This window comes from Sciurus carolinensis, chromosome 3 (assembly GCF_902686445.1).
Source record: "Sciurus carolinensis chromosome 3, mSciCar1.2, whole genome shotgun sequence".
Taxonomy (NCBI): Eukaryota; Metazoa; Chordata; class Mammalia; order Rodentia; family Sciuridae; genus Sciurus; species Sciurus carolinensis.
In genome coordinates this window covers 23,741,139-23,885,317 of record NC_062215.1, presented here as the reverse complement: position 1 = coordinate 23,885,317, position 144,179 = coordinate 23,741,139, and the positions used below count along the sequence as shown (strand labels likewise).

Below are 144,179 nucleotides of genomic sequence, written 5' to 3'. Positions count from 1 at the left end.
AAGATTTCTGCCCAGGGTTAAGTGGGGGACTGTCACTGCCCCTTCCCAGATGACTAAGCCCCATCCTCTCTGCTGCCACTATCTTTGGGGAAAAAGGGCAGGAACCAGATGAAGACTTAGGGGTGAGGGAGCAGTGACAGTTGACAAATAGGAACAAGAAAGCCAGGCCAGCAGCAGGCTCCTTGCAGAACCCAGGGAGACCTGTAGATGAGAGGGCTTTCCCAGCATGAAACATTCCTCAGACCCTTTTCCACCCCAGACCTCACTTCCCCAAGTACCTCACCAAGCAGCTCATCCCAGGCCTGTAGCACCCAGCTCCTCCCTAAGGAAGGCCCAGTCAGCCTCTGCCGAGCCCCCGCCCAACTTCCCCGCTTCCTCCCGCAGGATCCCAGAGTTCAGGAAAAGGAAATGCCTCCCCCACTTGCACCGGGGCTGTGGCAACCGTCCAGGAGCTCTTGGCCCCTGACCTGGGACCTACAGGAAGTCCTTGACTGAGTGTCAGAGGGAACAAAGTAGGCAAGGGGACTCAGGTGATGAGGGACGTTAATAAAGTCCCCAGCCGATCCCAGAGTGCCTGCACACAGGGAAATGGGGCGCCCTGGGAGGGGACAGGAATGACTCAGGGCTCCCGAAAGGAGTAGGCAGCGAGGGGGTGCGTGTGTACTTCTCCAGGCCCTGTTTATGAATGTGTGGTGGCTGGCATGTGGGGGGAGTGTGTGTCTGTGAATGAGTGTAGGTGTGTCACCGTCAATGAATGCCTTTGCAGGGCGAAGAGTGGGGGTACGGAGTTAGGAAGCGGCCGGGAAGCTATGTGTGTGCGCGCGCGTGTGAGCACGCGTGCGTGAGCGTGTAGGAAGGGTGGGCACGTTCGGGCCGTGTGTCACGTGAGGCACTATGGGAATGTCCGAGGTGTGTGCGCGCGTTGGAGCGTGTGTGCGCCCAGAAAGGGGGCTCGGCGGTGAGGCGCGAGTTCAGACAGTGGGGTCTCCGACCTCCCCAAGCTGCGCTGCGGGAGCCTGGGGTGCAAGCACTCAGGCCCAGGCCCCAACAACCCCCCCGTAACCTCATCTAAGTACCAGGGAAACGCGTGTGACTGGGTCTGAGTAAGAAGTGTGTGCGCCAGTTTGTAGGGCTGGCCCCACCTTTAACCCTCTCCTGCCCGCGCCGTCCCCTCCCCCTACTCCGCTCTCCGGAGCTCACCACACCCCCTAGACCCCGGCCCGCCACCTCTGGCCCACCTCCACTTGCGGGCTCTGTCCCCTGGGCCGCCCCGCCAATGCCGCCTTCCTCCGCATTCTCCTCCCGACACCCCAGCGGCCCGGCGGAACGCGATGGAAGGCGGCTGGGGAGGGGGTGCCTCTCCTGGCCCGGGCCCCTCCTGCGGCCCCTTTAAGAGCCGCCCTTTAAACCCCTTCAGCTCGGCGGACAGAAATTGTCGCCCCTCCCCTCTCGGGGGCTGAGATTTCACAGCCCCCCTCCCCCACTGCTGGCCGAGACCCGAGCCCCGGGCCCCCGGCTGCCCTCCCTGGGCCGGGCAAGGGGCTCCGGAGGCGGCGCGGCCTGAGGAGCGGCGGCGGACGGGGCCGGGAGAATGCGGGCGGCGGACGCCGGGCTCTTCCCCTCCCCGCCACCCAGTGCAAACTGCCTGCCAGCCTCCCGCCCCCTCCCCCGGCCTCCCCGCGACCCCCAGGCCCCCGCGCGGGCGCCGCTCCCCTCCCCCGGCCCTCGCCCCGGCCGGGGACTCACAGCTGCCGCCGGTTCCTGCTTGTAATCGCAGCTTACCCCCTCTGCCTGCTCCCTCCCCAGACGGGCACCGGTGCCCCCACCCCCCTGGCACCGCGCTCTGCTCCTCGCCCTGTCGCCGCCGCCGGGTCTCTCCCCACCCCCCACCCCTCCCCCTAACCCCCTCCCTCCCTCCCGCCCCGCTCCTCCTCCGCCGCCGCCGCCGCCGCCGCCGTCTCCTCCGCCTCCTCCTCCCCGGCTGCTCCGGGTTTCTCCAGCTGGGAAGGCGCCCCGGACCCCGCCGCTGCCACCACCACGTGGCGAGGGGCGGCGGCCCCCGCGGTGCGACCGGGTCGGGCCTGGCAGCACGCCCGGCGCCCACCCGCTCCCTGCAGAGCGGCCGGCCGCGCGGCGCCCCCCTTCCCGACGCCTCGCAGCGCAGTGTGGCGTGGTGGCGTGTGTTGGGGGCGTCTGCGGACAGTGCAGGGGTGCCGCTGGTGTTTTGCCGGTTTGGTTTGGGGCCGTGTATTTTGCGAGAAAGTGGGATTGTTTGTGTGGATGGTTTTGGTCTTTGCTCATTTGAGAAGCAAATTGTTAGACCTGTCTACTCCTCTGCTCTACGAGGAGGGGGCACTGAACACAGGGTGCAGTCGGAGAGATTAGTTAAATCTGTAACTTCGAAAGTAGGAGTGAACTGAGATGAAATGTTCATTTAGGAAGACGGACAGCCCACCCCTCATCACACAGAAGTGCCCACAGGCTAGAGAATTGAAGAAACAACATATTTTACCCTTTCCACAAAGATTATTTGAGCATCTGCCAAACTGCTGGGCAGGAAACATAAGTTTTTGGTGTTTTTTTTTTTTTTTTTTTTTTTTTTGCCACTTTCCCACTGTGTGACCTTGGGTAAGTTACTTAACCTCTGGGTTAGATTGGATATCATTCTCTACCCCACGCCCTTTTGGGGGAAGATTAGGGATCAGAATTAAAGGTATCTGTGAATGACTGGGAGGTGTTAATGAGTCATTTTAATTCCCTGGTACAGCGTTAGGGTCAGCTTAGCTGCAGGTGGGGAATGACAAGGGGAAATTGGAGGACTCTAGCTAAAAAGTATTCCTGAGATGTGGAAGGAAACCCTGCAAGTGGGCGTAGCCAGGGATGGGGGCCCTTACTGGGGTCAGCATTGTGCTACAAAGGCTGCTGGGAACCTGATCCTACCTTTTTGGGCGGGGAGGGGGGGTTTGAGAAGGGGAGGATGAAAGAAAAGGTCCCTTGCCTCCTGTGAGCTTTGAAAAGCAAGAGTAACTGTCATCTTCACTGTGGGGAGAAGACTGGACTAGGGTAAGCTGTGCCCCCCAGGATCGCCAGCAAGAGCTCTCTTCAAAGGATTTTCTCACTGGCTTCCTCCTCCTCCTGCTGGCTTCCCTTGCAGCCTTTCCTGCTGGTTGCTCCTTTTTATAGACCAGAAGGGAAGGCAGGTCAGCCCTTGCCCTCCCAGGCACCAGCTTTCTCTGAGCCATGTGGAATGACCCACCTACCCTCTGGATATGAAGGCTGGGATGTGTGCCTCTCCACCAATCCAAGAGTGAGGCAGGTGTCCCCTTCCTCAGTGCTCCACAAGTTCTCTTCTGAAGCAGGACACCAGGCAAGATGGGCGGGTAGGTAGGCCAGAAGGTATGATGGGGTTGTCTCTGAGATCCTCAGTGAGTACTGACTTGGCCACAAACCTGTAAAATCAACTGACAAACTTTCCCTTGCTGGAAAAGGCAGTAGGTCCAGGTACCCTCTGAGCACACTCTAGGATGTCATCAGCTCCTGCTGCTACTTGGGCGTTTAGGGTACAGGCCGAAAGTCACCTGGCAAGATGGAGCCAAATGGTGGTTCTATTCTGGCATCTGGGGGCATACACCCGACAGAGATTGGGCCTGATGTAAGTGCCTGCGTGCTTCTCCTCCCCTCCTCACTAGATACGGACGTGATCTCATTACATTTTCCCCATTCCTAGTTCTGTTAATCACACCAGATAATTTTGAGAGCAGGGACTGTGTTCCAATCAGCTTTGTATCCTTGGGCACCCCGAGTTTGCTTGTTCACTATGTACTTATTCAGCAAAGAATTTTTTGAACACCTATGGTGTGTTCAACACAGGGAATGCAGTGACGAGCACATCTCTCTTGACCTCATGGAGCTTACACTCAGAAGAGTTAGAAAAATAAAACAACAAATCATTAAGATAATTACATACTGTGATAAAAGGTAAAAAGGAATAAAGGGGCAGCAATAGAGGAGAAGGGGAGGTCAGGATTGCTTCAGTTATCTGAGATCTCCTGATGTGATGGTATTTAAGCTAACTCCTAAAAGCTAAGAAGGCATTTTCTTTGTTGAGTGAATAAAGGAATGAAACTGCAACTTGAGAGTCGTTGCTTCACCTCTCTGTGATAGCTGGAGATTGGTCTGAATCCCTCCTAAGACCCCGAATAACTATCCAGGCTCATCATGGTGGAGACAGAAAAAGGTAGGATCCAGGGGTGTGGCAAGGGGAGGTGAGGGGGAGAGGGAAAGGCAAGGTGGTGAAGCACTGGTCAGGCAGTAGTAAGACCTCCCTCACTGGCCTTCTAGGGGCGGTGAGAGAGGACCAGCTGCCAGTCATTACTGGTAAGAGAGAAAGCAGGGCCCTAGCAAGTTTCTGCCTAGGAAGCCATCAGGGAGAGACTGTCTCCCACTTCCATGACTCTTCCTCTGGAGAAAGACTTTGTCTTTCCTGTCCCGTTCTTGCCTAAGAGGAGGGGGAGGTGGCATTAGACTGAATCAAAATAAAACCTAAATGACTCAAATAGAATCTGGCGGGCAGAAAAATTGATTAGACACATGCGACAATGCAGGAGCCAGTGCCACTTTGACCACCCTCCTTGAGTTCCAGACCTTAGGATATTAGTGTCAACTGAAGAACCATCTTGGGCCTCCAAGTGCAGTTATAGGTCTCCTAGCTGACCAGAATTGAGGACAGCAGGGGAGGACTCATTCCTTTACCAACTCCCCAAATTCTTGTACAGGTTATGCAAGGCCTCTAATTGAGTAGCAGGGTTTGGGAGGAAATAGGCTTTGTTGTGTTTTGTTTACACCTCTGTATATGCTTCATTTTCTCCACAGTTATGTTTATTTCTATCAAACAAATTTTTTATTTATTTTGTTTTGCAGTGCTGGAGATGGAACCCAGAAGCTTGCACATGCTCACCAAGCACTCTACAACTGAACTACATCCCCAGTGCTGGCCCTGCCCCCAAATTATATCAGGGCTTAGTATGTAGCTTAGTGGTAGAGCTCTTGCCTAGCATGTGAGTTCCAACCCCAACACTGCAAAAAATAATATTGAATTATTGACCACTTCCTATGTATTATCCATTAGAACTACAGCTCCATAAGAAAGAAATTTTGTTTAGTTTGCTACTGTATCCTCAGTGTCTTGAACAGAGGTCTGGCATATAAATAGTTGTTGATTAATAGATTAATTATGTAGTATTCAAGGCCCTGTGCTAAGAACTTGGTGCATTATCTATTATTGGGATTCCTGTTTCACGGATGAAGAAAATATAGGTCAAAAAAGTTAAAGAATTTTGATTTGGGAGGCTGAGGTAGGAGAATCGCAAGTTTGAATACCAGCCTCAGGAACTTAGCAAGACTTTAAGCAAAAGTAAAAAATAAAGAAAGGGCTGGAAGCTGGGGAGATAGCTCAGTTGGTAGAGTGCTTGCCTTGCAAGCACAAGGCCCTGGGTTTGATCCCCAGTACCGCCAAAAAAAAAAAAAGGCTGGGGATGTAGCTCAGTGGTAAAGCACCCCTGGGTTCAATCTCCACTACCAAAATAATAATAATAAAGTTGAAGAATTTACCCAAGGTCACACTCAAAACGACTAAAATATTGCAAAGAGCAGTGCTCAGAAAAGAGGAAGCCTTGTTCGTTGCTGTGGGGAGCTTATTCACACAAAGCTATTTCTTCATTCTCTCTTAGGTGACGGCTGCTGCCATGCCAAAGCTGAGATGTACTTTCCTTTCAGACAAGGAGGTCTATTTCACATGGAGGACAGCTCAGCTGGGGAACCTGCCTGTGATCAAGGAGCACCTGGCAGAGAAACCAGCTTGGGCTTTGTAGGCCTCCTCCCTGTGCTTCAACTGTGCAAGATCTGAGGGAATAGGGTAATTCAGATATGGAGCTTACTCAGCAGCCTTAGTGGCCTTTTTGGCCACCAGGCATGGGCAACCACCCTCCCCCAGCCCTGGTTCTCAAAAGCTTCCAGCTCAGGGGGAAAAATGGAACAGAAGTGCAGGGAGGTGGTTTAGTTCAAACTCCAATTAGGAGGAAAAGTTGACTTTAGGTTAAGCATGTCACACACACCCACACACGCACCTCCATTGAGTTAAAAGGCTCAGGATGGATCTTAATAGAACACAAAATGGCTTTGCTATTGAATTCCAAAAATGCTTTGTCCAGGGTTCGCTCCGATTAATAGCTAAGCTCACATTCAACACTGGCACACATGGCTTGTGGTATGGGCACAACTATGGTGTCAGCACTGCTTGTTCTCCCACCTGACTTTGGGCAGGGCTTTAAGCCCGTTTGCTTCCATTTCTTCATCTGTAAAATGGGATTAAAAGGGTACTTTTGTTATAATGTAAACAAAGAATAAATTTATAACTCTGTGAGATACTTATTTTAGACCTGGCACCCAGTAAATGTATAAAATGGATACCATATAAATAATGATTAATTACTGATTAATCTTGTCCCCATTCCTCCAATTAACCCAAGGTTAATAGGCTAGCTGGAAGTCATCTAGCAAATGAGGGGAAGAGCTAGAAACCCCACTTCTAAGGCCCTGCCATTCCCAGGTTTCTGGATGCTCTGCCCTTCAAACACTGAGTCCATCACAAACTCCCTGAGCTGTACTGACACGTCATTAGTTCAACAAATATTTATTGAAGGTCTGCTGCATGTCAGGCACTGCTCTAAGCTAGGCATATAATGGTAAATAAAAGACAAGGTCACTGCATTAGGGAGCCTCCATTTTTTTCAGTGTTGATGCTGGGGACTGAACCCATTGCTCACATATGCGAGGCTCTACCACTGAGCTACAACTCCAGCACAGGAACCCACATTATAGTGGGAGAAACCAGCAACAAACAAGTAATTTTAGGGGCTAAGGTGTAGCTCAGCATTAGAGCACTTGCCTAACCTGTGAGGCCCTGGGTTTAACCCTCAGTATCATGGAAAAAAAAAAAAAAAGTTCAAGATATAGATGGATGTATCTATCAATTTACTTTTTTGGTACTGGGGATGCTTTGCCATTGAGCTACATCCCCAGCTCTTAAAAAATATTTTTGAGGCAGGGTCTCCCTACATATCCTAAGCACTCAGAACATGGACCTTTATTTTGTACTGCTAAGGTACTGACAGCAGTTGTGCAGGGCAAGGATGTGAGCTCCTCAGGTGCTGCCTTCTGACTTACCTGGGTATTTCTGGCCCCCCTCACCTTGATCTTTAAATCAACCTTCCTGCCCCTTCATCCACATCACTAAAACAGTAATAGTGGCCATTAAAGTTGTGAGAGTAATATAACAAAAACTTTTCAGTGTTTACTATCTTTTATTCAGGTAGGTTGAGCTGGGTCCTCAGGGAGGCTTGCAGGAACTATAACATCACACTCTTTGTTTTCTGGTAGTGGGTATCTGATAGTGGAGTGAGCTGGAGCACTGATGAAGTTCTTTACTTGGGAGCGATTTGAATTGATAACATGCTTTCCATGAAGTATACTTTCAGTACAGAAATATTCTTGTCAATTGCTGTTGCACATGATTTAATACAGTCTTGTAAGAAATATAGTCTCTTTAGCTCAGTGATCTCCCAAGTTGGGCAAAGAAAATATTAGAACTTAAAATATTTTTAGTTGTAGATCAACACACTACCTTCATTTTACTTATGAGGTGCTGAGGATACAACCCAGCGTTTCACGCATGCTAGGCACTCTACCACTGAGCCACAACCCCAGCCCCTCATGTAACTTTTTAATTTCCCTGTTTGTCTTAAAATTACATAACATGTAGGTGTAGGTGTACAAGTGTGTAAACACGTGTGAGTATGTGAGATAAGTTTCTGATGGGTTTGCAGTCAGAAAACATTAAAGGCCAAATGAAGGCTACAGTTTAGTCAGCCTTCATTTTACTTGCCCAACATAAACTAAGGTGTATATTCATGTCAACTAACTTGGTTCCACTTTGCTAATCGACAGTAGATAAGAACCCAGTTTAAATCCCAAATTAGCGTTCTTTCCAAGTTTCTGGGAAAAAGAGGGAAGGGGAAATGAGATGCATGTTGCAACACAGGCAGCAACTCTTAAATGGGCCATACCAGATTCTTAGCCTGAAAAACATTCCTGAGAGAGGACATCTATCTTGGTACTGCTTCAAAGTCACTCTCTAAGAAGGAAACCAGTGTTTGGTGTCATCTCCTTTCCTCATGCACAGTGAAGTGTTTCTATTTCATATCACACTGCAGTCTTGTTCCTCACCACCCCCCCAGTGCTGGGGGTTGAACAAATGTTTTGCCACTGAACACTACTCCAGCCCTGCGTGTCCTTCTACTCCCAAGCCCAAGCACACATGCATATATGCACATACACCCCCCCCACCCCCGTCACCATTCTGGCTTCTTCCAAATCATTCACTTCACCTCTACAGAGGTGACACAATCTTTAACAAAAAACTGAAGCAGCAAAATGTTGAAAATAAAAATAAAGCGGACTTTATTTAGAAGATAAAGGTGGTGGTATCAGTTTTGGTTAATAGTTGGGCTCAAGTGTTTTAACAGGTCTTTAATGCCATCACACAGACTGGCATGCCAAGGGCATTCTGAATGCCAATTACAGATTGAAGTTGTTTCAAAAACCAAGATGCTATCAAAAGCTGATGGAGTTTGGATTTCTCTTAAAAGTCAGACTAACACACTTCTTAAATAGTAAGAGTAAATAGGTTGCTTGGTTCTGAAAGTTAAAACACTACACTGAGCAATTCCCCTCCCTTTCTCCACAAGTCCCTAGGGCAAAAATTACAGTTGCCTCTGACAGCTAAAATTTCAACATTTCAACAGAGGGGGGCCGAGGGGAACCGGAAAAATGAAAAGCGAAATTAAATGTAATTGGTATAGGCAGCTGCCACTTGTGGCAAACCAAAGTCTAGTCTGATGCCCATTTTCTTCACATTTGCACTGACATCTTACCAAGCAGACGGTAACTACATTCTTGAAGGAATGTGCCAAGACTAGGGTAGGGGAAGGCCCAGTGATTGGACAGAATGCATTTTGCATCCAGTTGCCTTAGGTGGTACAACTGATTAAGAACAAATACCCAGACTATGGAAAATCCACTAGCCAAAGGTAACTAGAAAAGAGGGGTTTAAATGCATAACCAGTGCAGAATAACTGCAAGGCACCAAGACCACAATTCAACCAGCCCATTTCCTCCTCTCCATCACTGAATGGATCTGGGAGAAAGCATTAATAATAGCACTCAACTGGTTCCCTGGTACAAAACATGACAAAACACACGGAAGGTTTTGTTTTCATTATGGTTCTTGGTGTACTTTATTCTCCTGCTGTCTAGCTAAGCAGCCCACACAGGACAGAAATGGGTAGCACTGAGGAATGATCAGATTTTTTTTTTTCTTTCCCCAATATTCCTGCCCCTCCCTAAGCCCTGACCCAACCCTACCTAGTATCAGGAATGGTTAGTATATCATTCTCTCCCTCATCTAAGGAACAACTAAAATGGAAACAAGGCATTAAGAGGACTAGGCCCTCTTCTCAATAGGCTTAGGAGCTGGTGTGAGTTCTCTATTCACAATGGAGCGTCTCTCCTTCAAACACCTGGATTTTTAATTTTTTTTTTTTTTTTTTTTGTACACTGGTTCATAGATCGGCACTTGACTTTGAACCTGGCACCAAAAGGCACAATATCTGATACCCTGTACAAGAGCTATTAGAGATGCTGCCATATAGATGGGCAAAACCGAGCCAGTCCCACTTATGAATGGAAGGCTTGAACAGGGAGGGGGAAGATGCAAAGGAGGAGATTGGAAAAAACAGAAGCCCATGCTTTTTGCAGGATGGAAATGAAAGTGGGTATTACTTTTTAATCCTCAAAGTACCAGGAAGCAATTAAAAACCTTCCTTGGTTTTTTTGAAAGCAGCATATTCAAATGCCAGCAAAACTCCCTAGTATCTGCAAAAACCAAAAGGGGATCAAAGCTTACCAACATCCCTTCTTATTGCTGAAAGTCTAAAATGCAGGGTGCCCTGTTCCCTTGTAAAAGGGAAAATGATTCTGGTTTATGGTACTCACAGCACATTACACTTAAAAAAAAAAAAAAAAAAAAAAACCTGAGGTGTGTGAGCAGGGGAGTGTTTGACATCATTTTATTAATCTTCAAACTTCAGTGGAAAAATATAACCATTTTCAAGTGCCATTTTCATCATGAATATTCTGGTTAGTGTGTGTATGTGTATACATACATATAGACACACACACTTTTTTGTTTTGTTGGTTAGTTGGTTTTGAAGTGCAGCAAGAGACCAATACCGCATTGGAGTCAATCAAATAAAAGAGAACAGAAGGCCAAGCAGTTTCCAAATGGTTATTTTATCAGATTGTTTAAACATTAAATTTATCCTCATTTGCAATCCAAAATAGTTACCTGAAGTAGTCTACTCTGTGTGTGTGTGTGTGTGTGTGTGTGTGTGTGTGTGTGTGTATTTACTTTTATTGGTTATTTGTCTTCTAAACTCTTTGGCACAATTTTTTGGGGGCGTTCAGACTGCCACAATACAAGTCAGGAGAGAGCTTTTCTTTTGTGCTGCCAATTTCAAGTATTTAAATTTTGGTTTGGGTTGTGGCATTTTTGTCTTTGAAGTCTGCATTCTTTATTTGTAACAATTGTACTTTTATTTTTCTATATCCTCTAACTCCAGAGTTTTATTTTTCTCCCCCCTCCCCCCACTTCTACATTCACAGTTGAACCATATTATTAGGAAAGGCGCCTTGATGAAAAGATCAGGATAGGACCTCTGACCATTCGTCAGTGTTTTCCCTAAAATTAAAAAAAAAAAAAAAAAAAAAACCAACAAAACAAAACCTGAAGAGCGTCTTTCCTTTTTTTTTTTTTTTTTTTTTTTCTTTTTTACATGTCTTGTGCTGCATCAGTAGACAGAACTTCGGTTAGTTTTATGAAATGCAACATCTAACCCCTTGTTTTTCGGGAAAAAGAAACTGCAATGACTTGAAGTTGAGAATGTGGATACCGCCTCACTCACACACACTCATTCTCAGACTGTAAAAATCCCTCACCCTCCTTCCAGCCTGCACGTGTACAGTACCATGTGGCAAAGGTACAGCGAAGGTGGGCTTGAGACCCAGGCTCCATCTTTCTCCTCAGTAGCAAAGGCCAGGCTGCCTTTTACAACAAAGCACCACAGCTGAACCCAGTCCCTCCTCCTCTCCCAAACCAGTCATTCCACTCTGCACTGCCAGAAGACAGAAAAGCTAGTTCTAGCCTCCCCTGGGAAGAGACAGCTTTTTTTGTAAGCAAGTAAATCCATCGTTTCTCTTTTCCAAGATGGCTGATGTTATGGTTTTCTACGAAGTCAGTGCTTACTTAGCTCACTAACAGCGCTGCTGTTGGCGGCTGCGGCTGCTGCTGTGGCAGGATTTTCAATGTGGTGTGTTTTCAAGCCTCACTCACTCATCCTCTCATTCCCAAACATTCAGCATCCGTGCACACTCCTCACTTCCGGGTTTTTCAAAAGATTGGAGATTTCCAGTGGGGGTCTCAGGTTATCATCCCAATGGTAACAGATCTAAAAACAGATGGAAAAAAAGGTCAATCCTAAGATCAGTAAAGCCCAGTAAAGCCTAAATAACTCCAGTTCCTTCAACCAAGTACTCCTAGGTTGACTGGAATTTGTCAACTCCAAGAATGGATAATTTTTTTTTCTCTTTCTATGTGCCATCTACCTGCTCTCATTAGTACCTACATCAGGGGTGGATGGGAAAATAAAATAAAAATTAAAAATAGCCAATTTTACTGGAATCTACATAGTAAGTTGCCTAGAACAAACAAACCTATATTCCAGAGCAGGGGTCTCAAAGGGTATCTTCTATGGAGACTGGCAATATCTCGGTGCTTTTCTAGCATGCACAAGGCCGAGTGAATGGGGAAGGGAACAGAAACAGAAAAGATTATGGAAGAACGCCTCTATCAATAGTTTTATTTGTGTCTAAATGTTTTGGGAATTTTAGTTAAAGAAGTTCTCTTCTAATCGGGCCTTGTGGTGCATGCCTATAATCTCAGTGGCTCAGGAGGCTAAGATAGGAGGAAGGCAAGTTCAAGGCTAGCCTCAGCAACTTAGGTTCTTAGTGAGAACCTGTCTCAAAATAAAACACAAAAGGGATGTGGATGTTGCTCAGTGGTAAACTGCCTCTGGATTAAATCCCCAGAATCAAAAAACAACAAAACCAGAAAAATGCAAAAAGTTCTGTTGGCAGGTAGGGTGGTACATGCTTGTAATCCCAGTGGCTCAGGAGGCTATGGCAGGAAGATGACCAAGTTCAAAGCCAGCCTCAGCAACTTAGTGAGACTCTGTCTCAAAATAAAATTTAAAAAGGGCAAGGCATGTAGTTCAGTGGTCAATTCAATTCCCAGAACCAAAAAAAGTTCTGTTCTCCAGCACCATGTGCAATCAAATATCTGTCTCAAGGAAAGTGAGACTGCCTAATTCTTCCCCTAGTAAAAAGCTGAGGAACAAAGGTCTGGCTCAGAAACACCTATATGGGAAAGAGTACCAGGAAGATACCAGCACCTGCAAGATAGCCTAAAGACAATGTACGTTTTCCCAAGAAACCTGAAGAAAGAAAAGTGGTAACCAAATCTTACCAAGCTTGGTTCTTCAGTTTTCTCAGTTCTTTTGTGGCCCATGTAGCAAGGGTTTTTGCTTTGTTAGTCTTCGATCTCCGTCCTTCAGTTAACAGTTCATGGATCATTGGCCTAGCTTCTACTAATTTCAGTACATCCTTCCCAAATGCTGTACATAAGTCCCTGCACAGAATAAACCCACTTGAGAACGAAATCCAGGAACTGTGTTTTGAACATGCCAAACCACTGCTGAGTTAAATATGGGCTTCTTAGAATTCACCTACTTTTTAAAACTAGAAAAATTTTAGATGCAAATTAGGATAATTTATCCAAGGTTAAACAGCTAATTCACTATAAAAAACAGAACTAAGATCCAGATCTTTGGGTTCAAGACCAATGTTCTCCTAACAACACATCAGAAACCATCAGAAGATGCTGAATAGGAACTACAGAGCTCTGGAGGGTCTGGAATGAATTATCATTTATGAATACCCAAAAGAGACACTATGGGCTCTACTATCTCCTCAATGGTAGAGTATTGGCTCTGGATTCGATCCCCAGCATCACAACAAACTAACTCCTGAATGTCCTCTGTGCCAAAGAAGTGGCTTATTCTCATTTATATGTCTCTCAAGATTCTTTCCTACACATCTCATTTTCCATGAGAATCTCCATTCAGCTATTGGAAGCAGGCATACTTACCCTATCAGTCCAGCAGCACAGGCTACTACTCCATCTGTATGATCCTCATCCCCAGCAATGTGGTCAATGAAAGACAGAATAAATTCTACTCTGGGTTGTACCAGCATCACATCCGCTATAAAAGAAAAGAGAAGGTCTGATGAAGTTGCCCTGAATTTGGCAGGACCTCTTTTCAAAGTTTCCAGCTATTCCACCTCTATCAGGTTTGAGCTGGACAACCAGCTGCAGAGTGGTACCAAACTGTTACTCCTAAGATTAGAATGTCATTATTCAAGTCAACAGAAGAAACAAGTAATAATCAGATATCATGTACAAAGGAACAATGGAACTTTTTCTTCTGAACCTGTCAAAGAGGTAAAGAACAAATATTTCCCCCAATAATAATAATAATAATAATAGAAACATTGTGGGAGCAGTCCTGTATCAACCATTCATGGTTGGGTACAGAAAGCAATCACCAAAGACACAGTCCATTTGGCTGTGCACCCGGGTATGTAGACTTAAGGAGCTGGGTTGTATACTCAACGGTGTACATTCTCCTGATCTCCCTTTAATCCCTGGACGATTCCAGTATAGGCTTCCAAGCAGCCTTCTCTTAGTTCATTCAGATAATCCACCATGTCATAGTCGGACTGGAAGAGATAAAGAATAGAACCTCCATTACACCAATTGTATGTATTTTTTGTGGACTGGGGATTAAACCTAGGGATACTCTACCACTATACCCCTTTTTATTTTGAAACAGGGTCTTATTAAGTCATTGAACATGACCTTGAATTTTCAGTCTTCCTGCCTCACCTCCCGAGTCACTGGGATTACAGGTGTGTATCACCACACCCAGTCACTGATCCCCTTTAATGGTATGTTTGCAAATAGTCCCTCCCCTCCATTCAGCGCTGGACTTAAAAGATTAGCAGGACAGCTCCAAGCTTACCTTGTCCACCTGGGCTTGGGAGGCCTGCTGAAGAGTATTCAATACAACCTCTAGGTATTTCTTAAACTCTCCACCAATAGCAAGGGCAATATCACCAAACACTGACAGAATCTGTGGCTTCACAGACCTGTGGACATTCTCATTCTGATAAGGAAGAAAAAGAAAAAGTGAACTAACAAGAATTTGATCCAGAGACTAAAGAATCTTCGGACATACACAAAAGTTAATGATTATAGCTGGATAAAGAAACTGTTTTTCCTTTATACTTAACAGCTCTTTTTTTCTACAGGTAAAGTACACATTCCTTTAATTAACTTTGAAGGCTTTAGAATCATCTGTGAAGACAAATAATCCCATTCTCCCATAAGCTCACTGTCAGTGTTGTGGGAACTTACAGCTTCCTGTCATTATCTTAATGTTTAAATTTCTTTTCAACTGAGAATTTCTTCAAAGATTGGTTATTCAGATTGTGTGTAGACACTTACCCCCAAGTTCTCCAGTAGCAGCTGCATCACCTCATCACAGAAAGGTAAGATGTTGGACTGCAGAGCACGGCACAAATCTCCCACTAGGCCCACAGCTGCCAAACAAACCTGAAAAGAATCAAGGAAATAATCTCCCAAACAGAAAAGACAACTATACGGATAAGGCAGGACCTAGAATCAAAGAACACCATCTCCCAGCTGAGATTAGTTAATTTTTTTTTAAACCTTTATTTTATTCATTTTTATGTGGTGCTGAGAATCAAACCCAGTGAGTGCCTCACACTTGCTGGGCAAGTGCTTTACCACGGAGCCACAACCCCAGCCAGAGATTAGTTAATTTTAACAACCAATATGGCAAGAAGGTAACAGGACTATTGGAGATACCATCCACTGGGGTTGGTGGTGGTGGCAGAAACAGGTGGTCACCAAACAAGCAGCTTTGCTCTTTAAGGTATTTATGGCATTAACTTTACAGCTGCCCTTGCATTCATATCACTCAGCCACACAGTCATTGTTCGTTCCTTATCGGTGGATTCAATAACCTGTTTTAAATACGCTATTTCCAGTTGAAACAATGCAAAAGGGAAAACTACCTAGATCATAGGAACCTGATTTTGTCCATACTTCAGTAGCTAACAGGTATCAATGAGATAATGATTACATTTTGAAGGCCGGGGATATAGCTCAGAGGGACACAGTGCCTGCCTTGCATGTGTGAGGTCCTGGGTTCAATTCCCAGTACTACCAAAACCATAAAAAACAAGTGTATTATTATTTGAAAAACTTATTCTACCTGGTATTCAGCATAATTCTTCAATCCAATACCCAGGAAGGGTTTAAAGGCCTCCATGTACTTGAGGAATTCACCGCCCAACACTGAAAATGAAATAAACTATTAGCAAATGACAGCAACACAGGATATCAGGTGAGCAAAATAACCACGTTACCTCTATCAAAATGTATGCAATCCTCTCAACAGACTGGATGGAATGTGTTAATTACTGTTTCCATCTCCCATAAGCCAATTTCATAACTGTTGGGAGAGCCTAATTCTTATGCCCCAGAGACAGTACCAACACTCCACAGAATGGGATTTTACTCTTGCTAAAACACAAAAGTAGCAGGATTCTAAGGAACTTCAAGGTAAATTATGAGCTGACTGGGTCAGTAATATTGCCTCTTTCCCCACTTCCCCCCATCTAATTATATGTTCTCTCTAGAGGTCAGCTTCAAACCAGGGTTCCAAAGCAATCCCATCAAGGGCTTAACAAGCCAGAGCCAGGAAAAGCAGCACAGATCTTCAGATCCAAAACACCACTTCAGGAGCCAAAATTAACTTCCTTGCCCTTCTGGGGTAGTCACATGTTGCCAGACTAGCTGGGCAAAGGCTCTTTATGCCAGAAGAAGGTCTGGTCCTCAGGAAATGGTCTCAGTAATATACTTATAGATCTAACCTGAAGAAGCATGCCAGATTTCTGAAATGCCCTTTAATGTGCTTTTAATGACCCTTCAAAGAGTTTTTAAGTCAGAGATGGCTTGCACAGTCAGATGTAAGAATCAGAAAAATCAATTAATTCCTAAATCTCACTCACTGTTTCATTACATCCCACACCAAACACATGATGTGTAAACCTGAGTCCAAAGCATTAAAACCAGAACCAGGAGATATCATATGATTGGAATGAAACTAGAAACTTTCACTTCCTCTACTCCTGATAGGAGCCAAACCTCAATAAAGCAAGCTGACTTTCAAGGGAAAAAGGAATCTGACAAGCATGAGTTAGGCAATACCTCCCCCTGAAAAGGGTTACCAATCTGACTCCCTATTGCAAACTGGCTCCCCACCGACTTCAAGAAGATTGTCAAAGCGGTTATACAATTTATATGAGTCAGTCGACAGGAAAAGAACTAGGTTTTCTTTAATAAAATTTCAAGGACATTAAAACTTCTGCATTCTGAAATCATTCCCCAGCTGATTAGTGCTCACTGACCTTCCACCAGTGTGCTAACTGCCATCAGTGCATCCTCTTGCACTCCCCCAGACCCAGCTGTGCTTTGGAACATCCTTAACAGGGAAGCCATGACTACATCAGAGATCTGCAAAGCATCTTGATGTTGTACTTTCCGGAGAACATTCTGTGCACAAACAAGAATTCAGGACCTATTAATATTTCCAAAACTTCCAATCAGAATGCATTATCTTTTCTTTTTTAAATAAATTAAGTGCCTTGATTTCCCCCCTACCCCCTCCTGGTTTTAGGAAGGCTAAAATATTTTTTGCTCAAGAACTCTGACAGTGCAAATCACTTGCAATGTTACATTCACTTTAATAACTCTTGTTTTTCAGCTCACAACAAACATGGGATGGATCCTCCACGGTGCAAAAGTAAACCCTGTGTTTCATTTATGCCTGCCTGACAAATCCCTGTCAGTAGCTTCCATATTCTAGTCTTACTGGAATGACAGTTAAAATTATTTTGTTTTTGCTTTTGCTTTGTTTTTTTAGGGAAGGGGTGGTAACCAGGAATTGAACCGAGAGGCGCTTAACATTGAGCCACAACCCCAGCCTTTTTAATTTTGATACAGGATCTCACCAAGTTGCTTAGGGTCTTGCTAAATTGCTGAGGTTGGCTTTGAACTTGCGATCCTCCTGCCTCACCTTCCTGCTCCTCTGGGATTACAGGTATGTGTGTCACTGTGCCCAACAAATTATTTTAGCTTTAAAAAAGGTCACGTCAGTGGGCAAGAGGGCGTATGCCTATAATCCCAGCAGTTTAAGAGGTTGAAGCAAAAGGATAGCAAGTTTGAGACCAGCCTCAACAACTTAGCAGTTTTACAAAAACAAAGTCTGGGACAATAAAAGGAGTTCACAGGTAAGATGAACTAATTAGTGTCATTGAATACTAAAATTCATTAAGTTCCAGGGCTTTCCTTCTTTTTTTCTGTAAAAAAAAAAGGGAATAGCTTCCCAGCTACTGCATTATGATGAGAGCAAGGTATTATTTTAGCTTTCAGTCTCTCCTTAGAGAAAACTGTGAATACAAGGCATTATAAACAATGTAACAATGATAACTTTTAAGAGCAAGTGTTTCAAAAGATAATGGCAGAAACTTAATACCGTTTTGTTTTTGTTTTTGTTTTGGTTCTGGGGATGAACCTAGGGCTTCACACATGCTTGGCAAGTACTCAACCACTGAGTTAAGACACCAGCCGCCCAACCTACTTTTTTTTTTGTACCAGGGATTGAATCCAGGGGTGCTTAATCACTTAACCACTGAGCCACATCCCCAACTCCTTTAAAATTTTTTTATTTTGAGACAGGGTCTTGCTAAGTTGCTGAGGCTGGCTTCAAACTTGGGATCCTCCTGCCATAGTCCTCCTGAACCGCTCAATTACAGGCTACCTGGCCTTAGCCCTTTTTTAAAACAAGAGAACTACATCTGGAAACTGAATCAGACTGTCTTGTTGGATAACCTCATGGAAACCAAGACCAAAAGCTGCCAACACAAATTAGCTTTTCAGCTGGAAGGGACCATCACATACTGAGGTGTTTCCTTCCCTAAACTGCAGAAGACAAACTGGATCTTTCTTGATAGACAGGAAAGGAAGGTCGAAAATTACTCTTCTAATCAGTCATATACCAAACCTGCGAAAAGCTTCTGATCAGCACTGTCTACACCATTTCAGAGCTGTTTCTGTATATGAACTTGTCATAATTAGACAAACTTTCTTCCCTGGGGCTATTAAGAAGTGATAAGGGGTTAGAAATGAGGCTCATGGTACAGTGGTTGCCTCTCATGGGTGAGGCCCTGGGTTTCATTACTACCACCACAACCACCAAAATAAATAAATAAATAAATAAAATAAAATAAAAAAAAAACACGGTAAGGTCAGGAGGCTGAGGCAGGAGATCACAAGCTAAAGGACAGCCTCAGAAACTTAGCAAGACCCTAAGACCCTGTCTCAAAAATAAAAAGGGTTGGGGACACACCTTTACATATAATTATAGTGTACTAATTAAAACAGTAGTAACAAAAGGGAAGTTTAGAGTTCTCAAGCAGATCAGGGGGAAGAAGGGAGGGAAAGAAAGATAAAGGGGAATGAGATTGACCGAACTGTTATGTGCATATACGAATATGGCACAATGAATTCTACTACTATGTATAATTATAATGTATGAATTAAAAAAAAAGTTACAAAAAAGTGATAAAGCACCATCATACCTGAAGAGTTGCACAGAGTAAAGACTGAAGGTCATTGAACTGGATTCTATCAGACGTGCTCTGGATATGTGACTACAAGGAAAAGGAGAAATTGTGTTCTAAGTGAAAACCTTCCGTCATTAAATAATAATATTAATGTAAAAAAGTCAATAAAAACAAGAGATATAGTATAACACAAATGCAAGTAAACTGTGACCAGCAATGCAAATTGTTGAGTTCCATTTTGGGTGGGGGGTACTGGTGCTAGGGACTGAACTAAGGACCTTTTCAAGGCGGCAATTTTGGCGGGGGGGCGGGGGGGGGGTTGGGTCCTAATCCTTGTATCTTTCTTATACCTTATACTTGAACATCAAAAAGAAATAAAAGCAGCTATATATGTTACAAGTACCGTCCCCTTCCCCCAATAGACAGGGGCAGTCCAAGTCTCACCTCCATCTGAAGCACCTGCTGTAGTCGTTCCATGATGACCAAAGTAGTTTTTTGAACAGCAGGGTAACAATCCTTGGCACTGTTTTTCACAATTTCCATTAAAGATTCATATGCAGAACTCCTCAGGTTGTTCTGGTGTCCATCAGGTCTGTAAGGAACATATGGCAAAAATCTTAAAGCTTCAACTGTGGAGAAAGGACAGAGAAGCTTTGGAATGTAGACAGTGTCTCTCCAAAAATAGGAAACCAGAAACTGGTACAACTGTAGACCTGATGTGCGTTTGACAACATAATATCTAGAAATCAGAACTTAAAAACAACAACAACAACAAAAAGCCTTTGAGCCACTGGTTATGTTTATGATGGTCTCTAAACATGTACAATGACCCTTGACAATGAGCTATAAGTATAGGGGGGAAAAAAACCCCATGTGGACAACTAAAGAGGTTGCCTGAATAGCTGAGGAGATACACTAATTTTCTTCATACAACCTTGAACAGGGAAGTCAGGATAAACTAAACATGGAAGGTTTTAAATCCAGTCCCTACCTAATCATTTACTTTTGCTCATAGCTTTAGGTGTAATATACACAAAACAAATGAATAAAGGGGTCCCAAACTTTTTTTTTTTGGGGGGGGGGGGGGTACCAGGGATTGAACCACTGAGCCATATCCCCAGCTCTTTTTTATTTAAATTTATTCTAAGACATTTTTGCTAAGTTGCTGAGGCTGGCTTTAAACTTCCCCTAGCCTCCCAAGTCACTGCAGTTACAGGTGTGTTCCAAATTTATAATCCCTTTATGCAACATTTCAAAAGCTCATTTATATATCAACTGTATAAATATTAATGACAAATTCTTCATCCAATATCATAAAATGACAGTTACTGATCTTGAGTAAATCAAAATTCATGAGAGCCACCATTTCTTCTATACCATTACCAAATACTCCCACCATCAACTTTCAATATTGCAAATTGATGGGACTTCTTAATGATCTTATCCTAGCATAGTTTATCATTCTTTTATTTTAAACAAATAATGAAATCTACTACAGGATTCTTTTAACTTCCCTAGAGCAGGTAAAATCCTGTCCTATTCCTCTACATTCCTATCCTCCACAGAGGGCAACAGGAGTTGCATGAGAAAAGAAATCACCAATTTTTTTTTTTTTAAATACAGAACTGGGCTGAGGTTGTAGCTCAGTGGTAGAGCACTTGCCTGGCATGTGTGAGGCCCTGGGTTTGATTCCCAGCACAGTGTATAAATAAATAAAATAAAGGTCCATTGACAACTTAAAAAAAGAGTCTTGCTATGTTGCCCAAGCTGTTCCCCAACTGCTGGGTTCAAGCTATCTATCTTCTCTCAGTCTGAGTACCTAGGACTTCATATGGGTGGTACCATGTGCTGTGACATCACCCACTTCTATGGAGTATCAGTTACCTGTCTGTGGTTTCCAGGAGTTTCTGAACTATGAGCTCAAATGAAGAAGACAAGCAATAGGTGGCTGGTTCTTCTTGATCATCAGCTACATCTGCAGCCTCATAAGCAGCTTCAGCCAGACTGGAGAATGCCTGAAAAGCAGATAGATAGATTTAATACTAGTCCTGAGGGAACTCTATTCTAGAAGTACCTCATTTTTCCTTAGGATACCACGAGCAATTTTCTCCAACTGACATACAAACATATCAAAGCTAATGGAGCTCAAACTTTTTCTGTCAAGGTCATCATAATACATTTTACAGATATCTTTAAAATTAAACATTTACTTATTTATATTGTCTACTTGTCCTATCTCATAAATCTGTCTAACTCTTTTAATCATCATACTATTTTCACTTACCAATGCTGTTAGTTTTTCATTCACAGAAAGGCTTTTAGCCCCACTCCTTCCTTATTTCAACTTCCTCCCCAAAGGCCCCCAATATGTAGTCTATACTGACTCAGCACTTAAAACCGCCTACCTTTATTCCCTTGGTCCCTTCCTTGGCAATGGTAGCCAACAACTCTCTACCTTAATTGAAATTTCTTGTCTTGGAGCAATTCAAAGAAGAAAAGTTAAGTCCAGAGAGCCTCCCCACTTGGTTGCCATGACTGCTCTAGGCGCTTCAAGAACTAGTCACCATGATTCAACAGTTCCCACTGGCTCCTGCTATAGGCAACTCTCCCACGTTTTAATTGAAGAAATTAGAAAAGAGATGGTATTCAGAGAAAGTCTTCCAGTGAGGTAGATCCACTTTTCTCCCACCCCTCCTATTTTCTTGATAATGACTCAGGCAAGCGCATCAGGAAGAAAATCCCTTACCCAGCATACATTTGAAGCCACTCTGGGTTCAGCACTAAGGCCCTCAATCAGACACTGCAGTAGGGGAGCCAAGTAGACATCATTGATGGCAGCTTCAGGGAGCAATTCACATATTCTGCCCACAGTCCATGCAGTTGTGTCTCGAACAACTACACTGGGGTCTTTCATTAATTCTATTAGGGTTGGCATAGCCTGAAAATACAGTAAAACAGAACAAATTCACATTTAATACTCAAAAGAGGAAAAAATCGATGGGTGGGTCTTAACTCAAAATAGCACCAAGAGGCTTTTATGCGCCTGAAACATTTATCAAATAAAAACAGTAGAGTGAAACGTGACAAAATTCTTTCTTCACCAAATTCCAATGTGGAATTCTAATAAGAGTTCAGTATGCATGCTTCTAAGTGGTTTATGCTGAGTTACTTAGAATGCAGGTATGATGACAACTGACTATATCCCAAAAGACTGAGTTTTGTAAGTTCTACAGTCAATCATATGAACTGATCATTTATATTAGCAAAATGAACACATGTATTATTACATGTCAATTTTGTCCAAAAGAGGGAATAATTAATCATTAAAAATTATAGGACAGGGCTGGTGGTAGAGTGCTTGCCTAGCTCATGTGAGGGACTTGGTTCAATCACCACATAAATATAAATAAATAAATAAAACAAAGTTATTGTGTCCACCTACAACTAAAATTATCTGAAATTATAGGGCAGCTGGGAGCAGTGTGCATGCCTATAGTCCTGGCTACCTGGGAGGCTGAGGCAGTAAATTGCCTGAGTTCAGCAGTTTGTTTGGGGACAGCCTGGGAAACAGCGAGACGCTTCATTTAAAAAAAAAATAAAAGAATTAGTTGGGTGTGGTGGCACATGCCTATAATCCCGGTGGCTTGGAAGGCTAAGTCTCAGCAACTTAGTGAGACCCTGATTTAAAATAAGTAAATTAATTAATTATTGAGAAATGTTTACAATATAATGTTAAAAAAACGAGTTATAAGACTATTTGCACCCAGGCACCATGGCACACACCTGTAATCCCAGCAGCTCAGGAGGCTGAGGCAGGAGGATGGCGAGTTCAAAGCCAGCCTCAGCATAAGGAAGACACTAAGCAACTCAGTGAGACTCTGTCACTAAATAAAAAACAAAATAGGGCTGGGGATGATGTGGTTGAGTACTCGAGTTCAACAGCTGATACCAAAAAAAGAAAAAGACTACTTACATCCTCTTATACACACAAGTTCAAGGAATAAAGCTGCACAGATCAATATTTAGTTAAGAGTCATCCCTAGGCACTGGGATTAGCATGACTTTCTATTTGGTATTTTCTGCATTTTCCAAAAGTTTCTGGATTTATGACATATAATTTTATTTCATTTTTATTTTTCCTGGCAGTGCTGGGGACCGAACCCAAGACCTCACACGTACTAGGCAAGGTGTTCTACCACTGAGTCACATCCCCAGCCCAACTTACATAATTTTGAAAAGTTAAGAAATATAAATACGTTACTGATAGCAAATAAGTATCTGGAAATAACCTTTGTGGATGATTATTTATAGCTTCCTTTTTAAAAATGAAAGCACACGCAAGCATAAAACTGAAATGATAAATACTTCCCTAATACTTTCAAAATTCCCTCAGCTTTACCTGTATAACTAGTGGTTTGAGCTGATTGGGTTCTGGTCCTTCCAAGATACACCCAAAAGCCATCACTGCTGCATCCCGGTATCGCCAATCTGGATTCTTGATGTGTTCTTTGATGAAGGGGAGGACATGTGGCACAATGTCATCTTCACAGCAGGTGGAAAGAAGCATGAGGCACACCCCTGCTGCTTTGCAGGGGTTCCAGTCATCATCATCATCATTTTCATCCTGGCGAAAATGTGGCACTAGGTGAGTTTTTGTTCAAAGAATTACTTTTATTCAAAAGGTTCTCTGATGACTCCCAAATACCTTTAGAATTTAAGCTTCCTAATAGTAAATAAAACTTAAAACCCCGATTTTTAAATTTCTTCTAGAAATACTCACCACAGCTTAGCCTTTATAACAATAGAGAATGAACAAATTAAAACAAGGATAAGTCACAAACACACACACATATATCTCATGACTTTATTATTTAAAATGTTTCATAGTTGTAAATGGACACGATACCTTTATTTATTTTTATGTGGCACCAGGGATTGGACCCAGGGCCTCATGTGTGCTAGGCAAGTGCTCTACCACTGATCTACAACCCCAGCTCTATATGATGATTTTGGTTATATAAATTTCAAAAATCAACCAAAATCTACCTATGGGTTTGAAGGTCAGGAAAGCGAGGGAGTTAGTGACTAGGAAAGAGTCACAAAGAACTCTAGGATACTAGTTTTTCTTTATTTCAATAAAAAGCTTGCAAAACAGAGTCTACTCAGATCTCCCTTTCAAGTAGAACATATGTATGTCTATTATGGTCAGTCACCACACAATAATTTAATGCATGTTACCTATGGAGTGTCAGAAAATTATACACATAAAGAATGATTTGTTTGCAAGGCAGAAAAGTACACAAAAGCAAAGACACTAAAAGAAAATAACCACCGGAAAACTGAAAGATGAAAATTTAAGGACACCCAGTTCATTTCAAATCAAACACATCTGTACTTTTTTTTGAAGACTGTTACACTGAAACATGTATATTCCTAAAAACAAATTATATTACCATGTACTAAGAGATTTTCTAGGGCTCAAATTAACTATTTCCTCAGTGCGCTGACAATTCTTAGGTTAATGTTTCATCTGACCAGAAGAAACAAAGTGGGGGGGGGGGGAAATCTGTCCTAAACATCATACCAAGAAAAACTGTGATGCATAAAATCAAAACGGAATGGCAAGGAAGACACAGTTTTCACAAAAAACTTGCATTAGTTGAGTTTCTTTTTATGGGTCAGAATGCTCTGTTAGGATACAACTCTTATCCAACCTAATCGGCATTTATAAATAAATATATAGCATGGATTCATCTATCCTCCCAACCTTTCCTCCTTTTTGATGCCAAGTATTGAGCTCAGTGCCTTGCACCCCGTAGCCAAGTGCTCTATCACAGTTACGCTGAGTCCTCAACCTTTCTTTACTGCAAATTTTACAGAATACACCTCTTCTATTACTGTGGATAAAGCAGTACTCAGTAATATCAAAACAGTGAGTGGTTTCTTCCCAATTAAGATGCATGAGATATTCAGACCCAGTTTTTTACAAACAGATCAGAGCCTAGGAGATCTTAAGGATTCAGCTCAGTTATTCCTGAGTCATCTATAACAGAATATCAACTAGTTGATGGGCTGCCAAGTTCCTCCATGGAAACTGTTCCACAGCAAACCAACCCACCCTAAATATGGTTTCACAATTTACCTTGTTAGATCTGGAAGGAGACTCACCTGTTTAGTTAGTGTCTGTGTGAGGATGGGAACCAAGTACTGTAGTGCTCCCTTGGCATAAAACTTGCTGGTGTGCTCAGGAGGCCGCCCTTGTTCTGCTGCCTGGAGAAATGTACAACAAATTCTAAGACAAAAGTAAACAAGCTACAATACTCAAGGGATACACTGAGAGCTGTCTCAGGGCCTGTGACAAATACATAGGGCCGATGGTTAATATTTTCTGTGATCTTTGGAAATGCTCATTTTTTCATTTACTTGAGTGTTTTTCTTTTTGATTATACATAAAATCTATCTTAAAGGACCAAGGCAACCTTAGAAATTACATTCTTCTTCACAAGCTCAACTCAGTTTAACAACCTGACATTTGGTGTTCTTCGGATTAAGAGATGCATGAAGTTTACATAAGGATGCCAAAATTAAGGCTGTTGTTTTAGAAGTGCATGCAGACAAATAAAGTTGGAAACAAAGCTTAAATTCAAAGATTCTGAAGGCAGAACTACTCTTTCCTATGTGTAACTGATTCCTTCATCAGTTAGTAAACTATCAATTACACATCCTGTGCTTGCATCAGGACTTCCGAAAGAAAATAATTCAGCATCAGGTGTCACCTTAGCAAACTGACTGCCTGCTGCCCCCTTGTGTTCATAGTACCAATACTATTATGTACAATAAATCATGTCAGATTATCTACAAAAACAGGAGCTGCCTCATTATAGATCCTTCTCCTTTGTGAGGTTTGACTACAGGGAAGAAAAAAAAAATGAGTATCTACAAATGGAAATACTTTTCAAGCCCAATAAGAATAGCACTCCCCCTACAGTGATGCACTCTCAGGCTCACCTCTGAAGCCTCAATGGCCAAATCCATTTCCTCATCACAGACATTGGACCAGAATTCTATCCCTTGTAGGGCCACCTCATCAATGTCACTTTTCATTGCTTCAATTGTGATCTTAAGAGAAAAAACATGACACCGCAGACCTCAAATAAGTACTGATTCAAGTTAGACCCTCCTCTTTAACCAGATATTCCATTCAAGTTTCAAAAACATAATTTATGAAAGCTAGGTCTGAAATGAAAGAAACAGGAAATAGATTATCAAAATACACTCCTTTCATCAACATAAAGATAGCACAAGTTTTTTTTGGCACACCACTGAGAAGCTTAAATATACACTCACACACTCAAGGAATTTTATTGATTTCACAATATTAAGTAAAAAATTACAGAATTACAAAATAGAAATTAAGAATAATGACCCCTGCCATCAGTTAGATGCTCACATCACCTAAAATAAAACTAATGCTATAATCTCAGCAACTTGGGAGGCTGAGGCAGGAGGATCACAAGTTCAAGGACAGCCTTAGTAACCTCATGAGGCCTTAAGCAACTTAGTGAGACCCTGTCTCAAAATAAAAAATACACCTGGGTTCAATTTCCAGTCCACACACACACACACACACAAAGAAAAGAAAGGAAGAAAGAAAAAAAGAAATACTTACTGCAAAAAGAGCAGGACCCATATATGTCTCCATGTACTGATAATACAAGGACATTATCTTCACCAGATTCTGTAAAGCAGCCACTCGTACCTTTTAAGAAGAGAAGATTAAATAAATCACTAAAATAACAAACTGCTACAGTAGACTCTAAAGGGCCAAAGCTGTGTATGGGTAATGTTATCACTACAAACAACTTGGGAGATCAAGGCAGGGGAATCATAAGTTCGATGCCAGACTCAGATACTTGTTGAGATCCTGTTTCAAATGGCAAAAACAGCCCCACCATTTCTCTCTCCTTTAACAACTTAAGAGAATGACAACTCCCATTATGTTCTTTCCAAGTAGTACTTTTCCTTCCTCTTCTCCAATATGTTGGAGAAAAATTCTTTATATTACTCAAACATCATTTTAATCCACTGATTCCTGTATTTCAAACTCTACATTAGAGTTGACATTACATTAGGATGTAAGAGCCCAATTTTTTCCCATGACCACACACTTACCCTTGTATCTGGACACTGTGTGGCTTCACAGACCACCTGCATAATAAAGTGCCTTTCGGACTGCAGAAAGAATAGAGATTAGGAAATTATAAACCATACTTAATAAGATTCCTGAATTCTCAATATAAGGAAAAACTAACTTCTCCTTCAGGGCCCCATACAACCCTGGTGCAATCCATCAACTATTCCTTGAGGCAGTAATGGCACTATGAGAGTGCTACATAGTTTGCCTCCAGTGTCTGCTATATGACCTGCCTTATAAGGTTCCTAATCTTTTAATCCCCAAGATGACTTTCACTAACAAGACTGCAGGCAGGAAATAACAATAATGTAGGTCACAAAGTTTAAATAAAAGTGATCAGCTAAAAGAAAAAACAAAAACCTACATGTGGAAAAACGAATCTCCTTATATTTAAAATTTAAGAGAATTCAAAACATCCATATTGTTTCAGGGGCCAAAATTTGCTTTCTGGGAGGTAGCAATTCCTCATCAAAGTTGATGAATAAAGGGAGAACAAAGTAATGAACTTCATTTGCTACCTCCCAACTCTTCTGAAGTCTATAAGGAAAAAAAAACCCTACTTTCTAATCAATTAGAATTGCAGTTTGCTCTGGCTATAAGATGGCAAAATGCCCAGCCAAAGTGTCAACAAACAAATACAAAAATCCTCCGACAATATGATCCAGTAATTGCACTTCTGGCTATATATTTAAAGAATCAGGTCTCAAAGAGAAAGGTGTATATCCACATTCACAACTGCATCATTCACAACAGACAAAAGGTGGGGTGGATGCAATCCAAATGGATGATTCAATAAACATTTTAAAAGTATATGTACACAAAATATTCAGTCTTAAAAAGGCAATTCCGACACACGCAACATGAATGAATCTTGAAAACAGTATGCTAAAGTGAAATAAGCTAAGCACAAAGGCAAAAATTATTTGATTCCATTTGTATGAGGTCTCTAGTGGGTCAAATAATTCACAGAAACAGAAAGCAGAATGACAATCATCAGCAGCTAAGGAAGGGAGAAGTGGGGACTGAGGAAGTTGTACAATGTGTACAAAGATTCAGTTTTGCAAGATGAGAAAGCTCTGAAGATTGGTTCCAGTGCCAAGTAAATATACTATTAAGATGGTATTTTAGGGCTGGGGTTGTGGCTGAGTGGTAAGAGTGCTTGCCTAGCACATGTGAGGCACTGGGTTTGATCCTCAGCATCACATTAGTAAATAAAATAAAGCTACTGGAGGCGGGCACAGTGGTGCACACCTGTAGTTCTGGCAGTGGAGGAGGCCGAGACAGGAGGATTAAGAATACAAAGTCAGCCCCAGCAAAAAGCGAGGCGCTAAGCAACTCAGTGAGACTCTGTCACAAAATAGAATTGGGGTGTAGCTCAGTGGTCAGGTAACCCTGAGTTCAATTCCCAGTACCTAAAAAATAAAAAAAGGCATTGTATCCATCTACAACTAAGAATAATTAAAAAAAAAAAAAAAAAAAAAAAAAAAAAAGATGAAAAATTTTAAAAGAAAAGGAAAGTACTACGGAAAGAGACTGATCAAGGGGTTGGGGTTGTGACTCAGCGGCAGAGTACTTGCTTAGCACATGTGAGGCACTGGATTCAATCCCCAGCACCACAATAAAAAAAACAAAAACAAACAAACAAACAAAAAACCCTAAATAAACAAAATAAAGGTACTGTGTCCATCTAAAACTAAAACTATTTTTTAAAAAAAGAGATTGAGTAACCTAAAATAAACTGATGTTAACTAATCAATTTATTCCCCACCATTTTGTTTTCTTGCTCTCATCACTGTTCTGTTGCCTACTGGGCTTATACTCTATTTTTTAGAATGGACACTGCAGCAATTCATAAATCACAAATAAAAGAGTCAGACTGAATCCCAGTTATGTATAATTATAATGGCACCAATAAAACACAGCAAATTTTATTAAACTTACCTCTTTGTCAAAGTTTGCTTTGGTGAACTCCAATGAGTTCAGGAGTGCATTAGTAGCAGCTAGCTTCACATTATTACTAGGCTCTTCTTTCCTCATCCCCTGGATTATGGCAGTCAGAATCTCATTGGATTTATCCTGTAGCTGCTCTGGGTCCTAAAACAAGCAAAGAAATGCAATGAACGTAATAACAAGCTCATGACTAATCAGCAGTCCTTTTAACCGTAAAATGCTTTGGAGTCAAGTATCATGACTTTGTGATCTTTTCCACACATTTCCACTTTGGGACAGCACTGCAAAGTAGCTGCAAAATATCCCAGAGGACTAGTAGTACAAAACTTGAACTGAAAATTTAATCTCAACCCTTTCTCTGATTTCTTAGCATAATGACTATGAGCATGAGATAACATTGGCTTTTTCTCCTTTTGTGCAAATGTACATCACCTGTACCAAATAGTTTCAAAATAGTTGAGGGCCAAGGATCAATACCTGAATACAATACGTGTAGGTATATCTATGTCCAAGTCAAGTGCTGTTGAGCTTCTTTGCTACATGAAGTCTACATTTAACAGTTATCAAGAGTAATAACCTCATGCCAGTGCAGTGGCACACACCCATTACCCCAGCAGCTCAGGAAGCTGAGGCAGGCAACAGAGATTCAAAACCAGTCTCAGCAACTTAGCAAGACCCTGTCTTGAAAATGAAAAAAATGAAAAAAGCTGGGGATGTGGCTCAGTGGTTAAGCACCTCTGGATTCAAACCTCGGTTAAAAAAAAAAAAATAGTAGTAACCTCATGGGCAGTAATAATCCTAGGAGGGCTGCAACTAAAGTGCTGTGCTGTGGTCCCGGTGTATAGACCACCTGCTGGAAGAACTGGCAGATCTTTCTGTAGTGTAGTAAATAAAAAAGCACCCAGGAATTCATGGAACACTGAGGATCCCAATTCAGAGATGCTCCAGATTAGACTATCCTCAGGGTGTAGGCACCTCTGTACAGCACTTGCCTAACATGCTTGAGTCGATAGGTTTAATCTTCAACTCTGGAGGGGCTGGGGAGATAGCTGTCGGTAGAGTGCTTGCCTTGTAAGCACAAGGCCCTGGGTTCAATCCCCAGCACCCCCCAAAAAAAAAAAAAAAAAAATCTTCAACTCTGGAAAAAAAAAAAAAAAAAGAAAAGTCTCCAAACATAAGGATTTCAGTTTGATTATTTTTGTTTTCCAGTGCTGGAAATAGAACCCACAGCACTGCTAATGCTAAAGAAATGAGCCACCATGGAGCTACATCCCTGGTCATGTTTTGAGTTTGTGACCCTCAATTTCTTTAACTCAGTGCACCATTAGAACTATGAGAATAGAGATCTAAATTAACAAGCAATTCTACTTCAAAGCATTGCAGCAGCTTGGTTTTCTTTATGATCTGATACAGTAATCCTAATATCACGCATGTCACAGCTAGAAGGAATCGGAGATACATATACTAAATACACCAGGTAAGCACTTACTATATCTTGGCAAATGTACCCAATAGCTTCCAATGTTGACTCTTTCATGTGCTCTGTGCTGTTGGGGTTTGTGACATTGGCCACCAGCTGAGGAATGAGTTCTGGCCACTGGTTTACTGGGATCTCTGCACAAGCAATACCAGCTACACACTGTGAGGCAGAGCTAGGCCGGTAAGTTTCTGTGCCCAAAGTCTGTAAAACCTGGAAAACAGGACAAAATTTGTCAATTTGCAATAATTTCAGCATATTTTGCCTTCCACCACACCTCATATCAGTGTGAGTTCTGCCAAACAAAAAAACCCAAAACCTCACCAGCCTCAGTACCAACACCTTTAAAATCAACATTCCCCAGAGCCTAAAAGCAAAACCAACCATCCCCTGCTATGAATTGGAATTCTTCAAAACCACATACCTCACTTAAACATTCAATAGAGTATAAAACTAGTGGTTAGGAGAGAGAGAGAGTGTTAAAAAGTTCAGGGGGAACCAGTAAGAGAGATAGTATTAAAAGTTAAGGGGGAGGGCTGGAGTTGTGGCTCAGTGGTAGAGCTCCTGCCTAGCATGCATGAGGCACTGGGTCTGATTCTTAGCATTGCATATAAATAAATAAAGACCCATTGACCCATTTTTAATATTTCTAACAAGAAACATTAAAAATAATAATACAAAAAGTTAAGGGGGAACCAGTAGGAAAGATAGCATTAAAAGTTAAAGGGGGAGGGCTGGGGAGATAGCTCAGTTGGTAGAGTGCTTGCCTTGTGTGCACAAGGCCCTGGGTTCGTTCCCCAGTACCACAAAAAAAAAAAAAAAAAAAAAAAAAAAAAAAGCAGGGACCAAAGAAATGGGGAAAAAATTCATTTTCCTGGGGATATATCTTGGTAGCAGAGTGTTTACTTAACACATGCAAGGTCCTGGGTTTGATCAAGAGAGACAAGACACACACACAAATCTTCCAGGCTCCTTGATGGTGATGTAAGGGAAGGATGCTCATTGCCTTGTTTAGTGGAAAGAAATGTGGGCACTCAAGTGAGTCTGACTCACAGTAAGACACTGTCTAAACCTGATTCAAGGAAGAGATCCTACTTATTGGTAACACATGAAATAAACCTTCCTTCTAGTTACCAATAGTCCAGCACTCTGAGTGACATAAACAGAAAGGCCTTGGTTAAGCAATATCACTAAATGTGGAAACAGAGTTCCTAATGCTACCAAAACCCTAAAAATTAATCCTTATTTTTGAAAGAATTCATTCTATTTGCCCAAGAATAAAAGAACCGTTCTCTCTACCACCGACAGATCCCAAAGTTAGCCAGATATGCCAATTAAAACAAGATTCATTTGTCGTTAAATATATCTCATTGGAAGTGGTAATCACTCAAGCATTTATGTAAGGGGTAAAGTCACAGGTTAGGATAAAGAATGAAGCCACAATTGACCCAGTGTTAATCATTACCATGATCAGCTAATTTCAGTCAATGAATGGGCTAAGAATCCCCAGTCCACTCAAAGGCAAACAGTTAACTGTTCCTGGCATGAACACAGGACAAAGAATAGCTACCAGATATTCAGGCCAGCTCTGCTGACTGGGTCAGGTCACTTAGTACCCTGCTTTGTAACTATCAGCTAATAATGAACTCCCCACCTTTCACTCTTACACAGTATATCATCATCCCTGTCTGCCCTTACCCTCCCCACCAGTTTTACCCAGTAATAAATTTGACTGAAAGTTTTCTTCTCAAGGAATAGCAGAGCTAGAATGGACAAAAACTATGTTAAAGACACATAATATAGTGAGGGCAAAAATGAACTGAATTGTCCCAGGGGCTAAATGGGTATTATTAAAGTCCAGACGACCTTTTTTTTTTTTTTTTTCTTTTTTTTTGGGGGGAGGGCATAGATAGACTTTAATTATAAAGAAGTTCTGATTGACAAAAATTTTATGTACTTGTGGAGTACCATTTGAAGCTTCAATACATGGATACATTATATGAAGTTCAAATTAGGGTAGACATCATTTTCCCTAAATATTTATCATAATAAATTATCATTATAATAATTATCATTTATCATTATAAACATTTATCATTGATCATTTCCTTAAATATTTATCATTGTAAAAACATTCAAAATCCTTTCTTGGAGCTTTTTTGAAACAATACTTTACCATTATTTAGGGAAAACCTACTGTATAATAGTACCCCAGAACTATTTCTCTAATATACCTACAATTTAGTAATCACTAAGCAACCTTTCTCCCACCTTCCCTCCCCCTGCTATGTTGGCCCGTGGTACATATGTGGAGCACACTGAATCCTATTCACCATTATCTCTTCATCTTCTTCTTTTTTAAATATATATTTTTAAATTGTAGATGGACACAGTATCTTTATTCATTTATTTTTATGTGGTGCTGAGGATTAAACCCAGTGCCTCACACGTGTAAGTGCTCTACCACTGAGTTACAGCCCCAGCTCCCTTTATCTCTTTAAATTGCTTTAGAAGACCCTTAGTTAATACTACTTGAAGTAACTTAGATGCTAGAGATGTCCAATTTCTTTATTTTTTCTTTTTAATATTTCTTAGCTGTGGTTGTTGATGGACCTTTATTTGTTTTTAAGTGGTACTGAGGATTGAACTCAGTGCCTCACACGTGCTAGGCAAGTGCTCTACCACTGAGCCACAACCCTAGCCTGAGATATCCAATTTCTGAGAAATGAAAACCTTCTTTTTTAAAATTAGGGGTGACACTACAGTATTAGTCAATCATCAGAAATGAGTTCAGCCTGGGCAACGTAGAAACTCCATCTCAAAAAAATACAAGACCACCAACACTAAGAGTAATCACTAGGTATACTATGAAAGGGAAAAAACCCAAGGTAATGGGGTTTTTTTTGTTTTTTTGTTTTTTTTAAGAGAGGGTCTCAATATGTTGCCCAGGTTGGCCCTGAACTTGTGAGCTCAAGCGATCCACCTGAGTCTCTATCTTCCAGAATTATAGGTGTACTAGGATGTACCTCAGTGGTTGAGCCCCTGGGTTCAATCCCCAAAAGGAAAGAAGAGAAGTGTCAAGAGTAATGTGCCAAAAATTGCAGACTCAGTGTGGACTGAAACAACTTTACACACGCCAAAAAAGATTAAAAGTCAGCCAGCTTTCCTAACTGGAAGACTGCAAAAGGAGGCACACAACTACAAAAGAGAAGTATTTGCCTTAAGGGACACTAATTTGCCTAAAGCTACTTACTATGTAGAATCAAGAAAGAGCAAATGTGGTGTATAACCATGACCTGCCCAAGGAATTACCCACTGCTTTCTCCTCAAATACCTAGGACAAAATGACTGCACAGATGTTTAACTTAATGCCCTTTGGGCCTTATCCACATAACACAGGTCACTGAAGAACTTCACTAAAAAAAACAAAACCTACCCCAAACCTGTCTATATATTCTATATCCTATACTCGAGCTAGAATTATGGATTTCTAACTCAACAATAAAGTCCTAAGAACACTATGATGCAAAGCAACAAAGGACATTGCATTTTCCTCAAAATTCATCATCTCATTCTTTATCTTGGGAAAAAAAGGCCAAATGTTTTAAAAAAGTTTCCCACAATTTGCTAAGTAGATAAAAGCATCATTAATGTCACACTCATTTTGCACACTCTTTGGGTTTGAAAGGCCCAAGAGATCATTTAATTCTTCTGATTTCACACAATGCCAAGCTTAAACCAGCAAATAATGAGATCTATCTACTACAGAAGTTCAACAGGAGCTGGATGCTGGTAGACTATGAAAGAATCATATGGGGCGACAGTAAAAAATTCCCAACCTTTATTCTAGGCCTTCCAAACCAGAATTTCTGAAGAGTTTAGAAATACAAATACACATACATATATACACACACACACACTTTTGGGGGTGAGCTCTTGAGGATCAAACCTAGAGACATGCTAGGCACGTAGTCTGTGCTCTATCACTGAGGTACATCCCGCAGCTGGAGATGTACATGCAAATTCTATAAGTGATTCTTATAGTTCACTACTCCATTTCAAAGAGACCTAATTAAAGTCTCACAAACTGTTGCAGGCTACCTCAGTTATTTGATAAAGGATTTCAATCCAGCAACAGATAAGCCGAACTGAGAGACAGTAAAACCAAAGACAGCTTTTATCTTCAGGTAGAGTTTAGAACCCACAAATGTCACACTATCAAGCTCTGTCCCAAGCAAAGGACAAAAGAACTAAGATGTTTCTTATTCCCTAGGCATTATGACCAAAAAGGTGCAATTTACTTACATAGTTCTTGACTTCCCGTCGTGCATTAGCATCAATAGCAAGCCACCTCTGCTGATACTGTGCCTTGATATCTGGATCTTTTGATGTCAAAGAGTTCTTGATTTGTAGACCAGCTGCAACTCTGGCAACCTGACTGTTTCCTGGATTTGCCAGCACTCTGGACAGTTCCACAAGAAAAGTGGGCTGTTAAGGAAAGATGCATTTGTGAATGAAAATCTCTTGGAAATTTCAACAACTGTGGATAGTTTACACAGCACCAAACCATGGGGATGGGGAGTAAGGGTGGGAAAGTCAACATCTCAGAAACATCAAATTTGTAACTAAAAGTTGGGCATGGTAGCATATTCCTATAGTTCCAGCACTCGGGAATCAGGATACTTTGGGTCCAAGAGTTTGAAGCCAATTTGGGTAATGCAGCAAGATCACATATCAAAAACAAACTCTATAAATATTACTGAGTATGAGATGAAGTTATCCATCTTCTTCTGTAGCCTCATACCTAACGAGTTAAGATTCCCTATTACAATCATCCTTACTGTCCCACTTTCACATTAGTACTCATTTGGTACTAAATATTTGTTGAAGGACTACAACAGAGTAGAAAAGTAAAATTCTTTTTCTAAATTTAAAAGATGCTAGCCCCAAAAGAATGATACTCAGGGCAGTTTTTCTCATGGAAGCAAGTAATCTTTGTTAAGAGGGAAATTCTTGTAGATTCTAGTCTCCAAAAGACACAGGAGCCTAGTTCTCTACATTTTACCTTTGGGTGGTTGGCAAAAGAGGAAAAATGAAAAAAGCACTTATAAGGAAAAATGATAACAAGTACTCAGAATTAGGGAATAACTGATAAGATAAAAACAGCAAGGCAAGTTGTTCCAAGGAAAATGATTTTATATATATATGACAGTTAATGTCCTACACATTTTAGGCTTGAGTATATACTAAACATACTGGATCCCTGAAAAGTACACTCAATCTTTTCTAATGCACAGGTCTCCAAAGTTACTCCTTGTTTAAAAATTTTCACACACACCAAAAAAGTCCTACCAAAAAGAGGAAAGTTAATAGAAGCCCAAAAGCAGATATAATTTCTTACTGCTAACAAGCTCTATGATCATAGCAAAGAAAGTAATTCCTCAAAATTTTATTAATTATGTATCATTTAAAAAATTAGTAAACAGAAACAGGAATATACTCTTAATGGAGTTATCTGCCTATAGGAGGAGGAAAATCTTTCCTAGACAAAGGATAGAAAAGTTAGTAAAAGCTAGCACATGTAAGTATGGAAAAAAAAATCATTCAAAGGCAGTCTGGATATTATAAGCCTTGTCACTTTGTTGTTGTTGTTGACATTACTGTGCTAAGATATCGCAAAAGAACACATTTGGTTACAGTGTTATTTAGACTTATTACCTATTAAAAAGACTTGAAGTATCATCCACCCTTCCCTGTCCTCACCATCCCCCCCCAACAAGGGAGGGACACTAAAGAGAAACATTTCTGGCACCAGCCTATTTTAACCAATCTACTCCACTTTTTTTTTTTTTTTTTTTTTTTTTTAAATATAAACAAAGGTCCAGTCCTTGGCAGACTTAATTTCTTTTTCTTTTTTTGGTGCCCCTTAAATTTGAAAACATGAAAGACAGGAACTTTCCTCTGGGATTTATCAGGAAATAGGCCTCATCTCAAGGATGAGCCTGTCTGTTGTCTGGATGCAGATTCCTAGTGATCAAATCTCTACTCACTTAAGTTCAAATATATATGTGTATGTGTACACCCACACCCACACACACATATGTATACGTATCTCAGGAGGGTAATAACCGGGCAGCAAAAGGAAAAATATTACTGGAAATGGTTTCAGAGGCAATCGGGTGCCAAGCTTGGCCATAAGCACAGACCAAGGGAGATAGGAAAGGGTAGAACTCTGGGAAGTAGGTGGAGAGAGTCAGAGGGGCCATGGGACAGGAAGGAGAAGCCGGCCTCGGTCCGCACCCGGCGGGCAGGCGGGCCCAGAGCTTCCACATGGCCCCTAGGCCCGGCTCCCCCACCCCCACCCTTGCTGAACACGCAGCGCCGCGCAACCTAACTTCCCTTCCCTCCCTCTTTCTCCCTCCCGCTGCACCGCCGCCCTCAGGCCGCGCGGCGATTGGGCAGCAGTCACCCCGGCGCGCTACGCCATTGGCCAGTCGCGGGGCCCGGGGCGGGACACACCCACCGGCTTCCCGATGGCGGGGTTAGGTTGGACCGGGCGGGGGGGGAGGGGGACGGGATGGGGCGGGGTGGGTTCCCGAGGCCTGGGCCTCCGGGAGGGCGGGAAGGCCCGCACGCAGGGATGGGGACGCGGCGGGATGGGGCGCGGCGGGACGGCACGCACCAGGTTTTCAACAGCCGCACGCTCCAGGAACTTCTGCGCCGCTTCCAGCTCCAGCCGATCTGGGGGGGAGGAAAGTGGGAACCGGAGCAGGGTCAGAGGGGCCGTGCTCCCCTCCCCCACCCCAATCACCTCAGCTCGACCCCCGGCCCCCGCGTCCTACCAGGAGACACGGTCTTCTCGAGGATGGTGATCAGCTCCATAGCGGAGGTGGCGGCGGCGACTCCTCCCACGACGACGGTCCGGGCTCTCGGGCGGCGGCTCCAACTGGGGATGGGGGTTGGGGGTCGGGTGGGAAGGGAGGGTGGGGTGGGGGGCGGGGGTCACCACAAGCCCATTCACCGGCTCCCTCTGGACAGGCGCCCCGGTTTTCCTTCCTCCCCTCTTTTCTTCCTTCCGCCCTCCTAATGTGCTGCTGGCGGCGGCGGCAGCTGCTTCTCTGGCGGCGGGGGAGGGACCCCGGGGGCAGCTCAGAGCGCGGCTGGTGCTCGGGTGGCGGAGGGAGAAAGAAGGAAGGGAGGCAGTAAGTGAGCGGCGGCTCTCGGGGAGGGAGAGAGAGGGAGGGAGGAAGGCGGAGGGATATTCGGGCCGGACCTCTCCGCGGCGGCACCGCGCTCCACGTCGATTGGCTGCCACTGTAGCCACGCGGAATCCCCAATTGGCCAGGCGTTCTTCGTTGAAGGGCCGCCCTGCGCCCATTCGTCCGCAGGTTTTAGGGTCCGGGTTGGCTGGGCGGGATGCGGTATGAGGCGCGCGGATTGGCTGAGGGGAGGGACATTGGGGTGGGGCAGGTGAGAGTCGGCCACTGATTGGATTCGCTTGGTCAAGGCCTTGAGCTCGGACAGGCTGAGCGCGGGCAGAAGGGTGGGCCGAAGGCATGTCTCGGAATCCGCGTGATTGGCTGGGATACTGGACGTTGATAGGACAGGGTGCCCAGGAGAACTGGGAGAGGAGTTCGGGGTCCGGGCGCGGAAAGGCGGGAGGCGCCCCGCCGCTTTAGGAGCGCGGGGCACTATGGGACGCCCCCAGGAAGGGGTGGAGCTGACCGCGGACCACTCGGGCTGCGGTCAAGAAAGTGCACTGAGGGGCGTGTTGAGCAAGGGTTTCGCTGGCCTGAGATGGGTAGGGGGAATCGTTAAAGTTGTGTACCGCGCCCACATGAAGTTGCTTTACTGGCTAGGTCTACTTGGTATCAGACTTTCGCTGGAAAGGATTTTGAAGACCATGTGATTCTACTTCCAAAGCGCGGACGTGGAAAGTACATAGAGGGTATGGAACTTGTATAGGTCGCACAGCGGGTTAGTAACTTGACCAAGACTGGACTCAAGAGTTCGTGACTGCTCCTTGGCTCTCGCTTCCCCTCCAAGGAGGCCCCTTAGACCTATTCATAGGGTTTGAGACCTGTGCTGTTATGATCTCACTTGTCTCACTTAAGGATGGTCTTAGATTTCCGTCCATAGTTATCAGGTACTTGACAGAATAGAAATGCTTTTGCCATTCAGAGATGCCCCTACAAAGGCATAACCTTGAACCAGAATGAACGTGTTTACAGGCATAAAGGATCGTGGTTCTTGGTCTTTTTTAGTCTTAGGAACTCAGGAAAGCGTTTTCTTAGCAAAATTCCTGTGAAGAAAATGTGCGGTTTCTTGACTTCCCCTGACATTGGTTCTTGGGCTCCAGGTTAAGAATTTCCGTAATTGGCCGGTCGCTTGCATGTAATCCCAGCGACTGAAACAGAGGCGGGAGGATTCCAAGTTCAAGGCCCGCTTGGGGATTTAGTGGTAGAGCACCTGCCTGGCATGCATGCACAAGGCCCTGGATTCCATCCCCAGCACTGGGAAAAAAAGAAAAGAGAGAGAGAGAGAGAGAGAGAGAGAGAGAGAGAGAGAGAGAGAGAGAGAGAAAGGAAAAAGAAAAGAATTTCCCGAATTGTTACATTTCACTTTGTTGATCCAAGATGAATTGGATGTAGCTGACTTATAGAACTCTCTACTATATAGCTTGAGCTTATGAAATAATTGCCCTACACTACCATACTGGGAAAACCTGCAAGTCAGTCTTTGCTGAGGGGACATCCCCAAATTTGGAAAAATTAGGAACACTTAGCCATTTATCTTTGATTCTTCAAAGTAGAAGTGATCTTTCTCTGCTCTTGATATCTTTGCTGTTCTGAAGTTAGAAGCATAGGGAGTTCATTACTCACATCACATTGTGACTAGTTGATTTCCTGTGGCTTAATAGTACCCTAACCCCAGCCTTGAGCACTATCTGCTAATGGTGGAAAAGGCCCTGTGTGTAAATGTGTCATAAATTGATGAATATCGAGGTGACATCCATGAAGATTCTTGAATTCGGCTGGGGAGATAGCTCAGCTGGTAGAGTGCTTGCCTCGCAAGCACAAGGCCCTGAGTTCGATCCCCAGTACCGCGGGGGGAAAAAAAAAAAGATTCTTGAATTAACCGTCCATGGATTACTCACACTACAGATGATCCACTACTTGCTTCTTAGTCAAGTTTTTCCTGCCTTCCAGCAGTTTTCAGACCACTCCCTCTACCCCAACATCAGTCATGGTAATACCAGTGAGGACAAATTAATTCTTTTCATTCATTTGTTCGTTCATTGTTCATTTTAGCAGTGCTGCAGATTAAACCCAAGACCTTGTACATGGTAGGCAAGTGCTCTATCACAGAGCTACATCCCCAGCCTCAAATGGATTTTTAAAGTATCTGAAATTAGATCCTGGGAAAATAAAAGTTTGACAGTAAAGTTCCAGTCAACCATTAGATCCTGAGCTTGAGGGTATAGCCCTGGGTTCCATTCCCAGCACTAAAACAAAAGCAAATCACCAGATCCAAATGAAATGTTTAGTTGATCTAAGGTTACTGATGGTGCTTTTGATCAAAAGTACTCACAAGATACTGCATTCAACAGATGATGGTGAAACTAAGTATGAGTATTGAGCTCAGTCTCCAGAAACTGGCTGTCTATGTTCATTTCATAGCTCTACCTCTTCTTAGCCTGTGTAACTTACTTTCTTCTTAATGTAAAATGGGGCTAATAATTGTACTTTCCTCATAAAGCTTTTGGGAGGTCCTAAGTGAGTTAATACATGTTGAATGGGAACATTGCCTAAGCATGTTATATATGCAATGGCTGTTATCTGTTTTTTTTTTTTTATTTTTTAGTTGTTAATGGACCTTTATTTTATTTATTTATATGTGATGCTGAGAATCCAACCCAGTGCCTCACACATGCCATGCAAGCACTCTACCCCAGCCCGGCTGTTATCTGTTGAGCATATTTTTTGCTAGGTTAACACTTTGGGGTTTTGTCCTGTTAGGGAAGATAGACTTTAATCAGTTAACCTCACAAGTGTGAAGTTGTGAAAGTGACACATGCCAAGGAATAACCAGTTGGGACACCAGGAAAGCTTACCTAAAGAAAGGAAGAATTGGACTGGGGTTGTGGCTCAGTGGTAGAGCACTTGCCTAGCATGTGTGAGGCACTAGGTTCTATTCTCAGCACCACCTATAAGTAAATAAATTAAATAAAGACCCATCAACAACTAAAAATATATTTTTTAAAATAAGGGAGGAATCCCATGTGCAGAGGCTCTGTGGTGGGAAGGAGTTGGGGGTTACAAAGAACTGAGAGAACTAGAGCATTGAGTAGGGACAAAGCCATATGAAACCTTGCATACCATGTAAGCAATTTTTTCTGCATCCTAAGAGCAAAAAGGAGCTATTGAAAGGTTTTAAGGATAGTGGTTGCAGTGTGGGATTGGATGGAGTGGGGTAAGCAGATGCAGGGAACTTGGTTAGCAAGTCATCATAGTAATCCAAATAAGAGTTGGTACTTGTGAAAAGCAGTAATGGTGGAAACAAAGAAGTAGCAAAAGTAATTAACTTGGTGATTGATTGGAAGGGGAGGCATCACTAGTACCTATAGATAAGGGATAGGGATGCCACTTTGCAGTGGATCCCTAGTGGACATCACAACCAAGATTAATCAGATGGGGAAGGGTACATAGGGCTTCAAATTGCATTTCTTGAGCTATGTATGGATTACAAAATGCATTTCTTTTTTTTTTTTTTTTTTTTTTTTGGGTGCTAGGGATCGAACCCAGGGCCTTGTGCTTACAAGGCAAGCACTCTACCGACTGAGCTATCTCCCCAGTCCCTGCATTTCATTTTGACAAGTTATTCTCTAATTTTTTGTCTGTCAGAAATATTCATAACCCAAACTTTGTTTTTGTAAATATTTTTATTCTTTTTTAGATATACATCACAGTAGACATATCATACATACATGGAATGTAACTTTCCATTCTTAAGGTTGTACATGATGTGGAGTTACACAGGTCATGAATTCATATATAAACACAGGAAAGTTATGTCTAATTCTTTCTACTGTCTTTCCTATTCCCATCTTCCCTCCCTTTTCTTCAACCTTTGTCTAATCCAATGAACTTCTATTCTTCCCTCCCCCCCCATCCCTTATTATTTTTTAGCATCCATGTATCAGAGAGATATTGGCCTTTGGTTTTGGGGATTGGGACCAAAAAATTTTTAATCTAAAAAATGAACTAATTCTGACAATAAGAGAGAAGACTGGGTTTCAGTCTTAGTCACTTCTGCTGTTTGATCCTAACCTTTCAGATCTATAAAATGGAAAAGCCAGTTGTGGTGGCATACACCTGTAATCCCAGCAATTCCGGAAGCTGAGACAGGAGGATTGCAAGTTCAAGGCCAGCCTCAGCAAGTCCCTAAACAACCTAGGGAGACCCTGTCTCAAAATAAAATACAAAAAGGGCTGAGGATGTAGCACAGTGGTAAAGCACCCCTGGGTTAAATCTCCAGTACCTAAAAAATTTTTAAAATAGAATGGGAGTGCCGGCGATATAGCTCAGTTGGTAGAGTGCTTGCCTCGCATGCACAAGGCCCTGGGTTCAATCCCCAGCACCACGAGGAAAAAAAAAAAAGAATGGAAGAATCTCTGCCTGTGTTGGAAAGCCTGATCCAAACAGAAGCTTCCCAGTGCACATGTAGGGTGCTTCTGGTGCTGCCAAGCAGTGGATTCCTGAGTGGATGAGATTGCTGCATCTTCCCTGCCTAGGAACCCTGATGCCACACAGCAAAGCGAACTGACAAGGAGGAGTTTAACCTTGGCCTCAGTGGTATTGAGGGAGAATGGAGCTGAATGTGACATCCTGAAAACTTAATGATGACCTGCTTAGTATGGGGCAAACTCAGTTGCTGTTTCCACTTGACACTTCTTCCAAGAAATTTAGCAAAGCCAAGAACATTCACAGGAAATCAGCAAGACAACTACTCCATCTTCAACTCCTAGGAGCAGAGAGACTGTTATCTTAAAACACTTCTCTAACTTGAGAGCAGTAGTGGTACCTAAAATGCCAGCTACTCAAGAGGCTGGGGCAGGAGAATCACAAATTCCAGACCAGCCTGGGCAACTTAGCAAGACCCTGTCTTAAAGTTTTGAAAAGGCCCTGGAGGGCTGGGTTGTGGCTCAGTGGTAGAGCACTTGCCTGGTGTGTATGAGGCACTGGGTTCGACTCTCAGCACCACATATAAATAATAAATAAATAAAATAAAGGTCTATCAACATTTTAAAAAATATATATTAAAAAAAAAAAAAGACCCTGGGGGTGAGCTGGGTGTAGTGGTGCACACCTGTAATCCTAGCAACTCAGGAGACTGAGGCAGGAGGATTGCAAGCTCAAAGCCAACCTCAGCAACTTAGCAAGATTGTCTCAAATTATAAATAAATAAATAAAAAGGGCTGGGGGTGTAGTTCAGTGGTAAAGTGCCCTGGATTCAATCTCCAGTACCAAAAGGAAAAGACAAGAAAAACTGAGTGTGGTTAAGTGGTAAAGCTCTTGCCTAGTCTGTATGAGGCCTGGGTTCAACCTCCAGCACCAACAAACCCTCAAAATATAACAAAAAATCTTATATGCTGTTGAAGATCAACTGATCATATAAAAAATGCCCATAATAAACTAAGTACAAAAAGGCAAATTACAATTTGGGTATGTGTATGAAAAATTCAGCTGTATACTTAAGATGAGTACATAACATGCACTCAACTGTAGGTCTGATACAGCTCAGTAAAAAAAGTCTTGCAGGAAAAAAAAATGCTGGATGTGGTGGCACTGAAGAGGCTGAGGCAGGTAGATCGCAAATTCAAAGCCAGCCTCAGCAACTTGGTGAGACCCTGTCTCAAAAGGGCTGGGCATGTGGTAGTGGTTAAGGGCTCCTGGGTTCAATCACCAGTACTGCCAACCCCTCCCGGAAAAAAAAAAAAAAAGCTTGCAGGGCTGGGAGGTGTGGCTCAATGGTAAAGTGCTTGCCTAGCATGCACCATGCCCTGGCTTGATCTCTGGCACAGGAGAGGGGGAAAAAACAAAACAAAAAATCTTGCAGATTGCAGTGATTTTACTCAAAGAAGCGTGTTGTGTCTGTCAATAGGAAAAAGACTGGGAATATCTAAATCAAATATAATAATGGTTATCTTTGGGTGGTAGAATTACAGGTGTTTTTAAAAATTCTTTGTATATTACGATTTTTCTGTACCAAATAGGTATTTTTAATTTTTTTCCGTGTGAGGGATTGAACTTAGAACCTCATGCTTGCAAGGCAAGTGCTCTGTCATTGAATTATATCACCAGCCCTCATAATGCAATGTTTAAAAGGTACCAAAAAGACTTGAGAATGAAAGATACAAATCTTTATTCAGTGAAAAATGAGTCTGGGTCAGACATATAGTATGCACAAGATATAAACTTTTTTTTTTAACCTCCGAGATGTCAAGCTGTTTATTGCTATAAAATAATCTGGGGGCTGAGTTTGTAGTTTAGCAGTATATCAGGTGCCTAGCATGTGCAGTGCTTGGGCTTCTATTGCCAACACTAAAAAAATAAATAAATAACAAAAGACAAGATGGAAATGGCAAGACCTCCTGGCCCCCTGGTCACACTTGGCTCTTAGATTCTCTCAGTCAGGCTAATAACATCCCTAAATTCTGTAGAGTAGAAGATCCCTCTGGGAACACTGACCAGCCCAAGAGGAAATACGTAGGGGACTCTATTAATTTCCTAGGGTTGTTGTAACAATTTCCCAAAAATGTGTGGCTTCAAATAATAGAATTCTCTCACAATTGAAAGGAAAGAAGTCTGAAAGGTGTTAACAGGTCTGTCTTCCCTCTAGAGGAGGTGGGGACATTATTTTCCTTACCTGTTTTGGAGGCTGCAGGCATGCTTTGGCTTCTGACTACATCACCCATCTGCCTCCCATTTCACAATTTTCTCCTCTCTCTGCCTCCTATAAGTACACTGGTAGGCTGGGGATGTAGCTTAATGGTAGAGCACTTCTCCTTAACATGCACAAAGCCCTGGTTGCTGGGGTCAATCCCCAGCCATACACAGTCACCTGGAAGACACTTTGTTACCAAATTTAGGGCCCGCTGGGATGCCCATCTAGAATGGCCTCATCTCAAGATCCTTAATTATGTCTGGAAAGAATCTTTTCCAAATAAGATCACATGCACAGGTTATGGGATTTAGGATGGGACATGTTTGAGGGGTAACCATTTAACCTACTTAAGATACAAAAAGCTGAGAAATCCAAATAAAAGCTCACTACACAAATGCTCACCAACGGAAAAGCCTTACTTTACACAGAACTTCCAGTCAGTTTTAGTGCTTAGTATTTACTATGTACAGTCAAAAATTGCTAGGTGGTTGAAGAAAATCTCTGACATGAGGAACAAAGCCCATACAAGAAAGAAGGAAATGGCAGAAAATAGAAGCAGAACAGAGAACAGAACAAAACAATCTACTCTTTATTTTTAAAAATAGTTTTTCATTGTAGGTGAACACAATACTTTTATTTATTTTTATGTGGTGCTGAGTATCAAACCCAGTGCCTCACATGTGCTAGGCAAGTGCTCTACCAAAGAGCTATAACCCCAGTCCCAAAATCTAATGTTTAAAACAATATGTTTTCAGAAAGATATGGAAATTTATATATATGAAACAAGAATAAGTGATTATTAAAAAAGATGTTAGTGAATAAAAGAGTTCTTAAAAATACAGTAACCATTAACTTCAGTCAAAGCATTGGAAAATAAAATTGAAACATCCTTTAAAAGCTCCAAAAGCTGGAAAATAGGAATTTAAAAAAATAAATAAAGGTAGATGTGGCTCAGTTAGATTAATTCAAAATGAAGAGTTGTGGCAAGATAGAACAGAGAAAAAATAAAGGGAAAGAAATCATTGAGGGAATAATTCAAGAAATCCTGAATTCAGCCTGTTTCCAGAATGTTGAAAACAACCTGGTGGATGAAAATGATCCACAGAAAGATAAATCACCATTGGGAGTGGTAGACACAGTTACTCGAGAGGTTGAAACAGAAGGATTGCAGGTTTAAGGGTAGCCTGGGCAACTTATCAAGACCAGTCTCAAATGTTTTTAAAAAAGGGCTAGGCATGTAGCTCTGTGGTAGAGTGCCCCTGGATTCAATCCCCAGTGCTTCAGGAGAGGAAAAAAAATAAGGCCAGGTGTGGTGCATGGTGGAATGATGGCTGGTAACTGTAGTCCTAGCTACTCAGGATGTTGAGGCAGGAGGATTACTTGAGCCCATGAGTTTGAGACCAACCTGGGCAACATACCAAGACTCACCAAAAAAAGAAAAGAAAAAGATAAGTCAGAAAATTGGTGTAGGGCTGGGGATGTGGCTCAGTGGTAGAATGCTTGCCTGAAAAGCATGAGGCCCTGGGTTCAATTCCTAGCACCACCGAATAAAAAAGGAAGAAAGAAGGAAAGTTGGTCTAAGCAGACAGTTGTAGGCAAAAGCCCCACCACCACCACAATTTTTTTTTAAACCAAGTACTTGGAAACGATGATCTGAAACTCCTTAAAACTTGTGTTCCAATAACTTGGGAGCTTTAGATTTACCCAAGCAACATATAGTTTATACTTAGCTTTTGTCCCATTACAGGGAATTTTGTGCATATAAGTCCAATATATGCTAGGGTGACTCTTAACACATACTGCACAATTTTTTCTAATTCCATGTTTATTTTTCCTGCAGGATAATGGGCAATTTGAGGGCAGATTCTTGTTCTTTCATCTGTAAGGTTTTGACTTGGCCTTTTTTTTTTTTTTTTTCTTAATCTAAGATTATCAAGTCAGTATAGAAACCACAATTTGAGAGAATGACCACACCCTAATATTTGCAGAGCATTCAGTTGTTTACACAGCACTATTTCAGCTGCCTGCTGTGCACTGAGATTCATATTTTTTTATTACCGTCACTTCTACCCTGCCATTTTGTAGAAAAGGATCTAAGTTCTAGAGAGTGCATGCAGTACCTTGCTCCAAGGTAAATCAGCACTGGAGCCTCTTTGTCAGAATTCAAGTCTCCTGCCGAGCACAGTAGAGGCTCTGGAGGCTGAGACTGAGGCAGGAGGATCCCAAGTTCAGAGCCAGTCTCAGTAACTAAATGAGGCCCCAAGCAACCTCGCCAGACCCTGTCTCTGTCTCTAAATAAAATATAAAGGGCTGGGGAGATAGCTCAGTCGGTAGAGTGCTTGCCTTGCAAGCCCAAGGCCCTGGGTTCAATCCCCAGCACTGCAAAATAAATAAATAAATAAATAAAATATAAAAAAGAGCTGGGGATATGGCTCAGTGGTCAAGCACCCCTGGGTTTAATCCCCCCAATACAAAAAAAAAAAAAAAAAAGGTTTGCCTAAAGCCCAGTGATGCTTCCCCAGCAACTCCCTCCCCCACAAGTACTGGGGTTCCAGTCTGGGGCCTTGTACATGCAGGCAAGCTCTCTACCACTGAGCTACAATTCCCTAGTCCCAGTGATGTTTTTTATTTTTCTTTTTAATTGTTTTTAATAAAATAAAATTTACCATCTTATCATCTTCTCCTCCTCTTACTCCTTTTTATTATTACTATTTTTTGGGGGAAAAGGGTCTTGCTATGTTGCCCAGACTGGTCTTAAGCTCTGGGACTCAAGGGGCCCTCCTGCCTTAGCCTCCCAAGTGCACTATTATACCAGTTGTCATCTTAGCCATCATTTTTTTAGGGGAGAGAGGGACCAGGAATTGAACCCAGAAGCACTTAATCACTGAGCTACATCTCCAGCTCATTTTTGTTTTTATTTTGAGAGGGTCTAACTAAATTGCTGAGGCTGGCTTTGATTTGGAATCCTTCTGCCTTAGACTCCTGAGTTGCTGGGATAACAGTCCAGTAGTGTTAAGTACATTCACATTGTTGTGCAATAGATCTCCAGAACTTCTATATCTTGCAAAACTGAAATGCTATACTCATGGGCTGGGGGTTGTGGCTCAGTGGTAGAGGGCTTGCCTAGCATGTGTGAGGCCCTGGGTTTGATCCTCAGCACCACATAAAAATAAAAGGTATTATGTCCACCTACAACTAAAACAAAATATTTTCTAAAAAAGAAATGCCATGCTCCTTAAACAACTCCTCCCTTCTCTCTTCCCAAGCCCAGTCCATTTTCTGTTTCTATGAGTTTGACTATTTTAAATGTCTTAAAAGTGGAATCATATAATATTTATGGTTTTGTGACTGACTTATTTCACTTAGCATAATGTCTTCAAGGTTCATTCATGTTATAGCATGTGACAAGATTCCCTTCTTTTTCCTAAGGGTGAAGAATCAGGTATACACCACATTTTGTTTATGTAGCCATCCATTGTGACATTTGGGTTGCTTCCACTCTAGGTTATTCTGAGTAGTTCTACAACAAATATGGGTGTGCAAATATTTCTTCACAACCTTGTATTCCATTATTTGGGATATAAACCCAGAGTGGTATCCCAATGAGTTTTTGTTTTTGTCTTGTTTTGTTTTTGAGATGGGGTCTCTCTGTTGCCAGGTTGGTCCTGAATTCCTGGTTTGAGTGATCCTCCTGCCTCAGCCACCCAAGTGACTGGGACTACAGTTGCATACCACCATGCTGAGGGATTTTTTTTTTTTTTTGTACTGGAGATTGAACCTAGGGACGCTGAGCTACATCCCCATTCCATTTTTTATTTTGAGACAGGGTTTCTCTAAGTTGCTGAGGGTCTCACTAAATTATGAACTCTTGTGATCCTCCTGTCTCAGCCTCCCCAGTTGCTGGGATTACAGACATGTGCCACCACACCTAACTAAGGATATATTCTAAAATTCCCCATATTATTCAAAAAATGACTTGAGGACATGGTCCCAACCTCTTCCTCAATGTTTTGAACCACTGAAATAAAGAAGGTAATAGAGGAGTAACCTAATAGAAATCTTTGATGGAAGCCAGGTGTGGTGGTGCATTCCTGTAATCCCAGTGACTTAGGAAGTTGAAGTAGGAGAATCATAAATTGCAGGTCAGCCTAGGCAATTTAGTGAGAGCATGTCTCAAAATCAAAAAGGTTGGGGTGGGGATGAAGCTCAGTGGCAGAGCACCCCTAAAAAAAAATCTTTGAGGAATAAAACTCTTCACCTTTACCTTTGGGAAGTAGCTACAAAAAATTAAGACCCATAAGAAATGGACTGAGTGGGTAAAGGCGAAACTTGTTCCTCACCTACAATTTTCCGAAACTTTCACAAAGTTGCATTCAAACCATGTAAGTTCTATAGATGTTCAAGGGTCATGAGAAGCGATAAGACATGAATTAGACTTGATCTGTGTTGGGGGTAATAGCATAGATGCTGGGCCTGTCACAAAACTTCACTGAAGACTCATGATAGCTTATCTTAAACCAATACTCAGCTCTGGACATTTATACCCTCTATTCTGATTTTTCAAGAAAAACTAGAAGTATGGGTGTTTTTGTTGTTTTGGTATTTGGGGATTGAACCCAAGGGTGTTCTGCCTATGACCTACATCCCCAGTTTTTTGTTTTTGTTTAAGACTGTTTCACTAAATTGTTGAGCCTTGAACTTGTAATCCTCCTGCCTCAGCCTTCCAAATTGCTGGGATTATAGACACGTGACACCATGTTTGCTGAAATCACAGGTGGTGGGGAGGTGTTTATGTGGAGTATCTTTTTTCTTTCCTTCTATTTTACCTCTTCTATCTTTCCTAAAATTTGTGTTTGAAATATCTTAATTTTTTAAATTGGCAATTAAATTTTCAAGATAATTTAAAAAGCATTGAGTAGGGGCTGGGGGCAGGTAGCTCAATGACAGAGAGCTTGCCTAGCATGTGCTAGGTCCTGGGTTCAAGCCCCAGCACTAAAAAAAAAAAAAGCATTGTGTAAGTCAAAGGAAAAACTGCCAGTGTGGAACCTCTGGTGTGCTCTACTATGGAGGATTTGTGGCAGTCAGTGGCCTCTGGAGAAGAAATGTGTCCGGTTTGTTCTCCCCTTGGACCAGAAAAAAGGTGTGGTAATGGGGCATCCGGCAAATACCTACAACTATACTTGGGAATTGTTTGGTATTTTGCAGGCTGAGAGGAAACAACCCAAAATGAATCAGTAAGTTCTCCACGGGAGCATGACAATGCCAATCACCATTCTGTTTGTGCTTACTTCTTGGAGCCATGGTAAGAACTGACTTGCAAAATATGGACGTTTTCCTAAAATGTAATGCAGGTGCTAATTGGGGTGATTATTTTGCCACAACAAAATAATAACAGTGCAGAGGAATATAACATTTGTGGAATGATGGTAGCTTCTGTAGAAGCTGAGCCAGGAGATGCTAGGCCTAACCTCTGACTGGAAGAAACCAGAGGAAAGAGTGCCCTAGTGTTTCTTCCTTAGTGGGTTTGAGAAAGAGGCAGAATTCTGATCTTTTCTGGAAGTGATGTTGAGGAGTCAGTGTGGATTTGAGAAATACATGTAGCCATAAATGGTCTGATATGCTCTGAAGAGCTGAGCTGGCCCCCAGGCCTCAGGAATCTCACACTGGAAGTTTCAGCTGAAAGAAATTTCTGAACTTTCTATCAGTTCTCTGGAGTAGGTCAGGTTTTATGGAGTATTTCCTATTCCCATCAGGAAGATACTAAACTCTCAGATTCTTTTACTCATAGGTTGGGTGTGGTGAATCACACTGGTAATCTTAGCAACTCAGGAGGCAAAGGCAGGAGGACCGCAAGTTCAAAGTCAGCCTAGGCAACTTAAACCCTGACTTCAAATATAAAAATATAAAACAAATGGGTTGTGGACATAGCTCAGTGGTAGAGAACCTCTGGGTTCAATCAACAATACCATACACACACACAATGGCAGTATAGTTTATCACTAAGACTATTATAATAGCATTATTATTATAATGCTTTATAATTTACCCTTGTATCTCCTCTTGTTGCTCTCTGTTAACCCCATAAAAGAGCTATCATCATTCCCACTTTCAGATGAGGAATCTGATGTTTTCCCATTGACCTTTAGTTAAAGATTTTTTTTCCCCTTTTGGTACCAGGAATTGAACCCAGGGGTGCTTAACCACTGAGCCACATCCCCAGCCCTTTTTATTTTTTATTTTGAGACAGGGTCTCATTAGCCTCCCGAGTCGGGATTACAGCCATGTGCCATCACAGCCAGCCAAGTTCAAGATCTTTAACATGGCCCAAGTCCTTGTTCTGGTCCTTGCCCACCTCTCCAGACCCTTCTTGCAACACTTTTTCCAGAGGTTTCTCTGTTTTAGCTATCCTAGATTTCTTGTACATTCTTAAATAGGTCTCCTTTCTAGCTAAAGATCCATTGTACATGGTATTTCTTTTGCTAGGACACTCTTCTTTCCTCTTTGCCTGGTCTGTTTAACATTTCTTCAAAGGGTGCTTTCATGAACATTCAGGCTACTTTGGTCTCCCTGGTAATGCCCCACACTTTTTTCTACAAAGACTCATCATACTTAAAATTATTATTCAAGGGCTGAAAGTGTAGCTCAGTGGTACAGTTCTTGCCTAGTATGTGCAAGGCCCTGAGTTCCATCCCCAGCATCACAATACATACATACATACTATTCATTAGATGTCTCTCTCCGTGCTAGATCCTAAGCTTCATGCAGGCATAGTGCAAGTCCACTTTGATACTGTAGCCTTAAAGCCTAGTATGATATTCTTTTGTATCCACTGTCTGTCTGCATGGCCTATGGCCATGCAATGATGCATCCAAACTTTGCCTTGAATCCCACCTTCAGGTTCAATGCTGTGGGACTTTTCTGACAAGGTTCTTCTGCTATTTCAATAACCAAAGTCCTTTGATCAGAGACAAAAATGTGAACCTACCACACCAAATGGCAGGTTGTGAGGTTGGAGCACAGCGCCACTCTATTATTTAACAACCAGAAAAGGCCAGTGCTATTCTCAGTTATCTTCCAGTTTCTGTGATGTTCATAAGCAATGGGAACTTTTGCCAATATCCTCTTGGGCATGGTCTTAGATGACAGGGACATTTAAAGCTGCCCAGACTATTCCCATCTCTGCTCCTTCCTGGGTGTAGTGTACACAAGGGTCATATGTAGATGGGGCACAGTTTTTTTCTCTCCTTCTTTCATCTTTCGTGGTATTGAGGATGGAATCTAGGTCCTCATGCATGCTTGGCAAGTGCTCTACCACTGAGATATAGCCCCAGCAAATTTCTTTTATTTGTTGGAAGGAGTAAGGTATAGTCACCAAATTAATGAAGCAGGCAGAGGAAGTAACAGTCATTCCAGCTTGTGTGGCAGGCATTCAGCAGGTAAGCGAACCCCAGTGGGAGGAACTCATGGCTTTGTTTCAACAACTTTAGCAACATGAAGTCCCTGCAAATTGGGAATCCAGGAGCACACTCCCCACTTTTAAAAACTTTTTTACAACCCCCAACCCCTGCTTTTTTTTGGTACTGGGGATTTAACCCAGAGACAGTTTGCCACTGAGCCACATCCCTAGACCTTTTTTAATTTTTATTTTGAGACCGGGTCTCATTAAGTTGCTTAGGGCCTTGCTAACTTGTTGAGACTGGCTTTGAACTTGCAATCCTCCTCTTAACCTCACCAGATGCTGTGATTACAGGAGTGCACCACTGTGCCTGGCTATCCACCCACCTTTTATTTTTGTTTTTGTTTTGTGGTGCTCAGGTTTGAACCCAGGGCCTTGGGCATGCGAGGCAAGCACTCTACCAACTGAGCTATATCCCCAGTCTCCCACCCTTTAAAGCCAGCTATGTCTCTCCTCACCAGTCTTTGTGAAATTCATCACCATATACTTTCCAAAATCTAGCTAATGGTGATATTAGCCAAAATTTGTAGCCGAACATTCAGGCAACAGTGTATAGAATCACAAGGGTTGGTTCCAAATATGGTACAGTTCACATTGCCAGTGAGGAAAAGGACACTGAGTACTGAATTCATAACATGTGCCACTTGAAAGTAAGCAACTAGGAGTTTAAAGTCACATTCATCAAATATGTGCACTTTACAAAACTGGTGTGTAATAATCAGGAAGTCAGATTGGAAAACATCATGAACCAGTGAATCGAAACAAGGAAGATGCACTTCTCCATGTATGCATTTGCCAACCATGACTTTGTTCTCAAGTAGTCTTTGGTTAGCGTGACATCATGTCTGACACACTGAATTTTGAAAAGTTGACTGGAAATATATGGCACTATTTACATCACGAACATGCAAAGGGGGCATAGCTTATCTCCATTACCAAAAATAATCAAAATACATAAACTAGTGTATAAAAACAGCTGGAATGATAAGCCCCAAACTTTTTTGTTAAACATGACTGTCCCTTGGAAGTGGGTTTATAAGAAGACATAGTCACTTTTTTTTTTGAAATGGTGGTCTGACTACTTTGCCCAAGCTGGTCTCAAACTCATTTGCTGAAGGGATCCTTCTGACTCAACCTTCTGAGTAACTGGGACTACAGGTGTATATGCTACCATGTCCAGCTTTCATAGTTTTTTTCCCCTTGTTTTTTTGTCATCATTGTCATTGTGGTGGCAGCATTGGGGATCGGACCTATGGCCTTAGATATGCTAGGCAAGCACTCTACCACTGAGCTATCAGTCTTTTTTTAACTTTGAAGTTGGAAATGAATACGTATTGTATTTTTTCTGGTGCTGTAGGTTGAGCCTAGAGCCTTGTTGCTCATACTAAGCAAGTAGCTCTGACTACTGCTTATTAACCAAAAGTAATGTAAAACTGTCTACAGGAAGCATCAACACATTCATAATTCTTCCTAACTCCTCTGATTTCCACTAAAAATGTTTAACCAAAAAGTATTAGGAAAAAGGAAAAGTTATGAAATATTTCTAAAGCTCTTGCCAGACCCAGTCTGGCCCTGAACTTGTGATCCTTCTGCCTCAGTTTCCCAAGTAGTTGGGATTATAAGCTTGAACCATTGTACCTGGCTTAGTTCTATCTCTAGATTTGGGTAGGCAAAGAGGAGCTAAAGCTAAAGAGGGCTGCTTGATAGGAGCTCTGGTCTTTGGTAGAGGGACACGAGACAACCCATGTGACCTTGCAGTGAGAAAGCCAGGGGAATATAAATATTCTTTTTTTTTTTTTTTTCCCGGTACTGGGGATCGAACTCAGGGCCTTGTGCTTGCGAGGCAAGCACTCTACCAGCTGAGCTATCTCCCCAGCCCTATAAATATTCTTATCATCCTTTCCTCTTTGGATTTCCTTTGGGTATTATTAGTTGGTTATATACAACCTGAAGTCAGAAGGCAAGGGGTCCTATTGATACCGTTCATGTGAATTTATGCCTCTTAGGGACCAGAGCAGCATGAAAAGTGGTTCTGCTTTGGGGATTGGAAACATCCAGCACAACCTCTCCCCCCAACATAATTCAGACTGATTGACTGCTATATACAAATTTGCATGTATGCTGAAACTAAAATTTCTTTCCAGAATTTTTTTAATTTACCATCTTAACCACTTCTTTTTTAACTTGTTGATGGATCTTTATTTTGTTTATATGTGGTGCTGAGAATCGAACCCAGTGCCTTACACATGCTAAGCAAGCGCTCTACCACTGAGCCACAACCACAGCCCTTTCCAGAATTTCTGATTACAAAATTCTGTAAATTCTTCAATTTAAGCTGCATTTACCTCCTTATATTTTCTTTTTGTTGTTGTTTTCATATATACATGACAGTAGAGTGTTATTTTGACATATCATACATACATGGAGTACAACACATTCCAATTAGGATTCCATTCTTGTGCTTGTACATAATGTGGAATTATATTGGTTGTGTATTTACATATTAACAAAGGAAAATTATGTCCAATTCATTGTACTGTCTTAAAGCTGCATTTTTCTCATTATTTTGGTGCCCATGTGCTTTAAGCACATGCATTGACACCTACAGGGCAGCCCTGAGCATGGTGCCAGGATAAGATGAGTTAAATCTCAAGTTAACTCCTGAATGCTGCCTGTAGGGGTCTCATATTTTCTGAGAATCAAGAACTAATTCAGAATCAATCTCAGGATTTTTCTGTTTAGGTTGTTCTATTCATTAGGAATTCAGGAACTAGATTTTTTTTTTTTTTTGGTACTGAGGACTGAACCCAGGAGTGGGGTGCCCTACCATTGAGCTACATACCTAGCCCTTTTTACTTGAGAAATTATCTTACTAATTTGCCCAGGTTAGCTTTGAATTTGTGATTCTTCTGCCCAAATTGCTAGGATTATCGGTGTGCACTACTGCACCCAACAGGAACTAGAGTTTTTTTTTTTTTTTTTAATCTTTTTTGTTAGTTTGTTTGTTTTAGTTGTAGGTGGACGCAATACCTTTATTTTATTTTTATGTGGTGCTGAGGATCGAACCCAGGGCCTCACACATTCTAGGCGAGTACTCTACCACTGAGCCACAACCCCAGCCCTTAAACTCAAAAAATGCTATTGTACTAAAAATTCTTATGACCCTACTGAAACAGGAAAATTTTCACTTTCTTATCAAAGAGAATAAAAGAAACCAGGACATCCATTTCACATTGACATTTTTATTAACGCCAACTGTTTTTTTAATTATTATTTTTTTAAAACAATAGCACAAAAATGTTTCAAGGAAGCAGTCTCACAATCTGATGACCTTCTGAAATACAGTTAAGCCACACCAAATATGAATTTCTGTTAACACAAAAAAAATTTTTTAAGAAAAATAAAAAGAACAGGAAAAAGAAAAGAAAAAAGTAGGTAAAGAGAAAGGGAATAAAATTTAGAGTTAAAACTTACTGGATTAGGTAGGTGAGGCTTGTTAGTAGGATATACTGTTGAAGCAGAGAGTGGCACACACAGGCTTACAGTCATTGTTTTTGAAACCAGTTACCACTAATATATAGGCCCCACAGCAGTTACTGGCTTCTTGCACGCACAAATGAACCAGGAGAAGCCAGAGTTGACTTGATACTGTTATGAAGAGGTTCAATAGTTGGCGTGTTAGACAACTAAGACCATTTTTAGCAGAATAACTCCTTTAGGAAGGACTGGCTAAAAATCTTTTTACTACTATTGTCTCACCTATATGCATTTTGGGGTCCTTAAAAGTCATCTTAAAAAAGGAAGAAAAATAATGTATATCAGTTTCTCTTATTTAATGTGGCTATGAAAGATGTTTTCATAATCTCTAAGAAGGACATCGGGGTTGGGGGCTGGAGTAGAAGTAAAAGGAGGAAAAATTCAGAGAGGGGTAGGGGACTTTTTTTTTGTTTTTACTTTTTTTTTGTTTTTTTTTTTCCTTTTTTTTTTTTTGGCCAAGGGGTCACACAGAAGGGAGGCAAGGAGGAAAACTACAATCCTTAGTTCAGATTGAGTTATGCAGGAAAACTTATCTTCCTGATCAGTCCCCATGACAAAAAAAAAAAAAAAAAATTTAAATATGCACAGACTTGGACTATGTTATACCACCCATTAGCCTTTTGAGTTTAGCCATTCCCAGCAATGGACACTATCCTGGGCTTAGGCTGCTCGCAGAACCCACTGCACAAAAATTCTCTTCCCGAGAAGCCTCTAGTTTCCTTTTGGTAGGTTATAAAAACAGAACATCTGTCATTAACAAGAGAGTGTTAAATACTTTTTACCACTGACAAGGCTTCAGGAAGTTTCACAGTTTCATTATGCTCTACTTTATTACTATCATATTTACATTTTTATTTTTTATTTTTTATTTTTATTTTTTTTGCTGAATTGCTGATTTTCCTTTTTCAATAGAATTTAATTCTGGAGTGTGAGCAGGAACCAGTTAACTACATTCATTGTCCAACCCCCACTGGTTTGAAAGAAGACTCCGAATTCTTGGCATATGAATCAGCTGTTCGGTAGCTCCACCTTAGCAGCGAAGCAGCAGAGCTGCAGCAGTGGCTGCTCAGGGTTCACACTGCGGGTGGGGAGGCTTTTCTCTGAAGGAGGTACTGGTGGATGCTCTCAGCATCTCGCTTTAGCCAAGCAGCATTCAGCAGGATATTTTCACAACACTGCTGGATGGTACGCTCAGCTGAAGGAGCTGGGTGACTCTCGAAGAAAGCCTAGTATAAGACAATCCAGAATGTAGAATCATTGCTACCAAAAGCAAGTTAATATCATGGCCATGAAAAAGTACCCACTGGCCTACATATAGGATTCATTAGCTACAGTCATGAGAATTAACCGCTGCCATTTTCAGGCTAAAACAAGTAAATCCTTGGGTCTGCATGAAAAAATTCTCCCCCAAATATCAAAAGTATAAAACCTAATCAAAAGAGACAGAACCTACTGCCTTTCTCCTAGGGTGACTACATCGTAGTTAATTTAGGCTTTGGACTTAGATGTGGCACTTGAATCTAGACTGTGTCAAAATGCCAGCCTGTCACTCTAACTAAATTAACTGCTCTAGGTCTCACTTTTCTCATCTGTGAAAAATTATGCACTCCAAAACTTAAGAGACAACTCAATTTGGCAAAACACCCGGCACACAGGACTCACAAACTCAACACATTCTGGCTGCCTCAAATAAAGATCAATTTGTAAGGAATGATAAAACTTAAGAAGTTTAAGGTGCTGTTATATACTAATAATTTAACACTTAATAGTCTCATATTTTTCATAGAATAAAATTATTTTTTCTGCTGGTACTAGGGATTGATCATGGGGGCATTTAGCTATGTCCCCAGCCCTTTTTGAGAGAGGGTCTTGCTAAATGGCCAAGGCTGGCTTTGAATTTGCAATCCTCTTGCCTCAGTCTCCCGAGTAGGAGGGATTCCGGCCATGCACCATCATGCCCAGCTAAATGAACTATTTCTGAGTTTATTATAATTTATCAAAATGCTTAAATCAAAGTTGAATAAATCATTTTCTAATAAAGTACACCTGGTTTTGCTGAAAATAAAGTAGCTCTTAAATACCAACTGGCAAAATGATAGGGGTCTTTCCTTTAAGCTAGTCATAATAGGTGTAGAAGAGAAAAATGCTACTTCATCAGATTAAATCTAAACCTTTTAGAAATCAATTTACAAAGATGACAACGGCTCCTGCTCCAAGGCTTCTAATCATGGTTGGTTTCTCACGGACCAAGTTAGATACAAGTCATCTTCCAGTTTCATCTCCAAGAAATAGCACCAACATTTATATATGAGAAATCTGGGAATTATCCTTGACTCTTTCTTCCCAGACATGTTAGAAATACAGAGAAGCCACTTGGTAAATACTGTTAAACTGAAGATTAACAATATCAACACCTGAATTTCTTTCCAATTCTTCCATTCCTGCTGCTACCCTACTCTAAAGTTGCAGTGCAATTCTTTTTTATTTTTATTTATTTTTAGTTGTAGATGGACACAATACCTCTGTTTTATTTATTTTTATTTTTACGTGGTGCTGAGGATCAAACCTAGTGCCTCATATGTACTAGGTAAGTGGTCTACCACTGAGCCATTCTTGCTTGGAGAATTAGCACCCCAACTTCTTCCTCATTCCAAATCATTTTCCACACTGCAGAGACTGAAATTTTTACAACACAAATCAGATCATGTCACTCCTTTGTTTATAAACCATTTGTGGGCTTTCCAATCTTAGAAAATTCTTAATATAATCCACAATGCCATGCATGAGCTGGCTCCTACCCAGCCTCCCAATACTCTGCCCCAAAACCCATTACTTCTTTCTCCTGCACAGAACCTATTAATGTTACAATTGTTTATATAATTCAACACACAATGAAAACTGGATGACAGTAGAAGACAAATCTTTCACTATTTTCTCAAAATTTAAATTCTTAAAACCTATTCCTAACAATGGTTCACAGAGCGAATCAAACTGTAATAAATCAATTTCCAAATTCACACCTGATAATGACTATTTATTTATAAAAATACTTAAGAGGAGATAAATGCAATGGAAAGCTTAAAGTTAAGATTTTCCCAATCAAAGTAAATCTGTCTCTCATATGGTGAATTTACCAGGTTCAAGATCCATACTAAGCTGATTATCAATCTTTATTAAGGGTTAAGAGGAGACACCCTACATAACTATCTAGCCTCACTATATATACAAGAGATTTTTGGAGGTCATTACAAAGGGGGAAGAACAGCATCAAGATCCTACTGTCTTAGTTCCATCATGTTACTTAATCTAAATGAGAATCTCATCATCACCCTATTATACAGGTGAAGAAACAGGTTCATAGGAGCTAAAAAACATGCTCAAGGACACACAATTAATATGGGGCACAGCACAAATTTACACAGGTCAACTGACCTTTGATTTCATATTCATTCAACCATATTTCAACATCCTCAAAGATGATGCCAATTATAAATCCTTCAGAAATTAGAAGATACAATCTAACCTGTCTTTCTCTAAGGAAAAAAACAAGGGGAAAAAAGTACTTTATCCCAATACCTCTACAATTAAAACTAGATTAGTGTTTTTATGTTTTATATTGAAAGATTAAAAGTAAAGCCGGGCGCAGAGGCGCACGCCTATAATCCCAGCAGCTCAGGAGGCTGAGACAGGAAGATCACGAGTTCAAAGCCAGCCTCAGCAAAAAAGAGGCACTAAGCAACTCAGTGAGACCCTGTCTCTAAATAAAATACAAAATAGGGCTGGAGATGTGGCTCAGTGATTGAGTGCCCCTGAGTTCAATCTCCAGTACTTCCCCCTCCCCTGCAAAGATGTAAAGAGTATTTTCCTTACCTTAACCTCTCCAGCCATTTTATCAATTGCAAATCCCTCTACTGATAGCTGAAAAAACAAAGGTTTTTAAGTAGTAAGTGAAACCAATAAGGGCTAGGAACAAACTTTCATTTACCCTAAAAAATAAATTATTCTGTTCTCTCCAAAACTTTAGTTTGTTACAGAAGTGAAGGAGAGGAATATAGAAGCCCTTAAACAAAACCAACAACTATTTAAGGAATACCTTAAAGAGAAAGAACCTATAAGTGTAGTGAACCATGGACATTGCTCAATAACATCCATGATTATCAACCTACTCAAATAAAAAATTTCACATACCTTTATTAGCCTGGATATTAAGAATCCTCCCTGGTATCGATTATAAAGTTCTTCCCAGTTGTCCTTTATGAACTTCCATGCAGCTTTCCTCCCATGCTTGCTGCCTCCAGCTACTCCACCAATTACTGATACAGTGTCCTGTGGACGTACCTCTTCCTAAGAAGAGAAAGAGAACTAAAAGTCTAGCATATCTACAACATCTTCTGGTGCCAGAAAGTAGTGAAATACCTAAGTAACCACATCAAAGACATGTATTCTTTGTTTTAGGAATAACTGGCACCAGAAGCTTATAGAGAAAGCATTTGTTTCCTCTCCCCAGTACTCTGATCTGAGTCTCATCATTAGTGGGATATAACAGAAGTCAGTAACAAAAGCTTTTACCAGTTTTCCAGGAAAAGGAAGCCTTAGTCTGAGGTAAAGGCAGATCAAGAGGATACTGAATCAAAGACATTTGCCACAGATCAGTGAGTAAAAACTCCCTCTGAAAGTTTCCTTATAACTTACTGAAAGTGCAAAAGTGAGAACTTTTTGAATCAGTTCAGGCAAAAGAGTAGCCCCAAGGACCCTTTCGATTCGGTTTTTCTCTTCTTGCATATCTGCTTGTTTGTGAAGCTATAAGGAAAAAATTAAAACAGAGAGTTAGCTCTTCCCTGGGAAATTCTGCATGTGCTTATATAAGATTCTCCTTCAATAAGGTAAAATTTCTGCTTTGCATTCTTGTTAGGTACTCTCAGGGTACATTAAAGAGAATATTTGTCAAGATGGTTGAGCACTAAACTTGGCCCTTGCCATTATAGTTAGTCAATCACCAAATGTAAGTGCTTGATAGATGAATAGCTTCTTATCAGTTCTAAGTAGTTTACCATCATCATATAAAGAGTACATCTCTCATGGCCAAAGCATTGATATCTGGTTAATGTTCTTTGTTTTATGAACAAAACTAATCATTGGTTATCTTATGCCATTGAAGATCATCAATTTAATTTATAATAGTGATAACTGAAAATAATCTAGATAACCAACAGCTGACTATCATAATCATTCATTTTCAAAAGATGCTTTTTGACTGGGTGTGGCACATACCTGTAATTCCAGCAGCTTGAGAGGCTGAGGCAAGAGGACTGAATGTTCAAAGTCAACCTCAGCAAAAGCGAGGTGCTAAGCAACTCTGTGAGACCCTGTCTCTAAATAAAATACAAAATAGGGCTGGGATGTGGCTCATGGTTGAGTGCCCCTGAGTTCAATCCCCAGTACCTCCTCCAAGCCAAAAAAAAAAAAAATCCTTTTGGGGGCAGGTACTAGGGATTAAACATAGTGGGTACTTTACCATTAAAGTACATCGTAGGCCTTTAAAATTTTTTCTCTTTTGGGGGGGCTGGGGATATAGCTCAGTTGGGTTCAATCCCCAGCACCACAAAAAAAAAAAACAACAAAAAAAATTTTTTTTTAAATATTGAGATAGGATCTAAGTTGTTGAGGGTCTTGCTAAGTTGCCCAAGCTGACCTCAAACTTGCAGTCCTCCTGCTTCAGCCTCCTGAGTTGCTAGAATTATAGGCACATGCCACTACGCCTGGCTCAAAAGTGCACTATTAAAGGTTACATTTTAGGAATATTTCATGAAATATGCATGTTCTTCATATTTAAGTGAAAAAAAGCAGAGACAAAGCAAAATCATCCTATATTTTTAAAAAAATGTAATGTGAAAGGTAAAAATCTGAAAACACATCAAAACGCTAATACTAATTAATGATGACCTCTGATCAGTGGCATCATGTACCTTCACATTTCTTTCTTTTCTGCAGTGCTGGGGATTAAACTCAGGGCCTTGTGCATACCAAGCAAGCACTCTACACTGAATTATACCTCTTCACATTTCTTTTTCTTCTTTGGAACCAGGGATTGAACCCAGTGGCGCTTAACCACTAAGCTATATCCCCAGCCCTTTTTTGTATTTCATTAGAGACAGAGTCTTGCCAATGTTGCTAAGAGTCTCACTAAACTGCTGAGGCTGCCTTTGAATTCTTGATTCTCTTGCCTCAGCCTCCCGAATCACTGGGATTACAGGTGTGGGCCATGTGCCTGGCCCTCTTCACATTTCTTAACTGCAAAAGCAGCACACACTGAATATAGAATATCAATAAGACAGAGATGCATAAAGAAAAAGTAAATTACTACCATATGCACATTGCCAAACCTGGAATGAGATTATACTGTACATGCTGTTTTGTGGTCTACTTTTTTAAAAAAATTACAAGTTTTATTTTCTTCTTTCTTCTTTTCTAGTCTTTAAATATTCCATAGTGAATATAGAAAATTTTTTTTTCATAATTAGAAACAAAACATTGTATTTTTAAAAATTAGAACTGTAGGGGCTGGGGATGTAGCTCAGTGGCAGAGCTTTTGCCTAGGTTATAGTCCCAGTTTTGCCTCTAATATCTTTATGATCTTAACTAAGTCCTAAGCCTCTCTGGGTCTCAGTTCACTCATCAGTAAAATGAGGGGAGCAGACTGATGATTTGTAAGGTTTTTTTCAGCTGCAATATTCAAGGACAGAACTCCAGCTTTTAGGAAGCATTTCTTCCCTGAAGATATATTAGTCCACCAGGTGGCACTCTAGTACCACATTTTAAATATACTATTAAGAGGTATACACTCTTTTGTGTTTTAACATTATTCCTAAATTACCAACAGAAAATAGTCATTTGTCATCAAATTGTTTGCCTGTTTATGTTTCCTTTTGCAGTGTTGGCAAGAATTCTGATTCTGCCTTCATTAGAGCTCTTCCTACAGTAAAGCTAATATTGTGCACTCCCTTATGCTAATAAATGCAACTCCTATTAAATACGCATACTTGTATAAATTCTTAAAAATGGAAATGGTAATTTATGGCATCTAGCATAAAATTTTCAGAATTCCTATTTTTTTCCATACACTTATGGAATAGACTTAAAAAAAAAAAAAAAAACTCACACAAAATAGCCCATTTCATATGCGTTTCATTCACATGATTTGTAGTACACAGGTTCACCAAATATTAAGACTGAGAAGGGACCTTAAATGTCTATTTGAAAAGTAAATCTAAAATATAAGTTTTATATTATTAGAAAGGAAACCTATAGATAAATAACATGGATTAAGATAAGTTTTTTAAAATATATTTTTTTAGTTGTGGACGAACCTGTATTTTTTTAAATCTATCTATATGCAGTGCTAAGAAATGAACCCAGTACCTCACACATGCTAGGCAAGTTCTCTACCACTGAGCCACCACCCCAGCCCCACTCCATCCCCCCCTTTTTGAGGCAGGGTTTTGCCTTGTTAAGTTGCCTAGGTTGGTCTTGAACCTTCGATCTTCCTACCTTAGTCTTCCAAGTAGTTAGGACTACAGTCCTGCACTACCACATCCAGTTCCCATAGTTTCTTTTTTCTTTTCTTTTTTTTTTTTTTTAAATATTTTTAGTTGTAGATGGACACAATACCTTTATTTTATTTATTTTTGTGTGATGCTGAGGATTGAACACAGAACCTCACACATGCTAGACAAGTGCTCTGCCACTGAGCTACAACCCCAGTCCCCCTTAGTTTCTTAATATTTGCATGTCTGATAATATTTGCATATATGTTTAATATATTTTTTTGTCAGAACTTTTCAATCTTTTAACCATTTAAAGCTGTTCTCTGTGTCCATCCAAGTTCAGAAGAAGAGGAGCCTTTTTCAAATCACTCACCTTTAGCATAATGTCTAAGGTAGTACCATCACCATGCTTTAAAACAGTCAGATAGACCTATAAGACAATATAGGAACAAAAAAGGAAGTTATTTTAGTACATCTATCCTGTTTCAAGTATTTTAAATGTTTCAAAATGACACAAAGCAAGTAAAAACATAAGTAGTTACGTGTGGACATACATATAAATTAGGTTAAGGATGTAAAAGCCCCATGAAAAACCACAGAACAGATGGCATGTTGTGACAGCACAGCACACCAGCTCTCTCTGGGAATGTGCACAGGGGAATCACCTTTCAGAACCATCATGTGGGCTAAGAAACTTAAATGGGAAGCTGGCTACAAATCACCCAAATAGGATATGTTAAAACAGAGTTAGACATGGCTTTATGGGTCAATCTTTAGGTCAGTTTTGGTTACCATTTTTTTTCTTTTTTTAGTACTGGGGATCGAACTCAGGGCCTTAGGGCAAGCACTCTACCAGCTGAGCTATCTCCCCAGCCCAGTTTTGGTTACTATTAAAGAAGTTTCATGTTTCATAAAGTAATGCAGACAACTAGAAATCAAAGAAATTTACTGTGGAAACTTACAGGACTCCTCAGATCAGCAGAGAGAATCTGTTTTCCTTCCACATGGTCCTTAAACCGACGACGGGCTTCTTCTAATGTTGCCTTGTGTCCTGCTTTTCCTAGTTTGCCCAGAACCAAGCCCCTCAGGAGTGCATCTAGATGACCTGATTGAAAAGTAAAAAAGACATAGGACTACTTAGTAGGACTGTTTTTAAGTTAGCACCTGAATATTTCATAGTTGTATTACACTAAGTCTATGGTATTGAACAAACGCAATTCTCCCATACTGAAGAGAACACTTGATTTAAATTTAACAAATCATAATAGGGAAAGTGCTAAACAGACTAGACAAGCAAATGAATTTGCTGACCATCTCTAGTCACAACTGCCAATCATCTGAATTTACTAAATGTTACTCATTCTAGTTAATTATACTGAAAAGGACTGTGTGTGGAAAGAAGAGGTTTATTACATCATGACACTTTGACACAAGGTTCAGAAAAAGACTATATGTGAAACTAGTATACCCTGTGTATAACAGAATTAAATAATATTTTAAAAATAAAACCAGGTTGATTAATTCCTTCAAAGATAGGCAAACAGTCAATAAGGACATAAAAAGAACTTCACCATTGATCATTAGGAAAATGCAAATACAAACCACAATGAGATCCCACTTTACACAATGATGGCTATAATCAAAAAGACAGACAATAACAAGTGTTGACAAGGATGTGGAGAAACTGGAACCCTCAAACACTACTATTGGAAATGTAAATTGGTGTGGCCATTTAGAAAAACAGTCTGGCAGTTCCTTTGCAGGTTCAACATAGAGTTATCATGTGACCTTGCAATTCTACTCTTAGGTATTTACCCAAGAGAAATGAAACCATATGTCTATACAAAAACTTGTACACAGCCGGACATGGCTGAGGCAGAAGGATGGTGAATTCAAAGCCAGCCTCAGCTACTTATCAAGACCCTAAGCAACTCAGTGAGACCCTGTCTCTAAATAAAATACAAAATAGGGCTGGGGATGTGGCTCAGTGGTCAAGCAACCCTGAGTTCAATTCCTGATACAGGAAAAAAAAAAAAAAAAGCTTGTACATAAATATTAACAGAATTCATAATAGCCAAAAAGTGAAATCAATCCAAATGTTTACCAACTCATAATATGTGCTATATCCTAACAATGGAATATTATTCTACCATAAAAAAGGAATGAGATACTGATATTATGCTATCACCTGGGTAAATCTTGAAAACATAACATTAAATGAAAGAAGCCAGGCACAAAAGGCCATATACTGTTATGATTCAATTTATATGAAACGTCAATAATAGGCAAACCTATGAGAGAGAAGGATTAGTGGTTCCCAGGGAATAGGGATTAACTGCCTTTGGGCATGGGGCTCCTTTTGGGGTGAAATTAGATAATGGTGATGGTTGCAGGAGCTCATGAACATACTAAAAACCACTGAACTGGTATGTTTTTTGTTTGTGTTTTTTTTTTTTTTTTTTTGGTGGTACTAGGGATTGAACCTAAGGCTTCACACTTACTAAGCAAATGCTCTACAACTGAGCTACATCCCAGTCCTTTTTATTTTGAGGTAGCGTCTCACTAAGTGGTCTGGAACTTGTGATCCTCCTGCCACAGCCTCCCATGTAGCTGGGATTACAGGTCCATGTCACCATGACCAGCTCAAAAAAGTCAAAATTAGCACACAAATCTGATGGACATACAATGGAAAATAAAATGCAATATATTCATACAGTGAAATACTACCCAGCAATAAAAGGAACAACCTCTATGTTTCTCAAAAACATGCTGAGTGAGAAAAGCCAAATATAAGAATATAACATGATTTCAACACAGGGTATGATGATGCACTCCTGTAATCTCAGCCACTTGGGGAACTGAGGAAGGAAGATCACAAGTTTCAGGCCAGCTATGACAATTTAGCAAGACCCTGTCTATAAATAAATAGGCTGGGGGTATAGCTCAGAGGTAGAGTGCCCCTGGGTTCCATCCCCTATATTTGAAGAAACAAAAGAAATATGTATATGTGTGTGTGTATGAGATTCTACTTATGAGACAGACAACATTAATCTAGGGTCTGAAATAGTCAGAATATTGTTTGCCTGGTCAGGGTGATCAAGTAGCAGAGATTGGCTGAGAAGGGGCCTGAGGCTACTTTTGGAGGATGGAAATGTATGCCTTTGTCAAAAGACAGCAAACTGGGGGACTGAGATATATAGCTCAGTGGTAGAGCTTTTGCCTAGCATATGCTGAGGTCCTGGGTTCCATCCTCAGTACTGACAAGTGGGGGGAGGTCATTGAGCTAGACAGAACACTGAAATTACACAGTTTTATTATATTTAAATCATAATTCAATAAAAAGTAAGTTTAAGAAAACTTATTAGGAGATCAAAAACAAAACAAAGAACAATTTATAGCTCTGGCTCTGGTGCTGACTTGCTATGTGATGCAATGTGATGTTTTATTATTTTGCTTTTTGGGGGGCGGGGTGCATTGTATCAGGGATTGAACTCAGGGGCACTCAATCACTGAGCCACATCGCCAGCCCTATTTTGTATTTTATTTAGAGACAGGGTCTCACTAAGTTGCTTAGCGCCTGGCTTCTTGCTAAGGCTGGCTTCAAACTCGTGATCCTCTTGTCTCAGTCTCCCAAGCTGCTGGGATTACAGGTGTGCATCATCACACCTGGCTTTATTTTGTTTTTTATTCATCTGATAGAAAATTAAAGCCATTTTCCCTATGTCATTTTAAAATTTTTTTGATTTTTTAGTTATATGTGGCAGTAGAATTTTGATATGTTTATACAAACATGGAATATATCTTATTCTAATTAAGAGCCCCATCTCATGGATGCACACAATATTGAGCTTCACTATGTAGTCACGTATGTACATAGGAAAGTTATATCAGATTCATTCCACTGTCTTTCCTATTTCTGTCCCTGCTCCTGTCTTTGTCTAATCCACTGAACTTCTATTTTTCCCTCCCCACCCCTGTTGTGATTAGCATCCACATATCAGAGAGAACATTCAACCTTTGGTTTTCTGTGATTGGTTTATTTCACTTAGTATATAGTCTCCAGATCCATTCATTTACTGAGGATATCATAAAATCATTCTTCTTTATGGCTGAGTAATATTCCATTGTGTATATAAACCATATTTTCTTTATACATTCATCTGTTAATGGCCATCTAGGTTAGTTTCATAGCTTAGCTATTGTGAATTGTGCTGCTATAAACATTGATGTGGGGGCTGGGGATATAGCTCAGTTGTAGAGTGCTTGCCTTGCAAGTACAAGGCCCTGGATTCAATTCCCAGCACCACACACACACCAAAAAAAAAAAAAAAAAAAACCCAAAATATTGATGTGGCTTCTCTATATCATTTTTATATATTTTTAGTTGTAGATGGACATAATATCTTTATTTTATTTACTCAGTGCCTCACACTTGCTAGGCAAGTATTCTACCACTGAGCTAGAATCCTAGCCCCTCTTTATCATTTTTAAGCTTAAAAGATTACACATATTATCATCATGAAAGAAAACTGCAATGTCCACTAATTACTTGCATGTTGTTAAGGATCGGTGCTCTTGTCTAAAGCCAACTTCTCCACTGTGCACTAGGTTCTAATTTCTCTCAATTGTTCAGCTGCCACTCTCTTAGAACATGAATTTTCCCAATACTACTGCATTATTTTCATTGGCAGAAAGATATAAAATATCCCAACTTAAAAAAAGGAAATTTCTTACCTGAGCCCACATTTCTCAAGACTACACTCTTTTCTCTGATACTCTATTTAGCAAAATTCCTTTAAAAAGTTGTCTAGATGTGCTGTCTCCATTTCAACTCCTCCCATTGCAGAGAATACATTATCATTCCCTATCATCCCACAAAATCTGTTAATTGCAATCACTAATTCTCCATCCTTTTCTTAGAACAGCTTTTGTACAGCTGATTACTTTCATTCTGCCTTAAAATACTGTTTCTTTATGTTCTGGGACACTCCTCTCCCTCCTGGCTTTCCTGCTGCCTCACTGGCCAGTCTCCTTTATAGAGTCTTCCTTTTCTAGTCAGTCTCCTAAATTCTGGACTTCTTTAGGACCCAGTCCTCAGTTCTCTTTTTCTGTATTGAAACTCAGTCCCTAAGGGGTCTCTTGTAGTTTCATAGCTGCAAATATTATCTGCATAACAATGACTCCCAAAGGTATTTATCCAACCTGGACCTTGAAGCATTCTATGTACAGATGTTTAACATGATCTCAAGTTTAATATGCCTCAAACCAAACTCCTGATTTCCTTTTGTATCCAAAGGTGCTTCTATGGCAGTTTTAGTTTGATGACTCTTCTCTCTTGACCACACACTCATTCCAAATAGTTTGTTCTACCTTCAAACTACACACAGAACTTATACCTGTAAGTTCTAGTTGCAACTAGCACCTCAAATGGATTAATCAAATAGCCTGTTTTTTCTTTTTTTGTTCTGTTTTGTTTTTCTCACAGTGCTGGGAATTGAGCCTAGAGCATGCTAGGCAAGTGCTCCACCACTGAGCTGTATCTCCAGTCCTCAAACGGTCTTCTAAAATGGTCTCCTTTCAGTCTGTTCTTCACACACTCAAGAACATCAAATCATGTTCCTCTGCCCAAAACTCTAAATTATCACATCAAGTCACAAATTATGAAAGTCAAAAACTTCACCACAGGTCCCTCAGGCTCCAGTCTGCTTCCCATGCTCCTCTTGCCCTCATTTACTCTGTTCTGACATTACTAGCCTTCTTGTTATTCCATGTTCCTGCTTAGGGACTTGTTAGTCTCTCTGTCTGGACCATTTTCCTCCTAGATATCCTCATACCTCCCTCCTTCTTATCTCTGCTTATGCTCACCTTATTAGTGATTTCCCCAACTACTCTATAAAATAATGGTCTAGTACTCCTTATTTGCCTTACCTTGCTTTGTTTTTCTTCATGATACTTGCTGCCAACCCAGAACAGTATATATTTAATTGTTTGCTGTGTCTCCTACTAGAATATAAACCATACAGGGCAATGTTTTGCTTTCTGCTGTTTCAGCAGCTTCTAGAATAATACTTGACATATAAGTTGTATAAATATTTGTTGAACCAATGAAAGACAGAGTGCCTAAGTATTGCTACTACTATTATTTCAAAAGACTCTCAAATTAAGATAGTCAAGAGCAAGTCCCACTTTTAGTTATTAGTGAATGGTAGAAAATAATTATATTTAGAGCCTTCAAATCACCATTCTCCACATATAAATGACAGCAAAAAGAGTAAATATGTGATTCTGGAAATAATGATGGAGGAGAACACATGTAAAAAAGCAATTAACTTCCTTAATTCAGAAAGCTGGCCCCTGTGTCTCTTAGCTGTAACCTGGAGTTACAAGTTGTATACAAGGTGCCCAGTATTTATAGTAATATAAGTAAGAAAAATAATCCAAAATTCCCATTAGCTTTTCTTGACTATAAAGGGGACTTTGGAACACTTTATTTCTAATACTGTCCAAATCATATGTAGTAATAAGTATATAAGCACTACTGCATCGATGCTGATGACCCATTAACTCCACCAGCAGACTTGGAAAATTTAAGTTTTAATTTCTGGCAGCTGAAGATATAGTAATACCTGATAAATACAAAAGTGATTTTAATTAAGTTGTTAACCATGGGTGGATAAAAAAGTATCTGTTTCTGACTGATTTTTTCCCCATTAAGTACATCCATTACCTTCTCCAGGTTTGGGGTCCCAGCCCAGTCTCTCCCCTATAGGTGAAAAGACATCTTTCACAAACTCCTGGATTTCCTCATAGAAGTCTGTGTGGGACAAGAGAGTTGAAAGAATCCCCAGGTTACAGCTCAGGTCGCTCCATACAGTATAATTGGGCTCATTCACAAAAGCCTCCATGACTTTTAGAACCTCTACAGTGCTAATGATTCCAGCTCGAGCCTGGGATAGGAAAAAACATAAATTAACCTAGTCTTCAAACAACAAAACAAAACATAAAAGCATGTATTTTCAGTGTTATCTACCTCTAGCAATTTTTTTAGTTTGAGGAAATGATAGTAAATAAGTTCAGAAGAACACCATTAAAATAAAATTCGTATTATAAAAATATCCCTTAATTCTTCGCTATTTATAAAAGAACTACTTTAAAAAATTACATTAAATTCCCCTAATTGAGGAATAACAATAAATCAGCTAACTTCCTATTTCTATTTAGTTTCTGGGGCCCTGGCTTTGTTTTGAAAATTTTCATACCTTCAGAAAAGCTACAAAAATAGTTGGGGCTTTAGTTCTTGACAGAGGCTCTTTCAAAGCTGGACCTGCAAACTGTGTCAACTTAAGCCACTCCTTTACTCATTTCTAAAAGAGCACAAACTGAAAGGCACTACAAATTGAGAGTTCTTTCAGCACTAACTAAAAGAGTTGGGAAAAAGAACTTCTGTTACAGCAGCCAACTGCACAAATGACCCACTCTCCTGGGACAGGTCTCTTTTGGCAATGAGATCAGCAGATGTGAGGTTTTGTGCATCAGTGCTAATCTGTGTTTATACAAAGAAGGAATCCAAAACCAGTAATTGTAGAGGGCAGGGAAAATTTCAAGAGCAATTTAAAAGAACACTAGGAGGAACATAAAAATTTTATCATAGTCGAAGACATCCAGAAATTACATAACCTATGTTGGAGTCACAAAAATACTACTACTAGTTGCTGCTTTAAGTCCTTTCTGGAATAAAACCAAATATAAATGTATTTCTAAGTTAATGCACTATAATTTGAGTAATAACAGAAAGCTAAAAAAAAGTTCTAGCTTTTCCTGCAAACTACTTTAGAAAAAACATAGAGTAACTATTATTGCCAGGTGCGGTGGTGCCCGCCTGTAATCCCAGTGACTTGGAAGGCTGAGGCAGGAGGACCATGAGTTCAAATCTAGTCTCAGCAACTTAGTGAGGCCCTAAGCAACTTAGCAAAACTCAGTCTCAAAATAAAAAATAAATAAATAAAAGGACTGGGGATGTGGCTCATTTGGTTAAGTGCTCCTGGTTTCAATTCACAGTACCCTGGCCCCCGCAAAATTACTGAATTATTAAATAAAACAAATAAACAAATAAAAAACAGTAGGGAAGTTTCTTAAAGGTTTATGTCCATTTCTATTAAAAAGAAAGGCCTTTTGCCTTACAAAGAATGGTTTAACTAAAGATAGTACAAAAAACTAGCTTAGGAGTAGTGAAATGGGATTTGCTTCTGGTAAATTATATAGAGTCAATCTTGTCATTTAATTAATAATTAGTCATTTGTTCCTTTCCCAAAGGTGTTCACCTTCAGAAAGAATCACATTCTTCTAATTATGTTTCAGACACTTCAGGAAAAACAAGATCCTTTAATCAACAAAATCTATCATATTACTTAAATGAGAGACACTCACCAAGGAGAAGAGGTCATTCTGTAATCCAAGTCGATCCACTGGGGGCAAAGAAAGGTCCCGAATGCCTGGTAATAAACTTTCCAGCATGGCAGAGCTGTACTGGGTTCGATAAAACCCAACAGTTCCCAGATTTAACTGAAAAGATGTTCAATAGGCACTATTAAACACTTCCATTTATCTTATTTTATTTGTTCTTTTTCGAACTTTCATTTATTTTGTAAATCAACTTTTTATATGTGGAAAATTAATTGTTTTTAGATATATTTGCTTAAAAAACAACAAAGATCATACATGCTAACAGGGATTAAAACACAGAGCCCATGAAGATCGAAATCAGTTGTCTAAAATAAATGCAAAGGCACAGAAAACAGAAACGTGCAACAACAGGGGCCAACAGGACACTAGAAAGAACATGGGAGAAAGGGAGAAATTAATGTTGGCTAAGTTTCTATTTCTAATCTCGGAGGATAGTTAGAGGTATATAGAAAATATTTTTATACTTAAAAGCACTTGGATAGAAGAATCTCTGAGAATGATTAAGTTTTTACAAACAAGAAGTCAAGAGCCTCAACAATTTTCATATTCTAAATTTTAACCTCAAGAAGAACCATATTTTTCTAATTATGTTTCAGATACTCCAGGTAGAACGAGATCCTTTAATCAACAAAATCCATCATACTATTTAAGTGAGAGATGCAGTAAGGGTAATTTCATATGATTTTTGGAGTAAGATAATCACTGACTTCTATATAGGCTATTTATAAACAACCAAAACCATTTTTTTTTGTCTGGTTTTACGGTGATACTAGGATTGATTGTATATGTTAGGCAAGTACACTAGCACTGAGCTACAACCCAGAATATCTCTGAAAATATTTATATACAATATAGTTTAACAGTAAATCAAGAAGACATAAATATTTTAAAAAATCATCCTATAATTTTAATGCAACTATTATTTTATTGATTCACTTATTTCTTTCTTTCCTTTTTTTTTTTTTTTTTGGTAGTGCTGGGGATTGAACCCAGGGCATTGCACATGCTGGACAAGTGCTCTACCACTAAGCTCTGCCCCCAGCCCCTCTTTTATTGATTTCCTTTATCTTCTTTTTTTGTGTTGTGGTACTGGGAATTAAACCCAGAGATGCCCTACCACCAAGCAACATTCCCAACTCTTTTATTTTGAGACATGGATTAAGTTGCCCAGGCTAGCCTTGAACTTGGAATCCTCCTGCCTTAGTCTCCCGAGTTGCTGGGATTACAGGTGTTTAAAGTTATAAGTCTACAAATGTTTTGGCTAATGTGACTTTAATAGTCTACTATTTTTCTTTTCCACTCCTCTTTTATCTAACTTAAGAGCACATGTTTAGACAATACTATTTGAAAAATGGCCCTAAATTTCACAAAGGTTTAGAAATGTTTTCCTTTGAAAGTCCTCATCTATGGGGCTGGGATGTAGCTCAGTGGTAGAGCATTTGCCTAGTATTCAATCCCCAACTCCACAAAAAAATAAAAAAAAAATAAAAAAAAAAAAAAATCCTAAACTGTTTAGAGATAGTTATAAAATGCACAAGAGAAATAAAGCAGTTCATATAAGGTAAAAATGGCTACACCATTTCTGTACTCACCTTAACCCACTGGTCTGATTTGACATTTTTCAAAACCACATTCATCTCTGGCTTATCCATTAGAATTTTTAGTTTGGCCTGATTGGGATCTTCACTAGTAGAGATTGTGATAGGAACCATCCACTGGGGACAGTCTTCTCCTAAGCAAGAGAAAAACAAACAGAAAACCTGAAAATAACTTTACCCTGGAAAAAACAGATGGTAAAATGTAGAGAAAAGCCCAAACTTAGGTGTTAAGCCAATAGCTCATTCTTAGTGCTATAGAAACTCTTCCAGCTAACCTAAGGAATATTAGTGCAAAGGAAGAAATAATTTACTAATGAAATAATAATAGTGTAAAACAAAAAAAAAAAAAAATAGAACAGTTAACTTATAGAATCAAAAATACAATGATTTAATCTTAATAATTGTTTTCCCTTTACAGAGCAACAGACACAGCAATGATTTTACAGTTAAAATAAATTTTGAGTAGAAGAAAGTGTTCCCATAGCATTGCGTTTCAAAACAATTTTAAGGTGCAGTCTTTAATGGGTATACACACTGATGAAACACTGATGGGCTGATGTTTATTGCTATGATAGGACACATCCTGGGAGTTGTTGCATTCCATTACTGAGGAGTCATATCTAAAAGCCAGAACATTTGTAAGGCAGAAATACTATTTTAGATATCAGGCAGCAAAACAGACTTGCATTAAGATGCCAAACAAGAGTCCTTACCAAGTACATTAACAGTTATTTAAATAACTGCATACCTAACATATATAAGCTACATAGCCTGATTATCAGGTTTAACTACAAATTAAACCCCTTCGCACACTATTTCAGGTTTTAATGTTGTCTATATTTGTCACAGAACATTATAAAAACCTGTAAAACTTAGCAGTTCTTCAAGGCAGACTACAAATATGCGACAGAAAACAGCAACTATGACATTTAAGGATTTATTTGAGTAGTAAACCCATCATCTGACTTATAAGGCATTTATTTCATTTAAAAAAAATCTTTTATAGTACTGTGGATTTAACCTAGAAGCACTTTACCTCTGAGCTATATACATCCCCATCCTATTTTTCAAAATTTTACAATTTTGAAACCAGGTCTCACTAAGTTGCTCAGAGCCTTGCTAAGTTGCTGAGGCTGGCCTCAAACTTGCGATCCTCCTTATCTCTACTTCCTGACTGGGATTTCTGGGATTACAGGTATGCACCACCACTCCCAGCTTGTCGGACATATATATTAAAAGAGTAATTCTAATGTTAAGCAGAGGTAAGGGCAGAGGCCATACTTCTTAACCCCAGGAGGATGCACCAGATATAGTGGGTAGAACATGACAAGGCATCAGTGATGATAATACATATACTTTCCCCTATTGAGAACTACTGTTTTAAAGAAAATGAGATTCAGAGAAATACTTTACTTTTTAATGTTTTTCAATCAATGTTTTCAATTTCCTGGGTAAAATTTTATACATAAGGACTCTAATGTGTTTGAAAAAGTGTGAGTTAAAAACATAAACTCAGGGTTGGGGAGATAGTTCATTGGTAGAGTCTTTGCATAAATGGCCAAGGCCCTGGATTTGATCCACAGTGCGAAGGATAGGGAAAAGCAAAACTCATGGGGTTCAATTATTTTGCTTCAATTCAATTCCTTCTCCCACCCTTTTGTGGGGTAGGAGGTAGTGGGGGTTAATGAGGGGCACTCTATCACTGAGGTATATCCCAAACTCATTTTTTGAGATGGAATTAGCTAATGCCTAGATTGGCTTCAAACTTGCAATCCTCCTGCCTCAGCCTGCCAAATTGCTGGGATTACAGTCGCATGCCATGGTGTCCAGCTAATTTGCACTTGTAAGTTATTAGATAAGTGACCTTGACCAGTTTAATCTAGTTGTACCTCAGCTCTCTCATCTATAAAATGGAAATAATACTACCTATATTATAAGCCATCCACATAAGCACACCAGAAGTCCTCTTTTACAGATTAAGACTTCTTAGGTGTTCTAGTCTTTCTTCACTCATTATAGACTCCAAAAACACAGAGACACATTAAATTTTTTTTTAAATCTAAGAATGTGATTAAATATAAGTATCTTGTGAATCTTTTTATTTCTTAAGTTTCATTTTTATTTGTTTATTTGGTTTCTTTTTTTTTTTTTTTTTTTGGTACTGGAGATTGAACTCAGGGGCACTCGACCACTGAGCCACAACCCCAGTCCCATTTTGTATTTTATTTAGAGAAAGGGTCTGAGTTGTTTAGCACCTCACATTTGCTGAGGCTGGCTTTGAACTCATGATCCTCCTGTCTTAGCCTTCCAAGCCGCTGGAATTACAGATGTGCACTATTGTGCCTGGTCTCATTTTTATTCTTTTACCATCTCCTTGTTTTTATTAAGTTCCATTTTAATTATAACAAAATGGATAATTGCTAGGTATGGTGGCATGTGGCATATGCCTGTAATCCCAGTGGCTGGGGAGGCTGAGGCAAGAGGACTGCGAGTTCAAAGCCAGCCTTAGCAATTCAGTTAAGTCCTGAGCAACTTAGCAAGACCCTGTCTCTAAATATGGTATGGGGGGGGGTGTGATTATTTCCTATTAACTGGAACACTAATACTCACTATTGATACCAAAAATCATCAATCAACTCCCACTTACAGCCATATGCTTACCAACATAGGGTCCACTGGCACAGAACTTCTTTTGGGACAACTTCAGTAATCTGTCATCGTCTACCTAAAGAAGCAAAATAAAGACTATAATAGCATCAACACTTCTTGGGGGAAGGAGGGACATTCCTGTGACAAAGTGGACGGTGGAACCAACATAACCAAATGACTCATGAGTACACAAAATGCAATGGTGACGAAGATGATGGTACTACAAAATCTCTATTCTAAATAAAAGGCTGGGGGCAAGATGTACCTCAGTGTTAGAGTGCTTGCCTAGCATGCATGAGGCCCTGGGTTCTATCCCTGGCGCTGCAAAAATAAATACATAAACAACTGGCCGTGGTGGCGTGCGCCTATAATCCCATCAATTCAAGAGGCTGAGGCAGGAAGACTGCAAGTTTGAGGCCTCCCTTGGTAACTTAGTGAAACCCTGTTTTAAAACAAAAATTAAAAAGGGTTGGGTAGCTCGGAGGCTGAGGCAAGAGGACTGCAAGGTCAAAGCCAGCCTCACCAACTCAGCAAGGCCCTAAGTAACATAGTGAGACCCTGTCTCTAAGTAAAAGATAAAAAAAGGCTGGGATATGGCTCAGTGGTTTAGTATACCTGGGTTCAATTCCTAGTACCAAAAAAATTAAAAATTAACAAAATAAATAAATAAATGGCAAATTTCCATGTAATATGACCCCTCAGAAGGGATGTGTACCCAGATGAGATATTTCCAAAAGCAAAGTATTAGTTTTCAAAGGTATATAGTACAATAAAACAAGTTATTTTAATCTTTATAAAGAAAGAAGCAGCAACATTACATGAGCATGTGGACTCACTATTCAGTATACAAATTTTAAAATGTTTGGTAAACATGAAATAAACACACATCTTGTTTCAAAGGATGAATTTTGCAATGAAATAAAAAGTGTGTGTATGTGTGTAGGTTGAGGGGTGGGCATGTGAAAGTAACTAAAAAGTCAGAACCAAAAATATTAAGTTCATTTGTTTAAAAAAAAAAAAAAAAAATACTTCAACTGCTGGGCTTGGTGGTGCATGCCTTTAATCCCAGCAACTCTAGAGATGGAGACAGGGGGACCACAAATTCAAGGCCAGCCTGTCTCAAAATAAAAAATAGAAAGGGCTGGGAATGTAGCTAAGTGGTAGAGTGTTCCTGGGTTCAATCCCTACATGTAAAAGCAGAAAGGAAAAAAAAAGTTACTATATATTACAGAGTTCTTCTACTCTCAAAAGAATTGTCATAGATAGCCTTTTTATTGTAATGTAGAATGGGTGAGTTTAGTCATATGTACATAGACAAAAAACGACAAATAAAGAAAGCACGACCTTAAAAAGTAACTAGATGAAAAAGTAAGTTGAGTTTCAGTAACACTGAAAAACAGTTATGTATTACTGTTTTCTACCTGATAACTATTACACTCTTAAAAGTGTGCTCTGGAGGTGGGCATGGTGGTTCACGCCAGCTACTTGGAGGCTGAGACAGGAAGATCACAAATTTGAGGCCAACCTAGGCAACTTAGACTCTATCAAAAATTAAATTAAAAAGTGGGGCTCACCCAAGTCCCAGCTTTTGACAGTTTGACTTTGCTTTCTTTTTTTTTTTTTTCCCCCTCTTCCTGGGGAACAAATGCAGAGCCTCAGGCATGTTAGGCAAGACTAAACTACATCCCCAGCCTTGATCTCTGCATTTTGTCCTCTTCATAAAGTCAGCAGTCCCAGTCCTTTACATCTTCCTCGGTCAAGCTCCCTTCATCTTTACTAGGCAGATTGTCCATCTAACAGCTTCTCAAGTAGCTGGGATTACAGGAATGGGCCACTGCATCTGGCGTGCTTTTGGGTGTATGTCACTTCTTAGCCTCAACTGTGTTGTATGTGTCAGTCTATCTGCATGTACACATGTAACTGCAGAACATGAGAATTTTCAGAAGTCATGTGATAGATAGACTGAACAATGATTCTGCAAAGATAACCACATCTTCACCCCTGGAACCTGTAAACATATTTTTTTACCTAATAAAAAAAGGTCCTGACTAGCTACTCAAGAAGGTGAGCAGGAGGATGGTAAGTTCAAGGTCAGCCTAGGCAATTTAGCAAGATCCTATTTCAAAAATAAAAAGGAGCTAGACACAGTGGCACACAGCTGTAATCCCAGCAACTCAGGAGACTGAGGCTGGAGGATCACAAATTCAAGACCAGACTCAGTAATTTAGCAAGGCCCTAAGCAATTTAGTGAGACCCTGTCTCAACATAAAATAAAGGGTTTGGGATATGGCTCAGTGGTAAATGCCTCTGGGTTCAATCCCCAGTACCAAAAATAAAAAAGAATAAGTACTGAAGTGTAGCTCAGTGGTAAAGTGCCCCTGGGTTCAAACAGCAGTACTGGGGGAAAAAAAAAAAAAAAAAAACAAAAAACTGAGATTGAGAGAGTAGCCTGGATTATCTAAATGAATCTAGGTGCCTAGATAAGAACAAACAAATAAACAAAAAAAAGTGGGGCTCAGGGAGAGTAGTTCAGTTGTAGAATACCTACGATCTAGCATATATAAGGCATTGGGTTCACTGAAGAGTATCAAAAAAATTTAAGTGTTCTGCTTGAAGAAAAAATTAGAGCCTGAGTCCACATTGTATATAATCATTAAATAGTTTAATAGTTTTGAGGAATGAAATAACTAGAGATGAAAAGAACAATCATCTTTGTATGCTAATATCTTTCTTCTTTTTTGAGTAACTGGGAGCGTGACTTATTTTGAGACAAGGTCTTGATAAATTGCTGAGGGCTTCACTAAACTGAGGAGGCTGACCTCAAACTTGCAAACCTTCTGCCTCAGCCTCCACTTACTGGGATCACAAGTGTGTACCACCACGCTTGGCTTGCTATCATTAAACAAATCAGGCAGAGAGAAAACTACCTGTCGGTCTATATGGAACATCAAGTATAATCAAACATCTCCAATAATAGACTTTTCTCCAAAGAGAACTAAAAGAAACATAATGATCACAATGGTAGGTCACTAAACTTAGAGGTATTCTAGTCCAAACATGATAAACTGCATTTCCTAAGTTGCCTTTTCAAATTCTTTTTTAAAAAATATTTTTATATATATTTTTGGTTGTTGATGGATCTTTATTTTATTCATTTATTTATATGTGGTGCTGATAATGAACCCAGAGAGGTGAGGCATGCTAGGCAAGTGCTCCACCACTGAGCCACAACCCCAGCTCCACTTTTTCAAATTCTTGCAGTCAACTTAACTGAGAGGTCTTCAGTATGCCTACTTTATTATAAATCCACTCATGTTGAAAGTTAAGATATGGCTCTGGGAGGGTAATTTGCAAGGATCCACATTAAAATGTTCTATGTAAATGTGGCATTTTGAGATGGTAAGGGCTGGTTTAAATGTCACCTAGAATACTCAAAGTAGAGAAAAGCAAATTTACTAACTTATCTTACATTGCCACACTGAGAAAAATCTGTAAAATACACTTGGCTTTATGAACAGTGTAGGACGGGGGCAAAAAAAGCTATAAACTGGGCATAGTGTTGCACACCTGTAATCTCAGCAACTCAGGAGGCTGAGGCAGAAGCACTGCAACTTTCAAGACCCCGTTTCAAAGTAAAAAATAAATAGGGTTGGGAATATAGCTCAGTGGTTAAGCACCCTTAAGTTCAATCTCCTGTACCCCACCTGAAAAAAAAAAAAAAAAGAAAAGAAAAGAAAGTACCATCAATACTTTTCCCTAAAAATGGATGGCAACTAATTCCCCATGCAACTCACAAAACCTTAACAAAGATATTTAAGAGAATAATTTCATAAGTGAAACTGAATTAAGACAAACTTTTTGATAGGCATTAAAGGTTCATGTGTAATTCTCAGTCCTGCTGAAGAATAACTCATTCTGAAGTATTCCTTTCTGAATTCCAGGTTCAATCAATCAAACATTAAAAATGATTATTATAGAATGATATTATAAATGCATATTGAATTTTACCAAATGCTTCTTCTACATTTAATCAAGTGGTTATGTGGTTCTTCTACTGAATTCTATAATGTGAGATTTTCTTTTTTTATTTTTTAAGATGGGGTCTCCCAGGTTGTCCTTAATCTTGCAAGCCTCCTGTCTCAGTCTCCCAAGTAACTGGGATTACGGGTCAGTGCCACTATGCCCAGTTCCTGTAGTAAGATATTTAAAATATTAAACCAACCTTGCATTTCTAGAATGAACCTCATGAGGGGCTTGGGGTTTATTTAGCCCAGTGTAGAGCACTTGCCTTGCATGCCTAAAGCCCTGGATTTAATTCCCAACACAACAAAACAAAAAAAGAATAAACATCACATAGTGATTTTAGAAGTAAACCAACAAATTTACACGGTTTCCCTGGAATAGTACAAGTAGACAATATTTTTTCCCCAAGTATGTATAATTTAATTATGTTGGGAGGGGGCAAAGTCACTGAGAAAAGAGCACAAGGGTTGGTGTAAAGTTTACTACAACTTAAAAAGTACAGAAAAGCAAATTTGGTAATACTTAATTAAATGTCACATAATATAGTATCACACAAATAGAAGAACTTTTTATAAGTTTACCTGTTCTGCTTCCACATAAATGAGAGGGAATCCCATTTGTTTGGTCCAGGTATTCATCACAGCTGCTATGGGTTTGCCACTAGCATTTTCTAAACTTTCCCAAAGATCCTCTAGAAGGCAAATCACAAACAATGATAATCTAAAACGTGTATATGTTTATTTTCCTAAAACAAATCAGAAATTTTATTTGACTCTTAACACTCTAATGCTGACCAATTCTTTGGTTTTTTCAGGTTCAGGAAACAGTAGGTCAAATTAATGGTCTTCCAACCTTTAACAAATGGTGCTGGGAAAAACTGGTTATCCATATGTAGAAGAATGAAACTAGACCCTTATCACTCACCCTGCACAAAAATCAACTCAAAATGCATCAAAGACCTAGGAATTAGAACAGAAACTATGCAACTCCTAGAAGAAAATGTAGGGTCAACATTCCAGCATACAAGAACAGGCAACAATTTTCTCCATAAAAGATCCCTAAAGCTCAGGAAATAATGCCAAAAGTTAATAAATGAGATGGAATCAAATTAAAAAGCTTCTGCACAGCAAAGGAAATAATTAGGAATGTAAAGAAGAGAACCTACAGAATGGGAGAAAACCTTTGCTAGCTACTCTTCTGACAGAGGATTAATAGCTAGAATATGTAAAGAACTCAAAAATATTACACCAAAAAAATACAATTAATAAATGGGCAAATGAATTAAAACAGATACACCTCAAAGAAATAGAAATAACCAAAAAATATATGAAAAAAATGTTCAACATCATTAGCTATTAGGGAAATGAAAATCAAAACTACACTGAGATTTCATCTCACAACAGTGAGAATGACAGTTACCAAGAATACAAATAACAGTAAATACTAGAGAGGATGTAGAGAAAAAAGGAAAACTTTTACACTGTTGGTGGGATTGTAAATTAGTATAACCACTCTGTAAATCAGTATGGATGTTTTTTAAAAGACTTAAGCATGCAACCACCATATATATGACTTAACTAAACCACTTCTCAGCTCTTACACTAAAGAATTAAAGTCATCATACTATAGTGATACACGCATACCCACATTTGTAGCAGCACAATTCACAACAGCCCATAGAACCAGTCTAGGCGTTCATCAACAGAAGAATGGGTAAAGAAAATGTGGTATATATACACAACGGAGATTTATTCAGTCATAAAGAAATATGAAATTATGTCATTTGCAGGAAAATGGATGGAACTAGAGATCATTATGTTAAGTGAAATAAGTCAAACTCAGAGGTCAAGGGTTGTATGTTTTCTCTCATATGCAGAAGCTAGAGAGGGAAAAGGTAAAGAAAGGCAGGGGTGGGTGTCTCATGAAAATCAAAAGATCAGTAGAGGAAAAGGTCCAAGAGATAAAGGTGGGGAGGGAGGGAGAAGGTGCTGGGAAGTGATACTGACCAAATTATATTGATATACTATGTATACATACAAATATATGACAACAAATTCCATAATTATGTACAACTATAATGTACCAATAAAATAAACAAAATAAAAACTGGTCTTTTATTCTAAGATGTACTTAATCATTCTAGCATATAAGAAAAATTACAAACTGAAACAAAAAACAGAAGAGTTCAAACAAGAAGTAAGAATGAAGATATATGGCTGGGGTTGCAGCTCAGTGGTAGCACACTTGCCTAGCATGTGTGAGGCACTGGGTTCTATACTCAGCACCACATAATAAGTAAATAAAATAAAGGTATGGTGTCCATTAACAACTAAAAGTACTTAAAAAAAAAGAAAGAATGAAAATATAGAAACATGTTTAAACTCACTGCATAAATAAGTATTGTATCCATTCAATCAACAAGTTAAAAAATATTCAGTGCTTATCAAACTGAAGTAAAACTCATGGTTAAACTCATATGGTGGAAGATCAAGAAAAATAGCAATAAGGTATACATACTATAGCATGCACAGAGGAAGGAAAAGCACATAAAGGAAAATCCAAAAAAAACCAGAGTTCACGTATGTTATTTTTAGTCTGTAACTCAAAGATGAGAGTTCACCACACACACATGGAATAAAGGAACAAAATAAACTGGGCACGGTGACATATGCCTGTAATCCCAGCAGCTTGGGAGGCTGAGGCAGGAGGAGCGTGAGTTCAAAGGCAGCCTCAGCAAAAACAAAGTGCTAAGCAACTCAGTAAAACCCAGTCTCTAAATCAAATATAAAAAAATAGGGCTTGGGATGTGGCTCAGTGGTTGAGTGCCCCTGAGTTCAATACCTGGTACCAAAAAAAAAAAAAAAAAAAAAAAAGAAACAAAGTATACAGAATAAATGGTCTGATGTACAAATAGGAAAAGTACAATAAAATAGAAACAACAGCAATATGTTCAATAAGCTCAAGAAAGGAGGGCATATGAGTGGGGGTAACAGCAGATGAGGCTAAAACATTAGGTAGGGCTAAACTGTTGAACACTGGCTTATAAAGAGGTATACAGACTTCAGGGGCAAGGCAGGATACCATTTCAAGCATTTAAAATAAGTAGGGGGATGAAATTTGATATTCCCTCTAGCAAGATAACTGTAGCCTCAGTGTAAGAGATGAACTTAAGGAGCTGGAGTTGTAGCTCAGTGGTAGAACACTTGCCTATCACACACGAGGCACTGGGTTTCATCCTCAGCACCACATAAAAATAAATAAATAAAGGTATTGTGTCCGTCTACAATTTAAAAATATACATTAAAAAAAAAAGAGAGAGAGATGAACTTGAATGGAATGGGACAGAGCAAGAAGTAGTGGGTTAGTAGGGATTTGCAAGATCCTAGTGCAGAGATCACAAAAGCATGAATTAAGGAAACAGCAGTGAGGACAGATAGGGCACTGAAACTTCTGTAAGAGGATGTTAGAAATAATAATGAACACATATTTGAACTGCCAATTGTCTTTCATAAATAACAATTAAAAAATAAAAATTTTAAATGGTAGGCTTTGCTTTTCGAAGTGTGATCCATGACCTGGTAACACTAGATTCACCCAGGAGTTTGTCAGAAACTTCCCACCCTGGATAGACTGGCAATGCTTTCAACACTGTCTCAAGCTATTTAAGATTACCTGTGGCAGCATTCTTTTGTTGGAACTTGGTTAAATACATATTCATTCCTTTCTTAAAGTCCTGAGGAAACACAATTTTTAAATTCAGGATCAGATTTTGAAATTTATAGTATATGTGCATATTAGTAGTAAAAGCAAAATTTACTCAAATACTCAAGTATCAGATATATGGAAAAACATCTATCCCTCTAATACCTACTAAATTTAAAGAATGTATACTCTTAGCCTTCTACTATTGCTTGCTTTAAATTTTTAAATCAGCTTCCCATTCCCATCCCAAAACATATTTGCACATCATTCTAAGAGACCACAACAATAAATAAAAAAAGAAATGAAGATAAGCCAAAAGTTACCTAGGAACTTAATTTTTAAAAAAACAAATGTTTTATCCATGCAAAATTGAGGATTTCACCATAAAAGAATGGAAGATTTTTAAAAATTGCTCTTTTACCTTATCCCCAATGTAGTCATGTAGCATTCGGATGACAGATGCACCTTTGCTATATGATATAGCATCAAATATCTCATCAACCTCAGATGGATGGCCCACACTGACCTGGCAGACAGTGTGATTCAGGGTTATGACAGGAAGCAGACAGCCTGTAATACTGAATTACATAAAAAGCTTTCTAGGAAAACCCTTCTAACTTATATTTTTCTGCCGTTAGCTCATTCGCAGTGTGTATCTTAACCCTCAAAAGGGCATAGTAACTAATCCTAATGAAGCAGAATGTATAACATGATCCCTGTTATATTTCAGAGCCTAGATTCTAGTCCTGACTCTGCTCTTCTGGCAGGCAAGTCATTACTGCTCTGTTTATTCTTGGGAGTGAGAGGGGAAGGAAGGTAAAGATGAAAAACATTGATTTCTTCCATTAATTTTAACTGTTTACAATTACACAGATCTTAGCTAAGTATGTCAAAGTAGGATCATAACTCTAGTTCTTTAAATGTAAAATTTATATATACTAATTGAAATAAGGAGGGGCTAAGTTAAGAGAATTAAAATATGCAAAAAACCATAATGACAGTAATAAAATAATTTGTCCAGCATTTTCCTTGAAAGAAACAATGGAATCATAGTGTTATTTAAGATATGGTTCCTACAAGTACCATTCTATAAAAATGTGCACAGCTTCTGCCAAATTTTTATATGAGCTACCTAAAGATGAAATATTAATTAGAACTTATTCTTGTTAGATCTTCAAGATTGGAAATATGAACTATAAAACAGTGACAGATAGGGATATAGCACACTGGCAGAACTCTTGCTTACTTAGCATGCATCCTAAGTTCAATTGCCAGTACTACAATTTAAAAAAAAAAAAAAAAGTGAAACCACTCATGCAACTTTTTTTCTTCCTTTCAGAATTCTAAGTTTCTGCATAACTAATTATTTATTTCACTGAAAGGGAGAGCAGTCACAAGCCAATGGTTGTAAAGTATAGCTCACTTCAATAGGATGGCTGTTATCTAAGGCGTCAAGCTCCTGGGCACGGGTATAATCAGCAGAAACAAACTGAGTCCAGATATCATACTCTGGAAAGCAGTGGTCTACACACAGATACTCAATCCAGGATGCAAAGCCTTCATTCAACCAAAGATGAGTCCACCATTCCTAAAAACAAAAGGCGGAAATATTTGAAAAAAACAAAATGATTGCAATTCCATTAATTTGAAAAACATGTCAATACTCCAAAACTTACTATTTAATGAACTAGAGTTCAATTGAAAAGTCAGAATTCTCATTTGTGAAAAAAAAAAAAGAAGCATAAAAGAGATGTCAACAAAGACCAACTAGTGATATTAGAATCATTGTCTGAGAGACATTTTCAAAACATTGCTAAGTAACTTCTTACTACCAAAGGTAGAAAAGAAGAAAGTGGGAGGGAAGGAACCTACATACGGAAAAAGGAAAAGAGAAATGCAGGTAAGACCAGAGGTGAGAAATATCATGCATAAAATGTAGTTAAGAATTTTTCTTAAACAAATTGTAAGAAACCCAGAAAGCTATCAGAACAAAACAGGAAAACTGGCAACGATTTCGACAATGACTAAAAAAAAACCAAATAACTGAGAAGTTGAGTTGAACTTCCTAAATAGAAAAATAGTATTGCTTCAATAAGATTTATGTGAAATTAACAGAAATGCATGGCAGGAAGTAGTTCTGTAATGAATGGTATTTAAGCATTTAGGGAATATAAAATGTTCGCCTATTTTAAGAATATATAGTGAGGGGCTGGGGTGCTCAGCAGTAGAGCACCTGCCTAGCATGTGTAAGGCACTGGTTCAATCCTCATCACCACATAAAAATAAAGAAATAAAATAAAGGTATTGTGTCTATCTACAACTAAAAAAAAGGGGGGAAAGAACATATAGTGAGAGGAATGAACGAAGAGTAAAATGGGTGACATAAAAATAAAAAAATTTTTTTTAAAGTTAACTTTTTAGACAGCTATCTCAATCTAATTTTCATTAAAGTTGGTTATAGGGGCTCAGGTTGTAGCTCAGTGGTACAGCACTTGCCTAGCACGTGTGATCCTCAGCACTTCTTAAAAAAAGTAAATAAAATAAAGGTATTATGGCTATCTACTTTTTTTAAAAAAAGTTGATTACATTTCTTAGTAAAGGAAAACAATATATTAATCTAAAGCAGAGGCCAAAAGACTAGTGCAAAAACAAGAATATTTTGAAATACTGAAAAGATCAAATATTTTTAATATTACGTGATAGTTGGCTACTTGTTAAAGTGCTCTGCGCTACTTAACTAGAAGACTCTACTAAAATAAACTGGTTCAAAGCTATTCAACCCACATGGAATTTCAGATTATGAAATAACTGACATCTATAATAATTAGAATAGTTATATAAATCCAGTAAAAAGTTGCCGGTAAACAATATACACACATTTTCTGCACTAAAAATTTATGGCAGTTTCAAAATAAAATCATAGTTTTCTAATTGCTAAGGAAAAATTTCGAAAGGAAGTAGCAAACTTGTGCCATTAGGAGAAAAGATGATTCTTTTTTTTTTTTGCATATATTTGAACACAGGCACTAACACACATAATTCCACATGAAATTTTATTTAAATTTTTTTTTCATTTATAAGTAAGGTTTTAAACATTCAAAGATAAAGGAAAGAGTTTATTTTCAAGAACTTTCTTAAGAAACTCAGACCAGTCATAGTTGCTAAATATACTTTGTTCCTTGTTTCTAGGACATATGTATGAATTTAAATAATATTCAAGCCAGGTTCAACTTTTTAGCAGCCTAAAATGCTGTCAAGGAATCTGGCTGGCTCTAGAATCTCTAGTTCTTTCATTGCAGAGGTACTTCAATAGTTCACTTATCCTGTGCTCCTAAGTGCTAATGTAGTTTGGCTTCCATACATAGTATTTATTTAAAGTAAGAGTGAAAGGTCAGGACTAATGTATAGATTATTCACTGCAAGCACTATAATAAATGAGGATTTCAACAGTGCAGCTGGGATTTTAATACACCTTTATTCTGTAGTTATTCTGTAGTTTTAGCTTTTTTTTTACTTTCATTTCATCATATTTTAATTTAACATTTTAGGAAATATCAAAATCATCCCTAAAAACATTTCAATCTAATCAAAGATCAGTTTGTTGTTTATCAGATTACTTTTCAGCTAGTGAACTACAAACTACAAATATGACTCAACAAACTACAGTAAGCCAGGAATTTCACTGTATAATACATTCATCTTTACCAAAGAGGAATCTTTCTCACTCAACTTAGTATCTTGACTCTCCCCATTTACAGGCAAATTAGAGAACACGTTAGGAATAGTTTTGTGTTGAATAAAGATTGTATGTTCTGAATCAACACAGAAATTATGAATGATTTTCAAAGTGGATCTTTTAAAATAAAATTTTTGTATCACTCAATTATTTTTTGGTACAATGTTACAGCCAATCCTGAAATATTATGTGGCCAAAATAATGTGCAGCAGGATGAAAATAAAAATATTTGAGCACTTAAAAATATTAAATACCATAGTAACAAGATTTCCAAACCATTGATGGGCGAGTTCATGTCCCACAACCAGAGCAACCCACTGGCGTGATGAAGAACAGGAGTTTTTTGGATCAATAAGCAATGCAGTCTCCCTGTGTTTAAGAAAAAAAAATTAAAATACTGTAGTAAATGCAGATATGCACAAGTGGGTAACATTCAGACCAATGAGATGGTTAGTTCAGAGATAACCAAGAAAACATTTTTGAGCATATACAAGATAGAAAAAATTCTAGGAAGATTCAAGACTACCCCAAATAGATGTGACATAGTTTAATTATCCGTTTGTTGTCTGAAATTTTAGAGACACTTTGTCTAAGGGATTAGGGATAATTGTGGTAGAGAAGAAAGTCCTTCCATTAACTGAGGGAAGTGGTAGGGAAAGATGCATTCCAATGTCCCAAAAAGAACACTGAGCAGGATGTCCAAAACTTAGCTCATCTAAAAAGGCAATTGAAAGTAGAAGGCAAAAAACTGTTTACAGACTTTGCTTTAAAATTTACACAACCCACAAGTTTGTGTTGTGGTGACAGAAATGTAAAAACTTGGCTAGAAAATATGAAATCAGGGGAGGTTCTTCAAACTGGATAAATAACTATCAAACTACTGGGAGGAAGGAAAGGCACTGAAATGAAAGACTCAGCCAAGAATATATCTAAAAATGCTACTAATGACAGATGCTCACTTTTAAAATTTTACATGCAAACATAGTACCAGAGGGGGATGTCCATCTGTATTCTGGTAATGTGCATGGAACTGGGGGGAGTCAGAAAAATTTATACCAAATCATAAAGCAGAAGTTGCTCAATTGTGATTAGGAGGAAGCCCTTATGAAGACAGTGATCAGAAAGACAGGGCAGGGTAATGCATCGTTAACATACCTATAAGTAACAAGGCCCCAGTTCTCCATGGCACCTTCATAAAATAAATATAAACATTTATTGATACATATAAATACTTCTTCCTCAAAATCACAAAATTCAAATAAAGTTATTACAACTCAGCAATAAAATGAAATTTACTTTACCAGCTGCAAAGTCTGCAATAGCAATGAGATCAATTTTAGGTAGAGGATAAGGAACATTGAAGTAGTCTTTATAAAAAGGCAAGGTTTTAGCAGCAACCTATAAAAGTATAAACAAAAGAACCATCTGATAAATATTTTATTACAATTCATATAGAAATCCACAAAAGGATACCTGTTGCAAGCCAAAGTATCTCAAGTTACTAGAAACCAATCCCAGGGAGCCCTACTTCCAAAGACTGCCTTAGCCCCAAGCTTGGTATACACTGGTCAAACCCTGACCCATTTATAATCTGGTATAAAAAAAATATAACTACATATTTTCTTACCCTTTCCCTAGATAAATAAATTTGACTTTTATATTCTCTCTCTCTCTCTTTTTTTTTTTTTTTTTTTTTTTCAGAGCCGGAGTTTAAACCCACAGCTTTATGTGTGCTAAGCAAGTGCTCTATTACTGAGCTACACAAATCTGACTTACATTCTCTGAATCATTTTGTAAAATGTTAATACAACATCAAAGTTGGTATTTCCAAAATTCTATTAAAAATAAAACCAAAGTAACACAACAACTTTCAGATTAATTATAAATAATGGTACTAAGTAATTGATCAGAAATGTAAATTCCCCAACCTGGAGTTATGGACTGTTGGAACAATCCTCTTCAAGTACATTTACCTCTAACGCAAATTTTCCTTGCTCTGCTTTGCCAACAGGGGTGTAAACACGAACACACACACCATCTTTTGACCTTGTTTCTACAAAGTCATATTCACCCACAACAAATGCCACCAGATATGTAGACATAACAGGTGTGCGAGCAAACTTCACTTCCACTAAATTTTCATCATCAGGGTATGGTTTCCGGTCAATTACATTCTTTAAAAATAAGAAAGAAAAGTTAAAACAGATTTACATTAATACCTGAGAATAAATACCAGCCAAAAACTGCAGCTTTGAATGTTTCTTTTTTTTCCCCTTTCCAGAATGGCTTGCTTTTCTATCCCAGTTCATCCAAGCTTTTATACTACTAAGATCTTTCCTCTCAAGAAGGAAAGTGATATAATAAAGCACTCATATGCACAGTTAGGAGCTAAAATGTTCAAACTACAAAGACTTGTGAGAGAAAAAAAAGGAATCAACTTTTTTTTGAATACTTATTATATACCAGACACTGGGGTTTTAAATAAGACCTCAAAACCTTTCAAATGAAATAAGGATAGAAGAAAGCAATTATCAATAAAAATAAAAATAACAGTGGAATATTATATTTCAAAGGTACAGATTTCTAGATCTCAAGCAGTCTCTATACTAAGACTGGATCTGAGAAAATTTGCAAAGAAACTTTCACTTTACCTTTAAAACTCCCTTTTTTTTTCCTATTCAAACTCTTTTTATTCTTATTTCCAAAGAAGACTTATTCAAGAATAGACCTGATAAATTTATTCATACTAAAATGTAAATGAATATTTCAGTTTAATATATAAGCTTTTTCTCTAGAAATATTTAAGAAGAGGATGACACTCTACCTATGGAATTCTCTCCACCAATAAGTAGACAAAAACTAGTTACTTCCAGGTACTGTAGGTTTTCTGCCCCAGAGTCAGACTATAAACTTTACTATGTGTCTTAAACAAGGCAGTTCTAGACAATACACTTCAAGTGATGAATGTTTACTTTTTTTTTTTATGAATGAGATCAATGACATCAGGGAAGAGAGCATATTTGAAGGATACAATCAACCAAAAACCTAAATACATTTAACTTTATAGCTATAACTTCTGGTATTTAATAAGAAAATCAAGACCTTTTTCATTCAGGTAATATCTTTTAAACTTCTCACTTACTTATGTCTCTAAATTAAAAATAAGTAGATATTCCAATTAATGTATTTAAGAAGGAATTTCTTCCACAAGGGGGAAAACCGTCCAAAAAAATAAGGCAATTGAAAAAAAGAGGGCTTACTTAGAAATAAAGAAAACTAATACTGATGCTTCTATTATAAACTAAGCACTGTGCTGGGTGGTTTCATGTTATCCAACCTAATCAGCAAACTAAATATACCTAAAACCTATTAAAAATTTACATGGACTTATAAGCAAATACATACCATATTTGATAAAGCTACTCTGTCTTTAGGAACAACCAGTGAGATATCAAAAGTTGCTTTGATTGCAGGTTCATCCCAGCAAGGAAAAGCCCTCCGGGCATCAGTAGCCTTAAGAAAATAATATAAAAGTATTACAAAATTAAATATCAAAGTATCACAAAATTAACTCAAGAGGTAATTTCAAGACATAAACACCATTTCTCTATCATTCATTCATTCATTCACTCAAACAAATACTGACTTTCCACTCAATATCAGTCAATAAGTTAGAATACTGACTACTAAAAAAATATAATGCTTGCTACCTTTGTCATACCTAGGAACGAGGTCAGCTATAGATCTTAACAAGATATGAGAATCACTTGTAATTATATTTTTACTTTTCATAAAACATTTCAAATTTAATGTGAATAGCTTAATCAGTAATGCTAACACAACACAAAGCACAGAACAGTCAACAATATGCTGTAAGGATTCAGAGCTGGGAAAATATGATAGGCTGTCTCTCTCGTGTTTATTTTAAAATTAAAGTATTCTTAGTCTTTGATGTGTTTTGTTCTTTATCTGGAATGGCAGCAGTGGGAATAGAGATAGACACTCCATCAATTCAAAACAGGTCATTAGTTTAATGGCATTTCCATACACTACCAGTAAAACTGACACCACATAACCTACTTAAAAAGACCTCATTCTTTCATTAAAAAAAAAAAAGAATCAGCTACCTGGGAAGTTGTGGCAGGAGAATTGCAAGTTCGAGACCAAACTGGGCAACTCAGCAAGACCTTGTCTCAAAATAAAATAAGAAGGGCTGGGGGTGTAGCTTAGGTTAAAATGCTTGCCTAGAATGTTTGAGGTCTTGAGTTTGATCCCAAGTACCATTCAAAAAAAATAAAAATTATCCAAAAAAAAACAAGAAAAAAGAACAAACTTAAAGCAAAATAAAATCTAGTGGCTCTGAAAGGTATAAATAATAACAAAAGAAACTTTAGAAACCGAACAAAATCATAAAATGGAACTAATGACAAGATTCTGTTACATGAAAATAAATAAAATATGCCTAAGAAGTACATATTTCTGAAAAAAAGGATTTCTTCAAGAGTAAAATGTTACATAGTTAGCTGACTGCATTCTCAAATTTAAGTAAATCAAGATTCTATCAATGAATACATAGGAAAATATGATGTAATGAAAGAAATTACAGCATAGAAAATTTTAAATTAGAAGCAACAACAGTAGAGAAATGAATTTATACTAGAGAATTTTAAATAAGTGACAAAGACAACAAGATTTAAGTTTTTTAAATGTCCAAAGGACAAAGTGATGAAAGTTATGAAAGGTTTATTTGAGAGACACTTGAGCTAAATTTATTACTGATATTCCTGAAGAAGAGATTACAACAGATGCTACAATGAAGATGTATGGGAAAATTATGCTACACTGAAAGAAGATCTGAATCTAAAACAAAAATCAACAGGATTCACCAAATACTAAACAAAATTAATGAAAAGTGAACTTTTTATTTTTTTAATTTTCAGAATCAAGAAATAATTTGACAAGGAAGAAAACAAAGCAAAGCAAAATATAAGTTACCTACAAAGGAGAAAAAACAGTCTAGTTTGTGATTCCTCTTGACAAAATGAGGCGTGAACTACTTCAGGAAAATATAGACTTCGAAAGGGAAATAGTTTAAGCTAACTGTATTATCCTTATAGTTATACAAACTGGGCTTACTATTCATTGTTACAAGGAGAATTCACACTATAGGGAACTATAGGGTGTCTCAGCACCCCATTATATGATTTGGCCGGGTGATTTGGGCCTATGGAAGCAGAGAGTCACTCCAGATTGTGTGCTGTCAAACAGCAGGGGCAGGAGCTAGGCACAGTGGCACATGCCTATAATCCCAACAACTTGGGAGGCTGAGGCAAGCTTGAGGATCGCAAGTTTGAGGCCAGCCTGGGCAACTTAAAAGAGAGCAAGATAAAAAAATAAAAAGCCTGGGAATGTAGCTCAGCGGTAGAGTACCCCTGGATTCCATCCCCAGTACCCCGAGAGAGAAAGTGCACATGAGCAAGCAAGGGTAATTCTATGAGTGGGAATTTAAAAAAACCTATAAAGAGGGCGGACTAGGGCAAGTACAAAACTAATGGATAAAAAAGTAGTAGTCACTCATGTTACAGACAAATGGAGATATTTGGTATTTTATGAGTAGCACAATGACCTTGCTTTTGTCTATGCCTAGATGAAATTATGAAGTGTTCTTGTTTTGTCTCACTTTATCATCTCAGATTTCCGCTGTCTGAGGTTGGTATTTTTGATATTGTTTATGTCCAACAGGAGAAAAACATGGACCAGCTGCAGTGCCAGGACAGCTTCCAGATAGCAAGAGCTGATCATTTTTTGTTTTTCATCAACAAATCTATATACCCAGTAAAAGTAATCATGTGCAAAGGCAAATAAAACATTTTCAGATATGTAAAGGTTTAGGAATTATATCACACATACATCTCTTTAAACAATAATTTGGAGGCCAGGTGTGGTGGCGCATGCCGTTAATCCCAGCAGCTCAGGAGGCTGAGGCAGGAGAACTGCCAGTTCAAAGTCGGCTTCAGAAATTTAGCAAGCCCTAAGCAACTTAGTGAGACCCTATCTCAAAAAATTTTTAAAAAGGCTAGAGAAGTGCCTCTGTGATTAAGCAACCATGGGTTTAATCCCTGCTACCAAAAAGATGAAAAATTATTTGGAGACATATTCCAGTCAACATTCCAGGATGCAGTATTCAAAGGATTAGAAACAGGCTTTGGAAAAATTCTCAAACAGAATTAAGCCTAAATAATAGTGGCGAATGTTATGTTAAAACAGAAGGTTTAAAATTCTTGAAAGAGCAGATATACCAGGTAAAATAAATTAGCACTAACCTGTATCTAAAAATTTCAATTTATGCAAAACAAATAATCCAAGGATAAAGGAAGAAATCGAAAAGTGGATATCATCAATTCTATCATTATTCATACTGAAGTTTACAGAAATAAATTTAATTAGATTTAACACATAAAAGTACCATTAGCAGATTTGAAACAATTTATATAACTAAGTCCACCTATGCAGGCAGCTGAGACAGGAATCAGGTAGCTGAGATAGGAGTATCACAAGTTTGAGACCGTCTGGGCAATGTAATGAGACCCCATCTCAAAATGAAAAAAGGGCTGGGGTTGTAGCTTAGTGGTAAAATACTTGCCAAGTATGTGCGAGGTCCTCAGTTCAATGCTAGCACCACACACGTACACAAACACACACACACAAAAGAAGAAGCAATAGTAGCAAAAGAATGACACAAAATAGATAATAATGCAGTAGGAAACCATAGTTATCAAATATGAAAGGGGTAATTTAAAAAAAATTTTAACATACATTCTTAGATGTACATGGACACAATACACTTATTTTATTTATTTTTATGTGGTGCTGAGGATTGAACCCAGTACCTCACCCATGCTAGACAAGCACTCTACCACTGAGCTACAGCCCCAGTCTAAAAGGGGTGATTTTAATTAAGAAAGGTACACAGTAGAAAAACAATTCAGCCAAGCATGGCAGCACATGCCTATAATCCCAGCTATTCATAAAGCTAAGGCAGGAAGATCATGAGTTTGAGGCCAGTCTTGTGCAATTTAGTGAGACCCTGTCTCAGGGGGGATAAAAACTTGGGTACAGGTACGGGGGGGGGGGGGGGGGGGGGGGCCAAGAATGTAGCTTAGGGCTTGGGATATAGCTCAGTTGGTAGCACGCTTGCCTCTTAAGCACAAGGCCCTGGGTTCAATCCCCAGCACCACAAAAAAAAAAAAAAAAAAAAAAAAGAATGCAGCTCAGTGTAAGAGTGCCCCAGGGTTTTATCCCTGGGGGGAGGGGGGGGTGGATGACAACAATGCAGGTATTGAAATTTCACTCCCTGAATGCCATGTGTGTATACACCTGTATACAATCATTACCCAACATACTCAATTCTCTCCATTTTGTAGATAGAGATGATGGCTGAATATAAAAATTCCAAAATCATGAATATAATTATGCCCAAATGCACTGAGTCTCAAATAATTACCCCAAATAATAGAATCAAGCTTTGTAAGATGGTTAAAAATCAAAATGTTCAGAAGAATAATACATACCTCAAACTGTGTTACAGCAGCATAGCGCACCTCTCCAGAAGGGGTAGTATATTTACTTCTATAGAAACCTTTCATTTTGTCATTCAGCTCTCCAACAAAATCTATCTTTAAGGTTCCTGTACCTGTGATTGAAAATAAATAAAAACCACTTTTATGGAGATGTTAAGTACAATGATCAAAAATACGTCCTCAAGATTCAGTATATTCAGTTGGCTATTTACAATGTGCAAATCATTCTTTCCTTTCTCAAATACTCCTGTACTGGAGAGAATAGTCTGAAGTAAATGGCAAACTAATCCTAAAATAACTTCAAATCAAGTTTAGGTGAATTCTCAGAAAGTTCTTTATTTTTTATCTGGTACTGGGGATTGAACCCAGGGTTCCTTTACCACTATACTACATCCCCTGCCCCAACTCCCTATTATTTTTGATCGTCAGACAGGGTCTTGCTAAATTGTCAGGCTGGTCTGGAGTTTGGTGATCTCCTGCCTCAGCCTCCTAAATCACTGGGATTACAGGCGTGAGCCCCTTTCCTGGCTCAAAGTTCTTTAACTTTTTTAACCTAAGTCTCAAATTACCAGTACATGAAGATGAAGATGGAAACAGGAAAGAAAACACATTATTATTAAATGCCTGACATATGATACTGGTCATAGAGCTTTTCAAATATTTATGATTATAAATCTGGAAGTAGGTATTATCCTTTTTTTTTTAAGATGAGGAAACTGAGGCTGAAAAGTTGTATAACTTGCTTAAGGTCATATAATTAGCATGCAGCAAGAGTGAGAAAATGTTTTAACCTAAAATTCATGCTCTCTGCCAATTATACTGTATAAATTGGTCTTTTTAGAAAACTTCATGCACAAGAAGAAAAATGTAGTCAATTACTTCATCATTAAAGAAAAGGGCTATCTATTCAATCCACATTGAATACTGATTGCATACTTTTGAATACAGAGAAGACCAATGATCAGCAAAAAGGCATAAACAAACTCAGTTACCTTAATAATTTGAACAATAATATTTAAAGAACATTAATAAATTATTAAATATGAATAAATATAAAACACTAAATATGTATTCTATTGTTATATAAGAGCAAAACCAACTTCAGTGTATTTTTTTAATAACAAAAATATTATCTAGTGATCATCTGCCAAATGTACATGCAGGGCAAAACAATAATCCCATCTATAAATCAAGCTACCGAAAGAACCCTCAAAAATGTTGACTTTGTAACTGATCTTTTTAAAATGTGTTTTTAACAAGGTCTAGAGCATGGCAATCTATTTTTTTTTTTTTTTTTTTTTTTTTTTTTTTTTTTTTCCGGGTGCTGGGGATCGAACCCTGGGCCTTGTGCTTATAAGGCAAGCACTCTACCGACTGAGCTATCTCCCCAGCCCAGAGCATGGCAATCTAAAACAGCAAAGATATGGTATAATTATAAAGAAATTAGCCAATCATACCAAACTTGTATATTCTAATGTTTCAAACTGTCATTTTGGAATGTTGTAGAGCAATGTTGACATTGATCAAAATGTTCTTGACTTTTTTCCTCTTGACATATTATTTTGGATAACCTTAAAGTCAAATCTTCATCTTCTAAAACTGAATTTGCTTTTTGGTAAACTCCAAAATCATGAGAAGTGCAAGATTACTGAATAAGCGAATGACAAAAACTATTTCTACACAAAAACAAAGCTTTCTTATGTGCCTCAAACTAGTTCTGAAAGTAACTTAAGTGAAAATTTCAGACCTCTGTAGCAAACCATCACTAAAGACAAGTGCCACAACTTAAAGTAATCGTGTTGGAAAATAATAAAAATTCAACTGAAGTTCAACTGGACAGACCATCTGTGATGGTTATTTTTTTTTTTTTTTTTTTTTTTTTAATGAGACATCTGTGAACATCTGAGGGGACAATGAACATTTTTATGTTGTTGAGGATGAATCCAGGGCCTTAAGCATGATAAACAGGCACTCTACCACTGAGCTACAGCTCCCCAGCCTGAATGAATACTTTTTCTTGAGAATTATAGATTACCGCGACAGTAAATATGAGCATGGTGAGGATCTTATAAGAATTCTTAGTGATTAATACCAAAGAATTAATAAGTAATATGGAATTTTGAGGGGAAAAGAGATGCTTATTCTCTATTTTCTTTAGGAATTCACTGAAGTTTTATTTTTTAAAAAGGAGGCATATTCACATCAATAAAGTTGGGCAAGGAAGAGCTAATGATTTATAAAAATCCACTAAATGGAACTCGTTTCAGGAATTTTATGTTACAATTCCATTAATGGAACTGGCCAGTCTGTTTTTGCTAAGTCAGCTATTTTTAATATAACTCATATTTCATGGTAGATCTACTTTCAACTTTTCCTATTTGGAACAAAAGTGGATTTAAAACTCATAACTAAATAAGAAAGGCTGCTTACACTTTTACTCGGTTTTAAATCTCCAAGGCCATCAAACCATAACAAGATATTGACAGTGACCACTATCCAAAAAGTGGCATACTAAACAAAATACAAAGTATTGGAAAGGGTTATTACCTGAAATTCAAACAAAACACAAGTTAAAGTTTTTAAAAATCATTAATATATGTAACTAGTGTCACATTATACAATACTAATTACAAAATATATGCTATTAATAAAGTAGAAATTTATGGTAAGTTGGAGAAAAAGTACTTTTTGACAAATTTAACTTATCAAATTTATACCATATTTACAACATTTTCACATAAATAATTTACTTTGCTCTTCAAATTAAAGATCTTATTTCAATATCCAATGTATCTATGTAGTAAACCTTTTAAAACATGATAAGCACACTTATAAATTAAACAACTAAAAAACTGAAATATCCACCAAAATGTTAAATGCTAAGACCTACACTCTTAAAATGCTAAGACCTACAAGTACTTCTCCACATAAATACCACTCCCTTAACCACTGTTTCTGAGGTTGTTAGATCTTACAATGGTTAAGGTAGCTTAATCACCATTCTAGAATAGGGTCAATATCAGAGAAGAAGATATTTTATTTGGCTATATTATAAATAGCATGACTGTTAAGTTTGATGAGGTTAAGCATAAAAGTTACTAATGTCATCATATATTCAATGTTTACTCTGTTATCAGACAGACCACTTCTACAATGTGTTAAAATCTAAAAATTAAGAACTTCATTTTTTAATTTAGTTTTTCTATTTAATTGACACATAATAATTATAAATATTTATAGGGTAAGAATTTCATTCTTTTTCATATATTTTTTTAGTTGTTGATGGACCTTTATTGTTTATTTATACGTGGTGCTAAGAATCAATCCAGGGCCTCACACATGCTAGGCAAGTGCTCTACCACTGAGCTGCAACTCCAGTCCCACTGAGTCACAACCCCAGCTCCAAGAATTTCATTCTTAAAGCAAACAGTGACTGGGCGCAGTGGTGCATGCCTGTGATCACAGTGAGTTGGGAGCCTGAGGCAGGAGTTTACAAGTTCGAGGCCAGCCTGGGCATCTTAGTAAGACCCTGTCTCAAAATAAAAAATAAAAGGACTAGGGATGTAGCTCAGTGAAGTACCCCAGAGTGCAATCCCAAATACCACAATAAACAGAGAGAGAGAAAAAGAGAGAGAGAGAGAGAGAGAGAATATTAAAGCAAACAATAACTGCATAACTTTGACCCAAAGAATTTTATAAAATGTAAATGCCAATGATTTTCCAGTAGTTACTGATACAGATATTCAATAATTCAATATAGTTATACCTGCAGGATTTCCTATTCTAATATTTGTACTGGTTATTTACTTCTTTATTATATTAGCTAAAAATTGCTGTATTACTAAAAATCTGAAGAACTATGTTGTTAGGAACAGTAGTGCATGCCTGTAATCCCAGTAACTCAGGAGGCTGAAGCAAAAGGATTATAAGTTCAAGGCTAGATTCAGCAATTTAGCAAAATAAAAATAAATAAAAAGGATTGGGGATGTAGCTCCGTGGTAAAGTACCCTTTGTTCATTCCCCCAGAAAATAAATAAATAAATAAAAAGCTAAATTATAGTACATTAATGGTCATAACTTTCCTCAACTTGTTTTTCCTATTATTTGAACTGGCTTTATCATGTAGCATGTTAGCTGTGTCCTTATCAAGAAAGATGCAGGTCTTAATAATGCTGATTAAAAAACAAAATGACCTCATATACACACGACTACACACACACACACACACACACACACACAGGGAAAAGAAAGGTGCAGATTATTACCTATGTACTCCTGTGTTCTTAAACACAAAAATTCTATGTTCTTAAAAATTATGTATATAAATGTCACAAAAACATAATATAGTCTTGTAAGTATATAGAAAAAACTAGTTGTTTCTGAGTTGAGCTGAGAAGAAGACAGAATGGCAAACAAAATTTCACTATACAGCATTTGAATTTCAAATATGCACATGTATTATGTTTTTAAAATATTTAATTAAAAAAAAAAAAAAAAAAAACGAGCACAATGGCACACACTTATAATTCCAGTAACTGGAGGCAGAGAAAGGAGGATTGAGAATGTTCAAAGCCAGTCTCAGCAACTTAGTGAGGCCCTGTCCCAAAATAAAAAGGGTTGGGGATATGGCTCAGTGGTTAAGTGCCCCTGGGTTTAATCCCTAGTACCAAAAATAAATAAATAAATAAAATAAAAGGCATAATATGGTGATTAGAAGTGCAGACTTCTGAGTTCAACTGCGTGGGTTTAAATCCCACCTCTGTCACTTACAAGTTGTATGACTCTAGGCAAGTTATTTAAGTTAAGTGAACATTTTTGTACTTTAATTTCTTCACCTGTAGGGATAATAAGACACTTTCTCAAAAGGGTTTCACTATGTTGTTCAGACTGGCCTCAAAATTTCTGGGAGCAAGAGATCCTGGGATTATCAGCATGTACCACATTGCCTGGCTAATTTTTCATTCCTTTGTTTCTTTGTTGGCAGTGCAGGGGATTGAACTCAGAGCCTCATGCATGCTAGGTAAGCATACTACACTAAGCAACATCCTCATTCCCAAGTTAATATTTTTGATGTACTTAAAATATTATCTGGCATAGATTAAACACTTAATATATATGCATGTATAATACAAATCTATCATGTTAAGAGTGCCCAGTTTTGTCCAATGAATTCAGCCAATAAATTCTAATTTCTTTTGCTAAGTATGGTTGGTCTGCTGTCTGTCTATTCATCAATCCATCCATCCATCCATCCTTCCATCCATCCATCCATTCATCCAAGAGGCACTCTACCACTATGCTACATCCTCCATCTTTTTAATTTCTTACTTCAAGACACTATCTCACCAGATTGTTGAGAACTTGAGATCCTCCTGTCTCACCCTCCTGAGTGAGATTACAGGCTGTGCCACTGCACCAGCTCATGTGACAATTTTTGTTCCCTATGCTTACTAGATTTATATATTTTCTCAGACCCTTTAGCACTGAGCTACATCCCTAGTCCTTCTTATTTTTTAATTTTGAGATAGGGTCTTGCTAAATTGCTGAGGCTGGCCTTGCAGGAAACAGAGCCTCCTGAGTCACTGGGATTACAGATAAGCACGATGGTACTTGGCTCAGACCTTTTTGTTTGTTTTCTCGTCCTGGGGCACTTAACTACTGAGCCACATCCCCGGAGTTTTTTATTTTTTATTTTGAGACAGGGTCTTGCTAAATTGCTTAGGTCTCACTAAATTGCTGAGTCTAGCTTTGAACTTGCAATCCTCCTGCTCTGCCTGGAGTCGCTGGAATTACAGGAGAGCGCCACCCCGGGCAGCTCAGACTATTTTTAAAATTAGTGTTTCAACATTTTTGCTCCTCCCTTCTTTGTATTTCATTAATTTCTGCTTTTTAATCTTTATTTTCCTCCCCTACTTTCTTGAATTACCTGCTCTTTTTGTATAATTTTGATATTTAGTTAATTAATTTTCAGTCTTGCTTCTTACTAAATATTGTTTTCTGTGTAATGTCTTACCTGTATCCCTCATATTCTGATATGTGGCAATTTCTTTATTCAGTTGTAAGCATTTTTTAATTTTCTTTCTTTTCTTTCTTTCTTTTTTATATTTTATTTTGGTACTGGGGATCGAACTCAGGGCCTTGTGCATGCAAGGCAAGCACTCTACCAACTGAGCTATATCCCCAGTCCTCTTTTCTTTTATTTAAACAGGAACACCCTATGTTGCTCAGGCTGGTCCTGAACTCCAGGGCTCAAATGATCCTTCCTCCCCAGCATCCTGAGTAGCTCAGTTTACAGGTATATACATGCCACCACAGCTCAGCTTTTCCTGATTTTCACGAAAAGGTTCTTTGACTCATTAATTATTCAGAAATTTTTCTAATTACATAAAAAAGAATTTTTGTTTCATATTTGCTACTGATTTCTTTCACATAATGTAGTCTCTAATGATAAAATTTTGAACTTTAAAATTTTTTATTTTACTTTTATCAAGGTAACCATTCATAGTTTAAAACTCATATAATACTATGAGGCTTATCTATATAAGTTGCAGGCCCTACCCAATACTACCTTGACTCCCCAGATTCTGTCTCCAAAAGTGAACAATTTCAACTCTGTGATTTCTAAATGCTTGCTTAGAAGACAAAACTTTTTTTTCATCTTTCAATCTTAAACTTTATTTTCTCCTTAATGTAGAAAGTGAAGTCTTAGCTAAACCATCTCCCTCATGTCTTTTAAAAAGAATGAAATATTCTATCATTTTGCAATTCTGAAAATATCTTTGTTTCACTATCACACAAATTCATAGTTTGAGCATTGAATTCTAAATTTAAGTTCAGATTCATTTACTATTTTGAAGCAATGGATTCACTAGTCTATGTTCCTGATGAAAGTCTAGTACTATTCTGATTTCTGAACTTTTTCTTTCTTTTAACTTTGCAGTACTGAGTGTTGAATTGTTAGAGAAGCATCCTGCCACTGAGCTATATCCCTTTTTTTAAATTTTCAGACAGAGTCTCACTGAGTTGTATAGGATGGCCTTGAACTTGGAATTCTCTTCCTTAGCCTCCAAAGTAGCCGAGATTGCCACTAATGCTCTGATTCCCAAAATTTGAAAGTAATATGCCAGCCTTTCTTCTGTCTCATCCCAAATACAAACTCTCTGAGAGTATCACTTTATCCCAAAAGTTCTAAAACTTGCTTTAGTCTGGGACTTTTTACACTTCATGAGTTAATCTCTCCCGATGGAACACTTCTGCAAACTGAAGGCTCCTGCCTCATGAATTAAATTTTTTAAAAAAATTTTATGTCTTTAATAAATTCTTCCCATTTTATTTGTTCTCTTTTTTTAGATGGCTGTTGGTTCTGTTGGATTGGTCCTCAAATCTTCAACTTTTCTATTTTCCATTTCTTTGGTTTTCCTCCTGTTTGGAAGATTCCTCAATTTCATTTTCCAAAACTTCTACCTGTTTTGTTTTGTTCTAATCATATTAAACTTTCCAAAAGTTTTTTATTCTAATTCTTCCTGTTGGATGGCCTTTTGTCTATCCTTATTTCACAAATGCATCTTCTCTTAACTCTCGAAGGGTATTAATTAGTTTTGGGTTCTTTTCTCCCCTTATAATTTGTCTTTGTTTCTTCTAATTTCTTATGTTATTATTATTTTTATTGTTTTGCTTAGTGCCCTTTCATGTTAGAAGTTTTCCCCAAATGTTTGGTAACTGCTGCCCTAGAGACTGGGTTTGGTTGTGCTACTTGCTTTGGCCAACAAAATGTGAGTGGACATCAAGTATACATCACCCATGAAGAAACTAACTTTTTGTGGTCCAGCTCTCTGCCCAACCCTGAGTTTCCTGCCCTCTGCCATGTGTAAGAATAGTATGCTGCAGAGGCTGGTCACTACCAATCCTGAGCAACTTGTCAAAGAGAAGACTTATAAGCCAAATGGAGCCCTGTAAAGATGGTAATAAGGCTGCAGCCTTATCATCAGCAGTCCTCATAAGCCATGTGTAAGCAAGAAATATTAACAAGCCATTGAGATTTGTGATCTTATTTGTGGGTTCAAATGTATACATACATGTTTATATACACACAGCATATTTCTGGAAGGATTCATTAGATAATGGAAGTGAAAGGGGTCAGAGACAGGGAATCTCAATTTTCATATTACTGTATGTTTTCCAAATTTTTAAAATATATTTCGTGGTAAAACATTTATTTTTACAATAATCACATACAAAAAGGTCTCCAAAAGTACCAAAACAAAGGAAAACTACTACAATTTAAATTTTTTTTGAAAAGTACTCATATTAAGACAATAGATTCTCAATACAAAAATTTAAAAAACCTGAACTACAGATGTAGCTCAGTGGTAGAGCACGAACCTAACGTGCTATGCCCCCAGTAGTACACACATGCACACACACACGCAAAGAAAAAAAAAAAAAGAAAAAAGAAAATTCTGCAAATCAGAAAAAACAGGAATAAAAGTAAAAACCACTTATGTCAACACTCAGACATAACCCAGACAGCATTTTATTTGTACCATTTTAGAGAGATGAGTCATCAACCTGAATAAATAATTTTACATTTTGCTTTTCAATTTTACATTACAATACGCACTTTGCAGTGTTATTAAGAATTCACAATCTAGGTGTGGTGGTGCACACCTGTAAGCTACTTACTTAGGAGGCTAAGGCAAGAGAATGAAAAGTTTGAGGCCAGCCTGGGCAACTTATCAAGACATTGTCTCAAAAATAAAAAGGCTGGAGATGTAGCTCAGTGGTAAAATGCCACTGGGTTCAATCTCCAGTAATGCAAAAATAAACAAAACAAATAAATAAATTCACAGACCTTCACTACTAAATATATTTCACTATACTGATATAACATGATTAATCATTTCTTTAGTAGTAGACAAAAATATTAATTCTATTTTTTTTACCACCATATGCAATGTCTCAATAAGATACTTCTAAGCATAGAATATTTTCTATATTTTGATTTTTTTCCTTAGAATACATTTTCTGGGGGTGGGGATTGGAGTGCAGTACATGCAGATTAAACCCAGGGCCTTGTGCATGCTACGCAAGTGTTCAACCACTAAACAATATCCCCAGGTCATTTTTTATTTATAGATAGGGTCTCACAAAGTTGCCCCAGTGGAGCTTGAACTTGCCATCCTCCTGCCTCAGCATTCTGTAATCCCCAGGTGTGAACCACTGTGCCTCATTTAGAATACCGTCTTAGCAGAATTGTTAGTCAAAAGTCATAAAGGTATTTAGGTTCCTGATATATGCTTATTTTTCAAAACAATTACATGAATCTATACTTCTACCAGTAATATCAAAGCAACTATATCATCAGAAATATTTTTCTTCAGTTCATATAATGGGCAAAAACTGATTTGGTAGTAGCACTGTTTTGATCTCTCATTAATAGGAGGCTAAATATCTTTTCACATGTTTTATAGTCAATTTCATTTTCTTCTTTATGAATTAACTGTTCTTTTTTATTTGCTCATTTTTGAATTCTTAGTGCTTTACCAATTTATTTGTATATAATTTGTTCCACTATATTAGGTTCAAAAAGTCTTTCATTTTCTTTGTCCTTTTATATCTAATAATAATAATAACATATCAACAAGTCTTTCCTTCCATGCCCTAACACAAAGTATATCTAATCTATGGTTGTATATGTAAGTCACATGTGGAGCATAAAACTAGAGGTCTGTTTCAATTAGTATAAGATGGAGGTAGGTAAATGTAAAAGCTGAAACTAAAAAGCAATGCATTCTAAAGTAGAAAGAGTCTTAGTTTTTGGTCTTGTTTCTTGAGAGAAAAAACTCTGGTGCCCCCAAATTACAGTGAACCTTTTTTATTAAAAAAAAAAAAATCATTCTTAAAACTTAATCTGCTAACAACACTAAGAGAAAAAATGGTATACAATAAATTTCATGGGATTTTACATCTCTTACCTGTTTGGAGGGTACTAGGAAAAGACAAGGTAACTTTTTCATCTTCATTCTGATAGTTAAATCCTGTAGCATGTATTTCTGGAAAGAAAAAAAAATTACTTCACAAATCTGGACAGATAAGACCAAATCTAGACTGTACCACTGAGCTCCATCTTCAGCCCCTTTCATTTTTTAATTTTAAATAGGGTCTTGCTAAGTTGCCCACACTAGCCTTGAATTTACAATCTTCCTGCCTCAGCCTTCCAAGTGGCCAGGATTACAAGTCACTGCATCAGGCTTAAAATGAAATATTTTAAAATTAGAAAATCAAGAATGTCATTTCAAGCAGGTCGGGGTGGTGCATGCCTATAATCCCAGTGGCTCAGGAGGCTGAGGCAGGAGGATTGAGAGTTCAAAGCTGGCCTCAGCAACTCAGCAAGACCCTGTCTCTAAATAAAATACAAAAAAGGGCTGGGGATGTGACTTGGTGGTTAAGTGCCCCTGGGTTCAATCCCTAGTAACCTCCCCCCCCCCAAAAAAAAAGTCATTTTAAATTAATGTGTTTTAGACTTTATGATTGACATTAAGTATATTCCTTAAAAAAATTATACATTTTTCATAATTTTATAAAACTTGGTGATGTAAGAGAAACACTACCATTATAAATGTGATAGCTTTCAATGAAATTTCAAGAAATGCTTCATTTCTAATCCTTGTGACTGACAGTTTTCTATGTTGCAGTCTTATGAACATTTGAAGTATTTACTAAATTGCCAAAATTCTGGCCTTAAAGATATATCAGTGACGCCGGCTATGGTGGCACACAGCTGTAATCCCAACTTGGGAGGTTGAGGAAGGAGGATCGCCAAGTTTGAGACCAGCGTCAGCAGCTTTTTTTTAGCAAGGTCCTAAGCAACTTAGCAAGACCCTGTCTCAAAAATAAAAATAAAAAGGGCTGGGGGATGTGGCTCAGTGATAAAGTACCCGTGGGTTCAATTCTCAGTACCAAAAAAAAAAATAAAAATATTTCAATGAAAGTTCTTCCTCCTGCCAGGCTGGTAACAATTCAAACTACAATACAAATCATACCCACTAGTAAAAAATCTTTATTGTTACACTTTACAGAAACAAAGAAGATGAAAACACATGTGTGGATTAAATTAAGGCTTCAATTTGCCCTCTACCAGGAGTAAAAAGAGACTACTTATTTGGCTGCTACTTTAAGATGCTTAGTTGACACATTAAAACAACAATAACAAAAACATGTAGGCTAAGTTCCAACCACACACATCCATCCCCATTCCAAATGAAAAGTTATTCAAATAGGTTGCCTTAATAAGCATGTGAAAAGATGCTTAGCATCATTAACCACCAGGCAAATGCAAATCAAAACCACAATGAGATACCACTTCACACCCACTAGGGTGACTATAATAAAAAGATAACTAGGGGCTGGGGAGATAGCTCAGTCGGTAGAGTGCTTGCCTTGCAAGCACAAGGCCTTGGGTTCGATCCCCAGCACCCAAAAAAATTAAATAAATAAATAAAGATAGCTAATAATAAGTGTGAAGGGGATGTAGAGAAAATGGAGTCCTTATACATTGCTGGTAGGAATGTAAAATGGTGTAGACACTTTGGTAAACAGTCTGAAGTTACTCAAAAGTTAAATACAGAGCTAACATTTGACTCAGCAATCTCACTCTTAGGTGACCCAAGAAAAATGAAAAGATGTCCATATAAAAATGTATACACAAATGTTCATAGTAGCATTATTTATGGTAGTTCCAAAGTGGGCTTTTGTTACCCAAATATCCAGCAACTGATGAATGGATAAAATGTGATATATCCATGCAATTCAACGTTTTCAATAAAAAGAAGCCAAGCACAATGGCATGATCTATAGTCTCAACTACTCTGCTTGGACAGTTCTTTCTCCAGTTATCTAAATCTTAGGTAATTCAGACCTCTGCTCAATTCGCTTATTGAAATATCTATTCATTCTAGAACCATAAGAACCCTTACTCTAGTGGGACATGGTGATGCACATCTGTTATTCCAGAGACCCAGGAGGCTGAGGCAGTAGGATCCCAAATTCAAGGCCAGTCTTGGCAACTTAGAAAGACTGTCAAAATTTAAAAAAATAAAAAGGGCAGAGGACGCAGCTCAGCGGTTAAGCATTCCTAAGTTTAATCCCAGTACAAAAAAAGAGAATCCTTACTTTATATCCTCTGGTGAACTTTTTTCAGCATTCACCACTACTTTACAATTTTGCTGTTGCCTATTGTTATATTATGATACCTATTTGGGGGGTTTGGTTTGTGGTTCCTAGATCATAACTCCATCACTCTCTTAAATCTTTCCCACCCTCTCTGACCTATCTTGCCTGACAGAGAATGATAAGACCCCTATTACAGAAGGGGTTCTGAAGAATCTGAACAGATAGGCCATGCTGGAGTTCCCCACCTAGTCTATTACATATGTAATGAAGTCTCCATAAAAACTTGAAGGAGGTGAGGCACTGTGGGGCAGGCCTATAATCTTAGCAACTTGGGAGGCTGAGGCAGGAGGATTCCAAGCTCAAGGCTGGCCTAGGGAACTTACTGAGAACCTGTCTCAAAATAAAAAATAACTCGGTAGTAAAGCAGCCATTATCAACAACAACAACAATAACAAATACTCCTTTCCAAGAAGATCATAACATACTGACAGTTCATTATTAATTTAAATTATAACTAGTGGGTTATATATGTGCAAGTAAAGATTCTTGCTGAAATTATCATGTGAGTGCTGCTACATTTCAGAAAAAATATTTTTGAAAAAAATTTTTTTAGTTGCCAAAGGACCTTTATTTATTTATTTATATGCAGTGCTGAGAATCAAATCCAGTGCCTCACACATGCCAGGCACGCGTTCTACCACTGAGTCACAACCGCAGCCCCAGAAAAAATATTTTCAATACAACTAGCATTTTAAAATCTATGCACATATACAAAAATATATTTGGATATAGAATGCACATGTATCTATGTTAATAGCCTATTAATTAGAAGTATAAAAAAAAAATTTGGAGGGGGTAGTACTGCGGATTAACCCAGGACCTCACACATGCTAAGTAAGCAGTCTACCACTGAGCCATAGTCTCAGCCCCAGAAGTAAAATTTAAATATAGCCATAACTTATATAAACCTATGACAAGAAACAACTTACACTCAAAAATCAATTACAAGGCAAGCACTCTACCCATAAGGCCCTGGGTTTGATCCCCAGCACCAAAAAAAAAAAAAAAAAAAAAAAAGATAGATACATAAATTGGATTTTAATGTCTTATTTTAAGAAGTAATTAAGATATAATTTTGACAAGTAAAAAAAGTTCAAAACTTACATACAATACACTATCATTTGTGAGCACACACTCGCTCATATATACATACATATATGATATCTACAAATGCACAGAAACTCTGAGGGTATGTAAGAAAAGATAATTATCACCAGGAAGGGGGTTGGGAGGCAGAGGAGGGCAGCAGGTAGTCACTTTGTAATGTATGTGGATTTCACATTCTGAATTTGGCATCATGTGGTATGTATTAACTAAGAAAGTTTTTAAATGTTTAAAAAAAAAAAAAAAATATATATATATATATATATATTATGTATATTTTGTGGTGCTGGGGATTAAACCCAGGGCCTTGTGCTTGTAAAAATATTTTTTAAATATATTCACTTTGAGCTTCTGATCAAATTTTTATAGTCAGTCTGCTAGTGAATGTGATCCTATTCTGGGTCTTCCAAGAATGGTTTAGTAATAAGGAGACACTCTTGCCTAGGTCTTTAGGATTTGGGTCACCTATACTTTAAACATTATAATTGTTCTTATAGAACAAAGAAGGTAAAGAGGTTCGCCTCATTTGTATAATCAGTCAGTCTTTTTAAAAAAACTTTATTTTCATTAACTTTTTTTTGACAGTGATAAATATTAAAAAAAAAAAATTCTTTTCATACATGTATATAGGGTAATAAGGTCTATCTCAATCTACCATCCTTCCCATCCCCATGCGCCCCACCCCTGCCCTCAACCCCCTCTGTACAATCCAAAGTTCTTTCATTCTTCCCTACCCACCCCCGACTATCGATCAGCATCCACTTATCAGAGAAAACATTCAGCCTTTGGTTTCTTGGGATTGGATTATTTCACTTAGCATAATATTCTCCAGTACTATCCATTTACCTGCAAATGCCATAATTTCAGTCAGTCAGTCTTAAAGGGTAATAGCCCTCAAGGAGCAACAACACTTTATAACTAAAAGAAGGCAAAGAGTTGTACAGTATTACTTACTTAGCTTGTGCCAAAATTTCAGAGCCTCCCTAGTGTGAATTCTTTCAAAATACAAAATTAGTTTTCTGCTCAACATTTGTGCAGATATGCTATTTAATCCAGTGTGTTTCCTTTAAATATCCCTGCTCAGGGCAGGCTTAGTGGTAGAACCTAGCATGTACAAAATGTCCTTGCTTGGATTCTCAGCACTGCGAAGGAAAAAAAAAAAAAAAAGATCCCTGCTCACCCTTCACAAGGACTATAAAGGTCCTTAAGAAACAAACTTCATCTTCCATGGTTTCCTTTATGAGTCCACCTACTTAACTCCTAGTTACCACCCTCTCTGCAAACCTTTCCTACTTTTCACTTAATATGGTAATTCTGGTTCTCCCCTTTTTCACAACAGGCTTCAGGAAGGCTACAATTTCTTTTCTTTGGCAAATGAGGGACCCTAGTGTTATTGTTAGAATCAATGTATATTACCAATAAACAACACAATCAGTAATTGTAAGGTAACTCCTGCTTTCTTTAAATTATTTAATCTTTTATTCAATCAGTACTACATAAAATAATAAATACAAGGAATAAAAAATGAGGAGATTCCTTCCAATAGCTCACTGATTCTTTGGTCTCTTGCATTAACAGAATTAGCACAGAATATTTCTAGACACTTAAGTGTCACATTTTTCTCAAATTTATTTATTTATTTAGGGTACTGGGTATTTAACCCAGGGCAATTTCCCTTTTTATTTTTAGTTTTTTGTTTGTTTGTTTTCTTTTTTGCCTTCTTACGAAGTCTTTTTTATTCATGTTTATTGTAAACAAATGGGATATATCTTGTTTCTCTGTTTGTACATGAAGTAGAGGCATACCATTTGTGTAATCATACATTTACCTAGGGTAATAGTTTTTGATTCTTTCTGTTTTTTTTTCTTCCCCCCCACCCCTCCCTTATTTTTAGTTTTGAGACAGAGTCTCACTAAGTTGCTAAGGGACTCACGAAATTGCTGAGGTTGGCCTTGAACTTGTGATCTTCCTGTCTTAGCCTCCTGAGTCTCTGGGATTACAGATGTGGGCCACCATGACTGACTCAAATTTAAATACTATTGGTAAGTACCACTGGTATTCCTAAAAATGAAATATGCTGGGTGCAGTAGCACACAACTGTCAAAATGGTTTGCTACTCTCTTGACCCAGAAACATCCACAAAATCATGCAAATCAAGAAGTTCAGGGGGCTAAGGGTGTAGCTCAATGGTAGAGTGCTTGCCCTAGCATACACAAGGGCTTGGGTTCAATCACTGGGACCATAAAAAACAAAACTCAGTGAAAGAGGTTCAAATCTTTCTGCTCACACTAAGAATGTCTGTGAAACTGCCATCAAGGGTATGCCTACCCCAAAAGTCACAGAATGTCTGAAAGATGTCACCTTAAAGAAGCAATGTGTGGGGGTTGGGGATTTAGCTCAGTGGCAGAATGCTTGCCTACCATGCCCAAGGCCCTGAGTTTGGTCCTTCGCCCTAAAAAAAAAAAAAAAAGAAGAAGAAGAAGAAGAAGCAATGTGTGCCATTCCAGTGTTACAATAGTGGAGTTCGAAAGTGTGTCCAGGCCAAACAGTGGGGTTGGACACAGGACTGGTGACCCAAAAAGAGTGAATTTTTGTTGCACATGCTTACAAATGCAAGAGTAAGAGAGATCCTCTGGCTAGGATGCTCAAGACCTTGCGTTTAATTCCCAAGAATGAAAAATATTCATATATATATATATGTGAATTCACAAACACATATATAAGGTAGAAGAAATGCAGACTTGAGGCCAGTCTTGTCAAGTTAGTAAGGCTACCCCTGCATTTCAAAATAAGAAATAAAAAGGACTAGGGAGGCAACTTGGTGGTAAAGTAACGTGGGTTCAATCCCCAGTATCAAAAAAAAAAAAAAAAAAAAAAAAATCAAGATCAGAATTACAAAATACATATATTTTCACATATATTTGTTGAAACAGAAAAAAGTCAATCAAAATTGTTACTGCTTATGCTAGCCTTGTATACAGATAAATGCTTGCCTAGCATGCATGAGGTCCTGGGTTCAATTCCCAATATCACACACACAACAAAAAATTAGAAATTTATAAACTGTCTGGAACTCAGAATGCCTTCTTCTAGAATAAATTTAGGACATCTTTTGTACAGTACGATGACTATAATTAATGACAATATATTATATTCTTGAAAAATACAAAGATAGGGGCTGGGGTTGTGGCTCAGTGGGAAAGCACTTGCCTAGCATGTGTAAGGCACTGGGTTTGATCCTCAGCACTGCATACAAATAAATAAATTAAATAAAGGTTCATCCACAACTTAAAAAAAATAAGAAAAAACAAAGACAGTAGATAGATGTTCTCATAGGAAAACATAATAACTGTGAAGTAATACATTTGTTAACTCACTGGATCTATCTATCTATATATATATATATACATATTTCAAAACACAATGTTATATACAATAGATATACATAATTTTATCTGTCAACCTAAAAATAAATATAATTTTTAAAAATATTTTTTCTAGGGGCTGGGGAGATAGCTCAATCGGTAGAGTGCTTGCCTTGTAAGCACAAGGCCCTGGGTTCGATCCCCGGCACCCAAAAAAAAAAAAAAAATTTTTTTTTCTAGTTGTAGGTGGACACAATACCTTTGTTTTATTTATTTATTTTTACCTGGTGCTGAGGATTGAACCCAGTGCCTCACATGTGCTAGGCAAGCACTCTACCACTGAGTGACACCCAACCCAGTCCCTAAATATAATTTTTTTTCCTTTTTTTTTTTTTTTTTTTTTTGTGGTGCTGGGGATTGAACTCAGGGCCTTCTGCATGTGAGGCAGGCACTCTACCAACTGACTTATGTCCCCAGCCCCTAAATATAATTTTTAAAAGTAAAAAAAATAAAGACTTCTTCCAAGCCACTGCTGTATGTAAATAAAGTAACATAATAAAGGTAACATAATCTACAAATTTCTACATATCTCACATGTCCTATGTACATAGTTCAGTACTGAATCAAACAATTATTTTTTTTAATTCAAATAAAAATCTACCTACTGTATTATTTATTTTAAAAAGCAATTCAAGAGTCAACGAAAAAGAAAGTATATCATCAACAAAGGATTGCAATAGTCACCTGCTCCTGGGAACATACTTTACTTCTTCATAAAGCCCCATATAGTGTTGCTTTGAGAAAGAAAAAACACCATTCTGGAGAAATTCCAAAGGAGACTAAAGTGAAAATGAAATCAAGAGTGCTGAGATTCTTCTTACTTTGCAAGGCTCCAAGAGGACTTCTTTCTCATACTTGGGCAAAAGAATCATTCAGACATATGCATAATTAAAGTTCAAGCCCTACCTACACTGACAATTCTGTATTTCTAAGTGGACCCAATATTTATGTAACACAGGATGATACAATCCTATTGGGCTATCTGAAAGGTCTAAAAAGAATGTGAATATGCCAAACATAAATTTTGTCCAATAGAAAAAAGAAATTCCTTCCAGGGTATACCTATTCTTAAATGATCACTGAGTATTTAGTTATAAACTAAATATCTGGATTCTAGATCTGATTTTGCCATTGATTAAATGATATGACATTACTACTCATTCTAGATTTTCATCTGTAAAAAAAATTATGAAATTTATTTAAAGTAACAATGGAGCATATAAATCAAACAAATTCTCATTCTCCTTTACCTGACTCCCCCAGAAATAAAAATGCTCGATGGGGGAGGGGATCTCACCTTAAAAGTGTTACAAGGCAGTAAGAATAGGAAGTCAAGATGAAGAAGAGGATGGGTTCCCAGAAAGAGGAAGCTTTGCACTCTAGGTCACTTCTGCTCTGGGGTCATTTGTTGAGTCTGCTGGCCTCACAGACAAAAGTGACAATCCAGGGCCCACTAGGAATGGGAACTTTGATAAGCCACCCTTCTGCTTTGGAGGAAACCTGAAAAATAATATTCTCATAAAAAGGATGAATAAGAAGAGAAGTAGTCCATTCATGGAATGCAATTAAACTTCAAAAAACATGGAAGTCCTGATAGTAGAAAAAGATGATCCCTAAGTAGTATTAACCTTAAGATGAAGCAAACATACAAAGATGAAGCAAACAAAAATCTTCTTTAGAAGATGATGCCACCATCATATTTTGAGCACCTAATTTTCCTAATTCAGTATCTAGTATTCAATCAAATAAACCCTGGCACATCAGCAGAAAAAGACAAGCTGAATAAAAACAACTAACTCCATGGGCAACAAAATAAAATAGGACCCTCTAGACATGAACTATTCATATACTTGCTCGTCACATTTGAAAAGATAAAATCCCAAGAAAAATGTGGCAGGAAATGGTGCTGGGAAAACTAGCTATCTACACACAAAAGAATGAAGTTAGGATCCTTACTTTATACCATTAACTCAAAATAGATCAACACCTAAATGTAAGACCTAAAACTACAATGTGAGAAGAGTAAGGCCCAATGCTCTCCAAGAGTTACTTTTTATTCTTCCCTCTTTGACAACCATGGCTGCCCCAAAATACTTCGTTACCAGTCAAGACAACATCAGACACCCATTGGTCATGGCCCCTGGAAGACATTATACTTTGGCTGTAGCAAGTTTCAGTGGCATGTCCAACGCAGATTACTCTGTTCCACAGCCTATCCAAATGACTCAATCCCCCTGCAGTTACTTCAGGTGCCCTCATCTGTGAGGAGCCCCTTCTTACCCATGACTAAGCAGAAAATGTGTAGTTAACTAGCAGTACACTGCACATGCAAGAGCCCACCTTTTGATCTATATAAGCAGGCTTCTACATTTGCTTATTTCAACAGTCTGGGTACAGCTTCCCCTAATACTGCAACATAAGTCCAAATAATGCCTCTTTGGAATGGTGGAATTTTGCCTATTCATGATTTCTATCTCAAGTAGACCAGATTAGGCTGGTAACACTGAGGCTGCTGGCACTGAAAGCGGCCAGTAGCCAGGGATGGTCACACTAGGACAGCTAACAGCAGGAGAAACGTTAGGAGCAGCAAATAAATCATTGCCTTGAACTCCATAGCCTGGGACAGCAGACTGCCACTTCTGGGAATCTTTCCGTGCAATGATGCCGAAAGACCCATCCATTTGCAGGTGGCCGTTGTTAATGGGGCAGATTCCAAGTCTTGGCATAGAATCTATGGGTTCCATAGCTTTAAATTCTGATGCCTACTGTACTGGGGTGGAAAAAATATGGATGTGCTCAATAGCCTTGAGGCGCCAGCTGTTTGGAGCAAGAGAGGATACTGTGCAAGTGATAAGGCTCCAATTAGGCCATTTCCCCCACAGCCTCTGGCTTCTTGTTTATCTTAAAGAAACTTTTCTCACAATAAATTCCTTTGACATGCTTCCCTATAAATAAAAGTTGGTGGACTTTTTCTCTTTGTTGGGGATCAAACCCATCAGGTCTAATTCACCCACTGGCATCCCCCCATCCTGGTATTAAACTACTTTTCGTGTCTTTTGTCTTTATTTCTTATTATTACTTCATACCCTTATTTTCTCAGTCAGCTCACAGTCTCCATTCAGTTAACTGCTCCCTCACTGTGGGACACAAGGGGAAAATAGTAGGTAGTAATGGAGAGTTAGTGGAAGCTGCTAGCTGCAGCTGCTGGACAAGTATCTACTGGTTCTGGTTATCAGGAGAATGTTGAAGAGAACTCCTAATACTAGGAGCTGAAAGCCAATGGTATTCAAAACTCAGAGCTGCTAACAGTAAGGAAGCTGCACTTTACCTACTTGTGATTTCTATCCAAACTGAGCTTTTTACCTTCAGCAGATTAATAACAATACTACTTAGAAGAAAATGTAAGAGAAAAGTTTTAGGACATTAGATTTGGTATGATTTCTTAACTATGACACCAAAAGCACAGACAAGAAAAGAAAAAAAAAAAAAGACAAAATAGACTTCATCAAACTCAAAAACTTCTGTGCATAAAAGGATACAATCAACAGAAAAGGTATAAAGAAAATATTTGCAAATCATACATCTGACAAGGGGTTAAAATCCAGAATATATATATAAAGAACATATACAACCTCAGTAAGGAAAAAAAAAAAAAACTGATTTTAAAAATGAGCTAATGATTTGAACAGACATTTCTTCAAAAAGGATTTACAAATGAACAGTAAATACAGGAAAAGATGCTCAATATCTCACTAATCATTACAGAAATGCTAACCAAAACCAGTAACACATCCATTAAGATGGTCACTGAAAAGAAAAAAAAAAAGAGTAACAAGTATTGATGAGGATATGGAGAAACTGGAACCCCTATGTGCAGTTAATGGGACTATAAAATGATACAGAACTAGAGAAAACATTATGCTTTCTCAAAAACTTAAAAATACATTTACTATCATAAAATCCAGAATTTGCCTGGCGCAGTGGCACACACATGCAATTCCAACGACTCAGGAGGCTGAGGCAGGAGGACTGCAAGTTCAAAGCCAGTCTCAGCAACTTAGCAAGGCCCTTAACCAACTCAGCAAGACCTTGTCTCTAAATAAAATATTAGTAGCTGGAAATGTGGCTCAGTGGTTAAGCACTGCTGGGTTCAATCCCGGGTACAAAAAAAAAAAAAAAAAAAAAAATCCAGAAATTCTACTTCAGAATATGTCCAAAAGAACTGAAAGTGGGGTCGTGAAGAGGTATGCATGTACCCATGTTCATAGTATGGGTTCACAACAGTCTAAAGGTGGAGGGAAGCCATGTACCCACTCACAGACGAATGGACAAACAACAAGCATACACACACACACACACACATACATACGCGCGCGCGCGGTGGTGGTGGTGGTGGTGGTAGTCCTGGATGTTGAATCCAGGGTCTCAGTCTTGTTAGGTAAGTGCTCTATCACTAAGCTGCATCCCTGGCCCTTTTTAATTTATTTCAGTTTTGAGACAGGTTCTAGCTAAATTCCCCAGATTGGTCCCAAACTTGTGACACATTGGCCTCAGCCTCAAAAGAAAGGCAATTCTTTTTGGTTTGTTTTGGTACCAGGGATTGGACCTAGGGGCGCTTAAACACTGAGCCACAATCCCCAGTCCTTTTCTGTATTTTATCTAGAGACAAGGTCTCACTGAGTTGCTTAGGGCCTTGCTAAATTGCTGAGGCTGGCTTTGAACTTGTGATCCTCCTGCCTCAGCCTCCTGAGTCACTGGGATTACAGGCATGTGTCACGGTGCCCAGAAAGAAAGGCAATTCTGACACATGCTATAACATGACTAAATGTTGAGGACCTTATGTTAATTTAAATGTCACAAAAAGACATACTGGTTAGGTATGGTGGCACACACGTATAATCCCAGCAATTCAGGAGACTGAAGCAAGAGGACCAACAGTTCAAGGACCACCTAAACAAGCCTCTATCTCAAAATAAATAATCAAAATGAGCTGGAGAGGTAGCTCAGTGGGAAAGTGCCCCTGGGTTCCATCCCCAGTACCAAAATAAAAAGATATACTATGTAATTCTACTTATATGAAGTACATAGAGCGATCAAATTCAAACAAAATGCAGAATGGTGATTGCCCATATTTTCTTCCTACTCCATCTATCTCCTGATCAACCTTGGTTCCCCATGGGGCCCTGCAGGTATGGCATGCCTTTATTTACCTCTTGGAAATGAAAAAGTAATCAAATATCTTTTCTTTCTTTCTTTCTTTTAGTTATAGATGGACACAAAACCTTTATTTATTTAGTTTTTTTATGTGGTGCTGGGGATCAAACCCAGTGCCTCCTACATGCTAGGCAAGCACTCTACCATTGAGTCACAACCCCAGCCCCAAATACCTTTTTTTTTTTAAATATTTTCTTTAGATGTTGATAGACCTTTATTTTTATTCATTTATTTATATGTGGTACTGAGAATCAAACCCAGTGCCTCACACAAGCTAGGCAAGCGCTTTACCACTGAGCCACAACCCCAGGGCCCCCCAAATATCTTTTCAATAGCAATTGTTTCCTGATCTGTTGACTTCACCATATCTGAACAATAATAAAACTGACATTTTAAAAAACACTGATACTCACATAGCCAAAGTGATTTTTATGCTGAGTGAATGAAGTTAAAACAAAAACCAAGGAGTATGGAGGTATAATTCCACCCATATAAAATTCAAATTCATTTAGAATGCCAAAAGGCAAATTACTAATTGCTTACACAGGAACACAGGATCTCACTATGGTACTCAGCTGGTCTCAAGCAATCCTCCTGCCTCAGACTCCTGAGAGCTGGAATTATAGGTGCATACCATGCACCTAGCTATCTTCATCATTTTATTTGTGAGGATAGTTCCACATGTGTATGCATATATCTCAATACTCATCAGCAGGGGCTGGGGCTAGAGCTCAGTGGCAGAACACTTGCCTAGCACATGTGGTGCTGGGTTCAATTCTTAGCACCACATAAGATAAATAAAAGAAAGGCATTCTGCCCTATCTACAACTACAGAAAATTAAAAAAAAAAAAAAAAAACAAAAAAACACCTCATTAGCCGGATGTAGTAGCGCATGCCTCCAGAGGCTCAGGAGGCTAAGGTAGGAGGATAAGAAGTCCAAGGACTGCCTCAGCAACTTAGTGAGGCCCTAAGCAACTTAGCAAGACTCTGTGTCAAAAAAAAAAATAAAGGTCTGGGGATGTAGCTTAGTGCTAAAGCGCCAGTACCAAGAGGTAGAAAAAAACTCATCAAACTGTATACTTCAAATATGTGCAGTTTATTGTACATTAAGTATACCTCAAAGCTGGAGTCAGGAGACCTACAGAAAAGACCTCACACCTTCAAGAGAACAATAATAAGAATACTGACAATCCCCAACTTATGATTTCATGATACAATAATGTGAAAATATAGGTATTCCATAGAAAATATACTTAGAATTTTGAATATTGATCTTTTTCTGGCTAGCAATATGTAATACAATATTCTCTGCAGAAGCTAGGTAGCCACAGTGAATAGTAATAGCTCAAGTCAGCCACTCAATCACAAGGGTAACAACCCATACTCCAGAGTACTGTGTTGCTAGGCTATGACAGTCTTTGGTAGGTTAGGTATGTTAAATGCATTTTTTATTTAGAATATTTTCAATTTATGATGTGTTCAGCAGAATGTTACAGCATCATTAAGTCAAGGAGCATCTGTACAACTAAGGTCTTTCCAAAGATAAAGGATGGAAGCCAGAAAACAATGGAACAGCTTTATGGGTTGAAAGAAAATAACTACAAACTTTAAAAGTTACAGTCAACAAAATTATTCTTCAAAAATAAAAACAGGGGGCTGGGGAGAAGCTCAGTCAGTAGAATGCTTGCCTTGTAAGTACAAGGCCCTGGGTTTGATCCCCAGCACCCAAAAAAAAAAAAAATAAAAAATAAAAATAAATAAATAAAAACAAACATTTTCAGAACAAATATAAAAACAGAAAAGAAAAGGGTTGAAGCACTTCATGGTAGAGCACTTGCCTAGCGCGCACAAGGTCCTCGGTTTGATCCCCAGCACAAAAAAATAAAAATAAAATAAATAAAAAGTGTAACCAAAAAGGTTCTTGCTAATAAAAGTTTTGAGAAATCTGTTTTATGGAATAGAGGAAATAAGCTGTTGCAAACACAATTTGAAGGAAATGGGTGTTTACTGAATACTTTAAATGGTTTTGTATTTTTAAGTAAGATAAACATTTTTCAGATCCTAATGGTTTCCTTCAAAAACCAAAGAAAGGTGTATGCTTTCATATTTAATTTCACCCAAATTCCCAACAACTGTAATGTTTACCAATATTTTATACACCTTTAACAAGGAAATAAAAATGCAGCCAACTTAACCATGCGGGTAATCAATCATACAATGCATTCCAATATTGGAACATTTTTTTAAAAGTACAAGTTAGAATTAATAAACAAAATATGTGCATGTGCATTGGTTCCTTCCTTCCTTTTTTTTTTTTTTTGGTAGTACTAGGGATTGAACCCAGGACCTTATGCATGCTAGGCAAGTGATCTATCTTTACCACTGAGTTATACACCCAGCCCTCCACCCACCACATTTCTGAGACTGGATCTTGTTAAGTAACCAAGGCTGATCTCAAACTTGATATCCTCCTGCCTCATCCTCCCAGGTAGGTGGTGTTACAGGTGTTCACCACTGTGCCTGGCTCATGCAAAAAAAAAAATTTTTTTTTTTTTTGCAGTGCTGGGGATTGAACCCAGGGCCTTGTGTGTGCGAGGCAGGCACTCTACCAACTGAGCTATATCCCCAGCCCATGCAAAATATTTTTCAACACAGAAGCATCTACTATAAAGTGAAATGTATGATTTCTGGACAATGTTATATACTAAGAATATATAATGTACTAAGAATAGCATTAAAAAAAGAAAATAAATTAAAAAGAATATACTTAAGGCTGGGCATATAGCTCAGAGGTAGAGCACTTGCCTAACATGTTCAAGGTCTTGGGTTCAATACCTAGTACAGAAAAAAGGGGAAAAATTTATATATATGCATATATATGTATATACATGCAAACAAAACATTTCTCAGAATGCACTGTCTTTAAGCAATGCATAACTATATGCTTAATTTATATAAGTATGTATACTTAATCTTATATATACTTAATCATAAAAGATAACGTACCCTATCATCCAGAAAAGGGAACTGTTAACATAGTAGATGACAGCTCCATGAATTACTGCCCCAAAGATCTCTCAATGGAACAAGATGTGCAGGCGAACAACAGTGATAGTAGTGTTTGTCTTAGTTTGTAATAAAAAGGCTTAAAAAGTGAAAAGTCAGGGCTGGGGTTGTAACTCAGTGAGTGATAGAGTGCTTGCCTAGCACATGTGAAACACTGGGTTTGATCCTCAGCACCACATTAAAGTAAGTAAATAAAATAAAGGTATTGTGTCCATCTATAACTAAAAATTGTTTTAAAAAAGTGAAAAGTCTTTTTTCTTTTTTTTTTTTTTTCTTAAATAAGCCATACCACATAGCTTAGGAATATAGTAAGCTATACTATCTAGGTTTGTGTAAGTACACTCTATAATATTTCCATAATAATGAAATTGCCTAACAAAGCATTTCTCAGAATGTATTCTGTCTGTAAGCAATGCATAATTATACAGGCTTGCCCTCTAGGGAAATTACTTTACCAGAGCTTAACCTGGTGGGGTTTTATCAGAGTTTAACCTACCTGGGAGAAGGGAAATATCCAAATTCAACCCCACTAGCCTTCCTCATGTGGGAAGAGAAATTCTGTCATCCTGTCCCACCTAAGAGGGGAATAAATCTGAGCAGGCTTGGTGAGATTTAAAGTCCAGGTTCGCCAAAAATCTGGGACCAGTCATGGGAATACATAATGCTTTCCCTCCCTGTATGCCTCACCACTACAAAGCTAAAGTCCTATTTGCTGAAATTCCTTGGATCAAGTATATCATGTCCATCTTTCAACAAAAAATTTACAGGGTATACTAAAAGGTAAAAAACACAATTTGAAGAGACTGAACAAACACCACAGTCAGACGTGGCAGGAATGATGGAATTATCAGACCAGGAATTTTTTAAAACAGTGATTAATATATTAAGGGTTTTACTGGAAAAAGCAGATAACACACAATGATGGATGGAAAACATAAGCAGAGAGATGGAAATTCTAAGAGAGAATCAAAAAGGAGTATAAGAAATCAAAAACATTGTAACAAGTCAAGCACCTCTGGCACTTGACTATAATCCAAGCTATCTACAGGCTGAGGCAGAAAGACTACAAATTTGAAGCAAACCTAGGCAACTAAGCAAAACCCTGTTCAAAATAAAAAAATTTAAAAAGGGCCTGTAGTGTAGCTCAGGGGTAGAGTAATCTAGTCATCCAAAGTTCTGAGTTCAATCTCCAGAATCAGAAAAAAGTTAATTAAAAAACAAGCCAGATATGGTGGTATACGCCTGTAATGACAAAAGACTAAGGCAGTAGGATCACAAATTCAAGACTAGTCTCAACAATTTAGCAAGACTCTGTCTTAAAATAAAAAAATTAAAAGGGCTGGGATGTTGCTCAGAGGTAAAGCTCCTGAGTCTAATCCACAGTACCACAAAAATTAAAAAATAAAAACATTGTGACAGAAATGAAGAATGCCTTGATGAACTCACTAAAGAATGGACACAGCTAAGAAATGAATTTCCAAGCTTGAGGATATGACAATAGAAACTTTCCAAACTGGAGAGGGGTGAGGGTGGGAACAGAAAAACTGAATAAGCAAGAACTTTAAGACAATTATTCCCACATAAAGGAAATACTAGAAAAAGAAAAAAGGGGCTGGGGATGTAGCTCAGTTGGTAGAGTGCTTGCCTGTCAAGCACAAGGCCCTGGGTTCAATCCCCAGCACAAAAAAAAAAAAAAAGAAAAAGAAAGAAAGAAAAAAAGAAAAAAGAGAGAGAAACGATATCTAAAGCAATAATGACAGTTTCTCCAAATTAATGCCAGATATCAAACCACAGATCAAAGTAACTCAAAGAACACCAAGAAGGATGAATGTCAAAAAAGTAAAATAAAAACAAATACTACACACAGACATATCATATTCAAACTTCAGAGAAATCAAAGAGTTAAAGAAAATCTTTAAAAGAAGCCAGAGGGCTTAACACCTTTCCTAGAGGGATGCAAAACCAAGGATTATATCTGATTTCTGCTCAAAGGTGATCAAAAAGAAATGAGTAGAATGATTTACAATGCTAAGGAATAAAGACCCTTCCAGTCTAGAATCCTGTGAAATTATCCTTAAAAATGAAAAATACATTCTCAAATAAGCAAAGACTGGGGGAATGTGTTGCCAGTAGACCTACCTTGCAAAAAACATTAAAAGAAATTCTACAGTAAGAAGTAAAATTATCTAACTCAGAAATTAAGTTATTCAGAAATCTATATAAAGAGTAGAAAAATAATAAACAAAAATAAAATTAAAACATTTTTATTTTTCTTAATGGATCTAACAAAACAGTTTGCTTAAAATAATAATAGCAATAATGCATTTGTATAGGCTTTTATACACACACACACACACACACACACACACACACACAAAATACTATTTATATTAGCAGTGTTACATAGTGGAATACTTTGCCAGGTGTGGTGGTGCACACCTTTAATCTCAGCAACTCAGGAGTCTGAGGAAGGAGGATCACAAATTCAAGGCCAGCCTGGGCAACGTAGCAAGACACTCTCTCAAAATAAAAAATAAAGAGAAAGAACTGGGGATGTAGCTCAGGGGTAAAGGGTCACTGGGTGTTCAAGTTCCACTACCAAAAAAATAAATAGTAAAATAAATAAGTAACAAAATATAAATGAGATCTACATGAAGAAAAGTTCAAGCCTCTGGTGAAAGAAATCAAACAACTAAGTAAGTGGAGAAACAGTCCACATTTGTAGACAAAAGACTCAGTATCAATATATCATTTCTTCCAAATTTGATATATAAATTCAACTCACTTAACCAAAATCCCAGTGAATTATTTTGCAGATTTGGACAAAGTGACTCGGAAGTTTACATGAAGAGGCAAAAGACACAGAAGAATCAACATAATATTGAAGAACAGTCAAAGGACTGATACCACCCAACTTTAAGACCTACTACAAAGCTATAAATATTAAGACAATGTGATATTAGTAAATTAGACAAACAAATTAGACCAGAGAGCCCAGAAATAGACCCACACAAACAGAGTCAACGATCTTTGACAAGAAGCAAAGGCAATATAATATCTTTTTCTTTCTTTTTTTTTTTTTTTGGTGCTGGGAATTGAACCCAGGACCTTGTGCTTCCAAGGCAAGCACTCTACAAACTGAGCTATATTCCCAGCCCTAAAGGCAATATAATATCGAAAAGCCAGTCCCGGGGGCTGGGGAGATAGCTCAGTTGGTAGAGTGCTTGCCTTGCAAGCACACGGCCCTGGGTTCGATCCCCAGCACCCAAAAAAAAAAAAAAAGAAAGAAAAGTCAGTCCCTTCAACAAAAATCATGTTAGAACAACTGGACATCCACATGCAAATTAAAAAAAAAAAATCTGGACCCAGAGCTTACATACTTCACAAAAATTATCTCAAAATGAATAAAAGACCCAAATATAAACCATAAAATATTAAAAACTCACAAAAGACAAAAAGCAGACAATCTAGGCCACTTTGAGTATAGTAATGGCTTTCTTTTTAGTGGAGATTGAACTAGGACCTTGAACATGCTAGGCAAACACTCTACTACTACTGAGCTAACTGAACTCAGGAGTGTTCTACCACGAAACTATACCCCCAGTTCCTTTTATTTTGAGACAGGGTCTCAATAAATTACCCAGACTAACTTGTAATTGCTAGTGATGACTTTTTAGATATATCACACCACAGGATTATCTATGAAAGAATAACTGATAAGCTAGACTTCATCAAAACTAAAAACTTCTACTGGGGTATAGTAGCATATGCCTATAATCCCAGTTCCTCAGGAGATTGAGGCAGGAAGATCATGAGTTCAAGGCCAGCCTGGGAAACATAGCAAGACCTGGTCTCAAAAAAATAGGGAAACAGGTACAATGGCACATATTTATAATCCCAGCTACTCTCCAGGCTGAGGAAAGAGGATTACAAGTTAGAAGCCAGCCTGAGCAACTTAGTGAGACTCTGTCTCAAAATAAAATTTTAAAAAGAGATAGGGGGGCTGGGGTTGTAGCTCAACGGTAGAGCACTTGCCTAGCATGTGTGAGGCACTGGGTTCAATTCTCAGCACCACATATAAATAAATAAAAAAAGGCCCACTGACAACTTAAAAATACACACACACACACACACACACAAAATAAAAATAAACAAAATTTTAAAATTAAAAATTAAAATACTGGGTTCAATTCCCAGGATTCCAAAAAGAGGGAAAAAAAGAGCCAGAAAACATAAGTAGATAGACACCTCAACAAAGAAGACCTAGAGATGACAAATAAGCCTATGAAAAGATGTTCCATATCATATGTTACCAGAAAAATGCAAATTAAAATAATAATTAGATACCAATACACACCTATTAGAAAGACAAAACCCACAACATTAACACCACCAAATGCTACTGAGGATGTAGAACAACAGGAACTCTTTCACTGCTGGTCAGAACACAGAACAGTAAAGCCACTTGGGAAGACAGCGTGGCAATTTCTTACAAAACTAAACATACTCCTACCATATGATCCAGAAATCTCACTTCTTGGTATGCACTAAAACTTAAGATCAAACAAAAACCTACACATGTGTATCTGTAGCAGCTTTATTAATACTTCCCAAAACTTGAAAGCTATCAAGATGTCCTTGTAGGTAAATGGATAAATTGGTACATACAGAAAATGGAATATTATTTAGCACTAAAATGAAATGAGTTAATAAGCTGTGAAAAGACATGGATAAAATAAAACTTCAATGCACATTAGTAAATTGAAAGAAGTCAATCTGAAAGGCTACATACTATATGATTCCAACTACATATTACATAAAAGGCAAAAACTATGACCACAGTAATAAGATAAGTGGTTAATGGGGAATGATGAATACGTAGGGCAGAAATTTTGTTGTTTTGCTTTTTTTTTTTTGTACTGGGAATTGAACCCAGGGGTGCTGAGCTACGACCCCAGTTCTTTTTTTTTTTTTTTTTTTTTTTTGAGACAAGGTCTTGCTAAGTTGCTGAGGCTGGCACAGAACTCGAAATCTTCTGCCTCAAACTCCCAATGGTCTGGGATTACAGGTGTACACTACCACATCTGGCAAGGCAGAGGATTTTTAGGCCAGTGAAACTATTCCGTACAATACCATAATGGTAGATATCTCTCATCACACACATACATAAACCCTAGATTGTACAACACCAAGAACGAATTATAATATAAACTATGGACTTACAGTGATAATGACATTTCAACATAGGGTCATTTGTTATTAACAAATATACACTCTGATGCAGGACAGTGAGGGAGGCTGTGAGTATATGGGAACAAGGGTTATATGGGAACTTTGTACTTTCTGTTCAATTTTGCTGTGAACCTAAAAATTGCTCCAAAAATTTGTTTGTTAATTAAAAATAAAACAACCACTTAATTCAAAAAAATAGAATTTGGAAAAAAGAATTTGGAAAATATTTGGTTCCTCAATGTACCCTGAAATGGTGGGTGGTTTGTTCATAAATTTACCCATTCTTCAGTACAGCAACAGCAAAAACTTTACACTCAAATTTCCAAAACTTCATACACTAAGGAATCGTGAATAAACTTGAGACAAAAAAGTGTTCACTAATTAATAAAAACAAGATCTCAGAAAGAAGGCCTCTAATAGTAGCATAGGGTGTACCTTAGTAGTGGAACATTTGCCTAGAACACTGGGTTTAAACTCCAGCACCAAAAACAACAACAACAAACAACCTTCTAAAAGCTACCAAAAAACAAAGATTGTGCTAGATTCTGAATCTTTTAAAAGCATGTATGGGCTGGGGATGTAGTTACATGGGAGAGCCTTTTCTAGCACACATGAGGCTGTGTTCAGTCCCCAGCACCACAAAAAAAAAAAACCACGTGTATCAATGGAGTACACACAAACTCAACATATTTCACGATAATATGGCATATTATACATTTTCATTAAAAGACTAAGAATCTAAAAAAAATTAAAAAGTAAAAATAAAAATAAAATAAAATGAAAAATTAAAAGAACAAAAAATTAAAAAACAAAAAAAGCCTATAAAACTCTCATAAAGGTTTTTCCTCTGTTCAATGAGATGATTATGCTCAAGTTTTGTCTTTAGGTTCAAGTTAAAAAGAAGATGCAAAATACACCACTTTCCTAGAATCATTCTTTAGCAGTATCAATTCAACAGAACTCAAAATAGCTCACAAAAAATGTTTTATTTGGCCAGAAAAGTTTTTGGGTTTTTTTTTTTTTTTTTTGAATGTTATTTATATGAAACATTCCCTCTTTGGTTCAGCCTCTGTTCCATCATTAATTTTCCTAAATCAGCCCAATTCATTCATAATTCATTCATTCTTGTTACTTACTTCTCTGCCCAAGAACTCTGGTTCTAATCTATATTATTATTTTTAGAACTGAAATTATACTTAGAGTTCTTTCATTTAAAATTTCTTTATGAAATTCTAAAATATATTTAATATATTTGCATTAAAAATTTATATTTTTTCTTCTCTTTCAGTCTTTGTTGTGAGGGTTACACGTCTTTTCAGAATGACATTAAATAAGTCAAATGAAAAGAGATGGTGGTTAATTAATGTTACTAGTTAGTTACACACAATTGTATAACAGGATAGATATTACTAAGAATTGGATGAAGACTTATGATCAAACATGAAGAACCATTCCTTTTTATCAAATTAATAGTTTTGCTCTGAAATTATTACTATTTGGCAATATTTATAAGCTATCTCATTTCATTAAACAAATGCACACACTCACATGCATACAAATATGCAATCACAATTTGAGAACAAATATTAAAATTTGCATGCTTTATATAGATAAACCAAAGTGATGCTAGCAGACTTGAAACTATGTATTAGAATTTTATATGAAATGTTATGTCACAAATGGAAAATGTTTTCTTATACAGCTAATTCTACAAACATATACCTGACAGGGAAAAGTTGGTATAAAACTTTCAAGTGATAATTTTCTATGTAGTTACACTCAAAGTCATCTATTAATGATAAATTAAAAGACTCTTTACCTGTTAGGACCTGAGTTCAGGCACTCAAGAGTTTCGTATTTCTCTTGCAGAAGCTGATGGCAATACTAATCCCTGCACTGTGTAGGGAGGTACATTCCTTGCACTGGTTTAAATGCTAGTGATTTCACCAACCCTTGAAGTGCAGAACAGTAAAAAAACAGTTTTCAGCCGTTTTTCTTACTGATTTCTCATTTTTTTTAAATTACAAAGTAGGATCTCAAATAGGTTTTTTTTTTTTTTATTAATTATTAAAAGACAGTGCCTTAGTTTAAAGAGACACATGCCAACAGGTCTTTCAGGATTACTGCATATATCACCAGGTGGTCTTTTTACACCCATTAAAAACTCACACAAAGAAGCAACAATTTTATGCCTTCAAAGAATTTTCTGATTTTACCTTAAAACAACAGATTTAGCGGCTGCAAATATCAAAATCAATCTTACAGAAGGCAATGTAAGTATTAATGGGTACTAGATGTGATAAGCTGAACAAATAATGATGTCTGTTTTATTGACTCATTTATTTTCCTGTCATCAACATACATCTCAGGAAAGAGCTGGCACTGAAAACTCATAACTGCTAATTTTGAAGAAGTAACGTATTATATTCTCCCAGAAAGTAAAAAATCACAAAGTGCTAATATGTCCAAGGGCAAAATTAAGATTTCTGTGTGTGTGCGCGCGCGCACATGCACGCTTGTACAGAAGGCCAAATTCATCCCTGTTGCTGACACAAATTTTAAAATACCAAATTAATACCATTTCCCATTTTCTTACACTCTAAAACTAAATGGGTTTCCATGTGAATTCAGGTTTTTCCTGTTGTATAGGAGAGAAGGGATAAGACAGGTACCTTACCTACTTCTGAAAATACTTTATGTGCCTAAAAAAGCTTCATGTTTTATTTGAATCTGTCTCCAAATCCTTTCATTTTCTACAAGTGTATATATTTCTCTTAATTCACTTAGAGAACACAAACTCAACTTCCTTAAGAAATGGAACTTAATAAATTTAGCACCATTCAGTTATGCATACCTTATGCATACTCAAAATTTATGTCCTCTGAATTCTTTCCTGGCTTTTTAGTAGAGGAAAATAAAAAAAAAACAAACCAAGCTGAAACCATGTCAGCTGAAGGTTGCACATTTATTTTACTGGATTTACTGATACGTAAACTGGGCACCACTTTAAAACCCTACATTGAATTTAAATATTCTCTACCTATAACAAAGAAAGCTTGCCTTGATATACCTAGATGAAGTGTCTCCATTTTTCTTCAGTTAAAATTAAATAATCCCTTCATTTACCATATAATTTTTAAGAAATTGGCACTCACTCAAGTGCGTCTAAAGTATGTGTTACTTTAAACTTAAAACCATGGCAGTTCACATTCACAATCAACTGAAAATAACATATCCATGGCAATAGTATGCACAAAGGACTGCTACTACTTCAACTTTCTGTGGACAAGATAATTTAAGGAAAATTCATAACATAATGTTGCCAGGGCCAGGCAAGGTACCTTATGCCTATAACCCCATAATCTACTTGAGAGGCTGAGTCAAGAGGTTTGTGAATTCCAGGCCAGCCTGGACAACTTAAAAAGACCCTGTCTCAAAATAAAAAATAAAAAGGGCTGGGAATGTACCTCAGTGATACAAGCCCCCTGGATCAATCCTTAGTACCACCAAAAGAAATAATAATGATAATTTTTTTTGGCCAGGTCTTAGAATAAAACTTGTATGCTTCTTTTCAACAGGTAAAGGAGAAAGGAAATAGCAATACAAAATGCAAATTAAAAGATCAAATTTTTAACTTATTTTATGTCAAATGAGAAGAGGAAGTCTCAGAGTAACCAATGAATCATTATGATAAGAAATGCCAAGGTAAAGTCAAAAGTAAAAGGCAATTCAGCTCCAATATTAATGTATTTGTATAAGTTTATATCAAACTTGACATCTTTTAAAAATGAAGCCTATGTGGGAATAAGATTTAAGCCTCAAACTGATTATATCCTTGTTGAAATTCAAGATCTAAAATAGTTCTCGTGTTAAAGATGCTAATAGTTTTCACACTCTATGCCACGCTTCATTTTAACATATTCTTCCCCAAAAAACTAATCCTGTCATCTAGCCTTCTAGCCTTCAAATTTGTTCTCATAAAGCAAGTATTTTTTCTCTTAATTATATAAGTAAGACATTATCTCAATGTAATCTATAGTTGTGAAGGAGTAGAAAAACACATATAAACTAAGCTCCTTTGATGAAACTTTCATGTTCAAAGTACTTAATTTTAAAAACTCATCAGTTTTACTATGCATGTTGTTAAATTCATTTTACACTTATGAAAATTTGATTTTCTTATAGTCACAAACTGAGTTAATGCTTAAAGCAGAATTTAAGTTGTGACATTTCTTTTATCTCATAAGAAGATTATACTATTCTGGGCTGGGGTTGTGGCGTGGTGGTAGAGCACTTGCCTGGCATGTGTGAGGCACTGGATTCAATCCTCAGCACCATATAAAAATAAAGTTATTTAAAATAAAAAGATTATATTATTCAAATATTTCCTGTAAACATCTTTTGTTTATTTGGTTTTTTTTGTTTTTTTTTTTTTTCCCAAAAACATCTAAAAAATATCCTTTTCTTGTCTCTGTGTGTGTATGTCTATGTGTGGTACTGAGGATTGAATCCATGGGTGCTCTACTACTGAGCCACATCTCCAGCCCTTTTTATTTTGAGACAGCGTTTCACTGCCCAGGATGGCCTCAAAATAACAATCCTCCTGCCTCAGTCTCCCAAGTAACTGGGATCATAAACATGTGCCACAGCTCCCAGATTAAGAATTTTTCTATTTTTAAAGTAATGAACATTGACATCTTAACCTGAAAGTGTGTATCACATGTATACACACACACACCAAATTAAATGAAAAACAGCTTTTACCTTCATCACCTTCTGGTGCATACGAAGCTGTAATAATGTCAATATCAGCACAATTCATCACAATCTGATTGGTCGCCTGTCTCACCTAAGGGGAAAAGAAAAATCCACAATCAAAACCAGCCTATATTAGTAAATGTAAATCTTCACTTTGGACTAATATCACAGGTAATTTTTTTAAATTCAGATATAACTAAACCTAGACTAGTATTTATGCATCAAAAGGTAGAAATATAATTAATTAATACAATTCATTATTTTCAAGTTATATTTTTTGTTTTGTTTTTTGTACTGGGGATTGAACCCAGGGGTGCTTAATCACTGAGTACATTCCCAGTCCTTTTTAATGTTTATTTTGAGGCACAGTCTCACGAAGCTGCTTAGGGCCTCACTAAATGCTGGCCTTGAACTCCCAATCTTCCTGCCTCAGCCTCCTGAGTCACTGAGATTTCAGGTGGGTGCCACCACACCCAGCTCCAAATGTTTCTTTTTTTTTTAGTTGTAGGTTGGGCCTCACTAAATGCTGGCCTTGAACTCCCAATCTTCCTGCCTCAAGCCTTCTGAGTCACTGAGATTTCAGGTGGGTGCCACCACACCCAGCTCCAAATGTTTCTTTTTTTTTTAGTTGTAGGTGGACACAATACCTGTATTTTTTATTTTTATGTGGTGCTGATGATGGAACCCAGGGCCTCACACATGCTAGGCAAGCACTCCACCACTGAGCCACAACCCCAGCCCCAAATGTTTCAATAACATTTATTATTAATAAATGTTTGATTATTTCACACCATTTAAACATCTAGCTAATAACCAAATAAAAGCATCTTTCATCCCTAAACTGCAATTTTGAACAATTTTGATTAAATTTTAATTTCAAAAAATTTTTAAATTAGGAAACTTTTTTACATATTGTAAATTACATATTTTAACCTACACATCAAACCCAGCAGGTCATCTTCTTTGAGAATAGACATCATATATTATAATGTCAAAACTTCATAAAAGCCTCTTCGAAGTTTTCTTTTCCCAAAGAAACACTATTCCAAAATGTAATGGACACTAATGCCCATGACCAAGATAAACTTGACTTTTAAGATTGTCTTATTTGGGGGCTGGGGATATAACTCAGTTGGGAGAGTGCTTGCCTCACAAGCACAAGGTCCTGGGTTCAATCCCCAGCACAGCAAAAAAAAAAAAAAAAAAGATTGTCTTATTTGGGGCTGGGACTGTAGCTCAGTGTAGCATGTGAGAGGCACTGACTGGGTTCAATCCTTAGCCACCACACAAAAGTAAACAGATAAAATAAAGGCATTCTGTCCATCTATAACCAAAAAACGAATAAAAAAAATCTAAAAAAAAAAAAAGATTGTCCTATTTGCTTCTGATCCAAAACAACCAAAATATAGAGTATCCACCTTTGTCCATGGTTACCTGGCAGTCTGAAAATTCCAGAAATAACAATTCTTGAAGTTTTAAATTGCCTATCTTCACATAATAAAATCTCACTCTGTCCTTCCTGGGAATCAGTACTTTGACCATCAACACCAGGCTGTACACACTACCATGGTTAGAGACTTACTTAGAAGCTAGTCTAGGTTATCAGATTGACTACCGAGTTATGGAAGTGTTTGTATTCAAATATTGCCATTATTTAACTTCACAATTGCCCCACGATGCAAGAGTAGTGATACTAAGGAGGTACCTAGGCATTAACCATGGACAGTTTAACTCTGGTACCATGTGGCAACACTGTAGGGCATATGGGGGAAAAACAGTGTGTGTGTGTGTGTGTGTGTGTGTGTGTGTGTGTGTGTGTAGAAAGCCCTGTGGTTTCAGGCATCCACTAAGGATCCTGGAACATGTCCCCCATGTACAAGGATGGACTACTGAACAGATATATGAAAAATCCATTCCATTTTCCTCATTCCCTAAAGATACTACTATTCTAAGGCTAATGTATCTCTTTCCCAAGTATGTTTTTGTACTTTAAATACACATATATAAGGATCTGGAAACAATTTTCTTTAATTTTACATAAATGGTATCAAAATGTGTACAATCTTACAACCTTTCACACCTGCTTTTTTCATTTAACACCCCCCCGCCCACCACACATACACATATTGGAATTGAACTCAGGGGAGCTTTACCACTGAGCTACATCTCCAGCCTCTTTAAGTTTTCATTTTGATGCAGGGTCTCACTAAGTTGCTGAGGTTAGTCTTGAACTTGTAATCTTCCTGCCTCACTCTCCCAAGCAGCTGGAATTACAAGCATGTGCCACCATGCCTAAATCATTTAATATTATATTAGAGACAGATAATGTTAATAGACACTAATGTAATTCATTAATTTGTAAAATATTTTTTGGATGTTGGTAGACCCTTTATTTTATTCATTCATTTATATGTGGTGCTGAGAATCGAACCCAGTGCCTTACACATGCTAGGCAAGTGTTCTACCATGCAGCTACAACCCCAGCCCTAATTCATTAATCTTTTTAAAAAATTTTAGTTGTAGATGGACACAATACCTTTATATATTTATTTTTATGTGGTGCTGAGGATCAAACCCAGTGCCTCACATGTGCTAAGCAAGCGCTCTACCAGGGTCACAACTTTAGTCCTAATTCATTAATTTTTAATGCCTACATAAAATTCCATTTTTTTAATAAACCAGTTATTTATCCAATCCCTCCCTAAAGGAAGGAAGTAAGGCTGTTTCCAATTTTTTGTTTAAATGATATTTGTTTGTTTGAAGAAAACAGTATTACAATAAATATCATGGTCCATGTTTTCTCATGTACAATGGAATAATTATCCTAGGGAAAGAAGCCTAAATGTGGCCTTTCTGGGTTTCAGGACACATATCCTCAACTTTACCAAGATTTGCCAAATTATCCTTTAAGTGGTATCAACTTATATTCCTAATGAGCAAGAAATTCCACTTTTCAGCATCTTCTTAAACTTAAAAATTTCTCACAATCTGATCTGTATTAAATGGTTTCCCACTATTGTTTTAATTAGAAATTTCCTAATTACTTCTAACATTGGAAGCGGGGCATGGTGTTAAAAACCTGCAATCCCAGCAACTTGGGAGGCAAAGGCAGGTTTCAAAGTTCTAGGGCAGCATGGGCAACTTGGCCAGACCCTGTCTCAAAAAAGAAAGAAAAGGGGTTGGGGATCTGTGGCTCAGTGTATACACCATCTGGGTTCAATCCCCAGAACTACAAAAAATAATAATAATAAAAAACTTGTACCTAGTATGCATAGAACACTGAGTTTGAGCCCCAGCACTAAAATAAATAAATAAACCCTTGCCCATTTTTCAGTTTGGAAGTAAACCTATAATATGGAAAAAAAAATCACAAACATACACCTACAGGGGCCAGCCAGGCTGGTGAGTAGAGCTGGCCACATGGAAGCTATACATAATCTCTTAACCCCTTAAAGCAAGGAGGAGGTAGTTATTTCCTGAAGCCAACCAATTTTGCTATGGTGAAAAGCAGACTTAGGGTTGCGAGATCTTATAATTAAAAAATAAATAAAAAGTAAAGTCACAAATTCAGATTTCATATGCAATCTTCCCATTTTTAATTGATGACAACTAATTTAAAAATTTCATAAAACAATGTGTAGACCAAACAAAAACCTGTATGTACATCAACAAAGTTCTTATACTACTGAATGAACCACAGAACCAGGTAAAGACACTGGAGTAATATGATATTTGTATGTAAAGGCTATGCTTATGAGTACTCATTTTATTCATAACCAATACATATTTAAACATGATAAAGTATAAACTAAAATTTCCTAGTCTAAATCACAGATAAGAGCTAGGGACATAGTTCAGTGGTAGAGTGCTTGTATAGCATTTGCAAGGCCTGCTTTCAATCCCTAATCCACTAAACAAAATAAATAATAGATAATGTTATTAAGCCTGTAACAGGCTATCAAAATCTCTAACACATGGAGGACTGGGGTTGTGGCTCAGTGGTAGAACGCTTGCCTAGCATGTGTGAGGCACTGGGTTCAATTCTCAGCACTGCATATAAATAAATGAACAACAACAAAAAATCTCTAACATGTGAAACTACTTTGGCTTATTTAAAAAATCTGGAGTGAGGCACAATAGTACACACCTGTAATTCTAGCCACTGGGGACACTAAGGCAAGAAGATACAAGTTCAAGGTCCGCCTGGGCAACTTAGTGAGAAACTGTCTCAAAAAATAAAGAGGGCTGGGAATGGACAGTAGTAAAGTACCACTGGGTTCAATCTCCAATATCACCAGAAAAAAAAATCTGGGCTGGGGGTGTGGCTCAGTGGTAGACCATATGCTTACCATGCCCACAGCCTTGGGTTCAATCCACAAGGGGAGGAGGGAATCCTTCTCATAAATCTTTCTTTTTTTTTCTTTTCTCTTTTTTTTTTTTTTTTTTAAGATAGGGTCTTGCTAAGTTGCTGAGGCTGGCTTTGAACTCACGATCCTCCTGCCTCAGCCTCCCAAGTCACTGGGATCACAGTGTACAACACAGCATCCAGTAAATTTTCTTCGGCATTTAGTTTTTTTACTAAGTGGCCATATTCCTTCACACTGTATATTTCACGAGAATATACCCAAACAGCACTAAAGCCTTTATGCCAAACTGGTCATTTCTGGCACTACATTTGGATTAAAAAAAAAAAAAAAAAAAATTTAATTGACTTAAATTTAAATATAAAAAAAATCTTTAAAATTTTTTTAATATTCAGATTTTGCTTTATTTAGGTCCATGCTGCTAGTGTTTACATTTTCATTGGTTTTAGTATGATGTGAACTAAGTTGTATTTTTAATACCCAAGCAATCGTTCACTGAATAATGAGGCAATTAACCACTGAGGATAAATAGAAATTGAAGAGTTAAGGCAAAGACTTAATTCAATACCAAAATCCTTCTGCAAATTAGGTGTTTGCCAATCTATTTCTAGTAGTACAACATCCTTGAGCCAATACAGTTAAATCCTGACAATCTGAAAAAAAATCTTAAAAATTTTTTTAAAAAATCTTAAATTGACTTTAAAATTTCAGAAACCAAGAGAAAAATGAAGTGCTTATTTAGATTTGCTCCAAAAGGCAAAATGAATAAAGATCTTTCAGAATTTAAGGTTTACGCCAACAGAGTAACAATGGTTTGGTTACTGGTCTTAATCCTTATCTAGGCAACCACATTGTCATCTATCAACTTCTACAATGAATTTTAATGGTAACCAAGCAGTTAATCTACCAATGTCCAGACACCTTTACAACATTACATTTGCCAAATTACAACTGGCACACTACTACTGAAACCATTCTGAGAAGAAAGTTTTAAAAATGTCTGTGTACTTTGGCGGAGCTTGGTGGCACACTCCTGTACTCCCAGTAGTGAGGAAGGCTGAGGAGGTAGGATTCGGAGTTTAAAGTCAGCTTCAGCAAAAAGGAAGATGCTAAGCAATTCCATGAGACCCTGTTTCTTATTAAAAAGCAAAATAGAGGTAGAGATGTGGTTCAGTGGTTGTGTCCCTGAGTTCAATCCCTGATAATTACCCACCCCCCGCCCAAAAAAAAAAAAAAAAAAATGAGTACTTTAGAAAGGCGCAGAGCACAACATTCAATTACAAATGCATTCCAATTCCTCTTATGTTTAGGAAAAAACCTACCTGTTTATACTAATGAATTAAACTGTTACTTAATAGCTACTAATTTTTTTCCAGGATACTGACATTTTTGGAAGAGTGGAAGGGAAGAGTCAAAAGACAAAAGTACTTAAAAACAGAACTCAACTTGAATTTTAAGTTATATTATACCCAGATTGGAGATGCACTGATTTAAAATGCTAACCAAAAAAGGGATAATCTATGCAAAGTGCTTGTGTTAGCACTTACAGATACATAGGAATCACTTAATAGATGTTAGTAACACAGACAGATTAAATATGTTCTCATATCATGTAACAGCATTCACTTAATAGTTTATAAAGTACCTGATCAGAATAATATAGAAACTAGAATGGATATTGGCATGTATGTACTACCCAAGGAAAGTAATTTTAAAAATCCATGTGGAAGCCAAGGTACAGTGGCACACACTTGTAATTCCAGCAACTCAAGAGGCTGAGATAGGAAGATCACAATTTCCAGGCCAGCCTCAGCAACTCAGCAAGACCCTGTCTCAAAATAAAAAATAAAAAGGACTACTGATGTGGCTCAGTGATTAAGCGCCGCTGGGTTCAATCCCTGGTTTAAAAAAAAAAAAAAAAAAAAAAATCCACATGGACATAAGTTTATGTGCTCAGTGATTAAGCACCATTGAGTTCAATCCCTGGTACCAAAATAAATAAATAACAGGTAATAATTGAAGTGAATCATAGCACTAAAATCTTCAGTTTCCAAGTTTAAAATAGAAATAAAATATTATAATTGGCATATAAACTGTATTGATAACAAGCTCATTTTCAATTATTCCATCTGATACTATTAAAAGGTAGAATGCTACTATATCCTTTGTTTCAACCCCAGGGTTAAGTAACTTTGTCTCCTATACAGAATGTACTTCAACTGAAGCACACACTAAGTAATGACTATACTAAAGCGTGACCTTTGGTAACAATTTCACAATGGAAGTTTCCTATGAGCTAGGGAGGCAGTAATCTGAGACAAATTTTCCTTAATGAGCCTTTACTACAATCACTATAGTAAAGTAAGACTCAAGAGGTTTTTGTTGTTATTGTTGGGTTTTGTTTTGTTTTCTGATTGCCAAAGTCCAAAGATAATAAAATCTCCAGCCAGAAACCATGGCACAGCAATTTAAGAGGCTGAGGCAGGAGGATCAAAAGTTGAAGGCCAGCCTGGGCAATTTAGTGAGAAAAAGATTTTAAAAGGGCTGGGAATGAGCCAGGTGCAGTGGCCCACGCCTGTAATCCCAGCAGCTCGGGAGGCTAAAACAGGAAGATTGCTAGTTCAAAGCTAGCCTCAGCAATGGTGAGGTGCTAAGCAAATCAGTGAGACCCTGTCTCTAAATAAAATACAAACTAGGACTGGAGATGTGGCTCAGTGGTAAAGTGCCCTTGAGTTCAATCCCAGGTACCAAAAAAACAAACAACGGGGGTGGGAGGGGTGGCTGGGGATGGATGTAGCTAAGTGGGAGAGCACCCCTGGGTCAATCCCCAGTACCACAAAAAAAAAAAAAAAAAAAAAAGAGAGAGAGAGAGAGAGAAAAATATCCAATGTGACAATTCCAAATACCAATCAGTAGAAAGCCTGAGTCACCTTGCCTAATTTAAGTAACTGCACTGTTAAAATTTGGTAGTAACTATTTCCTTGGTGGAATAGTGCTAAAATTTCAGTAAGAAGCAAATAATAGGTAAACTCAAATTGAGCCAAGTTTTCTAACAAAAGTGACATTAAAAAGAATAAACAGAAGAAGGTCAAACAGAAGTAACACTAAAGGTAAATTTCTGAATCACACAGAATATTGGTATTTATATTTTGTAGCTACTTACATATGCAATAAAGTTTAAAACTATACATAGAAATAATATGAACCTATCTTAAGATAGCAGTTATTTTTCAGGATGGGAAGATACAGAAATGGGTTTTAGTGGTATCCGTGACATTTTGTTTCCCCAAAAGCACAGTCTTAAGTAAATGGGGCAAAACATTGTATCTGGGTGGTAGATTACATTTCTGTATTTCTAAAATAGTTCCTTATTTAAAATAAAATTTTAAAGAGACTACAAATGACTAAATAAACCACATACTTATATGATGTTCAATATAAAATCTCTAAAATCTGGAGAGCTCATCTTAGTTATCAACAAAACAGCTATCAGAAGGCTGAGTCCTTTGTCACTGACTCATGTACAGATTAGAATAAGATTTACTTTACAATTAGAATAGGCTCATTTATGTGGCAAAGTTCAGAGAAGCTTCATAGATAATTTACTACACAAGACCACATTTATCCAGGTTGTATTAGACAATATCAATTATCCAGAACCAGGAAGTTAAAAAAAAAAAAAAAAAAAAAAGCCTGGATACAAAGCCAGAATAGAAGATACAAAGTCCATGCAATAAAGCTCATATCCTTTACCCAGAATTCATCAAACTCTGTTGGAAACATTTTTAAGCTCAAACAAGTTTGTTTATCTGGTTACACAGACCTCTTCAGCTCAAGTTCAGTAAAATAGAAGAAGGAATAATTATACAATAGGCAGTAACAGGTACAATAAGCAGCAAGAAGTAATAGCAGCAAGGAAAACAAAACAACTTTAAAGAACAGATATTATTAAACTAATAAATTATAATGCATAGTTTGAGGTAATTTTTATAGTTTTATAATTTTATAATTTCTATAGTATTCTAGCACCAATAATGGATGTTCAAAATGATGTCCATATTTTAAAAATAAAAAAGGAAAGAAAAATCAGAAACCAAGATTATGAAGAATTATAAGGCCAAAAAAGACAATATATTTTAGAACTATTTCCATCCAAATCAATAATTTTATTTTACAATCTAAGAGTCTCAAAGGGTAGACTTAGGTTATATGAAAAATTCACTACAGAATCCAAGGCTAGATATTAAACAAAGCTTAACATATGAAACAGATTCTTATTCTTTTCTCACAGATACATTTCAAAAAAACTGAATAGGCTGGGTGTATACCTCAGTGATACAACACTTGCCTAGTATGTGAAAAGCCCTGTGTTAATTTTCAGTACTGGAAAAAAAGAAAGAGAGAGAGGAAGAAAGAAAGAGAGAGAGAGAGAAGGAAGGAAGGAAAGAGGGAGGGAGGGAGGGAAAGAGGACAAAGAGAAAAACTGAACAAAAAATTTGAATAAATTCAATTTCTTATCACCAATCTTCCAAATTTAATTAATAGATTTTTTTTTTAAATTTAGGGATTCAAAAGCATTTACTCTACTACTAAGCTACACCCTCAACCCCTCAAATTTAATTTAATACCATTTAGTGGTCTGGCATAATACTAACAAATTATTAATTTTATCTTTTTTAAAAAAATTAAAAACTTCGCCAATGATTGCCTAGAAAACATACAAAATTTGGCCAGAAATTTCATAACACAGAGTTGACGATAACACCCATTTAGGTGCCAAGTTTTTAGTCTGCCAAACAAAACTCTCTTCTAAGTACCAATTTAGTCATCCCCAACATGAATATTTTGATGATGGAGGTCAGAGATTGACCAGTATATCCTGATTTCTGGCCTTGATGGATTAAGTTAATTTCTCTGACACAGATAAAATATTTCCATAAGAGAAAATTCCATTATTGTACCAAACACTATAAATGTACCCAGGAATTACAGACATACTCATACATACCTGTAACCATTTTAACTAACTGACCATAAAAAGTGAGAATCAGAATTTAAAATATCGGGCTGGGACTGGGGCTCAAGGGTAGAGCATTTGCCTCCCATGTGTACTGTGTACGGTACTGGGTTCAATTCTCAGCACCACATAAAAATAAATAAAGGTATTGTGTCCATTTACAACTAAAAACATTTTTTAAAAAAGGAATTTAAAATATCTACAAAAGTCCTCTGCTCTCAAATAATATAAATTTAGGAAGGGGAGAGAAAATAAAATTAAATGAATTGCAGGTCTACAGAAATTACTGGTCTAAGTAGCCAGAAATTTCTCTTAAGCCTATGAATCACAGATTTTCAAAACCTGCAGAATTAGACCACGTTTGCCTATGGGAAAGACAATTAATTTTTAAATTATTGCACACTAATTTTTTTCACCTTCTTGAGTCCACACCCCAGACCAGGTTAAAAATCCACTAAGTTTCTAATGTGTAACCTGTACAAATACTCTGGTCTTATCACAAAATTTTGCAACAAAAGCAACCAAGCAACTCCATACTTTGTGTAATATGATTCCAACTGTTAGAAAACTGACCTGATACCAGTTATAAATCTGGATTTCTAGAAATAGGAATACTGTCAATAATTTAGATTTGCACCATAAGATACCACCTAATGCCACAATTAAAAGTTTATTCAAGTCAGGGATTTCAAAAACACTAATAAATGCTTCTAGTTACGTCTTACTAATATTAACTCCATTTTTACACTCTGAAATATATCAATAGGTACTTATAAAAAGTCCAATCATTCTTTAATAAACCTGTTAAATTCATTATCACGCCATCTTTGTGTTGCCACCTATCTTGAACAGAATTTTTTTTTTAATTTTTGAAGTTTATGGTACCACAAAGATCCATTTATTTCTTTTTTTTTAATTTTTTTAGATGTTAATAGACCTTTATTTTATTCATTTACTTACATGTGGTGCTGAGAATCGAACTCAGTGCCTCACACATGCTAGGCAAATGTTATACCACTGAGCCACAACCCCAGCCCCCACATTTATTTCTTTTTAAAAAATTTTTTAGTTGTATTTGAACAAAATACCTTTATTTTATATATTTATTTTTATGTGGTGCTGAGGATCCAACCCAGTGCCTCTCATGTGCTAGGTGAGCACTCTACCACTGAGCTACAACCCTAGTCCCCATTTATTTCTTAATATCAAAGTAACAAATCAGCTGACATGGTGGCACAATCCTGTAATACCAGCACCTCAGAAGACTGAGGCAGGAGGATGGCAAGTTCGAGGCCAGCCTGGATAACATAGCAAGACCCTATCTATAAAAATTTTTTCAAAAATTAACAAGTCCCCGCTAATACCTAAAATACTGCCAAATGCTTCCTTAACAACAAAAACCAGTCTTTCACACATTTCACATCTCTAGAGAAATAGAAAGGGGGTAAGAAGGAGCAGGTCACTGCTTGTTGTTCCATCCAACACATCAATAAAATTCACCTCTTAATGAATAATTATTTTAAAATCTATACTATTTTCTCCTAACAGTATTTTCCTAAGTATGTATACCTCCCAAAATTATAAACCCACTATGCCAACTAATGGGATAAAAAACAAATTACAGGCTCTGGGCATAGCTCAATGATAGAGCACTTGCCCAGCATAAGCCAGGCCCTGGGTCCCATCCCTAGCACAGCAAAAAAAGAAGGAATTAAAAAAAAAAAAAAAAAAAATTGAATAAGAAAAAGAAACAGAAACAAATTACTTTTTAAAAGTTAGTCTTTTCACACACATAAAGCGAACTCATCCATGGTCAGGTCCCTCTGCGGAAGGTTTGCCAAGTCACAAGACACACTACTGTTTACAATCCCTCCCATCTGCCCCCTGCCAACATATATCAAACACTCTAGTCACTTGGCTTAAACCAGTCTCCCAAATAGCCCTCTCAAATCCTAATTTAGACCAAGATGCACTCATTCTGATTCATATTCTTAATGGAAAAATTTTAAATCATCTGACTTTCACAGAGATAAACAGTGCCTTTTAATGCAGTCAAACACTAGAACCCTCAGCCTTTCAAAAACCAGAGCCCCACATCTAATAGTACACCTTTAAATTCTGTGCTTGTAGACATATTTTCAAAGTGAGTATCCTGCCCTCTTGGCTTTTAAAGACGACTGCCAACTTTCAATTCATTCCAGTACTAGTTCAACATTTCTTTTATTTCATTGCTACACACACCCTGTTATTTCAGGTTGAGGCCTACTGATTCCACCACCATCCACCCCCTCTTGGTGGAAAAGAAAAGAAACATATTTACCACCATTCTTTTACAAATAGCTATTAAACATCTACCACTTTTTATTGCAGACTTCATATAACACATCATGTAACATGGTATCTATCATAAATGTCTATTGTTCAGAACCTTTTGTAGGGCATCTATATCAATGGTCTCCAAACTCAAACAATAGTTCAGATAATGCTGCGGGAGGAGGGAGGGGAATATGATTCACCAAAAACTGCAATGAAGAGTAATGGAATATTTTCACCAGTGGTATGCTGAAACTAAGAGTTTCTTTTAGAGGAGGGTACTGCTAAGCAACCATCACTGTAGCAATAAATCCACCGGACTCAAAGGTTGCAAAGCAAGGAAAATAGAAGGAAACGCGGAGAGGGGGTCCTCCCGCAGCCTCTCTAGAGGTTAGGAGAGAACAAAGTCACTGCTGCACTGTCACTTGAGGGGAAGGGGGAGGGGGCGGATCATCTTGGAAACCCAGCCCCTTGGGCTGGAGCAGGCGGGGAGAACTCAGCGAGGCTGCCTGGGATTAACATTCTCGTTCCACTCTCTCCCCCCTTCTAGAAACTCCCCTCCTCGGCTCCAGCGCAGCGGCCGGCGTCCCAGATGACCGCCCCTTCTAATCTATTCCCCATAGGGTGTAGGGACAACCAAAGAAAAGAACTGAGTCAGGAGGCTAAGCTGAGCGGGGACTCCCACGACCCCTCCCGCCTCCCCAAGCTCCTTCAGCCTCTTTCAGAACACTACCAAGCCCGGAAGGGTTGGTGTGGGGGTGCCCCACACAGGTGTGCTCGCCCGGGAGGGGCGCACCGGCCAGGCCGCCCGCTCCCGCGGGCTCCCGCAGCGCGGCCCCGGCCCCAGCCCAGCAGGGCAGAGCACGCCGACCCCGGCGCCCTGCGGCCGCCCAAAGGGGCGCGCCCGCGCCAGAGTAGCCTCCCAACCCCGGTCCCGGGGCGCCGAGGCCCACCCGCCCTCCGGTCGGGCCCCTAGTCCAGACCGCGGGCGCGGCCTAACTGCTGGCCCGGCAGCTCGCCCCCGGCGCCCGAGGGTCGCCGTACCTGGGCGGCGGCCTCCAGCTTGCCCTCGAAGGTGAAGTCCAGCAAATCGGGCTTGAGGCAAAGGCTGTAGTTGATGGGGGAGACATCGGCGGGCAGCCGCTCGAAGGGCCTCTTCTCCGGCATCGCGGCGAGGCCCAGGCTGTGGAGGCGGCGGCGGCGGCGAGAGGAGCGGCTGAGGAGGAGAAGGAGGAGGGGAGGAGGCGGAGGGCCGAGGAAGAGCAGGCGGCGAGCGAGGGAGGGGGCGGCGGCTGCCAGCCACATCCACCGAGCGCGGGCGACCGCCTGAGGAGAGCCACCGGGGGAGCCTGGGGGGCGGGGGAGAGATCCAGCCGGAGAGCCAGGGGCCGGCAGGGCGGCAGTGCGGGCGGGCGGGCAGGCGGGCGGGCGGGCGGGCTGGCTGCCTACGGGGAAGGGGGCGGAGGGGAGGGAAGGGGAGGAGGGCCCGCAAAGAGGGAGGGAGGAAGGGAGGGAGGGAGGTGGCAGCGGCGGCTGCGTGCGCGGTCCCGCCAATCGGGCGCGTCCCCGCGTGTGCACGCGCGCTGGGGCAGGGGGCGGGGCGGCGAGGGCGCGGCTGGTGGGGCGGGAGAGCGAGGAGGCTACTGCAGGCGCTGCACCTGTCAGCGCCTGTAAGGAGAGGGGGCGGCCTGATCGCCGGAAGGAGCCAGGAAGGGCTTCAGAAGCCAAGGGGAAAGTGTGAGGGGCCCCTGGGCTGCCTTGGGAAATTGGCTCCTACGCGTTTGGTCAGTTTAGTCAGAGTAACATATTAAAATATCAGTTCAGAGCAAAGCCCCAGACTGGATTCTACCTCTGCATCAGCAGGGATCCCTGATCTGAGACTCTTTGGCTCTAATTTCTTTAATTTTATTTTAGGTCGCAAGTTCAAGGAAAAATTTTTTGTCAGTAAACCTTTAATAATCCAGGTTACTTCGGCTAATGAGATTTGAACCTTCGAAAGAGTAGTTTCAAAAATTAAGAAGATTGTTTTCATAATTTAAAATGTTTTAGGCCGGGCATGGTGTAACACGCCTGTAATCCCAGCTACTCCGGATCACAAATTCAATACGAGCCTCGGCAATTTAACGAGACCCTGTCTCAAAATAAAAAGGATTAGGATGTTAGCCTGGTGGTAGAGCACCCTAGGTTCAATTCCCAGAAACACACAAGGTTTTGACTTTTCTTAATTTTTTATTTTCGTTTCTGCCTTTTTAAACTAACAGACCCTTCACCAGCTGTGGCCTGTTTAATGGTGAAGTAGCTGTGGCTCCCTCCATTCTGTACATATCTCATAAAATGAGATATATACATTTAAAAATGTCAAGGGCAGCTGGACATGGTGGCTCAGGCCGTAATCCCAGTAGGTCGGGAAACTGAGGCAGGAGGAGCCTGAGTTCAAGGTCAGCCTCAGCAATTTAGGGAGGCCCTAAACAACTCAGCGATACACTGTCTCTAAATAAAATATGAAAAAGAGGGGAGGGGGCTCAGTAATTAACCACCCCTGGGTACCGAAAAAAAAAAAAAAAAGGTCAAAGGCAAAAAGATTTATAAATAA

The 144,179-nt window shown here is 38.4% G+C and overlaps 3 protein-coding genes and 2 non-coding genes across 12 annotated transcripts in view; 2 read left to right on the top strand and 3 right to left on the bottom strand.

The window, feature by feature from the left end:
* The window catches only part of Tbkbp1 (TBK1 binding protein 1), a 16,896-nt gene extending 15,031 nt beyond the window's left edge, over positions 1-1,865 (bottom strand). For 4 of the 7 annotated variants that reach the window (XM_047546759.1, XM_047546765.1, XM_047546764.1 and 1 more), the window contains exon 1: positions 1,747-1,853. The gene's annotated coding sequence lies outside the window, so the exon portion shown is untranslated. Of the gene's footprint in view, positions 1-278; positions 1,168-1,238; positions 1,628-1,746 lie in introns of those variants that run through there. The other 3 variants (XM_047546760.1, XM_047546762.1, XM_047546763.1) reach the window with 3 other exon arrangements.
* Positions 1,866-8,493: 6,628 nt separating this feature from the next.
* Positions 8,494-37,865, bottom strand: Kpnb1 (karyopherin subunit beta 1). Its single transcript, XM_047545518.1, has 22 exons — positions 37,469-37,865; positions 37,309-37,367; positions 34,932-35,114; positions 30,639-30,839; positions 29,141-29,293; positions 27,178-27,237; positions 26,675-26,764; positions 26,014-26,124; positions 25,174-25,275; positions 23,405-23,629; positions 21,752-21,943; positions 20,890-21,020; positions 19,450-19,597; positions 19,021-19,092; positions 16,789-16,933; positions 15,591-15,673; positions 14,798-14,905; positions 14,313-14,456; positions 13,905-14,010; positions 13,379-13,493; positions 12,698-12,859; positions 8,494-11,621 (listed from the first exon to the last, which is right to left on the bottom strand). Coding segments are annotated over exons 1-22 (2,631 nt in total). The 5' UTR covers positions 37,509-37,865; the 3' UTR covers positions 8,494-11,620.
* An 8,182-nt stretch (positions 37,866-46,047) lies between these two features.
* On the top strand, positions 46,048-46,119 carry Trnaf-gaa (transfer RNA phenylalanine (anticodon GAA)). The gene has a single exon. It is a non-coding gene; the product is annotated as a tRNA-Phe (tRNA).
* Positions 46,120-55,251: 9,132 nt separating this feature from the next.
* On the bottom strand, positions 55,252-143,027 carry Npepps (aminopeptidase puromycin sensitive). Of its 2 annotated transcripts, XM_047545515.1 has the most exons (23): positions 142,631-143,027; positions 129,899-129,983; positions 104,836-104,913; positions 94,853-94,974; positions 90,687-90,794; positions 89,255-89,455; positions 88,583-88,679; positions 88,437-88,470; positions 87,536-87,650; positions 84,969-85,133; positions 83,967-84,071; positions 83,516-83,576; positions 80,425-80,534; positions 75,833-75,896; positions 73,166-73,305; positions 71,538-71,672; positions 69,838-70,057; positions 64,073-64,215; positions 63,484-63,540; positions 60,259-60,366; positions 59,755-59,910; positions 59,437-59,484; positions 55,252-56,792 (listed from the first exon to the last, which is right to left on the bottom strand). In XM_047545515.1, exons 1-23 carry the CDS (start codon positions 142,889-142,891, stop codon positions 56,640-56,642), a joined length of 2,766 nt encoding a protein of 921 aa, XP_047401471.1. In that variant the 5' UTR covers positions 142,892-143,027; the 3' UTR covers positions 55,252-56,639. The 2 variants fall into 2 exon arrangements, with proteins under 2 accessions (XP_047401471.1, XP_047401473.1); XM_047545517.1 differs by lacking the exons at positions 129,899-129,983; positions 142,631-143,027 and adding an exon at positions 126,954-127,082.
* Trnad-guc (transfer RNA aspartic acid (anticodon GUC)) lies at positions 121,516-121,589 on the top strand. The gene has a single exon. It is a non-coding gene; the product is annotated as a tRNA-Asp (tRNA).
* Positions 143,028-144,179: the final 1,152 nt, after the last annotated feature.

What these genes read in the sequence shown, in the direction of transcription:
- Kpnb1 (XM_047545518.1), bottom strand. Translation starts at nt 37,508, where the DNA reads ATGGAGCTGATCACCATCCTCGAGAAGACCGTGTCTCCTG. An exon ending in CGAGAAGACCGTGTCTCCTG is followed by an intron (nt 37,368 to 37,468) that starts GTAGGACGCGGG and finishes CCTCCCCCCCAG; the next exon opens with ATCGGCTGGAGCTGGAAGCG. An exon ending in GTGCGGCTGTTGAAAACCTG is followed by an intron (nt 35,115 to 37,308) that starts GTGCGTGCCGTC and finishes TTTCCTTAACAG; the next exon opens with CCCACTTTTCTTGTGGAACT.
- Npepps (XM_047545515.1), bottom strand. Translation starts at nt 142,891, where the DNA reads ATGTGGCTGGCAGCCGCCGCCCCCTCCCTCGCTCGCCGCCTGCTCTTC. An exon ending in TTGGAAATCTTGTTACTATG is followed by an intron (nt 85,134 to 87,535) that starts GTATTTAATATT and finishes TTTTGTTTTTAG; the next exon opens with GAATGGTGGACTCATCTTTG. An exon ending in CCTTAGACATTATGCTAAAG is followed by an intron (nt 60,367 to 63,483) that starts GTGAGTGATTTG and finishes TTTTCCTTATAG; the next exon opens with CTTCACAAACAAGCAGATAT.